Source organism: Magallana gigas, chromosome 10 (assembly GCF_963853765.1).
Source record: "Magallana gigas chromosome 10, xbMagGiga1.1, whole genome shotgun sequence".
NCBI lineage: Eukaryota > Metazoa > Mollusca > Bivalvia > Ostreida > Ostreidae > Magallana > Magallana gigas.
The window spans coordinates 31,037,999-31,182,177 of record NC_088862.1 but is presented as its reverse complement, the minus strand read 5'-3'; the positions used below and the strand labels follow the sequence as shown (position 1 = coordinate 31,182,177).

General features: G+C 32.7%; 5 protein-coding genes and 2 long non-coding RNA genes across 10 annotated transcripts in view; 5 read left to right on the top strand and 2 right to left on the bottom strand.

The window, feature by feature from the left end:
• Positions 1–53,716: 53,716 nt before the first annotated feature.
• On the bottom strand, positions 53,717–81,720 carry LOC136272040 (uncharacterized). Its single transcript, XR_010709920.1, has 2 exons — positions 81,546–81,720; positions 53,717–55,548 (listed from the first exon to the last, which is right to left on the bottom strand). It is a non-coding gene; the product is annotated as an uncharacterized lncRNA (long non-coding RNA).
• Positions 53,717–83,557, bottom strand: LOC105335637 (transmembrane protein 98). 2 transcript variants are annotated; one of them, XM_011439617.4, is made up of 6 exons: positions 83,405–83,557; positions 60,943–61,123; positions 59,432–59,566; positions 57,438–57,647; positions 56,900–57,020; positions 53,717–56,575 (listed from the first exon to the last, which is right to left on the bottom strand). In XM_011439617.4, exons 2-6 carry the CDS (start codon positions 61,077–61,079, stop codon positions 56,453–56,455), a joined length of 726 nt encoding a protein of 241 aa, XP_011437919.2. In that variant the 5' UTR covers positions 61,080–61,123; positions 83,405–83,557; the 3' UTR covers positions 53,717–56,452. The 2 variants fall into 2 exon arrangements, with proteins under 2 accessions (XP_011437919.2, XP_011437920.2); XM_011439618.4 differs by lacking the exon at positions 83,405–83,557 and adding an exon at positions 78,748–79,019.
• Positions 83,558–83,737: 180 nt separating this feature from the next.
• On the top strand, positions 83,738–100,266 carry LOC105335639 (uncharacterized). The gene is made up of 13 exons (XM_066072774.1): positions 83,738–83,947; positions 85,941–86,074; positions 86,904–87,029; positions 87,307–87,502; positions 88,067–88,271; positions 88,753–89,106; positions 89,384–89,466; positions 89,806–89,961; positions 90,922–91,019; positions 95,950–96,131; positions 97,000–97,086; positions 99,541–99,669; positions 100,055–100,266. The coding sequence occupies exons 1-13, from the start codon at positions 83,858–83,860 to the stop codon at positions 100,207–100,209; spliced, it is 1,995 nt and encodes a 664-aa protein (XP_065928846.1). The 5' UTR covers positions 83,738–83,857; the 3' UTR covers positions 100,210–100,266.
• A 3,389-nt stretch (positions 100,267–103,655) lies between these two features.
• On the top strand, positions 103,656–106,298 carry LOC136272090 (uncharacterized). The gene is made up of 3 exons (XR_010709996.1): positions 103,656–103,792; positions 105,852–106,008; positions 106,254–106,298. It is a non-coding gene; the product is annotated as an uncharacterized lncRNA (long non-coding RNA).
• Positions 106,299–106,674: 376 nt separating this feature from the next.
• LOC105335643 (uncharacterized) lies at positions 106,675–121,900 on the top strand. The gene is made up of 7 exons (XM_066073826.1): positions 106,675–106,811; positions 107,978–108,143; positions 108,297–108,346; positions 109,672–109,798; positions 115,455–116,712; positions 119,758–120,630; positions 121,175–121,900. Exons 5-7 carry the CDS (start codon positions 115,959–115,961, stop codon positions 121,576–121,578), a joined length of 2,031 nt encoding a protein of 676 aa, XP_065929898.1. The 5' UTR covers positions 106,675–106,811; positions 107,978–108,143; positions 108,297–108,346; positions 109,672–109,798; positions 115,455–115,958; the 3' UTR covers positions 121,579–121,900.
• A 3,002-nt stretch (positions 121,901–124,902) lies between these two features.
• Positions 124,903–135,451, top strand: LOC105335644 (uncharacterized). 2 transcript variants are annotated; one of them, XM_011439627.4, is made up of 8 exons: positions 124,903–125,056; positions 126,709–126,876; positions 129,246–129,411; positions 129,525–129,736; positions 130,021–130,180; positions 130,451–130,500; positions 131,266–131,692; positions 131,941–135,451. In XM_011439627.4, exons 2-8 carry the CDS (start codon positions 126,736–126,738, stop codon positions 132,987–132,989), a joined length of 2,205 nt encoding a protein of 734 aa, XP_011437929.3. In that variant the 5' UTR covers positions 124,903–125,056; positions 126,709–126,735; the 3' UTR covers positions 132,990–135,451. The 2 variants fall into 2 exon arrangements, with proteins under 2 accessions (XP_011437929.3, XP_065929136.1); XM_066073064.1 differs by lacking the exon at positions 124,903–125,056 and adding an exon at positions 126,493–126,516.
• A 2,590-nt stretch (positions 135,452–138,041) lies between these two features.
• LOC105335645 (tripartite motif-containing protein 2) overlaps positions 138,042–144,179 on the top strand; it is a 6,813-nt gene continuing 675 nt past the window's right edge. The window contains exons 1-3 of one of the 2 annotated variants that reach the window (XM_020070356.3): positions 138,042–138,174; positions 138,651–140,353; positions 143,207–144,179. The exon at positions 143,207–144,179 is cut by the window's right edge and continues 675 nt beyond it. In XM_020070356.3, the coding sequence (XP_019925915.3) occupies positions 139,174–140,353; positions 143,207–143,223 (1,197 nt within the window). In that variant the 5' untranslated portion in view covers positions 138,042–138,174; positions 138,651–139,173 and the 3' untranslated portion in view covers positions 143,224–144,179. Of the gene's footprint in view, positions 138,175–138,650; positions 141,189–143,206 lie in introns of those variants that run through there. The other variant, XM_011439628.4, reaches the window with a different exon arrangement.

The window sequence follows — 144,179 nt, the reverse complement described above, 5'->3', positions numbered from 1 at the left end:
TTCTCAATACCATCTACCTATGTTCCAAGTTTGAAGCCTTAATGTCAAAAGGTATCCAAGTTACCACCCAGACAAAATTTAATTATTTTTTCTTAATTTGACCTTGAGTAAAACAAGGTCAAGGTTAAATATTAATCAATAGTACACCTCAGTGTATTATAATTGTTCTTTGTGTAAAGTTTGAAGTCCTTCTGTCAAAGAATATTTAGGAGGTGAACAATGAAGTTTTTTCTAATTTGACCTTGAAATAATTTTTTAGGTCAAGGTCAAAAATTTTGGTAAGGTTGAACTGGACTAACTACCATCTGTGTATGATACAAATTAAAAGATTGTATGATTAAGGAGTCTTGTGTTATGGTCCGGACTATATTTTTTATAAAATGCTTGACCTTGAAGAATAGGTCAAGGTCAAAAATTCTGATGGCGTGCACTTCTTCTCAATACCATCTACCTACGTTCCAAGTTTGAAGTCTTAATGTCAAAAGGTATCTAAGTTACCACCCAGACAAAATTTAATTATTTTTTCTCAAGTTGACCTTGAGTAAAACAAGGTCAAGGTCAAATATTTATCAATAGTACACCTCAGTGTATTATAATTGTTCTTTGTGTAAAGTTTGAAGTCCTTCTGTCAAAGAATATTTAGGAGGTGAACAATGAAGTTTTTTTCTAATTTGACCTTGAAATAATTTTTTAGGTCAAGGTCAAAAATTTTGGTAAGGTTGAACTGGACTATATACCATCTATGTATGATACAAATTAAAAGATTGTATGATTAAGGAGTCTTGTGTTATGGTCCGGACTATATTTTTTATAAAACGCTTGACCTTGAAGAAGATAATAGGTCAAGGTCAAAAATTTTGATGGCGTGCACTTCTTCTCAATACCATCTACCTATGTTCCAAGTTTGAAGTCTTAATGTCAAAAGGTATCTAAGTTACCACCCAGACAAAACTTAATTATTTTTTCTCAAGTTGACCTTGAGTAAAACAAGGTCAAGGTCAAATATTTATCAATAGTACACGTCAGTGTATTATAATTGTTCTTTGTGTAAAGTTTGAAGTCCTTCTGTCAAAGAATATTTAGGAAGTGAACAATGAAGTTTTTTCTGATTTGACCTTGAAATAAAATTTTAAGGTCAAGGTCAAAATTTTTGGTAAGGTTCAACTGGACAATATACCATCTATCTATGATACAAGTTAAAAGTTTGTATGTTTAAGGAATCTTGTGTTATAGTCCAAACTCTATTTTTTATAAAATGCTTGACCTTGAAAAAGAAAATAGGTCAAGGTCAAACATTTTGGTGGCGTGCACTCCTTCTCAATACCATCTACCTATGTTTTAAGTTTGAAGTCTTAATGTCAAAAGGTATTTAAGTTACGGCTTGGACAAATTTGGATGAAGAAGAATAAGAATAAGAAGAATAAGAAGAAGAAGAAGAAGAAGAAAAAGAAAGTCGACAAAAACAATATGTCTCCCCTTTGAAAGGGGAGACATAAATATCAAAACTGAAGTATTTTTCTATTATAAAATAATAAATCAGGATTTAACACTAAGGCACGTCCGCCTGATTTTGTCTAGTAAACGATAGTCCCGGTCAGGTTAAAATGTCTGTGTACTAGCCCGACTGGTCGTGTGAAAAAAAAGTGTGCACATAAATTTTCTGTAATATTAATGTCAATAGAAGTAAAAGCAATTCTTCCTAACCGGTTTAAATACTACAAACTGTAATTTAAGTACAACCTAAGGACTAACGTAGAGGATGAAGTGCGGGAAATGCTCACTTTTTGCTCTGTAACTTCGCTGGAATTTCCTGGGAACAAAAAGTCCAATTCGCACGGAACATGGAGTTCATAATCAGAACCTGAAGTTCATAATCGTGTAAATTAACCCCAAGGGCAATAAAATGATAATTATTTAATTCTAAAGACGTCTTCACAAACTCAGTTTATGCTTCTTGTGATTAATTAATCTTGTCTGTGTTTTCTTTAGGGGTTATAAATACAGGTGATGCAACCACATGCTGTACAAAACGATAATTATTACTTTAAGGCTAGTATTGATATAACAGTGAATTTGTTGGTAACTTGTAATAAGCTAATAACACTGCCAAATTTATGCAAAAATAATCATAAACCCTTTGATTACAGTTATAATAACTTTTTAAAAACTCTAAATCCTCAACATAATGGTTGGGTTGGACTAATGCCACCAAAATACACTACAAAACAGAGACTGATTTTTTTTGTCATTTTAGTTAACACAATTACAACACATTTGATCTATAAAATGTATGAATACATCAAATAATTTATATTTAATTAACTTGATTTTTTTTAAATTTTTAGAAATTGTTTTAAATTTTAATCATAATGTCTTCTTTCTAATCTAATTTAAATTAATGAAGTTTAAATCTGTGTTTATCATCATAATTGTTATGCCATTATCAAGTAATGAAACTCTCCCTGATTTCTCAAATTTCTCCATGTTTCTCTGTTAAGGAGAAGTAAAGTAGTTTTGCTGGTCCCTGGTCAACCATTGAATACTTGCATCATTATTAGTACAGTTTAAGGGGCTGACAAATACATTTTTTAGGCACTTGCCATCGGGCAAGCAGCTAGGCAAAATTTACTTGCCCTACCTCAATATCTACTAGCCCTACCAAATTCTTTATTGTGATTAAAAATAAACAATAAAAATACTGTATGATGTTTTTGCCCTTTATTTTAAATTTTTCCACTTTTAATAGTCTTTATGAAATATATATGGTGTTGATTTAATATACCTTCCTCTTGGTTTTCTCGAGAATGTGAAAAAATCAACACTTTTCATATTGATAGTTAACCATGTTAACTGGATTTGTTGTAAAGGTAAAAACAAACCTTTTATTAACAGTTTTGGGTGTTTTGTTATTTTCTTTCACCTTAGGTGAATGTCCGAGATAATTGGTGACAAAACACGCGTTCACAACCGTAGTTTCAATAAGGCCACAGAGGTGTTAAAAATAAAGGTGAAATGAATCTTTAGTGAGTTGTTTAATTTAATCTAATTACTAGTTTATCTAATCATTTTAGGCCTGATATTTTAATTTTTAAAAAGATTTAGGCTATGATTACGATTAGCGAGTGATAACAAGCACATATCTATTTTTAGCATCATTTATGGCGGCGTACATGGAAATGGTGAACACACCTCAAAGAAGTTACACATAGAATAAATAGCTCAAATTTACGATTAAAAATTGCCATTTTATAAGTATTTATCTAACAGTTTTTGCAGTTGAAGGCTCTAACAAAGATTAGATTAGTTTTTAACCATTACGATAAACAAACACAAGAACAATACGTAGTAATAAGGAAACAGTAGTGAGAGTTTTATTGAATGATGATGACCCCTACTGCACTTGGAAAAAAAACCCATGTGAAAATCCTATCGTGGTGTATAATTTAAGCAAACTTAGATTGTAAATTTTGTCTAGAAAAAAAGTGCGTATTATATTCGGCAAGATACGGTACTTTCATTTTCAGTACATATGCAAAAGTTTAAAAAGTCACTTGCCCACGGGCAAGTCCCTACCAAATTTTTACTCGCCCGATCAGAAAAATCACTTGCCCCGGGCGTCGGACAATCGGATTTGTCAGCCCCTGAGTTTGAATAAATTAAATCTCAAATAGTGTTTGAATGATTCATTATTGGTACAGATAAACCAATACAATCAAACAGAAAAAGGTATTTAATACTTGACAAATTGAGCATTGTTTATAGAAAACCAACAAAGAGGTATAGCACCTTTTCCCAATATTTCACCTACACTTAAGTTAGACAGAAAGTACCTGTTACTAAAAATAGCTTCAGGTACCTAGCTGTCGCAATATGATTTTCGAAACCTGGATACACTACTGATTTTATAAATATGTCTGTAACAACTGATTTGTCATAAATTCGAGAAACTCTGTGTATAACAGTAGTTGATATTCTGAACCATATAAACATAAAGATAATTTTTAAAAACACAGAAGATTAGATACATGTAACTTAACCTCTCTATTGAGTTTATGTTTATATAAGTGAAAAAAAAATTATTTCTTAGAGGATTCGATCCAGTGACCAAAAAATCAAAAAGACCTCTGCGTTACCACTAGGCCACGCATCTAACATTTCAACAGATACATTTTCAATATTTATGGTTATATACATGATTGTATTGGAAAAGACACTAAATGAAATATTTGTCTTTTAGTAAGAAGACAACGTTTAACCAAAACTAATTCAATGTAAACTTATACTACAATACCTGTAGAACATAATTTTAATCGGATGTCTTTGGTTTAAAGTGGTTTAAATAGTCAAATATCCTTTTTTTTTGTTTATTAACTACTTTCCTATATATATTTAACAAAACCTGAATATTTCATTGGTGTCGTGTAAGATAATTAAAACTCTTAGAGTATGGTGATTGTTTAATTTGCGTTTCTTTGAATATATTTAAACTAAATACTAGACTTTGACCCCTGCATGCAAGGGTTGACATTGCATATATATACGACATTTACAAAAACAATCACATTCTCACCATGATGTCAGACTCGAATTATTGTGCATTATTCAATTTGTCTGCTCATCTGTCAGCAATAATCGATACAACAAAGCCAAAAAATAAACCATTCAATACTATAAAACCTTACATCAAAACAGTTAGATTTATCTCTCAATTGACAATGTCAATTTGACATACTAAATTGTATTGCGCAAGGTCACAATAATAGCATTCATTGATTCATCATTTTTAATCTTTGAAAAAATCATTTTTGGGTCATATAAGGGACTGTCTCAAAAACATCATAATATAAAACAACTCATATGAGATAAATAGAACATCTATTTATTGTGTGATTTGATAATTACTTTCACCAACTCGTTAAAATGAGTATATTCGATCAGCAACCCTCGCAAATATATACACCAATTGTGTGTTTAGGGTAACCCTACCTAGCTAACATACAAAAATGCCCCAATCCTACCATTTTTAAATGTCTCTTTTTATCCGATTGTGAATTTAATAGTATTTCTATTAAAAAAATCTATTTTTAAATATGACACAAACATTCTTAGGATTCATGCAGAAAAAAAAATAGAAAAAACCCTACCTACCTAACTTAATTTTTTCATCAGTGTTACCCTAAACACACAATTCTTTTTTAGCCCTAAAGCAAATATAAAATCACACAATGTTGTATTCTGCAATGTCGCCACCTTCATATCCTGCATAAATCACCAAACAAACCATTTTATTGTTTAAATAATAGATGTAGATTGACTAGATCCTGTATAGCATACAAGCCCTCTTTCTAACAAGATGACTTTATTGACCTAACACATATTGAGCATCCAAGTTCACAACAAGATCCTAAACAATTGTTTAAATATGGGATATAAACCTGGCTACATTAAACTCTGAACACCTTGTGAGACTCATTAATTGTCCAGGGGCCAATCTAAAAAATTTAAAACAATCAGCAATTTGACAAAATACTAGCCTGTAAGTAATCCTGTTTTTTAAACCAAATATTAAAACATTTTAATTTATGTAAATTAAAATGTTGCCTAGCTTTTTTAAGTCAGCTCCCCGATGTGGTCCCACCCTACTCCTCAAGATTTTGATATTGTAAAATCACTTCATTTGAAAATGGGAAACTACACACCTATAAAATAGGTCCAGGGGCATGAATACAAAGTATGTAATGTATTTAGCATGCAAGAATAAACAAAACTAACACCCTAAAATATATCGAACCAAAAAAAAGTAAAAATAAAGATTGCTTTTTAGGGAACCAGTCTTTGATATGCATTTTATAAGATTTTTTAAACCTTAGTCTCTCTCTCTCTCTCTAAAATTCTTTGATGTTTGTTGATAACTGTCAAAATATCACAAAGTTGACAATGAAACAAGACGCCGCGCTCGTCCCGACGGTAGCGCCGTATAACAAATTAAAGAAAAAGAAACAAGAACACACAGAACAATAAATATTTCGGATTCTAACATTTATTTTAATGACCGTTTCAAAATGTGTCAAGACTATAAACGTCGCTGAATCTGCTATTCGCATATAGCCTATATACAGTCTAGACGGACTCCCAAAACGGAGTCAACGGAAGTGAATTTCTGCAAGCATTTTGGACTCCGTTTTGGGAGTCTACACATGCGCACTTGTACAAAAAATGACGATTTTTCGATGAAAACATGGGGTCCACGAGAAATCATCTTGCAAAGTGCTGCATGTGTTGGCAGACTTCTAACATGTTTTAAAAGACCCAGGATATAATTTACTATCGATCGTATTTGCACGATATAGGGGTTTATTTGCACTTAAGAAAGTTATTTATCTCCGAAGTTGGATGTTTGGACGATGCTTAAAAAGTGATATTTTTGTGTTTTTCATGGAATTTTATCGTAACTAAAAGGTAAATTGCATTAAATTGTACTTTCTTCGTATTGTGTTACAATTTAAAGTCACCAAACACACAAATTGATAGGTGCATAAACGAAAAGGGCCCCGACTACTAACAAGAACTGGCTGCTCTAGCGATGATTAAAAACGTCTTATTTGTTTTGAAAAAATAGAATTGGTAGTTTAAAAACCTAGAAAATTAAACAAATTGTCATTCTAGATACAATAACTCTTTAAATTAAACAGGTAATTATCATCAAAACAATTATAATCGCTCGCGGCGTTTCCGATGTTAGTTAACCGTATTAAATGCATAATTATTAAAGATAATTAAGTAATTAAGCCTGAAAATGATGTAAATGAGACTATATTTCAACAAACAATGATAAATAATCATATCCAAGCATTTGATTTATTTCTAAAAAGTTATAGTTATGCGCGATCGAAGATATGGGTGAATTTTTCATTTTAAAAATTAATCTTACGTAATACAAGTAAACAGTTATGAACATTTGACATAAATATGACAAATAAACGTTCAGAAATGTTTTTGAAAGTTTAAAATTAATTTTTGTCATGTTTTTGGCCAATTTTAGAGATTTATTTAGAACGAAGGGGCATAACTCATACGTTGTTTACATTAGAAACGCCATTTTACCGCAATGCATGATGGAGCCAAAGAGTTAACTCCGTTTTGGGAGTCCCGTCTAGACTGATATATGTAGGCTTCTCCTATCGGTATGGCGCGAAAAAAAATTTAAACGAAAGCACATTGTGAATACTTACGATAAGATAGAGAATGTATCCGGCTCCTCTTTATCAAGCTTTCACTGTCAAGTATTATATGGTAATCAGTGTCTTTTACAAGCAAACAGCTTCTTGCAATGTATTGCAAACAATAATACAGATGGATAATATAACTGCGCAGTAACAGCTTCGATATATGGCGTCAGTCCAAATTAGTAAACTGGTTCGCAGTCATTGGTGTTAAGTAAACTGGTTCGCAGTCATTCGTGTCAAGATAACTCGTACAAAGATCACCTCGTATACAGTTAAATTAGTATGTAAATCTATCATCTATATTTGGAAAAAGACATATGTAATAGAACTAACATAGTAATATGTTTTACGGTGTGACCGTTGGGGCGATCACAGAAAAAACTACAACATCTCTCATCATGCCCAACCAGGAAACTTTGGCTTTATACAAAGCTGTTTCAGTTTTTTTAATGTAAATACAATTATGATTTATCATTCCTTTACTATTTGATAATGATCATATTAAATTCAGTAAACAATAAATTGTGTGTCTGTGTTATTTCTCGTTTTATTCCTTGTTGTTATCTGTGTTATACTTTAATTATCCAGCGTCTTTGACCGTGATAATACTACGTATCGATTTAATATGTACTACCGGTATATAACCCATAATACAAATGACGCCAAATTGAGGCGCCGGCGGGGTTTGCCTATTTATATTAAAAGATTTAATCGTGCAATGGCCTAAAATTATATAAATATAAGTAATAAGGAATCATTCTTTGAATATTATGAGGAGATAATTTCGGTCGGGGCGTGATCAAATCTATCATAAAGCCCTTATAATCATTAAATATTTTAAAAATTTACAAAGATCCGACCGAATAATCAAGTTATCGGGCGTCAGTGGTGTAAAATTCACCGTAATTTAAACAAATGATGAAACGTGTACATATTCAATTTACTTAGTCTTTTAAGGAGGCTGGGGGTGACTGCAATTTTAGACAATATTGATCTCCTTAAAAGAAGAGCTCCATATAAAAATAATGGAAAATGATAAAATTTTATATTAAAATATATGAATTTTTTCTTTATCAAAAAGTTGTTAATAGCTTCAGAAATCGCATATAAGATTTTCAAATAAATCTGATGGTTTTATATTACATTATATTTCGACCCCCCCCCCCCCCCCCCGCCTCCTTAAAAGAAAAAAAACTCAGTATCCCTATTGATATCTAAATTCTTTTCCTTTGGTATTTGATCTTGGACCTTGAATTTTAACCTAGAAGCCTGCTAGAACACTGTACTAAGGATCAGATCGATTCGATCATTTAAACAGCAAAAGTGTAAAATTTTCGCCATTTCAGCTTCAATTAACGTTCTTGACTTTTGGAAAAAAAATTTAACTCCCGAGCCATTCACTCAATCAAAACGAAAATTCGTGTAAATGTACCTCGGACCCATATTGCTTATTGTATGCCAAAATTGGAGACAATTAAACAAATTATAACAAATTCCTGAGATCAAACGGAATTATTCCTCCTTTTATCTTAACTCTTTTTGTGCAGGCGATTTCACGGATATATGGCTCGTTCGATTTCTCTCAAATTTTCAGGCATGATGCCTCGCCATCTGAAGTTTATACCACCGTGCCGTGACAGTGTTTAGCTCATCAGAGCTGAAAGATAACCTTTTGTCCTCCTCTCTCTCTTTCTGCCCGTAAAACTTTTAAATTTTTGACTTCATCTCTAGAACCACTAAGACGATTTTAACCAAACTTGGTGGAAAGCATCCTTAGGTACACGGATCTAAGTTTCATAAAATAATGGAATATTCCCATTTTTGATAAGATAAGATGACTCCATATGGAGAAATCACGTACACTTTATTCATGAGCTAAATGCCATGTGACACTGTTCTCATTAATATTCATGTCTTCAAATTGTCTCCCTTAGGAATGAAAATTACATACCTTTTATGTATGAAATTTTAAAACTTTAATTTTTTAGAATGAGAACATGTCTTGGGGCAGTGCATAGATTATCTGTGTATGTTTTTGTCACCACAATCAGTGATTCACGTTGCAAATTCACTTTGAATTCCTCTCTATCAAACCATTATAGATAACGTTAATCTAAAAATAGGACTATACCGGCTAAAATGAGTAAATAAATAAATAAACAGCTAAAAATATCAGCTTCAAACAGAATAGAATTATAACCTGAAAAATCTCATTCAATTTAGAACGAAAATTCTTAAATAGAAATATGCAATATGCCTAATGATTCAATATAAAGCCTAAATGCCTAGTTGCAAGTCCGACAGCGTACTGAGAAAGCCTTGAAAATTGCTTAATTGAAAGTAAAAAGGAACCGACAAGACTTTTAAAATTTGAGTCAAGATTTCTGACACAACTAGTTTGCAATGTAAACTTTGTAAATATATGAGGAACAACTTTACCTATGTATCGCAAGTACATTGTATTTTTAAAATAATTCCAAAATCCCTTCATGACGTCTTTCATCACTAAAACACACTTTATTCCTACAACGCCCCGCTTCGATTTTTCAGATTCAAAAGGAACCGCTCTCTCAATATCTAATGTAAACAAAACAAGCACATTCCGATCCCGGATGTAGTAAATGAGAGAACCAAATGAGGAGAAAATATTTCCGAAATACTTATTAATTAAAATTTGCGATTTTTCTCATTCCTTTCTATATATTCTATTGTACTGAAAATCGCCATTGTGATAACAATATGGCCGCTATGCAAATTAGTGAAATGTACACCATTTCTCCATATGCTCTTACTGATTCAGAATATGTAATTTGTTTTAAAATCGATTAAGACATTCTCGAGAAATTAAGCGTCAAAGTTCTGAAGTTTCCTCCGTTTTTGAAAATACACTTCCGGTCAGAAGTTATCGTCCGTTTACGATTTTGAAAAGTCAATTTTGTCTGCGACGTTTTTAAAAAAGGAGTAAATATATAGGGCTGAAATTTTCAGAAATAATAGATCTACCGTTTTTTTGGTGCAACACACTCAATAGAATGTCCGCCGTCACTTACTCTCGTCACCGGAAGGAAATTTGAAAAATTGAATTTTTCGACTTTATTTTTCAATATTTTTCTTTTAATTTTTAATCCTTATAGTGACCCTCTTACTGATTCAAAATATGTAATATGTTTTAAAATCGATCAAGTCATTCTCGAGAAATTAAGCGTCGGCTGGCCCCTAAAATAAGGGACCTAGAAGGCTCTAAAGTCTTTTACCCATAGCTCTTCACCAAGGGATATTTTGTAATAGATTATAGAAGCAAATATGTTTATCTCACAGTTATGTATTCAAGCAATGTAATGATTTTATGATGTGTTACTTAATTAAGGGTTTTTAGGGGCCAAAAGTCCAAAATTTCGATCACCCATATCTCACAAAGGAAAAATATTTTGTAATGCAGTACATAGGAAAAGTTGTTCAAAATGATGTACTTTACAACATGCAACAGTCAAAATTTCGTTAAACGGCCCCTAAAAGGAGAAAATGGACCGGCCCCTAAAACCTTCTTTCTCATATATCTCCAAAACGGTAACGAATTTCTAAACACTTGTTGAACAAATTTTGTGTAGAATTAAATGACCTTTTATTTGAAATCAAGAAAAAGGGGCTGGCCCCTCAAATTAGGGGACCAAAGGGCTCTAAAATCTTTAATCTGTAGCCCTTTAATGAGAGATATTTTGTGAAATATTATAGAAGCAAATTTGTTTATCTTATAGTTCTGTATTCAAGCAATATAATGATTTAATCATTTGTTACGTAATTAAGGGTTTTTAAGGGCCAAAAGTCAAAAAATTTGATCACCCATATCTCAGAAAGGAAAAATATTTTGTAATGCAGTATAAAAGAAAAGTTGTTCAAAATGATGTTCTCAACAAATTGCAACCGTCAAAATTTCGTTGAACGGCCCCTTAAAGGATATAAGGGACCGGCCCCTAAAACCTTCTTTCTCATATATCTCCAAAACGGTAACGAAATTCTAAACACTTGTTGAACAAAATTTGTGTAGAATTAAATGACCTTTTATTTGAAATCAAGAAAAAGGGGCTGGCCCCTCAAATTAGGGGACCAAAGGGCTCTAAAGTCTTTAATCTGTAGCCCTTTACTGAGATATATTTTGTGATAGATTATAGAAGCAAATGTGTTTATCTTATAGTTCTGTATTCAAGCAATGTAATGATTTTATCATGTGTAACGTAATTAAGGGTTTTTAGGCGCCAAAAGTCCAAAATTTTGATCACCCTTATCTCAGAAAAGAAAAATATTTTGTAATGCAGTATAAAAGAAAAGTTGTTCAAAAATGATGTTCTCAACAAATTGCAACCGTCAAAATTTCGTTGAACGGCCCCTTAAAGGAGATAAGGGACCGGCCCCTAAAACCTTCTTTCTCATCTATCTCCAAAACGGTAACGAATTACTAAACATGTGTTGAACAACATTTGTTTAGAATTTAATGACATTTCATTCCATATCAAGAAAAACGGGCTGGCCCCTAATAAAAGGGGACCAAAGGGCTCTAAAGTCTTTAATCTGTAGCCCTTTACTGAGAAATATTTTGTGAAATATTATAGAAGCAAATGTGTTTATCTTATGGTTATATATTCAAGCAATGTAATGATTTTATCATGTGTTACGTAATTAAGGGTTTTTAGGGGCCAACAATTTTCTAAACACTTGCTGACAAAATGTGTTCAGAATTAAATGTCCTTTCATTTGAATCCAAGAAAAAGGGACTTCCCCCTTAAATTAGGGGATCAAAGAGCTCTAAAATATTTTATCTATAGCCCTATAATGAGAGCCATTTTGTGAAAGGTTATTAAAGCCAGATTAGGTTAAAAAAGCAAGAGAACTTATACAAAAACAATACAATAAAGCATTAGTACTCTACTCCTTTTCCATAACATGTCGAAATTCAAAGTCGATGATGTCATATTTCATTCTAAAAATCGAACGGAAGACCTCCTCGTTGCTCGCAACGAGATCGTATCTAGTTATTATTATTATTCTTTTTCTTTTCTTCTGACTCCTTTTTTGCTTCATAACTCAAAAGGTTTTTAACCGATTTTGATGAAATTTTCAGAGATATTTGCAAGTTGGCGTCCCTCAAAAATGTTAAAGTTTTAAAGAGAAAGTCACCTCCGTTTTGACGTGACGTCATTTTTAAAAATTTTAAAAAGTCATTTTGTCCCGGACTTTTCTCAAAAACGCTTGAAAGAGGCTTGAAATTTTCAATGGTTATGATTTGGTCGATTTACCTCTGTAATAAGGCTCAAAATGAAAATCTGTCCCTTCCGGTCGAAACCGGAAGTGAAACAAATTTTTCGAAAAAATGAATTTTCTGATCGAATAAAAAATGTATATGTGTTTTATAGAGCTTAATAAGCTGAATCTAACACTGAGAAACGTTTTTAAATCGGACGATGCATTACAGAGATATCTGGGTTTAAAAATTGATTTTTCCGGAAATTTTGATTCCACCTCCTTGGTTTAAAAAATAGCGTAATGTTTATAGTTAAGTTAACTCGTACCAAAAATAATTGTTAAGTTGTACTTAAACACATTCGGATTTTTTTGTTAAGTCTTTCTTGAAATCAAATTGGTTTTTGTTAATTCGTACTTAAAATCATTCGGGTTTTGTTAAGTCGTACCAGGAATAATTCGATTTTTTTCATCTTTTTAGTTTAGTTACTCTTGTTATTGGTTCAAGAGCTCTGCTTCTTACAGGAACTTCCAGCTTTACTTCCGACATTAACGGAAGACCCACTCGTTGCTTTGCAACGAGCTTTGCTCTAGTTATTATTATTATTAGGAAGACCCTCTTGTTATTCTTCAGTTTCTTTTTAGGGTCTTCCGTTTTCAACGGAAGACCCTCTTGTTATTCTTCGGTTTCTTTTTATTATTATTAAACTTTTTCTTTTTTTTCTGACTCCTTCTCGGCTTTATAACTCAAAAAGTTTCCAACCGATTTTAATGAAACTTTCAGAGATAATGTGAAACTATTATATCTCATGGATGTCAAAGTTTACTTGACAACGTCACTTCCGTTTTGACGTAACGTAATTTTTAAAACTTTTAAAAAGTCATTTTGTCCGCGGCGTTTCTCAAAAACGTTTTAAGATTGAGGCTTGAAATTTTCAATGGTTATGATTTGGTCGATTTACCTCTGTTATAAGGCTGGAAATGAAAATCTGTCACTTCATGTCGAAACCGGAAGTGAAACAAATTTTTCGAAAAAATGAATTTCTGATCAAATCAAAAATGAATATGTGTTTTGTAGAGCTTATTAAACTTAATCCAACACTGAAAACTTTTAAAAATCGGACGATGCATTACAGAGATATCGGGGTTTAAAAATTGATTTTTCCGGAAATTTTGATTCCGCGTCCTTGGTTTAAAAAATAGCGTAATGTTCAAAGTAAAATTAACTCGTACCAAAATTAATTGTTAAGTCGTACTTGAACACGGAAAGGTTTTTGTTAAGTCGTACCTAAAATCATTCGTATTTTGTTAAGTCGTACCAGGAATGATTCGATTTTTTTTATCTTTTTTTAAATAAAAAATAAAAATAATTGTTAAGTCGTACTTGAACACATTCGGATTTTCTTTGTAAAGTTGTTCTTGAAATCGGAAAGGTTTTTGGTAAGTCGTACTTAAAATCATTCGTATTTTGTTAAGTCGTACCAGGAATAATTCGATTTATATCATCTTTTTATTTTAGTTACTCTTGTTATTGGTTAAAGAGCTCTGCTCTTACAGGAACTTCCAGTTTTACTTCCGACATTAACGGAAGACCCACTCGTTCTTTGCAACGAGCTTTGCTCTAGTTATTATTATTCTTCTTTTTCTTTATTTTTCTGACTTTTTTAAAGCTTAATAACTTAAAAAGTTTCCAACGGATTTAAATGAAACTTTCAGGAAATATGAAGCATTGTCGTTCCTAAAAGACGTTAAATTTTAAACTACAACGTCACATCCGTTTGAACGTTACGTCATTTTTAAAATTAAAAAAAGGTGATTTTGTCCAGGGCATTTTTCAAAAACGCTTGAAGATAGTGACTTGGAATTTTTTGTGTTTAAGCATTGATCAATTTTATTTAGGAATAAGACTGGAATTTAGTTTCCGTCACTTCTGGTCCAAACTGGAAGTGTTTTAAAATTTTCGAATTTTCGAATTTTTCGTTTGAATTTTAAATGTTTATGAGGTTTGTAGAGTTGGTTATGCTTAATACGAATCTGAAATCCGTTTGAAAATCGGACGATGCATTACAGAGATATCGGGGTTTAAAAATTGATTTTTCCGGAAATTTTGTTTCCGCGTCCTTGGTTTCAAAAATAGCGTAATGTTTATAGTTGAATCAACTCGTACCAAACATATTGTTAAGTCGTACTTGAACACATTCGGATTTTCTTTGTAAAGTCGTTCTTGAAATCAAAAAGGTTTTTGTTAAGTCGTACTTAAAATCATTCGGGTTTTGTTAAGTCGTACCAGGAATAATTCGATTTTTTCAATTTTTTATTTGAGTACATTTTGTTATTGGTTTAAGAGCTCTGCTTCTAACAGGAACTTCTAGCTTTACTTTTGACATTAACGGAAGACCCACTCGTTGCTTTGCAACAAGCTTTGCTCTAGTTATTATAATACTTTTTTTTCTGACTTCTTTTCGGCTTCATAACTCAAAAAGTTTTTGACCGATTTTTATGAAACTTTCAGAGATAATGTGAAATTATAATGGCTCAAAGATGTTAAAGTTTCTATAGCAACTTCACTTTCGTTTTTACGTTACGTCATTTTTTAAAATTTCAAAAAGTCATTTTGTCCGCGGCTTTTTTCAAAAACGAATCAAGATAGAAAGTTGAAATTTTTCGAGCTAATATATTGATCGTTTTGCGTCTGTAATAAGGCTAGAAATGAAAATCCGTCACTTCCGGTCGAAACCGGAAGTACATCAAATTTTTCGAAAATTTGAGTTTTTTGATCAAATAAAAAACGTATATGAATTTTGTAGAGCTTATTAAGCTGAATCTAACACTGAAAAACGTTTTTAAATCGGATGATTCATTACAGAGATATTGGGGTTTAAAAATTGATTTTTCCGGAAATTTTGATTCCACGTTACTGGTTTAAAAAATAGCGTAAAGTTAAAAGTTAAATTAACTCGTACCAAAAATAATTGTTTAGTCGTACTTGAACACATTCTTATTTTTTTTGTAAGTCGTTCTCGAAATCGAAAAGGTTTTTGTTAAGTCGTACTTTAAATCATTCGGGTTTTGTTAAGTCGTACCAGGAATAATTCGAGTTTTTTCATCTTTTTATTTAATTTACTCTTGTTATTGGTTTAAGAGCTCTGCTTCTTACAGGAACTTCAAGCTTTGCTTCCTGAACAATTAATAAGTCGATGATGAAACAGTTTTTTAAAACTGTTCTTATTTATTAAGAATAAAAAACTGATTATATTTGTAAAATCTATAATTCAACATTTTTATAACATTTCAATTTAACTTAGACATGTTAATAATAATTTGGTCTTTTCTTAAAGGACAGACCCCTTCGAGCATGGTAAACCATTTACACGAGCTTATCGAGCCTATTCAAGCAAAGAGTATGTAGACCATCTAATTCCAATCGCAAACATGTCAATGTAACTAAATTAATCAACCTAATTTTCTAGAATTGAGGATTTCTTTCGGTTTAGGTTAAAAACTAAGGAATAAAGCTCAAAATAATTTCTTTACATGTTTGAATGTTCATTTTTTTTACAATTTGTTCATCTAGCTCTGAATATCCGATTTTAATCCTGATTTTTGTATATGTCAGACTCTTGTTAAACATCACTGTTCTCAACAACCCCATTCTGTAAATAGAGTACGTTATTACTTGTATATCATTTTATAAAACCAAACAAAGTAAAGCTAAACGACTTGTTTACATGCTGCTTTAATTTGAATAACTACCTAATCTGTCCATCTATTCTTTAAAACAGCCTCTGGAGTGGGAATAAGTTTTTGTTGCATTGCAATTCTACGTTCATTGTGTGTGGGTATTATAGAATGATATCAGTTTAATACATGTGCATGTATCGTTATGCGTAGAAACAAATCTATTTACGTCTGCTAGTTACAGCTGTTATGGTAAGTCGTCTGTTTACATGCAATTTGGGTTGACATGCCATAAGATTACAGCTTTTCCCAGACCAAGCAAAAGACTGGCAAATAACGGCAAACAGAACTATTTATTGATTATACTATCATCAATACTAAGAGAATTCTAGAACCCGACGTGTAAAATACATGGTCACAAATTGGAAAACATGATGGTGTTTGTTATTGAATACTACCCAATTTATTCAATGGTAGAGGAAAAAAAATATTTAAAACAATGTGTGTAAAGGCTGTAGAGATACCGACCGGACAGTTTGGATTAATCAAATGATTTCACCTAAATGAATATCAACTCAAAACATCTTTGTTGATTTTTTAAAGTGATTTTTGCATTTTCTTTATTTGTCAAGTGTACACACCATCATATTTTTTAAATACTAGTTCAATTTTAACTCGAACTCACTCGTTAAGCTATTCTTAACGTGTGTTATTCATCAGTAGGTTATGAAAGAAGACAAATACAGCAGGAACCCACCAACTGCCTAAACACTATCATGGGCAAGTCATTACTCAAACTTTCCCATAACATGTACAGGTGAGTAAATGGTGAGTAAACGATATTTGAACACTGAACAAAATTTGAAGAAAGGTTTGCGAATAATGAGTGAATTTATATGTGTAATACAACATTGCAAAAATATCAAATAATATATAATTATTATATGATATAATCATGTCGTTGTAAAAACTGTAATTTGTTTTCAAATCCTTTTCTTTTTTGTTTGTTAATTCATATAAAAAACAAATGTTGACTATGTTTCTGGGGAACATTAATTATTTTAATTATAACCCCCTTCGGACGAATTTATTGCCTTCTGTTTTGCGTCGGACAACATGTTGTCCCTTGGGGGCTAATATGATCCATGTTGCACTCAACTCTGTCAATATTTGTATATTATTGTATCATATGACATAATTCATTATAATTTAGAACTATTATTACATATTATTGTCAGGAATTGTCATTTCTGTGTCAAAATACTTCAATTTAACAAAAATATTGGTACATGTACATAGGGAAGCTCATTTAGGCAGAGGCTTTGTTAGAAAATTACAGATAAACGGGTATTCAAATATCAACCTGAATTCAAAAATCCATAATTAATTGTCTTTTTTCAGCATTGCACGGCACTGAAAAAATCAACCATCAAATAACGTCATTGGATATGTACCCTGTCATTGAGTTAAAGAAGAATAGCAGCTGGATCAGACTATGCTCTACAAAATTGTAAGCATTCATTCTATGTTAATTTACTACAAAAGATTGTCCTCTAAGTTGTGTATACATGAATTGCAAACACTCAAATCCCTCCAAGTATATCATTCACACTTTGCTAAATCACTCGATATTTGTGAATACCTCAGAATTCGAGCGATGTTTAATTAAAAGTATGAAAGATTTCCAATAATTCTCTTTTAAAACACTCATTGTAGCTGTTCAGATTTCAGTACACTGCTAAAAATGAGATGTCTACGGGGATTTGTATTGCAAAATTCTCCTAAATAACGTTGAAAATTTGTGGCTAGGTATTCCAAATGATTTCCGAATGGAGAAAAAGATGTCAATATTTCCATTTATCGATCTTCGTAAGATATCAATTTTCGTTCTTGTGGGTTTTTTAGTTAAAAAGATAATGTGAGAATTAAAATGTATCTTTCAGTTGACATTTTCTTTTTTTAGGAATGCTTATTATTTATTCAGAGTCGTCCACGTGTGTTGCATAAATATCTTTGGACAAAGTATAGCTTGAACAATTTCTCCACATTATTGTGGAATCGTAAAACTTTGCGGGGTCCATTTTTTTTTATTTTGTTGATTCACTTTTATGTATATATTCATGTTACAATCATTAGTCAATTTCATAAGTTAAAAATCAAAATACAGTAATGATTTCACGGTTTGTGTAATTATATGCACATGAAAGAGATAACACTTTGTACATATATGAAAAAACAACACTACATGTGATATATCACTGCGTTTGGTGATCATCTATCTTCACTAAGTCATCATTGAGCTTTGAATATCGATGTAAATAATCGTTTTATCCCTATTTACCTAATTAAATCAAGATGATATATATATGTATATACTATTTTTGCTCTTGTTTTGTCCGAGTGAACATATTCCTGTACAAGTGTTGTAATAAATATGATATTTAGTGTTTTGTTTTGTTTGTATTTAGTACTGTTTTGTTGAAATCAGCTCTAGTTTCAGACCAATAGCCTTCCATTAAAAGGTCAAGCTTAATAAAAATCAATGTTGAAAGGCAATTTTATAGTTTATAATCAAATCCCGGCAATGTTTTAAGCATGTTAAGTATTGAATCCCTTCTGAGTTCCCAGTGTTGGCCCTCTGGTCATGCTTTTACAATTTAGAATCTTCACTAAGGATCCTTGCATAAAAATCTTACAAACTGTAACATTGTACACTTCTCTAAAAGAAGATTTTAATCATGTTTTCTACGGATATCTATGTTAAACTTTGAACCCCCTCTGGGGCCCTAGTGTTGGCCCTAGGGTCACGGTTTTTACAATTTAGAATGTTCACTTTGTGAGGATCCTTGCATAAAAATATTGTAGTTCTCGAAAAGAGGACTTTTGAGTATGTTTCTTATATATACCTATGTTAAACTTTACCACTTTTTGGTGTCCCAGTATTAGTCTGAGGATCATGATATTAACAATCTATAATTAATATTAGCCAAGGATGTATGCTATTGATGTCTCTAATTGTTGCATTGGAGTAGTTGAGAGGACGATTTTGAAATATCTTCCTCTAGAGGTTAAACTAAAAAAAAAACACCTGGGGCTTCAGTTTTTAGGGTTCACGATTATTACAATTCAGAATTTTCACCACATATACAAGCCTTTGTGTAAATATTGGTATTTCTGGTGTAGCGGTGTACCTTAAAAGAATTTTTTAAAACATTTTTCTTCTGTTTTTCTAAGTTAATCTCTGAACCCTGCCTGGGGCCCAAGTTCTGGTAAGGTTTCACTATTTATACAATTTAGAATATTCAATAAATATGCAAGCTTTTATGAATATATTGTCATTTCTGGTACAGTGTTTCTTGAGAAGTTTTATAAACTGTTTTCCTATGTATTTTTATGTTACACTTTAAACCTCGCCTGGGGTCCGAGTTTTGGCCCAGGATCACGATTTTTACAATTAATAATATTCAATTTATACATCAGCTTTTGTCTTAATATTGATATTTACGGTGCAGTGTTTCTTGAGGAAAAGGTTTTCAAAAACACAAACCTTATACTCATTGTGTTTCCATTATCTCTCTTTTAAAAAGGGTTTGTCGTTTATTTTTACAATTTAGAATCCCCTTTACATAAGGATGCTGTGTATCAAGTTTAATATAAAATTTGGCTCAGTGATTTAGGAGAAGAAGTCAAAAATGTGAAAAGGTTTGCAGACGAACGGACGGACGACAGGCAACAGGTTATAAGAAAAGCTTACTTGAATCTTCGGTTCAGATGAGCTAAAAACCGTTGCATAAAATATAAAGTTTGAATAAAAAACAATGCAAAATTAAATTATAACTTTGCCCCAACGGCAACGTTATAAAACAAGATGCGCAAGGTCATGAGCACTTGAACTCGAATAAGTTTGCAGGGTTACTAATGAGGGAAGGCACAAAGCCGTTGTATTTTTTGGAAACAGTATTTATTTTTTATTTTTTTTAACATCCATTTGTTTTTGCTTTAGAATTATTGACGAATTTGTCATCGACATTGTTTTAAATGCATGTATTCAGATAGATATCCGTATCATTTTTTTAAGGATATTTTTATCTTCTATATATAATAGTGTATTTGCTGTTCAATACATGCAATTGCAATTTTTGATGTTTTCTGAGATGATGTGTATCAAGTTTGATATAAAATTTGGCTCAGTGATTTAGGAGAAGAAGTGAATTTGATTGTCCAATGCACTTCATAAACCGAAAAATGCGATTGTAAATGATTATTTTCTAATTACCTAGTATAAATGAGAACTGCAATATACGTTATCAATTGATCTGCAATATTGCAGAAAATTAGATATATGTTAGGATTTTTTAATTGTTTAAGAATTTGTTACTTATAAATATATAATAAATAGATAATGATCTGTCAAAAGTTTGATTTACATTCGTGGTCAAGAAGAAACTGACAAAAGAACCAGAGAACAAATTAAAAAAAAACACTGTAAAGATATTTATTTTGCCAAGTTAAACCTCAATGAATATCACCCCATATTGTAATACCGAACGTAACTACGCACAACCCATGAAATCCAGGTGTTCAACATAATTAGAAATTACCTAGAGAGGAATTTAGACACGATGAAAATATGAGAGGCTTCACAGATAATTAAATATAAGCGACAAAACCCTTCTCTTAGATGTACAGTAAAAAGGAACCACCCATTGTCACAAAATGCGACAAACACAAATGTAGTACGTGTCCATGTCTAACAAAATCTCGAAAGATCTACATTTCATTTCAAAACCGGAAGCGATGAATTTTCTCTTAAAACCTCAATGCAGTTAAACTCTTATTTCTTAACAAGTTTCGCTGGTTGTGGTTAAACCTACATTGTTAGACAAGAGACACCTTGCGTGACAGATTGACTGAACACCAACAGGAGATCAGGAAAACTAAATACCAATGTACGCCCATCAGTGATTATAAAATACACTGTGCCAGTAAAAATCTTCACTGCAAATGAGGAAAAAGCATTGATGGACCACATTATGTACATGAGAGACATTGGCTACGGGAACAACAAAGTGGGAATCCTTGCACTGGCCAGGATTAATGCAGTCTCTCTTGGAAAAATAATCAAGGGCAAAGATTCCGGGTCCTTATTTAGTTACTGTTGGTGTTTTGGATTTTTGGGCAGATGGCAGGACCTAAATGTTTCGTAACCCCAATCACTTGCGATGAATAGACCAGAGTCAGCATCCATAAAAAAACTTAAACAAGTACTTCAAAGAACTGCACGCCATCCTCACTAAAACACTTTCCATAATAAACCTGAAAATATATACAACATTGACGAGACAGGATTGAGTATACAATATTCTTCTTTGAAAATCATTTGCGACAAAAACACTAAACCACAAGCAGATTCATCCAACAGAACTACATTGCCACCGTCACTGCAGCTGGCAACGCTCTTGGGAATAATTTTCCACCATATTATGTGTTTAAGGGGAAACGTTGATTTGGTAAAAATTGCATCACCAGGAGCGGAGGGGGAGATGTCAGAAACTGGACGCGGATGTTTAGGCGGTTATGTTTAGTCTGCCTAATTGATTTTACAGCGATATAGTAAAAGTCATTTGTCTTTACTTCATAAGACGTTATAATTAACTCTGACGTCACAATCTGCATTCCTTTTGATCTTTTTCATGGATTGTACCGTAACGAAATTACTGAATTTTCTTGAACATTTTAAACGGCTTGATTCCTTAATATAGAAGCTATTGTAAATAATAGTGATACGAAATTCAATGTTATCATTATTGAGTTTCGTATTAAGTAAATAACTATTTATAAAGTAATGTTTTGTAGACTCCCCATGCTACGCGTAAAATAATGAATGGAGATATGTATATGCATGTAAAAAAATAGCTTGGCACAAGTGAGAGATCAATGCAATCTTAGTAAATTTTACGTAAAATTGAGAGAGAAAATAAATATTAATTGAAGTCATGTTGGGGGAAACCTAACAATTGTCCTCATTTTGTGTAAATCGCGCTTAAGGACGTTGTTTACTCAGGGTTGGAATTCTCCGAATCAGATTGTTGTAAAGTTCAATGCCATGAGTAAAATATGTTCTGAACACAAAAAGTATTTATAAAATGAAATATTATTGATATAACATTCGTTATTTTTACTATATATAGAATTAGGCTCAAACAAATTTGGGATTTTAAGTAAAGCAGTGGAAATTCGGACTAAATTTTTCAGATTCTGATTTCCACTATTTGATTTTCATCGAAATGTTTCTGGTAGTACCGTTATATGAAAAGTTAAGATTTTATATGCAAGTAAACATAATTTTGCGTACTTTCTTTTGATTTCATCTCACTTTTTTATCTGGATTAAAATTATTTTTAAATGCGTAAAAACGATAAAAGACAGCGTATCTCAAAATTTTGATCATTGACCTCATATAGATAATATGCCAGCAGAATAAGTTAAATTAACTTAGTTTAATGCTTTAAATGTTTTCGTATTACCATTATTCATTTTTTTTTAAACTGAATAAAAACTGAGTAGGGATTTGAAAACTGATATAGGAAATTAGGACAGTGATGTTCATAGAAATTGTAAATAGATACTTAATGCTTTGTATCTGTTTCGCGTAACTGCCGTTCATAAACTGTCCTTGATTTTTTTTAATTTTAGCAGTTTGTATTATCTTCACAAATATGAAAATATCATTCATAGTGTAAAATTTAAAGAAGATTTTCTTTAATTTTCAAAAAAAAAAAAACATTCAACATGTAAAAGATGGTTTTTCATCATAATCAGTGGACTTTTTTTCTGAATAAACGTATACCTTAAAAGGCAAAAATGTGACTAATTTTGATGCAAAATGTTTTGACAATTTTACAGATAAACAAACTCCACCGATGCGATTTATATAGATCGTTTGCCGTATTAAGATACGCACGTCACGTACTTAAGAAGAACAAATGAGGTCACAAAAGTGCATCAAATAAAGTGTTAGATATCGCTTTTAATTATGTAATAAAAATATAAAGAAACTCACCCAGTTAAAGTATTTGTTTGATAATTCAGACAAAATCGTTTTCTGATATAAGTAAAGCTTCAGACAGCCGTAACAAAGCTGCGGATTGTCCAACAGTCAGGTGTTCCAGAACTACTTGACCAATTGCAAATTCTTCATTAAGCTCAGCAGGTGGTCTTCTGGGCATCCAAAGGTTGTTCTGTATGATGGGCATAATCCCATGTGAACCTCACTTTGACCGTATGGGCAAAAAGGCACAACATCATACAACAAAGACGCCAGATGAACATGCAAAAGAACCCTAGGATTCAAATAATAACTACCATATAGCTGGATTGACTGCTAGCTAGACCATATATGAGGGTCTGGGCACCTGAAAATCCGACATCTGCTTTTAGAAAAACCGGGATATATCAAGTTAACAAAGACATGACTGCAGATTCTGATATTGCACAGTCCTTGGTTTACAACCAGCATTATGATATTTACCCATCTTCAAGCCATCCCCACACCGCCTCTTTAACTGAGCCTCACTGTCTTCATGAAGAAGCAAAAGATTCTAAAAATTCCAACAACTCAACTTGTTTTGCCAGCAGAACAACCATATCAGTTCTGTCAGAGAATGAATGGCCAGAAACAAGTAATGGCGACAGAACTGAAACATTGCAGATGAAGAAAACTGCTGTATGTGTCGTGATAGGAAGCCAAAAGAGCTTCAAAACTTTACAAGTGTTGTTAATGTGAAGTACGGCAAATGTGCTTTCTGTGACCATTGGACCCCAGTACTGTACTTCTGTTCGAGTATTGATGAGGGGAAACATTTTTATAATGTAAGTGTCTCAATTGTGAAATCAAATGAGAAAAATGAATAAAATTCAGTATTATTCGTTTGTAATTTTTTATCATTTAAAAAATCATTATAATAAAAAAAAACCATAAAATCTATTAATTTTAATTCATGTTAAACCAATTTATATTTTCCCAAAACTGTGATGCTTCCAGGCTACCATAGATCAAGCCAATCCAGATACCGCGATTACATAGAAGTACTCTAGCTTAGAGAATGGAAGTTAGTGACATGTGATCATCAACAATTCAGTGACCGATGGCTTGACTCCCTTTCAAAACACTAGCAAATGACGATTGCCGGTAACGGTATTCTAACTATAGTACACTGTTTAAAAATGTATGCATGCAATCTCACGCGTTGACAAGCTAAAGTAAACAATTAAAGAGTTTAATTGGTATTATAAGGCTTTATAGGATAGCTTTAATTCCTAATGTGAATTTACACTAGGTATTATTTAAAGCATTTCTGTTATTGGCATATTCCAAGGCTGTTCTATAAGTGGTTAAAATTTATATCTATAAGTAAATTTTCACGATGGAGTTCAAAAGACTATGGAACTCTACATCCATGATAAACAAACAATTGATTAATGTACCGAAGACAATCGGAAGAATAGACACAGGCTATAAGTATTTGCACAGTGTGACCTGCGTCAATGACGTGGAAATATGGACCAGTGGTGAAGAGAGAAACTGAAGGCTGTACAACATCCAAGATGATCTTGTGAGGTCGATCGAAACAAAGAAAGGGAATATACCACGAGATATAACTGTGGAAAATAGTGGGAATATAGTTTATACCGATGGCGAAAATCAATCTGTATACAGAATAAAAAAAACATTAGTACGCAGACTGAGAAGGTAATCCAGTTGGATACCGCTTAACATATGTTGTACTTCTTCTGGTGGCCTTTGTGTTATTATGCTCAGTGATGACGATGAAGAACAAACAAGAGCTGTGCGTTACTTTGGTTCAATAGAAGTACAGGTTATTCAGGTAGCAAGGGACAGTTTCGAATAAAGTACCCGTCAATATTTTTGTAAAATTGAGAGTTGCTGTACTTGAAGGCTTATGAGTGTTGCTAAAATTCATGAAATGACTTTTAATGATTATCATTAGTTAGAGGGGTGTCTCTTGTTGAAATTGATATGCAATATGTAGGCCCCTTATGTTAGGTACATGAGAATCAGAAGTAAAATGCGAAACCTGCGGCTATGACTGTTGTGCTGACTTTACACAGTGAAATTGCAAGTTACAGACGGGAGGTAAAATAACACAAAAAGTAGGTGGATAGGACATTGTAAACTATACACCGGTAAGTTTCTGACATGTAATAGTGCAACATGCAGGCGGTACGGAAGGTCAACCCTCTGCAGGGAATTAGCTGGGGGAGGTCTAAAAAGATGAAAAATCATGAAAAATTAGCCAAATATGAAAGGGTCAAAATCTCATAAAAACCAGTATGTAGAGAATTTTACAGGTTTTGATAAGTAATTTTCTCCAGAAATTGGTGATTGGCCTTATAAAGAGTGAATTAAAGGTATTTGTGCTGAATGGGAACTGAGGAAATTCTAGTTACAGAGTTCCGAAGACATGCAACCCTTGGCTACAATGAATTGTATGAAAAAAAACTGTCCCCTGCCACCTTCAAGACTACATGGTATTTTCATATTTCTCCTTTAAGTGTAATTTTGAGTGGACTTTGTACCATAAGTAATACATTTTGTGTAAATGGATGATTTTCTTGGCTATTGATGTCATGACATGATTTATTAGTTAAAATGTTCAAGGGGAGTAACTCCCTCTTAAATGTGTAGAATGACCACCACTAGAGTAAATTGGCTTAGAGAGTAGGCATTATCTATCATGATGACAATTAATAGGCTTAAGTTAATTACTGAGATAAGAATAAATATTTTAAAACGGTTTTTATCAATTAAATCATTAAATTTATGAATTTGCAGCCATTTTGCTGTCTGATTTTATGAAATAACATTAATCCACCTGACTTATATCACCAAATTTCTTTAAAACAGCATATATTTATTTCAAATGAACTTTACATGTAGACAAATGCAGTTATCAAAGTATACAATATGTCAAAAAACTGAAGTTTTTGCTCCTTCCTATCAAAAAATGGTATTTTAGATGTATTTACAGAATTGAAAAAGCCACCCCCTCTTTCCAATGGACTTCATTACCATTCATGTAGGATATGTAAATGTACATTTGAGCTTGAAATAACATCTGCTATGATAATTACTCTTGAAATGAACAAAAAACAACATATTTTTACCCTTTTATTGTATATATGCATCAAAAATGTAGAAAAACATGTAAAATTTGAACATTTTTCATGGAATTCTCATCCGTCCCCAGGTACCTGGGTGTGTTTGAATTTCATTTTAATTAAACGCACACATCACACTTGTAGGTCTTACTAATTTAGCAAAGTTAAAAGGAGACTAGAAACCAGAATATATAAGATATCCACTAAATATGATTATAGGCTTAGTTTTTCATGAAAACAAGAAATCACATGTAGGGCGACATGACTTTTTGTGAATAAAAATGCTACAAATCATCCATTTACCAAAAAAGATCAATTTTAAATATCAGTGATGGTTGTTTTCAAATATGTGTAAGAAATGACTCAAGGAAACTGCCACAAGTTTCATAATATTAGGTTAAAGTGTTCAAACTAATGCTTCTTGTGAAAATCAAAAAATAGGGGGAGGGTATACATGTAAAGGAATTTCTAAGTGATGTGATGCTTTTATCATGATAATATCAAGCAGATGTATGTAGTATTGAATAAGGTTTCTTATTTAAGGAGGTTGAACAACAGTTGACCTCTAAATGATTAGGTAAAGATGCTTTATTTATGGAGAGCCCTGTGAATCTGTGTTAAATAGAGGAAAGTGGAAATGGTGGGTTCACTTAAATGGCCATATTTTTCTTAAACCTCAATGGAATTGGCATAATATGGTGTACTTTTTTTCAGAATAGCATAATCTTTTTAATTTTAAGACAAGATGACTTTTCAGAGAATGTTAGTGTATGTTAAAGGTAGCAAGGGACAGTTTCGAATAAAGTACCCGTCAATATTTTTGTAAAATTGAGAGTTGCTGTACTTGAAGGCTTATGAGTGTTGCTAAAATTCATGAAATGACTTTTAATGATTATCATTAGTTAGAGGGGTGTCTCTTGTTGAAATTGATATGCAATATGTAGGCCCCTTATGTTAGGTACATGAGAATCAGAAGTAAAATGCGAAACCTGCGGCTATGACTGTTGTGCTGACTTTACACAGTGAAATTGCAAGTTACAGACGGGTTCAATAAGAAAGGTATTCCTTTTTATTCATCTGGTTATGACATTAAGTACATCGGCAAAAACAGAAATATAGACATATGCGTTGCTGACAATGATGGCCGAGCAGTAGTGGTGGTCAACCAGGCCGGAAATCTCCGGTTTGTCTACACCGGCTACCTTGGCAAAGGGACATTTTATCCAGTCGGGATAGCTACAGATAGCCAATGTCAAATCATGGAAGCAGACTTTGACAACAGTTGTATCCATATCCTAAATAAGGACGGACATTTTCTCCGCTACATTAGCAACTATGATATAAACTGTCCTTGGGTTTTATATGTAAGCACAAAAGATCATCTTTTTGTGGCTGAGTATATGTGAAGAAAATCCAGTATAACATGTAAACTGTGTGTCAACAAACTGAAAATTTGTTTACTACATACACAGGATTGTGCTTCTATGGACTCATTTGATTTTTTTTTTTATTGGCAGGGGGGGGGGGGGGCATTTAAAATGGCTATAGATAATGAAACTATTTTTTTTTAAAATGGTTAATGATGACCAGGAATGAATTGCATTGTTTGTTGGCACTTATACCCATAGGTAAGTGATATCTATGAAATCCAAACCAAAAATTAATAATGATTACCACAAAAAAACCCAAACCAACAACATAATGAAATAGATGAACAATGAAGATTCTACAATACCATTTTTGGGAGTTGATTTTAATCAACACTCCTATGCAGTTACTCTATCAAACCGAAAGTGAAACAGTGTTTAGGCCTCAGCACAAATCATCACCGCTGACAAGACATAGTTCTTGAACATAATAAAAACAAATTCGATGTAATGTATGCTGAAGCATTGTTTTTCAAGAAAACTTATCTATAAACACTTTGAAAATAGTCAGATTTTATATAATACGAACAATTTAGATATTTTTGTAGTCTCATGTGTTCCTACGCCAGAGTTTAATAAAGTTTCATTCATCCAGACGCTCGGCTGTCTCCGTAAATCTCCGACAAGCAGAGAGGCTCTCTTGCTTGTCGGATATTAACGGAGACAGCCGAGCGTCTGGTTGAACGAGACTAGAATTCGATATCAATAGTGCTTGGATCCATACGATTTTTAGAATTGTTTCGATTACGGATACATAGTTTGAAATCTATCTTTAAATATTACACAACTTGATTCATATGGGGTTTCTCGAAATAATTGTCGGAAAAGATTAAAAATTCATAGAATAAAAAAGCGCGTAATTCAAATACAGACTAGAAACTAATTGCCATGCAAGATAAGTTGATTTTAAAATCAATGATAATCGATAAAATCAACTCCCGTCAGTACTTCAGTACTTTGATTAGTGCAATGGCAACGTCCCATTTAAAAAAAAATTTATTGCTAGAATTGATTTACTAAATACTGTAGTTGTAACAATGATGATATTTTGATTATATTATAGCAGGTGTTACTAAAGTGTGTTTTGGTTATATTTGATTATGAATGTATGTCTGACGTGTTACAGTTTTGTTAAGTGTGTTTTTGTTCATTTTGGTCTTTTTTTGTTGATTATGATACAATTGTCATGTTTTGTGTTATCTATTCACTAAATATATGTATAAATTAATCAAAACTCAAGCAATATTAGCAAATATAATTTTACTGCATTGCGTACTGTTTTTAACACATTTATTTATACCTTCTGTAATAAAAACTGGTTTGAAATGCTATTGATGATGTCATGAATTAAACTATACATGAGGATGCAAAAAAATATTTCAAGTGTGAAAACTTTATAGCAGTTTGTTGCTGTGGAATTTGCAAATACCGATCTTGAATTTTATGTGGAGCATGCGGTTTATACACATTTAAACACACAACAAACATAGTTCAATTATTCATTGTCAATGCACAGTAATAAAATTATTCATTGTCAATGCACAGTAATAAAAAGATGACAATTTTTCATTTAGAATAAAGGCGCATACCTTGGTTTTTGTTTTTAGGTAGGCGTTCAAACTTTGTAAAGATTAGGATAAAAGCAATCAAACAAAGTATTGAAGTAATGAAAGCCGGGCTATTTTGGCGGGTCTTTAATTATGCATATTGTGTAGTGAAGACTGAAAATCTCTCTCTCTCTCTCTCTCTCTCTCTCTCAAAATTTTGCAGCAAGCGTTATATATTCAATCCTCATTTCTTCAATGCGCGGCAAAGTAGTTCATGGAAATTCATGCACATTGTATGTGTCCAAAATGCATAGTCTTGTTTTCAAAACACGTTACTAATAGGAAAACTAAAAAAGACAATTCTCTCGAAATTGAAAAAAAAGAAACAAAATGCCAACACTTTTGACAAAACGTGGCTCTCTGTGTAACTATTTGGTATAGCGGTAGCTTTTACTTTGACGATATTTGGTTTTTTGTTTACTTTTGAAGTTCTGCTATTTATAGTAACATTGGCGATTTGCCTGCCTATAGCCAGAACTCTGCTTTCAGCTGAGCCCGGCTAAAAATCACCTTACTTCTCTATATACACCAAACATACCTCACCATGCGGGCTGCATACTCTGATGTAAACGGGGTGTATACTTACTTTTGAAGCAGCGAAAAGGAGGTCGATCGACATTTTTGTCCATTTTTTTTTATTTTGGGACTTGTTCTGGTTTTCTAAAACACCGCAACGCAATTTCGAAGATTAGATCTATTCGGGCAGTTATAACAATGGAGATTTTACTGTTAAAAATTATTTTTATATTCGACTTTACCTTTAAATTCAACATTTGTTTTATCATATTTTTTAAAATTCAATATTGATTAATCGATTTGCTGTAATAAACAACTGCACTTTATGGAATCTGAGTTTGCAAAAACAAAAGCCTAGTCCTCATTATATCCGTCTTGTTTGTATATGTATGTTGATTCATATTTACTGTTGCTATCGTTGAGAATCCTCCAATAAAAACGGAATCCTTCATTACTTGGATTTAATTCTCTGTAATTGTATTCTGTTGTGCCTTCTGACGTTTATTTTTAACATTTAACTTATAGCTTTATACATATATACACTCTTCAGTTGATTTCTTGATCAATTAACGATTTTCTTTTTTGTCTTTTTCCTAACTTGAAGTTCACGCTAATACGTAATATGTATAATGGACTGAATATTGTCACCTTCTTTGTGTTTATGGGCAGATCAAACTCGTTTTTTATGTCTGAGGTCCAAAGAACACTCAGAACTAATATACAAGGCTCAGAAAATACACACAACACTGTGTATATATCTTATAACATTGTAATAAACTGAAGTAAATAACCAGGAAATACACCGAAAAAACAAAACGTTTAATTTTTTCTGGGATTCCGGCCGGTGTAAAGCTTACTGATCCCCGAGAAGATTACCCGAGATGTCATTTTTTAGCCTAGAATAATGACCCTTTTGCATGAATAATAAGCCCTATTTGTATAAAAATGAGTAAAAAACTGACCCTTGTAGAATATTAAAACCTTTATAATACGTTTACGACTTTCAGTATCATTTCTTGTTATATGTAAAATAGCCTATGCAATATTGTCATTTTATTGTATTAAACAAAAAGTAACTTGACATTATAATTCATATTCAAATGACACTTTTAGGGTATCAATCCTCCACTGAAAGATACCTTTTAATTGTTGGGCTTTCTACCTTTGCAAACAAAATGCTATTTTCCTACGTGAAAGAGTCTAAGGCTAGTATTTCTCTATCGCTTTTGTAATACGATTGAATCCAAAAGAAAATGAAACAAAATGCGTGGAACAAACAGTTCTCTTCTCATTTTATGTTTACAACCTTTCCTGGTTCTGCTGTGATGTTCGTTTTCCATTGCCATTTGATGTTTCTTATTTGAACATCAAACATGACAGATTTCTTTCTCTGTCATTAATCACAAGTCCACAAACGTGATCCCTTCATAGTGCCCAACTATAATGTTGTCACTGTCTTTTCACATAAGAAAGTATCTGACGGATTTTCACCACCTTGACAGGAAAATTTGGGGTCAATATTTTCTTTAGCCTCAGAGCGCGTGCATTTTTATTAAAGGTGACATCTTTGTCTTTAACAATCCCCCCCCCCCCCCCAAAGCTCTTTTCAATATGATTGGGGGATCCATTGGTTTCTTTTTCAACATCAACTTCAAAACGCTTGCTTTTTTTTAGGGTCATGTTATTCTCTCTTTTCAGGGTGCTTTGTTGATTGAATGGAGGATCTAATTCCGGTCAGGTATAATTTAAGTCAACTGCCGTTCATACATATTTAAGTCCTTCTCAAGAACCTTTTTAACAAGATAAAGGCCAATCCAGTTCTTTGAAAGTTTCCCTCTTTTTTCTGTTGTCTCTGTAATATTGTTTACTAGTACAAAATCTCACATCTTGATATGTTCTTAACTGCCCCCTCCCCTTTGATGTAATTTTGGCGCATTTGTTCTAAAAGGTATTCTGGTAAACTTTCAAAGAGTTCTGTCTAAGCCAAATCAACTGAAAGACGAGCTTGAATTCCTTAAGGTAAACTAAACAAATATAGGATCTCTATGGAATTGCGATGGTATATGATTTTTATCCAGCAAGTTGTGTTTCCTATCCCCGAGCCTTTGCTTCTTTGAAGCTAATGCGCTAAATCTATGATCATGGATATCATATGACAGCAAAACGTACGCTGCAATCGCATCACTCTTCGTGCCGTAGGAGAAATCATAAACTCAGCGAGATTTGTCGATATTGAAAGTTTTTGACGGACGTCTTTTCCGAATCCCAGACCAGTGCCAAACAAAGTGATTCGGGAAAATTAACAGGCTATATTTGACCTTGACTGGAACTCTTCAATATTAGAGGTTCAAAAATGTGGAAATGAATTGAAAAATAAACAAGTTCATTTTTTGTAGAATTTAAACTTGTTAACGGTGGGAAACTAACATTTTATGTTGATATAGAGTTAAAAGAATGTTACAAGTAAACCGAGGAAAATGGCAGTTTATTTAATTAAGCGTATTCTATCGTAACAACTCGCCGAAGTCGATGTCAAATTTACCCGAACCACTTTGTGTGGCACTGGTCTGAGATACGAAAAAGACGTCCGTCAAAAATGTTCAATCTCGACGAATCTCGCCGAGTTTAAAGGAATAGGTGAAAGTAAAACGCATACAGGATCAAAAATTGAATATTTATTAATATTTAGAGTATATTGAAAATAACAACACAAAAATACACACATAATGTAAATTATTGCTCTGTCTTAAGCAAGATGATACTGGTACCAAATAGTGATATTGAACACAATACTGAATGATATGACTTTCCTTATTTGTTCAATTATTATCTATCAATTTTTTTTCCATTTTTGTAAATAAGTTTAAAATCAATAAGAAGTTTTCATTACATTTATTTTACTTTAAAATACTTTCACTATTTTTTATCAACTTTATTTTTAGTTTTGTTCAACTAAGTACAATATATTTCTCTGTGCAAAGTTTCACAGCGTGACACAGATAAAACGTATGTTTGAGGGCTGCTAGTTCATATTTTTATGCCTCCTGTCAATTTGTTTCTATATATTCAATACTCATCTATTCGCATGTTTTACAAAGGGTTTACATGGCGTAAGCATACTATGCCGAATATAGCCTGGCAACTAATTTTACCAAAAATCTTACAAGTGTCAACAGCGGTTTCCTAACTCTTGCTATCGTTACACCACCCCCCCCCCCATCAGCCGTTATGTATAAGGTGGTTTTTATATTATAATGTAGCTAAATACAATTGTAATTAGGAATTGATATTAATTATCTTTCTAAAAAGCCTCATAATTGGCAGGAATTTTTAAATTAAAGTTTCTAATAAACTTTTGAAGAAATTGATTAAACATTTTAATACGCCTGATGAAGAATGTGCACGAAAAAATATGAATGAAATGTCGTCTGCTAAACAACTTGAGCTCTCTCGGTAAGGTCAATCCTGTCTCTTTTTTTGGAAAGAAACTAAACGTCTGTCGAATATTTGGGATTGTACAGCAAATTTCTGATAAAAGATAAATCAAATCAATTGAGCTATTTGAAAGAGTAAAGTCTTGCTCTGAAATTTTCCGATGTTTATCTTTAGAGGCTAAAAACATTTAAACGTCAAAGCTACTACATGTACATGTATAAGCAATGCAGTCAATATAATAAAACAACAGTGTTGCGTTTTGCATGCAATATGGCTAAAAAGTAGTCAGGAATGTGCAGTATGTACATTGTATCAAACCCTGACTACTATTTAAGTATAGTACGTGCACAATACAACATGGTATAAACAGAAACACGCTACTGACAGGCACGTAGCATCGTTTTTGAAAGTGGGGGGGCCAGACCCATCCAAAAAATCTTGACAAGCAAAAAAAAAAAAACGAAATTTAAAGTTTCCACAAATCTTCAAAATCCTAAACCGTGGGGGGGGGGGGGGGGGGGGGACTAAACTATACTTCCAAAAAATAATAATTCTTCCCTACCAAAATTTTTTCCCCTCCAAATCATGAAATTCCTAATCCGTGGTGGGGGGGGGGGTAGAGGTCACTTCAATTTGACTCCTCATTTCCTTATTTTCATATCAATTTTTTACTTACTTCCAAAATAGTGGGGGGGCCAACTCCATTATAATTCATTTTTTAATATGTAAATTTTAAAAAATTTGTTGCTTTGAGAAAAAGTGGGGGGGGGGGGGGGGGGGCAGGCCCCCCCCTGGCCCCCACCTGATGCTACGTGCCTGACTGAGATAAGAATAGAACTTTCGTTTTTTGTTCAAAAGTTTGGAAGATATCTATTCGGACTAAGAAAAAAGTATAATATGTTCATGATAAATAACTCAAAAATTCATGATAGGTCTTTATGAAAAAGAAAAGGTCATAAATTTGTCACTTAAATGTAATTCGACATGTTTAACTGTTGATGAATTGTAGAATTGTCCACCTGAGTTACATTTTGTTATATTCAGTATTATATTCTCACTATATAACTCTATATAGACGAATAGTTAATAATTGTAATATAAGCTCGTCCGGAAAATATTGACCGGCTAGGAATAATACCCAGAGAATATTCCCTCTATTTCAAGTTATCGCTTTTTAATTTTTGATTCGTAAACGGTGACGTAAATAACACTTCGTGATTCCAAAGCAAGGTGACATCATAATAGGCAATCAGTCAAGGCAAGTAAACAACGGACGCGCAATGCGACGGTTTGCTATCATAAAGGTTATAAGGATCTGCGAATTACTGTAAAGTAAAATCAGGAACAACATCTGTAACCACTTCGCGTCAGGCAATATTTCGTCCCTCGGGGGTTAATATAATCAATGTTACCCTCAACCCCAGTCAATATTTGTAATATATATATATATATATATATATATATATATATATATATATATATATATATATATATATATATATATATATATATATATATATATATATATATATATATATATATATTTGTTTTGAAACTTATACAAATTTCTAGCATATATAGTTTGCCTATATTGAAACTTTAAAATACACTAAAAATCTTCAAATCTTAAAAGAGTTATATTTTGTTTCACTACTAGTGATGACCAAAAATGATAAAAAATAGTGTCAATGAAAAGAGTAAATCTATATATAGGCTCAGAATAAGAAAAAAACCGGTTTTGATCGAATTGGATTGGGTAGGATTTAACTTTTCCGGTAGATTTCAATTTCACACAAATAGAGAAAATCGAGTTGTCCTGGCTTGGACTGAATTTGCAGTTTTACTGTAGTAGCATGAGCTTCCGGTGGGCAGTAGAACGTAACTTGATCACTGTCGCGTGATAATACGCCCGGATAAAAGCCACAGATGTCGGTGACGCCGTTTTTACTGTACGTAACGTTTACGTTGACAAAAGCAAAACCTGCAAAAGTGAAAGGATAAAGATATGTAATTATCTGTCTATACATATAGATAATTATTGATTAAATCGTACTGTACCAAATAGAATATATGTTTTGAAAAATAATTAAATAAAACTTCTCTTATTCTATTCTGATGAATATCATTTGATATTTATTTTTGCTTATGTGCATAAATCAATTTTCTAATAAAAATTATGATTTTTGAGATTTTTTCGTAACAAAATCACATTTTGTTCTATGTGGATCCAAATTTAACAATACTTACCAAATATATCACCAATGTAGATTACTATTTTCCAAATCGTTATTGCCCCGGGCAGTGTTACTTCTAGCCATGGATTTGGTTCCCTACCTGAACTGTATATATTACTTCTATTGCAGGCGGGGATCCCATCAAGAACATTGGAAACGATGTTGCTCGTGAGCGACCAGTATGTGGAACTTGCTACTGCTGATAAGTTTGCGGACACTGTATATGATAATTAAAGATTGTTATATTTTAAAGATAGTTATATTCAGTTTTTTTGTGAAACGTAGTGTAACATGCAGGTAAAATACAGTTTTTGTTGGGGAAAAGGCATAAAATTCCAATTATGTAATTTCTATTTTTATTGGCTAATTTACAAAATATACCCATGTATACAAATTCTAACCGACTTTAAACTGACCTAAAATTGATCAATCTGCATGTCTATATGTAATATCCTACCCCATACATTATTCGTATACATTATTTAGCTATTCAATTAACTTTCATGAAATTAAGTTCAACTAGTTTTATTATTGTATTATTTTTTCGAAGCAGAGGAGATGGAAGTCTGGGTTGATATTAATTGTATTGTCGAATACATCATTTCCAAATCAGGGTATTATTTTTACAATCTGAACATTTGACTTGTTGCTTGCAATGAGATTGTGTCGGGTTTTATACTTACCCTTGCTCTCTCTTGATTCCATGTTATCTTTGCTCTGTGAATGAACACAAATGTTTGATACATATATTCCAACATTACAAACAATGAGAGTATGAATAATACCGACCTACCCTACTGGATTTATATACTCATGAAATACTTATAACAAAGAACAGCAGTAAAACCAATGTGGCTTTCAAGATAGACGCAAGATTTATTGTTAAAAATTGTTATCAAATAAAAGGCATTCTTAAATGTATTAAATAATACTATAATTTTTTTGACAGTTGAATGAAAAATTTAATTTGAAATATAATGAATTTAATCTATCATGTATTTTGCATCCAGAAATCTTTTCTAATAATTGTTAACTGATTAGATTATTACAAGAAACTGCATGTGTAACTACAGTGCATGACCAATTGTTGTTCGTGCTACGTATAAATGTACCATTTCATTACCTCAGTTGTTGTTGATCACTCTTGTTATTATTTCAAATATACTATTTATTCAGTATACTTTATTGATAATAGTTTCTTTAGAAATCGATTAGCGCCGCTTCCCCGATTTTAAAGGATATGTAATATAATATGCAATATGTGCCCTTTATTTTTAATTCCAGTCATTTTTATAGCAAACATGACAAAAATAACATCTGCGTTGTTTATAATTTACGTTTAAAAGTAATCCCCAAAAGAAGAAAAGGAAAGTAAATAATTTGAATATAAAATATCATACTGCAGTTTGGTGCTGCGTTTTTTTCCTCTAAAAAAAGGTATAGGAATTTTAACATAGATTTCATTTTATGTTTGAATTTAATGGAAAAAACAGTTTCGCGACCATTTTACGACATCTAATTTAAATGTTCGTTACAATATAAAACATATAGGAATTATTTTTTACAGGTATATTTTTTTTAAACATAATGAAGATCACATACCAGTTCAAAATATTTGCAGCCATCGGTAGCATTCCTTGGGAGACCTCCATCTTTGTCAACCACGTACCACTCACAACATCCCCTGCACCGTGACAAGTCTGGTCGTATCTTGCAAATTTCGATCCCGACACATCGCTGGTCTCTCTCACATTGAGAGAAACAAATATGCATGACCAAACCAACAGATTCCTTCTCGAATTCCCAGAGAGGCTTTGCTCGATCTTCCTGAAGTGACCCGATAAACTTTTTATTCATGGTGTATGTTGTACATCTAGACTGTTGGTTTCGTGAAAGTTCGAGACAAGCAAGAATACAAGCAATTACTTTCTTGAAGAATTCGAACTGCATGTTGCCGGCCTTGCTGTTTATGGAAGTGTCCTTAAACGAATGTAAGTATGATCATTATCATATATATCACGTGAGAGGAATTGCTTTGTTTAGAATTTTTTATATGATGTATCTGATGTGTGATCAGAATCCCAGTATTAAAAAGAGTGGTCTCAAAGGATATCAATTAAGTTTTCAAATGTATGTCTATTGATTAACTAATTAGTTACACCAACCGGACCTCGTCACTGTATGATCGTACTTCGTGATACGTTTAACAATGAATAAATTATTTCTTTCAAACATAATAAATGCATTATTTCGATATCAAACGTTTTTGTCTAAAATACCCCGTCTATACTACTATACAAAAAAAGACTCGAATTTTTTGCCTTTAATACCGAGAAATCGGAAGAGTACTCTGTTTTGTTTAATGTATTTCAAACATCATTGGTACCTAAAGATTACCAATTTGTTTTTATTTGTTCTCAATCAAGCTTCGCTAATTAATTATCAACGAAAATTCCTTACAAAAATCCGGAAATCATCTGGATTTTTTGGATTTTACAATCTTGCACATGTGCATCACATTCAAGCTAAATTACGGGTGCCTCTTTAGTTTATCTTTCCACAATAGCATATTTGCATTGATAAAGTAAGAAATGATAAAACAACTAGAGCCCAGCTCGTTGCAAGCAACGAGGAGATCTTCCGTTACAGCTTCAAGTCAATCAGTCTTAATAAAACCACCCCCTTCCCCTTACACTTGTCAGGGTCTTACAGATATTGATAGGAGGTTATTTTCACACTACTTTAACTTCTGACTAATTAGGGCTTTAGAAAATTTATTTTCTATGTATTACTGTAACCCCCAGACTGCAGAGTATTTAAGACTTAATTCTCTCGAAAAACCGATAAAGGCATGTCTGTGATAAGTTGGAGATATATTTAAACAAGAAAAGTATTGACTGCTACTTTAAAACACTATTACGCACAGGGAGCTATTCCCTATCAGCAAAATGAAAGCGGGTATGCATGTCTTCATGTGAAGCTTTTAACTCTCATATTACGCACTATCCAAACAATACTAAGATAAGATACTGAAGAACAACTTTTCCAGCGACATCATTATCATAGCATGTATCGTTTTTTAGTTATACAGCAAATACTTTCCGGGCAACTAGATCCCTTATTTAAGGGGCCGGTTCCTTTTTACTGGTCTCAAATGAAAGCCCTTCAATTTATGCACAACTTTTGTTCCCTATGCATTAGGAAAATATTTCAAACTAAAAAGTTACGAAGCATAATCATGAGTAAAAATTTGCATTTTTTAAAACAAAGACTTCAGTTTTATAGTTCAAGTGGTACAATTAAAAAAAACTAAAATACAAAAATCAGAGGACAACATTCAAAGTGTCAATCTTTTAAAAAGATTTCTAACTTTGGATTATTTGCAACGGACCATTTCGGAGCCTTTATCCGGAAACGATTGCCCCTAAAAAAAAATTAAAAAGGGGAATAACTCGAAGCAGTAGGTTACGATTTCTCATTTTTTTTTTTGTGACTTAAAAACTCAATCTAATTTACAATACACCCTTAAAATTTGAATGAAATCGGATGACAACAAAAAAGTTATTAAGGTTAAAAAAAAGTCTAGAAGAAGAATAACAATAATGAAGAATTGCCATCAGAATCAGTATAAGGTCTTCTGTTGAAACGGAAAACCTTAATTATTATTCAATTTTTATTGAAAATTTGCAATATACCGTATTCTGTTCATCAAAGAAAATACGGGAGAAAACTCTCACTCAGTGCATTTATTATGAAAAATCCCGAGAGTTCCGAATGTCAACATGGTGTGTAAATATCGAAGCGTGTAAAAAATCTTGTTGAAAAGTGTTGAATTCTTCATAAATATGAATTAAATGTTTAGATGAAATGTATTTACAGTCTAAAAATGGTTTGTTATGAATGATTTGACAGTGAAATATTTGCTTTATAACATATAGACAGTGATTTTGTAATTTTGATGTCACAATATCGCACAGGAAAATTAGTATACATGTAGTAAGGTTTATCAATGATCTTTATTTAGTATAGTAAGGTTTTTAAAATTATATATGGCAAAGTCATGTTACAGCAATCGACTGATAATATTTTGGGGGAAAATACGATACACTAATAATGTGCAATTTATGCACTCAAACACTGTAATATATTGGTATTTTTGCTCTCGAAGAAATTATTTTTTTCATGCATCAGCTTTTATACATTAGCTTTTGAAGACATTGCTTAAACCGGATCGAGTAAAGATGGCTCTGAATCAAAACGTCGTAAAATTATGTTTCTTTAACTATTATTTATATGGATTTAAGTTAAGTTATTTGAGTTATGACATGACCTCAAATATATGCGTTTGATATTAGAACCAACTTAACTCTCTTGACAAGTTAAAAGGATTTTGAAATGATAAATAAGAAAAAAGAATCATCTGTATTGAATATCTATTAAAAATTGGAGTAAATCGAAAATAACAACATAAACAAACACCCATAGTTAAGTGCATGCTCTTTCTATTGCAAGATGATACCTAGTATCAAAATGATTATATTAAAACACTTGATACATTTGATATGTTTTTACTTTTACTTATTTGTTCAAATCGATTTTGCACTACTGACTCTGAAACGTACCGGAAGAACCATTTTTACTAATTATTTTCGATATTTACTGATATTGTACTGTTATGTCGTACTGATCATTACTGATATTTTACTGTTACTGATAATTGCTTTAAGTTCCGTGTTTAACTGATATTCGCTGACTTTTTTCCGTGCCTTCCGATAATATTGTTATTTACAAGGACTAACTGTTGCAACTGATAATTGCTAATCTTTACTGAAAATATTTTTTTTAAATCAGTGTCTTTTAATTAAGATAAAATTCAGATTTATCGCGATTATTTTTCATGTGTGTATTCGGTTGTTATACGTCCGAGTTCAATTGATATATAGACTTATTTTCATTATTTTATAGCTTTGATGAAACTTTGAACACTGTAAGAAGCACACAAATCACACTTTAGACTTAATATTAGTACGTCTCAGCATATGTATGGACTACCTTATGTAAGAGTCATCAAACGGGGGAACAGAAACCAGACCGCAGAGACTATTATTGAAGATATTTTCAATAACTTCATTTTGTATTTGGAAAAACCTTCTAGATAAACCTCGTTATGATCAAGATACTAAATTTTGTAGTAGTAGAATAGGGAATTATTTTTCTCTTAAAGATATTTCCAAGTTTTAAACAGTTCCGTATTATTCATTCGGACATGAAATTACCGCACGAATTAACAGAATTCTATTTTCAATATTAGGAACTTTAGAAAAGCCCATAATGTAGACTTAAAACGCCATATAGACGTACCGGTAGACATTTCAGATAATTAAAATAATGTGTCTATTTCAGATTTTGGTTTTTTTTTTGGTTACCATGTTATTACAGAATTTTCTACCATGGACCTCTAGTCAAGATTATGAAGACCATTTTCTGAATAGAAAAGCTTCAGAAATGTGTTCTCTATCAGTATGACCCTGAGAACCAACCTGAAGAAGAAGAAGAAGAAGCTAGTCGTAAAAGAGAGGAACAAAAGGCCGGTGATGAGGATTGGCCAGTTCCCGCTCCGTGTAAGTCAATGAGACATAAAAAAGTTCTGGAATAAGTGTTTATTTGTTAATCAAATATTTGGTCTATTGTTTAAAGGGACTTGGACACGATTTGAGATCAAAAATTTCATTTTTATTTTTTATGTATAAAATGGTTTACTGGTATATTTAAAATGATTGACCAAAATATCGAATGCTAAAGTCAAGTTACAAGCGAGATACAGAGGTAAGAATTGGTTGTAATGTAAACAAAGCTCGAGTCTTATAGTTGTTTACAAAATATGTAATGTACGGATTTACCATTTCTTAGACAAAATGACATGTTAAAAATAATTTAAACTAACTCAGTATCTTCGTAAATACTAGTATCAACAAAAGAAAGATACATTTGATTGAAACTTACACCAATGCAGCACTTATGTAAAAATTGACAATATTCGATCTTTGTTTACAAAATAAAGAATTATGAACTCTGTATCTTGCTTATAACTTGATATTTGACTTTAAAATTTTGACATAGCATTAAAAACTTCTATATTTATCAGTATAATCATTGAAAATGGAAAAATAAAATTTGAAAATTTTAAGTCAAATCGTGTCCAAGTCCCTTTGAAATGAAAATTTAATGATGATTTTAGTAATCTGTTAATTAGATTACATATATACAAAAATTGACATATTATGATGACAAAGGTGCTAAGCTAGGATGTGAAAATATTACATTCATTAAAAAATGTGTGGGTTATGCTTTTAATTGGAACTTACTTAAATTAATGATTATAATAGTTTTGACTTATTTACATTGCCTGGTACATTATGAAATAATTGTTTTAATAAGAAGACATATTTTTGGTTTAAATTGAAATACAGAGAATTCTTTTAGATTAATCACCTGCATCAGTTTTGATTGATTTACACGAACTGGTGCATTTTGGAATAATTTTTTTATGCAGAGGTCATATTTTATCTTTACGTGCAAATCACAGAATTCTTTTATTCTAATCCCCTACGCTAGTTATGACTGATTTGCACGGACTGGTACTTTGTGATTTAAATATTTTATATAGAAAAATATATTTTTGGTTTAAATTCTACCTCAGAGAATACTTTCAAAGTATTCTCCTGCCTCAGATTTTTATTGATTTACACGGACTTGCACTTTATGAAATTAATATTTTATACAAAAGATATATTTTTGACTTTCCTGGAAATCACAGATGTCTTTCATTGCAATCCCCTGCGCTAGTTATGACTAATTTTCACGATCTGGTTATTTGTGAAATGAATATTTTATACAGATAAACATAAAATATTGTGATTTTCTTAAAATTCAAAGCATATATATATATATATATATATATATATATATATATATATATATATATATATATATATATATATATATATATATGGGTGTGTGTGTGTGTGTGTGTGTGTGTGTGTGTGTGTGTGTGTGTGTGTGTGTGTGTGTGTGTGTGTGTGTGTGTGTGTGTGTGTGTGTGTGTGTGTGTGTGAAACAAAATTAGATCTTGGTAACCAAATAAACAGAGTAGTAGTTATGCCAAAAATAGACAGTTTACAAAGTAGCAAGACAAAATAGTGCAAAAATGTCTTCGTTCACCTTTGGCAAGAGTTTTGCGTGTTTTATAGCCTAAATTGCGAAAGACGATAATCACGGATATTTTGTTTAACAATCATGGCAATAAATAAGTTGAGATATAACATATTAATTGCTTTTATTGAAAAAAGAAAAAAAAAACACCTTAATTTAGAACGGTATAATTATACAGTGTATGATAAATAACATTACATAAATGATAACAAGCGAAAATTAGACTTCCGTTTAAATATATACTAGTATTATGCAGTATGTGCGCCAAACGATGGACTAAATCAACAAACATGTACCTAATATAGTTGCCCGTTTTCAAGTTTGTTATAGAAAAAATTCATTAATATTCTAGCCTAAGTTTCTAATTTTTGTTCACTTTTGTTGATTTTCTTTATAAATACACTGAAACTCTTGCCATATATTTGTCCTAAAGTCATATATTCGACTTTAAAAGGGCGTGTTCGCGATTTTGGTCAAAATTTATTTTCTGTTTTTGTTATTTGCAATGTTTTAGGAATGCATTTGTAATGATAACCAAAGTTTAAGAGTCGGTTGTAAAGTTATAAGCAAGATACAGTGCCCACAAGTCTTTGTCATGTAAACAAGGCTCGTGCCCTGCTTTTGTTTACATTAGTTCAATAGAGAAAAACAATTGAATCTGTTAAAAGAAAAAGTCAAAAATTTCATCGTTGTCAATTTTCCCTCTTTTCACAGATATGACAAGAAGGAAATCAATTTCGTACGAGAGCTAAAGTGTAAAGTATCAGATATTTTTTTTCATCCGTAGTTCAACAAACATGCCGAACAAATCTGAAACATTATAATGCCTCCTGTCAGCTTGTCGCTATATATTCAATACTCATCTATTTTCGCATAGTATACAAAGGATTTATATAGCGTAAGCATACTATGCCGAAATAGAGCAAGGCAAATGTTTTCAACGAAAATCTTACAAGCGCCGACAGCAGGTTTCGAACTCACGACGCTAAAATCATTACAGTATGAAGCCAAACGCGTAACCGTTACGCTATTTTAGCCGATAATGTAGCTGACGGTATTTATATATATAAAAACGTAGATATATACGACTGACATCAAGAAATTAAAATGATTGATCTTTCCAAAAACACTTCATTATTGACGGTGATTTTAAAGTTAAAGTCTCAAGTAAACTTTTGAACAAATTTATTAAACATTTTTCAAAGAAATTCTACATGAGAATCACAAAACCGCGTTTTGAATGACACTTGATAAAGAATGTACAAGAAAAAAATTTCGTCTGCTAAACATTTCGAGTTTTCTCGGTAAGGTCAAACGTCTCTCATTACTTGAAAAGAACATACACCTTTGTTGACTTTTTATTGTACAACAACTTGCTGATTAAATAAACAATCAAATCATTTGATTTATTTGGAAAAAAAATCCCAAACAAACAAACGCTTGCTTCTCCGGTGATTATTTTTAGAGACTAGTCAACACTCAAACGACGCAGCAATAATGGCAAAGCACGTCAGTATATTCAACAGTCGGCATAATAATAACAATAGTATTGTGCATGTACTATGCCTTAATAGTAGTCAGGGTTTGATACATAGTGCACGAGCCGGAGGCATAGTACATGCACAACACAACACTATTATATAAATATCACCCTTGGCCTTGTATCAGTTTTTAACAGCGACACGATATTGGGGCGTTTCAAAACAGAATTCCTAAAATTATTTTTTAAGAGATTTAATGTAGTTTTACAAAGGGTGCGTGTTAACGAATACTGTAGACTTCTAATTAAACTCGAGGAATAAATATTTGAGTGGAATTGTGGGAAGCACATATCTAGTATTTTAAATTTTCGGACAGATTGAAACTAAAACAGTTCAGAGTTCGCGATTTCATATTCTCGCGAATTGATGAAAAACGGTTGAATCGCGGAATTTACTACATGTAAGTACTAGCGTAAAATAAGTAATATACAGTATCAATAAATTTAGCGGAAAATAACGAAAACAAATACCTTGAATAGTATTAGGGCTTTCATGGAGAGTAGTAATTCATTTTTAAACCTTTCCGTCCTCAATTACGTCATTGGCTGCAGGTTATCATTCACCTGTATATCCCAGTGTAAATCTCATATACAAGATAAGAATAAGCAGGAAGAGAAAATTTCTGATTGTGCCATGTTGAAGGTATGCAACAGTCGTTTTATTTTAATGCAATTTTTAAACTAATGTTGATAGTATAGGTACAATGTAGCAAACATTATTTATAAGGTTTTATTTATGCACATCTTAATTATGTATTTTTTTAATGTATGGCGTTAAATGAGATACATGTGAATTATGAAATGCGCCCGGCCTAACTAGTATTTTAGGCGTTCTATAAATTTCAGTTTAAAAATTTAAAACTTTTAATGTAACATATTCTCAAAATAATTTATTAATACTAAATATTTTCACACAGAGAGGATGGACATGGACAGTGCCCAAGATTTATCACGGTGTCACCTTTGTGAAGAACATGTCCCCACTTACTAATGTGATATTTGTCACTTTGACCTCTGCTTAGTATGTGCTGGAGAACATATCTGAATCAAGAGAACATAAAGTGGTCCCAATTAAACAGCAAAAATGCAACCAAAAAAACTGGTACTACCAAATACCTAGTAAACTCGACAGAACATTGAGAACTTCACTGCGACCAATGTGACATTCCTATTCAGGTTCAATGAGTTTCCTCTGGATATCATAAGCAAAGAAAAAATGACTTTTCTGAAAGTTTTGAAAACAAAAGGAACTTGAAATTATTTTTCTCCCAACATATTAAGAAATTGCGTCTAAAATTCCCGTTCAGAAAGCTGATTTGAAGAAAAACTCTCAACGTTTGACAACAGCTCTTTACAAACATAGAGAAGACTGGCATTAAGAAATAGAAAAGATCAATAGCGAGATGAAATCAGAATATGATAAAATAAATTAAAAACACATGGCTTTTCTAAACAATCAAGAGGATGAAATCATACGAGGCATTTCTGAAATCTCAAAAATTATTAATGATCTCAAAAAATTACTAGACTCCGATGATGTCGAACATTTTTCCATCTACAAATCAAGAAATGCTGAGATTAGAACACTACCTCTTGAAGTAAAAGGTTTTGTTAACACAATTCACGCCAAATGATTTAAACAGAGAGAAACTCTACAGAGAATTCGGCACTCTCTCACCCCATTCTATTGCCATAGTAGAGCCTTTCTAAACCATGCAAACTCCGGATTCCGGTTCATCTTACTCAGAGAATTAATGGCAGTACCCGAAATTGTCTCGGTAATAAACATGGGGTATAAATATCTATACAGTGTGGCATGCTTGAATAATGAGGAAATATGGACCCACGGTGATGACAAGATCATGAGGCTTTACAACTTTAACGGAGAACTAGTGAAGTCAATCCAAACCAAGTCAGGAAACATGCCACAGGACAGTGACAGCAGTGACACAGAGTGGAAATTTGGTTTATAACGACGAATACGGAATAGTTAACATTGTTAAAACACAAAGATTAAAACGCTAATCAAACTGCCTGGTTGGATTACACATTATCATTGTATTTCATGTTTTGGTGACATTCTTATCATCTTGGTCAGTGATGATGATAAACAACCAAAAGTTGCGCGTTACTCTGCATCGGAAGAGAAGCAATTCATACAGTATAATAAAAAAAAGAACCTCTCTATTCATCCGATGAAAATAACATCACGGAGAATCGAAATCTATATATATATATATATATATATATATATATATATATATATATATATATATATATATATATATATATATATATATATATATATATATATATAATCAAAATCCAAAATGAGTGAAAGGCGATATCACCTAGTATAAATGATAAAAAAAGAAAAAGAAAATGAACAGTTCCAAAGTTTCTATTCACTTACTTTGGAACTGTTCATTTTCTTTTTCTTTTTTGATTATATATATATGGCTGACTGTCAAACCCGCGCAGTAGTGGTGGTCGCGCGCACAGGTCGGGAACTCCGGTTTGCATTCAGAAGCCCAAATTCTTCAGTCAAGGATTCCTTTATACCAGTCGGCATAACGAGAGACAGTCATTGTCGAATCCTGATAGCAGACACGAAGAACCACCGTAACTATATCTTAAACCAGGATAGACAGTTCATTCGTAACATTGACAACTGTGATTTACACATCCCATGGGATATTTGTGTTGATTCAACGGATAATCTCTTTGTGGCCGAATACCAAACGGGCAAGTTGAAAAAAGTCAAATATCATTTATATTTTTTTTTCAAATGCAGTTTTGTTTTATATATCAAAGGTATGTTTATCATACATTGAATGAAAAACTTTGCAGATATATCACTTTCTTACATACATGTATGAAGTAAATTTAAACACATTATAAATATATCAAAATATTTGTATTTCTCTCCTGTAGAGATCACGTTTACCATAGTAGTATCATTGGACATGGAATGTTTAATGTGATTTTGATTTCAATCCTGATCACTTATTTAGTAGATAGAGCGAGGTCCTTGACATTTCAATATCTATTGTTTACAGCAGACGGTCATAATCCTGATTGTTTATTAATTGCTGTTTCCTGATTTTTAAAGAATAATATATATTGTTAACACTGTAACAGTTGTTGTTGTTGTTGTTTTTAATTTATATATTCTATATTATATTCATGAAAAATGACAATAATAAACGTCCAACCATCTCAAAAATGCATAAAACGAAATACAAATTCTAAGCACAGCAACACGGACCTCTAAAAAGATAGAGGTAGGATCAGGTGCCTTAGGAGGAGTACATGTAAGCATCCTCTGCTGACTAGTCACACCCGCCGTGTGCTCTTTGTCGTAATCAGAAAAAAAACCGTAGTCAATGAAACAGTCTGTAGACAATTAGGCGATTAATTATGGTCTAACAATTAGTATGAAAAAGTCAGTCAGCATGCGACCCAGTAGAAGATACTAATTTGTAACATTGAAACTATACTAGTATATGTTTATACTATGGAGGGGTTTTCAAATAACGTGCATTTGCCTATTTTTTTTTAAAGTTGGTACCACCTTTATCAATAGTTTTTAAACTTGTGACATTTAAATATTTGATAGATGTACATTAAAAGCGATCCAGAGTATCATAAATATGTCTTTAGAATTTAAGCACTTAACAACAAAGTAATATCAAAGTTTTTTTGCTTCTTTCATGTCCTTAATATATATCTTTGAAACACTCGGTTCATTTTTATAAAAAAAAATTCTCTCCGGCATTCTCCTTCTTAACATTCCTGAACAGTAAAATTCCGCATAATTTTATGAATATTACTTTTCTTTTTTCTTTTTTTTTGGGGGGGGGGGGGGGGGGTTACATTCTATATATTATATATGTATTGCAATTCCTCCTGCGATCCAAGATAATATGTTCGTAGATTGGAGATCACAAAGGATAAGACTAAACAAAGTTCATGAAAAAATTTGTGTCCAGCAGCCAGAACAGAGAAAATAAAAATTAGATAATATTCACATCTGACATGATATATTACGACAATAATTACATAAAGATATTCGATGCTAGACGTGTTAATTGAACTAAGATGAAAACATTCGTGACACCTAACACTCGGTGACCCTGTTGTGCGCAAATGCAAATTACAAACAACCTGGGTACCTTGACCATGGGATGTTAATGGTTGTACCCCCTGAACGCGCACATCTGTATATTATACAATTATAATGCCAACTTGATATACAAAGAAATATAAAACATAGGTAATCACAGACTACAAAGCTCACCGAGACGAGACATCACCCTTATGAGAATTCACCTTTAGGAGACCACCTTTATCATATTAAATGAAAATCATATTTTATGATCTTGGATATTCATGGATTCTGTTTTGACACAATATCGTATATCATCTGTTAAAAAATTGTATGATAATCATATGTTCATATGTTTATCAATACAATACTATAAAATTAAATATTGCATCCTATCATATTTACAACATATATCATATAATACAATAAAATACCATAATAAACAATGATGAGATATGATATTGTGTTATACGTTATTGTATTTGATCACATAATACAATATCATAATATATAAAACAATATAATATTATATTACAATATCATATTACATAATATATCATAACATTGAAACATATGATATTATATTGTATAATATAGTATGATATTTATGATACTGTATCATTTTTGAAACATAACATGATATTGTATTATATGATACAATATAATTTGATACAACATTGTATCATATCAAATGATACAATATTATGTGATAAAGTAAAATATATAATACAATATTATATTATACACATTATATCATATGATACAGTAATATATTTTACAATATCATACCATACAATTTCATGTGATGTGATAATATATCATATTGTTAACGAATATCATATTATACAATATTGTATGATACGATAATATATATTATTACAGTATCCTATTATACAATTTCATGTGATATAATTCTATAATTCAGAAACTAATATCATACTATACAATATTGTATGATACAATATTATAGAATATACAATATTGTATCATAGGATACAATAGTATATTTTGCAATCTCTTATGTAATAGTATTATGTGATAAAATAATCAATTAATAATACAATATAATATTATATAAATAGTGCCTGTTTGGGAGGGTAACAGTTGAAATTGACACCCCGAGAAAACCATTGTCAACCGAAGCGAAGCGGAGGTTGACAATGGTTTTCGAGGGGTGTCAATTTCAACTGTTATCCTCCCTAACAGGCACTATTTATTTTGTTATACTGAATGTCTTTTTTAAAATTTTTAAGAAAATTTTACTGCTTTTATATAGGAATAACGTGAATTCTACAGCGAACCGTACGCGCATAATTTTCGCGCATGTAACATTTTTTAATGTTACCCGTTGCCAAGTGCGTTGCTAACGCTGAGGGTAATAGTAAATATTATTAACTGCGTCTTAACCAATCAGATTTCAGTATTTAACATGAAAGTATAACAATATACAATATTGTATCATATACAATATTTTTCTGGGAAAAAAATGTTACATGCGCGAAAATTATGCGCGGACGGTTCGGTTCACGTTATTCCTATATAAAACCAGTAAAATTGTCATTAGAGGGCACTAGCAATTAAAACCTTAACCTGCTCCAGCATCCGCAACCTATGACTCAGATTCAACATCCATGCCTGTCAGGTGCATCAGTATACATAAGACGCATCTCCATGCAAGTTTGGTGAAGTTAGGACCTGTAATAACTAAGATATATTTTTTAGCATCCTTGATAATGGAGATCAAGCTCTGCATCTGAAGCTTCCCCTGTGATTCATTCATATTACAGTTTAATCAACTATGCAAGTTTGAAAAAGTACTATTATCTATTAAACATGCGACCTGTTTCAAAAAACTTAACCATATCCAGCATCTGAAACATATGGCTCAGACTCAGCATTCAAGCCCGTTAGGTGCATCAGTATCACAAGACGCACCATCCATGGAAGAGTTGTGTAGTTAGGACAGGTAATAACTATACTTAAAGATATAATTTTCAGAGGGCACCTGTTTCAAAAACTTTAACCAGCTGTAAAAACCTTCACCTCCTCCAGCATCCGAAACTTATGGCTCAGATTCAGCATTCAAGCCTGTCTGGTGCATCAGTATCATAAGACGCACCATCCATGGAAGTCTGGTGAAGTTAGAACAAGTAGTAACTAAGATATAATCATCAGAGGGCACCTGCAACAAAAACTTTTACCAGCCCTAAAAACCTTAACCTCCTTCAGCATCTGTAACCTATAGCTCAGATTCAGCATCCAAGCCTGCCTCGTGCATCAGTATCATAAGACGCACCATCAATGCAAGTTTGGTGAAGTACGGACCAGCAGTAACTTAGATATTGCTATCAGAGGGCACCTGCAAAAAAAACTTTAACCTGCCTCAAAAACCTTAACTTCCTCCAGCATCCGAAACCTATAGCTCAGATTCAGCACTCAAGCCTGTCTGGTGCATCAGTATCATAAGACACACCATCCATGCAAGTTTGTTGAAGTACGGACCTGCAGTAACTTAGATATTGCTATCAAAGGGCACCTGCAACAAAAACTTTAACCTGGTCCAACAACCTTAACCTCCTCCAGCATCTGAAATTTAGAACTCAGATTCAGCATCCAAGTCTTTCAAGTCCACAAGTAGGTCCAGATGCATCATCCATGCAAGTTTGGTGAAGATAGGACAAGTAATAGCTTAGATACAGGACCTGCAACAAAAACTTTAACCAGGTCCGGACGCCGACGCCGACGCCGAGGGTATAGCATAAGCTCCCCCTGACTTCGTCTCGGTGAGCTAAAAATGATACATACATACTTTGAATAGTTAAAAAAATTGTTCCCAAAAATGTTTTTATTTACAATAAAATGTATTTTATTGACAATTATTATACTCTGTAATATAGTATTTCGATTATGTTTTAATGTTATCCACATTTATTTATGCCACACTGCATACGATTTGTTTAGTCTCCCTTACGTCGTTCGTCCAAATATAAAACAATTAAGCGTTAATGGAATAAAAGTAAAAGTGGATACACATATTCACATACTGACGTGCTATTTACCTCATTTTTGCAGATTTCAATTTTAGTTTTAAAATGTAAAAATTTGAATTAAAAAAAAATGCTTTTTAAATCAAAATTATTGAAATTATAATTTCATAAACGAGTCCGTTAAAAACTACTATCAATGGTAAAACTCTTCATTTTTATAGATTCTTGTATTTTCAATGAATGGCCAACCTTCAACCTCAAATTAAGTTCAAAGGTGCCTTAAGGATTCCGTTTACTCAAAATGAAAAACAAATCCACTGATGATAATGAAAAACCATCTATTGTGTGTTAAAGATCTTTCATTATTGTGTTATTTTTCACTTTCTAAATATTGGGTCAATGACCTATTTTTTGAGTCAATGGCAACTGAATTTAAAAAAAAAAGAAAAAAGAAATTCCTATAAATTTGACATTACCATTAGTGATAGTGATATTTCTTAATTGTGAAAATGATACAAATTGCTAATATCCTTCAAGAAATAAAATACAGTATGAATGGAAGTGGCACTTAATAGATGTAAAAGGCATTTAGTTTCCATTGACACTTTTTTGCCAGTCCGAATTACCTATATCAGTTTTCAAATCCCTACCCATTTTTGATTCAATTTAACAAAAAATTGAATGATGAAAATGCTTATTTATTTATAGAATCAATCTTATAATATTGACCCTATTCTGCTGGCATAATATTTTTAAGAGATCAATGATCAAAATGTTGAGATATGGTCTCTTTAAGCATTTCTCAATATTTTTGTAGTGTGTACCGTACGTTTATCTAAATGAAAAATTGAGATAAAACCAACAGAAAATGTGCAAAATAATGTTGACTGACGAATAAAATCTGAACTTTTAATATTATAGTAGTGCCAAAAATATATGAGCGAAAAACAAAATACCTGTCGATTTTCCTAATCTGCTAAAAGCCCAAATTTAGTTTGAGCCCAATTCCATTATAAAGTAGTAAGTCGAATGTTATGACATATAATAATATTTGAGTGAAAAACAAACTTTGTCCGGATTGCCTCTCAACACTATCGTCCCAATTTAGTTTAACAATAATATACAGTTTAACAATATTAGTTCGAGAACTCTAACACTGAGTAAACAATGTCCTTAACACGAATTCAGATAAGTTTTTTTTTACTTTATATGTATTAAATGGTTTACTTGTGTATGAGTGACCTAAATTTGAATGCTAGAAGTCAAGTTAAAAGCGAGAGGTAAGAATTCATTGTTAAGTAAGAAAAGTTCGGGCCTTGTTTATAAATCTATAATGATTTTGCCATTAGGATTTGCTACAGGATGCATGCAAATTGCTAACACATCATTAATGGTTTAAGTTTGAAGGTTTCGTGGGGAATGGTATTGTATGAAATTTTTGTGTGAACCTTTCGAGGACCGTTTTGGTCAGTTTTTGGCATAAACAAGTCAGTTCAAGAAATGATACCATTTTTGTATTCATATGTACACGATGGCCAGACATCTTTCTTAAAGGGGCATGGTCTGAATTTCGGTCAAAAATTATTTTTCTGTGTTCAGTGTTTACAATGCTTCGGATAAGCATTTCTAATAGTCAACCAAAATGTGCGAATTAAGTTGTCGAGTTATACAATGTAAGCGAGATCATAGTTCTTTGTTATGTAAACAAAGCTCAGGTCATGTTTATGTTTACATTTTGAATGTTGACAAGAAAATTCCGGGTTTAGCCTTTGAATCAGTGAGACAAACGCAAGGTTTTTAAAACGAATAAGTATATTTTCTTTTTAACTTAAACCAGTATATTGAACCAATGTAAACAAAAACATAGCATGAGCCTTGGTAAAGAATTGTGAGCTCTTGCCTATAACTCTTTGACCGACATTCAAATTTTGACTGACCATTATAAATCTATACTCAAGCATTGTAAACAATAAAAATAGAAGAAAATTTGACCAAAATCGTGACTATGCCCCATTTAATGTGTCAGACGGTTTTATTTATAAATGTATTTTTATGCAAAGGGACAAAACCTGTCATTTTTTATAGTGTCGTATATGCCTTTTAAGGCAAGTGCTAATATTTTATAAAATGTTGCATTGAGAAATGTTGTCTGTTGTATTGGTATGTAACACTTAAATAAACAAGTAATTACTTTTTTCTCTTTATTTGATTATAGAAGTATTTTTAGGGTCATTGTTTAAGCCAAACGTATATATCTTTTATCTTTTATCCATGAAAACATTAAAAATCATCGTGTTAAGTCTTCATACACAAATGATCACCACCAACGTTACCAAAATGCATCACATTTATTGCAAAATATATCTATTTATCACAATGGAATGTTTGCTTTTTAAGCTCATATAAAGCAAAAGTACATATTTAATGCATTCTTAGTAAACACCTGGCAAACGCACAATGTTCATGTATATAAAGATACAATATATGTATATATATTTATACAATATACAAATCAAATACATTACATGGAATCATTAGAGGACAAAAATGAAAAATACTGGTACAAGTTGTATTCAACCATCATATGCATTATGAATGGAGTTTTGTAAAGAAAATGGTGTAATACATGGTTCATCGCTAAGCCATTTACTGTTTATATATGTATCACTGGAGTGCATATATACCTATAACCTTTAAAAAAATGTTTACCCTCAATTAAATTTTAAGAAATATTTGATAATAAAGTACTAAACACTAATGCAAAGCCTATTTACAACCTTACAAAAAGCTATAACAATAACCAGTAATGACTGATACCATCAACAATTTAAAAACAAAAACACAGGGATGATAAATACTAATAGCAGTAAACTGTCAAAAATCAACGGTACTTTCATATTCATTCAATTTGTTGTACAGAAATACTAATAATAATTTGTTCCTTAAACATGTTGAAAAAATGATCTACTTTTGATAAGCTTCAAACAGTATTACATTAATTTTAAAGTAATATTAAATTCAAATAAAATCTGAAAGCTTACATGTAAAAATGTTTTTATTCTAATACTGACAGTCATTTTAATTTTTAAGTATCTTTCAATACAAAGAAAAAGTTAACTAAGATGCTTCCCTGAAATGGCAAACACAAGTTTCTTTATAATCTTATAAATTTTTCTCTTTTGCAAAATTCAAGTGCATCTATGGCATAAGGTTAAAGAGAATGAAACGTAAGTTTATGGGTGGGGTTCACATCCTGTGTGGGTCTAAACTGTACAAAGAAACAAGCCACAACACAAATATATGGAAAACACAACTGGTGAAATATAATCACACACTGGGCACCAAAAAGAATGCAATTTTATGATAAAAATATGAAATGTCAAGGCACTTCATCATGAATTAGAAGAGAAAGATAATCTCATTTATAGCTAAATGTTTTCTTCATAATTGCTGGCAACTGATATCATTTTTGTATTCTAAAAAAATCCTTCATTTATTTGTTCAATGACAATGAAATGATACGAAGTTTAAACATAAAAATCCTTATGTAGATGATCATTTACTTTCGCATTTTTTCTTTATAAAACTTGCAAATTAAAAACCAAATTGCGATGAAATATTTCACTTTCTGTCAATATTGTACAGTTTATTTTTCTGTCCTTCTATTATATTGCATTTGAAATATATATAAAAGCACTGATTATTAACATACACATATATGTATTGGTTATACATGTAATATAAAAAATTTGCAACTTGTGAAATATTACAGTAACAGTATAATCACTGACAGACACAGGTAAACAAAAACCCAACACAACAGATGCTTTTGGTCCATCGTTCAATCTTAAACAAGAAACTATGGCTGAAGGTCAAGATCTAGTAAATGAATGAAATTTGAGATATATTTTTGCAATATGCTTTTTGAAAATAGTTTGTCTTAATAAGGTTTATCAGAGCTTAACTTTAAGATGGAAACATGATGAAAAATAATGTTTTAAGCTGCCATATTTCTGTGAAATATGAAGAGGAAAAGAGCTACAAATCATAGTTTTTTTATTCCATTTATTATGTTTATGAAATGAAAAATATTCAAAATGCCTATTTTTTCTAAAAACTGCAAAAACTTATTCAAAATAATATCAAATTGAGTATAGGTATCTCTATTACTACTTATACGATTTCAACAGGAATGTAAAGAAAATGCATTACATGTATTAGTATATAATTCCTTAAATTCATACAGCATGGGAAAAGATACATCAAATCAATTATGATGTAAAATGGATCTTGCACCAAAATGACACTCTGGAATAATCTACAAGATCTTGACCTTAACTCTTGATTCATGTATTTACTAAACATGACTTTGATACTGACATAATAAGAGTATGAACTTCAACATGAGTTATGCTACCTGTCACTTAGATGTTATTAAACATTGCTCTAAGATACAAGTTGTTACAGACAAACAAAAGACAAAGGGTTCCTAATAGTCACCATGCTTTGCAGATGACACATAATAAATAATATATCTCATTTTTAACAGCAACAAAAAATCAATACTAATGCTCCTACATTTGATGCTGGAAAGTTGCTTGTTACAAATTGCACTTCAATTGGTTCAGCCAATAAGCTAGTTAGACTTGCTGCTGTGAATAAGTTTGCAAGAGTTGTGAGAATTCTTTTTTTGAGTTCTGCGACTTGTTGTGTAGATGAGTTGAGTTAGACCTGCTGCTGTAATCAAGTTGCTGAAGTTGTGAGAATTCTTTTTGAGTTGTTTGGCATGTTGCTGTAGATAAGTAAGACTTAATGCTGTATACAACTTGACTTGTGAGAATTCTTTTCAAGTTGTTTGGCCTGTTGCTGTGGATAAGACAAGTAAGACTTGCTGGTGTAAACAACTTACTAGACTTGTGAGAGTTCTTTCCAAGTTGTTTGACTTATTGCTGTGGATGACTTAAGTTTGTAGACTTGCTGCTTTGGACGAGTTGCTTAATATGTAAGGTTCACTCTGAGTTTTTTTCAACTTATTGCTATGAATGACTTAAGTTGGGGCAAATTGCTAGACTTGCGAGGATTCACTCTGAGTTTGTTGAGCTGTTGCTGTGGATGTTTCATCCTCCTCTGGTAAGCTCTCTGCCATCCATTTAGACATTTCTAGACTTAAACTTGCCTCCCTCAACACCTAGTAAAAGGTGAAATGTATAAAACCATGAGATGTGGTTCTACAAGTGCACTTGTACTACAAGCACAATAAATGTACCCAAGGTAATCAACATTTATTACATTTAAATTTTGTCAGAAACATAACATTATGATACCTGAAATGTTACATCCAAAAAAATATTACTAAATGGTAAAATCAGCCATGTTTTCACACAGTTACGAAGACTTGCAACATACAGTGTGTTATAAGCTTTATAACAGTTGGAATATTACATCCAAAGAAAAATATACATATTCTAAAGGGGTAAAATCTTCTATGCCTTCACACAGTTACATGACTTACTCGTAGATGCTCCTCTACGTCGGCCATTTTCTGGTCGATCCAGTCCATCTCCCCAGACAAGTGACAGGCGTGCTTAGTGACCAGGACCAGATGGTTGACAGACAGAACCAGGGCAGTGCATCTATAATATTTAATACGGCCATTTTATTGTACAGAAACAGACAAGGTTGTCTCAAAAGATTAAGTGTAGAAGGAAGAAATAAAAAAGAAGAAGGGAGATCTGGGGGTCTAGCTTATAGCTAGATTGATTTTGAAATACAATAATAGCCGGGTAATAACATAATTTTAGGTGGGAGAATTCCCGTCCCACGGGTCTTAGAGACAACCCTAAATAGATATATGTGGTAGAATACCAATGAGGATATGAATTATGTAAAATTTGAGAAACAATGATAATTATGCCTGCTGAACCTTCTACAGGTTTCTAAAAGCTAACGCCTTATGAATGGCTCATAAAAAATTCAAACAAGAAAGATACTCATAAAAATGTTTCAAAAGTGGGAAAGAGAGCTAGAAATCTTTAAGTTAATGAACAAACCTGGCTTCTAGCAGACGTGGGTCTAGTGGAGGGTACATGGCCACAACGACCTCATCCACACGGGGACTGATTCTCTTAGCGACTGTCACTACCTCTGTCAACAGTTCCTGGGTCTGAATGGTCTGGGAATTCCCCATCGTCATGCCGACTAGCTGCTCTGTTAGGTACTTGCAGGTCTTTAATACAGACAGACAGTGGGGCACCAATCCTCTGTAAAAGGGAAAGTGGAAGTGAGACTGTGATTAGTCACCCTATCATATTCTGAATTAGTAGGATATTCAACATCATCCACGTAGTTATACTTCAATTTATTACTGTGGTTTCATTAATATTCAAGGGTATCAATTTTTGTGGATGAATTGAAAATCACAGTTTCAAGGATAGGTAAATTCGTGGCCAATGGCCCTATCGATACAAAATGTTAATAGAAATTGCACTTCGATTAACATTTAATTTCATGGATCAACTAAACAACGAAATCGACGAAAATTGGTATTCAACGAATATTGATAAATCCACCGTGTAACAACATCTACTTCGTTAACTCCAAACCTCTGTAAAAAGATTGACATAAGTCTGTTAAAAAGTGGCATGTTGTTATACCAGGTAGTTTCATTGATTTTACTAAAACTTCTACTAAATCACACACACTGCTCAAATATCAAGTTAACATTACTTCTGAATCAGTTATACTTAGGTATGAAATCAAAAAGCCACAAAAACCCTGAACGGCTTGATCTGATATTTGGTTAATAATTCTTTTTTGACAAATGAACTACAGTACCAGTTTAAAAAGAAGCACCTGTACTATAATCACTGACCAAGTCTGGTCCATGTATCTATAGTTACTTGTTTGTTTGTTTGTTTAAATGATATAGCATTATCCACATAGTTGTCAAAATCATCATTAGCCATATCTTTGATCTAGATAATTATTACTTATACTAATTCGTCAAATCAGTAAAATGTATCTATTATTAATATATTTACCTTATATCATAAAAAAATTTATTGCATATTTTAAATACTTAACAAAATATCATCATCCACAATATCCTTCATCTATTATACACTTATGTAACATTTCCTACCTAATTAGGCACTTAAATATTAATGTATTAATTCTCAGGCCAAAAATTTCAAAATATAATGAAGCAGGCAGGAAGGAAATATTTTGGTTTTTTTTTTTTGCAAGATTTGCAAAGGGAAATAACTTAATTTTCATATCTCAACTGAAAATTGAGTTATTCCACTTTCCGATATTACAATAAAATTATATAGTGGGGCATGTGGCAGTGTCTCGGAACCAATTCTTTAATTTCTTTTTGCCTGATATGAATTTATTAAATACTTTCATAACATCATCCACCTACATGTACAGTATTGATCAGACCCAACCTAACAACAGAGTTAACTCTAACTAAACCCAGGGTTTACTTGGGGTTCACTCTGGGTCTGCTTTTTGAAAATTTGCAATCACTTGTCGAGTTTATTTGGGGGTTATTGTGAGTTTATTCAAGATTTACTTTTTGAGGTGAACTGTACGCAGTGAAGTGTGAAGCAGACCCTTCTTTTATCTTTCCATCTTACTGCCTGTAATTCCTGCCCATAGTATATTCCAAATACATGTACATATGTAGCGTCTGCTTTCAGGGGTAAACTTCTAATCAGGGTTTACTCTCTGTGTCCACTCTGGGTTTACTCCAGGTTTACTAGTCTAAGAGTGGACTCAGAGTAAACCCTGAAAGAAAACCCAAAATGTTCCAAGTGTAAGTTGGGGTTTACTTTCTGTTTGGTTAGATCTGATCGGTCCTGTAGTTATATATATAAATCTGTCATACACTTAGGTAACATTATCCACCTACATATCATTATATAAATCTGTCATACACTTAGGTAACATTATCCACCAACATGTAGTTAAATAAATCTGTTATACACTTATGTGACATCATCCACCTATATGTCGTTATATAAATCTGTAATACACTTACGTAACATCATCCACCCAGTTCTCGTCCTTCAGGATCTGATCCAGTTTTGGATCACTGATCTGGACATCTTCAAGCTCCACACCAGCAGATCCGGGTCGCTGTGAGTCTTCCTCAATCAGCTGGACATCTGGTCGGCTGCAAAAAATTAAGTAAAGAGTGAGTGAAAATTTCAAGACTTCTATCTGCAGTGATTTTTCTACATGCATGCAGAGAAATTCAGGTCAAAAATTTGGCCTTTTTTCCTTGCAATTTTTTAAGAGTTTTTCCCAAATCAAGTCTGCACTTTAATTGCCTCTCTAATCTGTATTGCCCCAAAAAGTACATGTTCTGTTGCAACTGTATCAATTGTGGTTGCAACAATGCTTTTTTTTATTTTAAAAGTAAGAAAGTAAAACAAATAGCACTTAATAACTAATGATAATACAATGTACAACATGTTTTGAAAAATCAGTATGATTTACTTTACTTTGCGATCTTCCCTTCACCGATACATACAGTCTATAAGCTTTGCGATCTTCCCTTCACAGATACAAACAGTCTAAAAGCTTTGCGATCTTTCCTTCACAGATATATACAGTCTATAAGCTTTGCGATCTTCCCTTCGCAGATGTATGACACACTAACAAACAAACACACCAACATACATACAGTCTATAAGCTTTGCGATCTTCCTTTCACAGAAACAGTCTATAAGCTTTGCGATCTTCCCTTCACAGATACATACAGTCTATAAGCTTTGCGATCTTCCCTTCACACATACATACAGTCTATACGGTTTGCGATCTTCTCTTCACACATACATAGTCTATAAGCTTTGCGATCTTCCCTTCACACATACATACAGTCTATAAGCTTTGCGATCTTCCCTTCACACATACATACAGTCTATAAGCTTTGCGATCTTCCCTTCACACATACATACAGTCTATAAGCTTTGCGATCTTCCCTTCACAGATACATACAGTCTATAAGCTTTGCGATCTTCCCTTCACACGTACATACAGTCTATTAGCTTTGCGATCTTCCCTTCACACATACATACAGTCTATTAGCTTTGCGATCTTCCCTTCACAGATACATACAGTCTATAAGCTTTGCGATCTTCCTTTCACACATACATACAGTCTATAAGCTTTGCGATCTTCCCTTCACACATACATACAGTCTATAAGGTTTGCGATCTTCCCTTCACACATACATACAGTCTATAAGCTTTGCGATCTTCCCTTCACAGATACATACAGTCTATAAGCTTTGCGATCTTCCCTTCACACATACATACAGTCTAATAGGTTTGCGATCTTCTCTTCACACGTACATACAGTCTATTAGCTTTGCGATCTTCCCTTCACACATACATACAGTCTATAAGCTTTGCAATCTTCCCTTCACAGATGGATGACACACTAACAAACAAACACACCCTCATACATACAGTCTATAAGCTTTGTGATCTTCCCTTCACACATACATACAGTCTATAAGCTTTGCGATCTTCCCTTCACAGATACCTCGTTTCGCTATGTTGTTGTGAGATCAAATCCGTCTCCTTCCTGCACTTCTGTCGACAAACAAATACAAGCGCGACCACAGATCCTACAAAAATGGTGGACAGTATTCCTATTGCTATGGCAACCACAAGTTCCATGGCTATGGGCTCTCCGACAGACTCATGACGTCACATCTTTAGACCTGTAGGGAATTAAATCTTAAAACTCTACATGCTTTATATTTTTTTTTACAAGAAATACATAAAGAGGAAAATATATGTTTCTCTTCTGACTTTACTCGATATTCTCTTGATTTTTAACCCTTTCCAACTCTATCCCCAACATGGTACATGTATATATACTGTAGAAGCACACATTTTCCTTGGGTCAAAATTTCTTTGTTTTTTAAGAAATACAATTTCGTTGAAAACAGTATCGCCCCGTCTTAAATTCGCCCAGACACTAATGTGTTTCAAGAGAAATAATATGAGACATGGGAATTCGCCCAGTCTTAAATTTGCCCGCTGACAACGACAATGAAAAGGGCGAAAATAAAAAGGAGCGAATATTTCCCTCTATACAGTAATACAATTTGGTAACTGACACTTCACTTTTCACTATAAAGCCAATTGCTATAAGGAACAAAAACCAATTAACATTAAAACTGTAATTAAGCTACATGTCATAATATAATCATTGAACATCTGTAAAACAACAAAAACTATAGAGATAATTTTGCATAAAAATTTCCAAAGAGAAGAAACTGTGACTTCGACATTTCCAAATCCATTTTTCAGGCACCTGTTTTTTAATTTACATGGGCAAAATACCTGTATTTATACATGTGCAATACCTGCCTCAAAATAATTGATTTATCCTCCATTTGACCACAGTAGCATCGACTTTAACAGCCGTGGCCCTAATTTAACCACCGCAATGTCTTTGTACCGGTATAGTACAGTGCACAAAAAGCCAGGGATAGGAACCAATCTAAACAATGTCCAACAGTAAAAAAAAAACAGCTTCACAAAACACTTGCATCAACTCCAGACCAAAAACTAAATGGCTGCTAAAAATCCCTCCCTGATTACAAAACGTGAATATTAAATTGTTTTCTGAATATCCTTGCCAAGGAGCCTCGCTTATAATTGTCAAAATAACGAAAGGACATAAATATGCATCAAAAGTTTAGAACAAAAAAAAAAGGTAATGTTAAATTGAAGTGACAACAGCTGATTTATTCCGGTAAGCTGTGAATGCATCATGTTGACAGGTAACACAAGAAGGTGAGGGATTCGACACATTTTCCTTAGGTTAATTTGAATAAATTTGCATGTCATACATGTCCAAGACTAATGTATTTAACACTGTCTGGATACCAACGAAACGTGTAAATGGTATTCACCTCATTAAAATAGCTTTACATATGAATATAAATTGCTTCCCTTCCAAGAATCATTAAAAATTCTGGAAATGGTTTTTCTTTTTTCTTTTTTTGCTCTTTTATTTTTTAGCTTCATTGCAATAATTCTAATTATTTCCTAGCCAGGACAACTTCTTTAGCTAGTAACCATTTTCTGTTCATAATTACTTTTTAATTAAGAGATGATTATCATTCATCTGATATGTAAGCCCTCTTATAACAGTGAAGAAATATGTCATGATCAATACAAATTAAATACGATTCAATATAATCGTTACTTTGAATGCCAAATGTCAAAACTACAGCAATTAACATTTGATTCAGTATACTGATTTTAGCTCAAAATAATCGAATAATAAAATTAACTAGAGCAAAGCTCGTTGCAAAGCAACGAGTGGGTTTTCCGCTAATGTCGAAAGCAACGTTAGAAGTACGTCTAAGAAGCAGAGTTCTTAATCTAGTAACAAAGAAACTTAAGTACAAAAAGATAAAAAAAAATCGAATGATTCTTGGTACAACTTAACATGATCCGAATGTTTTTAAGTACGACTTAAACAAAAACCCTAAACCATTTCAAGAACGACTTAACAAAAAAACCAATGTGTTTAAGTACGACTTAACAAATTTGACTTCATTTTAGGTACAAGTTTACTTTACCTTGAACTAACATCTTTTTTCTTAACCCAGAATGCAAAATTAAAATTTATGTAAAAAATCAATTTTGTTAAAAACATAATTCTGAGCAACTTTTCCTCTTCACTGCTTTTCAAAAGGTTGACCTTTCGTACTGTGTGCTCGTTGCGTCATTAATTGTCAGAAACTTATCGATGTTACTAAAGTTTACTTTACTGTACTTCTGTGAATATTTTCTATGTAAAATTACTATGAACCAGACAACATTGAAATGGTGAACATTTCAAAGGGCCCCGCTTATGTTATTTTAGAGAATTCTGCTTTGACCTTGACCTATAACTTGAAATTTTTCCAGCTGGCATAGAACTTTTAATTCAATTTCATTCCCCCTAACATACATGCATTTTTGTTCAATCTGACCAAGATTAAGCATAATTGGAAAATAATCTACTATTTAAAACTAATTTTAAAAAGATCTGCTATGACCTTCACATTGACAGACTTGGTTCAAGGTCACTGCACGCCATTAACCAATAAACTCTGTAAAGGTAAAATATTAGCCAAATAGGGGCTAAAAGGAGAGTATATCTATGCTCTTAAAATATGGATTTTTGTGTGATCTGATATGACCTTGACAATATCATTCGAGGTCATTGCATATATTTTGAACAAAGGCATCATGTGGGTAAAGTATGAGGCTGAATGGAGCAAAGGGAGAGAAGATATACTCCGGACAAGGATTTTTAAAAATATAATTCTGATATGACCTTCACAGTTTCTTTTCACTGAAAATAGGTTCAAGGTCACTACACACCCTTTCACCCTTTACTCAAAAGCTCTGCTTATGTGAAGTCTGAGCCAAATAGGGGTTAGTAGAAATTATATATGCTCTCAAAAAAGGATTTTTGCATGATCCAATATGATCTTCACCCGTTACCTAGAAATTTCATGCAAGGTCACTGCACATCGTTTAACCATAGAGACACTCTGTGAGTATTAGCCAGATTGGACCAAAGGGAAAAAAGATATGCCCCAGACAAGGATTTTATATATATAATTCTGCTATGACCTTAACCTTATACCTAAAAACATGGTTCAAGGTCACTGCACATCCTTCAACCAAAGGAACCCTGTGGATGAGGTATGAGCCAGATTGGGCCAAGGGGAGAGAAGCTATGCTCCTGTCAAGCCATCTCGGATGGACAGACCGACAAATTGATCACTAGAAGGCGCCCGCATAAACATGCCTTTTTATCTAAAATAGTATCCATGCTATCTGCCCATGGTGAATAGTCATCAAAACCATTCATTAGCAGAATTTGATTTCCCTCCTTTTTAAGGTGGTATGGGACATATGTCGATATTAATGTGGATTAAAGTACTATATAATTGAAAACTTTTCACCGGTTTAGAATTTTCAAATTTTACAATATTTAACCAAAAAATAGCTTTTAAAAATATTTGAAAAGGTAAAAATTGTAAAAACCCCAGCGGGATTCGAACTCATGACTTACAGGTTCCTAGTAAACCCTCTAACCCACTGTGCTAAGGAGTTAGGTGACCATTTTTGAGAAGAAACTACATGTACTTATATAATTACACTTTATTTTATTGTTTATTTCGATAAACAATACGTCACAACATGGAAGTGTCCCATATCACCTTAAACTCGGAACACCTCTGACCTAATAAGATCGCCGCATTAAATACAAAGTTTGATTTAACTCTAATTTGTTTATCATCAAGAAATTCTGCATCGCTGACAAATAAAGTTTTCTTCTGTATAATGAAATACCAATTAACTGACTATTCGGACAATAGCAAGTTTATTGTCCCATTCCACAGCTACTATTTCCCTTGGCTTTGCCTCATTAAATATTTGCTGTCTTGGGGGACAATAAACTTGCTATTGTCCTCATACCCAGTAAATACTAAATAGGCATATAATATCCCATCCACCTACATTTCATGTTATATAACCTCCCGTTTGTAACCTTCAATTTCACTGTAAAGTCAACATATCTGTCATAGCCGCAAGTTTCACAATTTATTTCTGCTTCTCATGTACTTAAAATTAGGGGCCTTAATATTGCTTACCAATTCCAACAAGAGACATCCCTCTAACTATTGGTAATCATTAAAATTCATTTCATGAATCTACGCAACAATGATAAACCTTCAAGTACAGTCACTCTCAATTTTACAAAAATATTGACGGTACTTTATCAGAGACTGTTCCTTGTATCTTTAACTTAGTACACTAACATTTTTATGAAAAGACGGTTTGTCTTAGAATAAGAAAGCTAATGCAATTCTGAGAAAAAAAATACCACATATTGCCAATTCCATTGAGGTTTAATAAAAATATGGCCATTTAAGTGAACCCACCATTTCCAATTTCCTTTAGTAAACACAGATTTACAGGGTTCTCCATAGTAAAACATCTTTATCTGACCTTTTAGAGGTCAACTTTTGTTCAACCACCTTTAAAAAGAAACCTTATTCAATACAACATATGCTTACATGATATAATCATGATAAAAGCTTCATATCACTTAGAAATACCCTTACATGTATACCCCCCACCCCGCAATCTTTTGATTTTCATAAAAAGTCATGGTTTGAAATGTTTTACCTAATTTTATGAAACATGTGGCAATTTCCTTGAGTCATTTCTCACACATATTTGAAAACAATCATCAATGATTCTAAAATGTGATCTTTATTTGTTTATTGTATGATTTGTACCATTTTAATTAACAAATAGACAGCTGTCCTGCTTGTGATTTCTTGTTTTCATGAAAAAAGTAAGCTAACAATCATATTTAGTGAATATCTAATCTATTCTGATTTCTAGTCTTCTTCTAACCATGCTAAAACAGTAAGTTACAACCTACAAGTTAGACATCTGCCTTAAATTAGAATTAAATTCAAACACACCCAGGTAGCTGGAGACAGAGTTGATTTCAATGAAAAATGTTCAAATTTGACATGTTTTTCTACTTTTTTATGCATATATACCTTAGAAAGGTAGAAATAGGTTGTTTCTTGTTCATTTCAAAAGTAATTATCATAGCAGATGTTATTTCAAAGTCAAATGTACATTTACATATCCTACATGTAATCTTAATGCAGACAATTAAATAGAGGGGGGGGGGGGTTTCAATTATGTAAACACATCTAAATATCTTTATGAAATAAAAAATAAAGGAAACATAATTGTATACTTTTATTGAAAAACAAATTTTCACAGCAATTATGAATTTCTTTAAACAGCCTTAATTTTGTTTTCATAATTTCTTATCAAACACAAACCACAACATGGCATGATGCTTTCTTCAAGTTCCATTATTGTTCATACATTATCGGATTTAATTTGAATTACCGGTAAATAGTCTGTAGAACACAAGGAATATGCATGTGGATAGACGTGACAGGTTAATCTCAGGAGCTGACCCACAAGAATCAACAGGTATCGGTAAAAGCCATGTGGTAACAAGAGTCTGTTTTGAGCTGAAATAAATAAAAAAAATAATTAGCTGTGTTTACATACATGTACTAGTAATAGCTGTGTTTACATTAACATATGCATAGTATTTCTGTAAAAAATACACTGACCATGCAGTGTAATAAGTATGACATATCCCAATACATGACATAACATTTAGGCAGTACAAGATCAAAAATTTGCATATCAAGTCATAATATAATATTAAAAAATTTTCATAGGTATAAACACTTATCAAATTGAGAAAGAGAGAGAGTTTGAGAGAGAGAGAGTTTATTACCATACTTGTAGTGCAACAGTCAATATTTCAATTCGTAAATTACAAACGAATATTACCCACCGAACAGCGTCAAAGTACATGTACTGGTATTAGCTTCTGGTATACCATTTTTTATCAATTCTACTGTGTATTTTTTGTTTGCAAATAAATTTAGCGAGGGTTTTTGTTTATTTTCTTATAAATTACATGTTTTAAAAACAATACTACGTGTAATAAGCATAAAACATGTATGAGTAAACTTGATGAAGAATTTTTAATAGATTATTTTTCAAAGAATGTGGTACATTACATGTATGTCAATCTTTATAAAACTAGCGTATATTTCGTGCGCCATAAATTGCAAGTTTTTTGTAAATATCATTTACTTGCATGATAGGTATATATGGTCTAACCAAAATTTTCTTCATAAAGCTACAGCTGTATGTACCACATATATGTTTTGTCACAAGTATACATTTTAAAAAAAAATACCCAAATTCCAACAGTTTAAATAAACTCAACTCATTCTCTCATAAGTTCATTGTGTTTTGTGCGTGCATATCTTATTTGTCTGCTGCAACAGCAGCCAATCAGCGGTAAGCTGAATCCACAAAAAGAAAGTTTGTGTTTTAGGAGCGGGTAAATTGTTTATGCGACACTGTCAAGAAAACCACACCAAATAATAACAAGAAACATAAATATTCACTTAAATGTATTCTGTTGTAAAGTAAAGGTTTTTAACACTTATTGCATCTTGCAAAACATGTGATAACCTTAATCATCTGTCATATATCTGATATACATGTATATGTAAAAGATGGGAGAAATAACGACGGAACAAAGTGGGATTCGAACCTGGCCCTCTGAATCTCTAGTCAAGTGCTCTACCAACTGAGCTACATGTATCTGGCACCGGTATTCAAACCAGTCTGACCGTCACATTCCTCCCCCTTAAATGATCTTCACCCTCGAAGATCATCCCTGGCAGGATCGAGTTAACCTGTTAGTTCCAGGGGTTGGTCACAACACCAATATTGTAACAGGATGGGAGAAATAATGAAGGGATTTGAACCTGGGCCCCCTGAATCTCTAGTCAGGTGCTCTACCAACTGAGCTATCTGGCACTGGTATTCAAACCGGTCTGATCGTCACATATATAAAGAATTATTTTAAACAATGTTGTTCAATTAAAAATAACACTCGCAACCTTCAGTTTTTTTCTGTAATTAATCAATATTGGCGTGCCATCAGTTCTCGCCGAGTACCATTTCTCACCAGTGCATTGTTACGTCATTTTATCAACATATAAAATTATATACGAAAATATGATGTAACAGTGCACCAGCGAGAAATGGTCCTCGGCGAGAACTGCTCGCACGCCAGTACTGCCAGTAGTCAGATTAAAAAAAGAGAATAAAAAATAACATTTAAAACATTAACAAGGACAATTTAAGTACACATCATAACTGCTAAACAAGAAAAATTATGTGAACTGGTAGAATGGTAGGCATAGTTCTAACTTGTAACCTACATGTACAAGTACATGTACCGGGTACCCGTTGGTCTGCTATACCTCTTTATTAATGATACAATGATCGGCATCATAAAGATATTAAAGTCATGTTTTAACTCTGAAGTCTGAAGTATACAATTTTATTTACTTGAAGTTATGTCTACAGGGTATTCATGACTACATTTGGAGTCCTCTGCACAAGAATATATGATATGTTTCTAATTAGACCCTGCTTTGAATTTTTAGTTTAAAATTCACAATCTGTTATTTTTTTCAATAGATAAATTCAGTTACCCTTTCCAGTCCCCCATGAACCTCGAGCGAGTCTAAACACCCATGAAACATGTAAAAATTACACGTTAGTAAACAAACACCCACACCATAACAAAAACATCTAACAGTGTGCACGTACTTACATGTACTGTGATGTACATCTATACTATATACTAAATTTTAACCAGTTAACAAGAAACTTTAAAAGGAGTAAAAGCCTCACCTTCTTCAGTAACATCCACATAAATCACACACTTTAATGTCCATCTTTTCTCCTTTATTACTCGTAGCTTATCAACGGCTGATCGTCGACAGAAGTGTGGCTGTCAGAATTTCCTCGTAAACGATTCACACGAGAAAAATATCCTCCTTAAACAAATATGTAGTATTGTTCCCTGTGCATGTTCATATGTTTCACAGCAAATTGAAAATGCATGTGTACACCGAAAGAATACACAACTTATCTTCTGCATTACGGCTCTCTCTTTTCTACAATGCCGTTCGTTACTGTTTACATTCGGCGCGCGCGCGCGGGGGTCACAAACAGGGGCGCCCCGACAAATAGTTGCACATAGAACGTTTAAATAATGTGTGTTCATTGAATTCATAAATGATATAGATGAAAAAAATGAAATTGAATCACAACAATTTATCTAAGACGCAACACAACGTAATGCAGTAAATGCCTGGGCCTTAATGTGGCATTTGTTCGCTTGTGTGTCTATGTAGACATATTAACTCGTTCATGTACGATTCTCACATATTTGTTTTATGAAATTTAAAAAAAAATATAGGACAGAACTTGTTTAATTTGATACCAAATGACATTATTTAATATATTAACAATAACTAAATTAATTTTTTTTCATAAAATGATAACGATTTTTGCTATCAGAAAAATACGTGTATGAGCTGCTGACCCCTAATTATAGGGGCCAGCCCTTTTTTCTTAATTTTAAATGAAAGCTCTCGTTATTCTAAACAACTTTTGTTCTATATGTATTAACAAAATATTTTTAGTTTAAAGGTTATAATACAAAAAGCAACAAAATTTCAGCCCCGAAAAAATCTTAAACTTTGGCGACAAATAGCTCAAAAACTAACACAGAAATTACCAAAATTTTCATGCCAGCAAAATAATAAAATGTTACCGACAATTTCGCCAAATTTCATGCATCTATCATCTGTAGTTCCCGAGATCAACTCTGGACAAAAGACCCCCCAATTTTCAATTAAAGGGCAATAACTCATAACCGGAAGTAAATTTTAAAAATTTGAAAAAAACGTCTAGAGATATTAATATCATCTACATACCCTGAAAGTTTCATAGCAATCAGACAAAAAATGTTCGAGAAATCTCGTGCACAAAATTTGCGGGAAAAAAAAAAAAATAATAATAAGAAACAGTAGAATAACAGAAGGGTTTTCCGTTGAAAAACGGAAAACCCTAAATACATTGATCATGTTGATAGGGATACCGGTAAATTAATTACGACATGCATATATATTGTTGAAGAATAATATAACAACACTAGAACATAAAAACATGTACAATATCAACAATACCCATTTGGAGATCAATACAAATATATGTATCAAGGTCAATTTAAATCATTTTATATGATTTGAGGGGTTTTAACATGTTTTATTAATAAGGTGGTACGGAACATCTTTCAATATTAATGTGGATTAAAATACATTATAGTTGAAATACTTTCATCAGCTTAGAGTTTTCAAATTTCATAATAATTAACCAAAAAATATGTTTTAAAAATTTTTGGAAAGGTAAAAATTTTAAAAACCCCTGCAGGATACCAACTCAAGACTTACAGATATGTAGTAAACCCTCTTACCCACTGCGCTTTGCTGTTAGATGACAATTTTGGGAAAGAAAATGTAAATAAAACTAGAGCAAAGCTCGTTGCAAAGCAACGAGTGGGTTTTCCGCTAATGTCGAAAGTAATGCTAAAAGTACCTCTAAGAAGCAGTGTTCTTAATCTAATGACAAAAGTAACTTAAGTACAAAAAAGATTTTAAAAATCGAATGATTCTTGGTATGACTTAACAAAATCCGAATGGTTTTAAGTACAAATTAACAAAAAAACATAATCATTTCAAGACCAGTTAACAAAAAAATCCGAATGTGTTTAAGTACGACTTAACAAATTTGACTTCATTTTAGGTAAAAGTTAACTTTACCTGGAACTAACATCTAATTTCTTAACCCAGAATGCAAAATTAAAATTTCCGTAAAAAATCAATTTTGTTTAAAACATAATTCTGAGCAACATTTCCTCTACACTGCTTTTCAAAGGGTTGACCTTTCGTACTATGTGCTTGTTGCATCATCAATTGTCAGAAACTTATCGATGTATAGTTTACTTAATTTTATTATTCCTCTGTGAATATTTTTATTTAAAATTACTATGAACCAGACAACATTGAAATGGTGAACATTTCAAAGGGCCCCGCTGATGTTATTTTAGAGAATTTTGCTTTGACCTTGACCTATAACTTGAAATTTTTCCAGCTGGCATAGAACTTCTAATTCAATTTCATTGCCCCTAACATATAGGCATTTTTGTTCAATCTGACCAAGATTAAGCATATCCGGGAAATAATCTACTGTCTAAAACTAATTTTATTAAGATCTGCTATGACCTTCACATTGACATGGTTCAAGGTCACTGCACGCCATTAACCAATAAGCTCTGTTTAGGCAAAATATTAGCCAATTAGGGGCTAAAAGGAGAGTATATATATGCTCTTAAAATATGGATTTTTGTGTGATCTGATATGACCTTGACACTTGATCTACAAATATCATTAGAGGTCATTGCATATCCTTTGATCATAGGCATCATGTGGGTGAAGTATGAGCCTGATTGGAGCAAAGGGAGAGAAGATGTACTCCAGACAAGGATTTTTTAAATATAATTCTGCTATGACCTTCACAGTTTACCTTGAAAATAGGTTCAAGGTCACTACACACCCTTTACTCAAAAGCTCTGCTTATGTGAAGTCTGAGCCCTATAGGGGTTAGTAGAAAGTATATATGCTCTGAAAAAAGGATTTTTGCATGATCCGATATGATATTTCACCCTTTACCTAGAAATTTCATGCAAGGTCACTGCACATCGATTAATGATAGAGACAGTCTGTGAGTATTAGCCAGATTGGACCAAAGGGAGAGAAGATATGCCTCAGACAAGGATTTTATATATGTAATTCTACTATGACCTTAACCTTATACCTAACAACATGGTTCAAGGTCACTGCACATCCTTAACCCAAAGGAACCCTGTGGATGAGGTATGAGCCAGATTGAGCCAAGGGGAGAGAAGCTATGCTCCGGTCAAGCGATCTCGGATGGACAGACGGACAAACTGATCACTAGAAGGCGCCCACACAAACTTGCTTTCTATCTAATTTGAAATAGTATCCATGCTATCTGCCCATGGTGAATAGTCATCAATACCATTCATCAGCAGAATTTGATTTCCCTCCTTTTTAAACTCGGAACACCTCTGACCTAATCAGATCACCGCATTAAATACAAAGTTTGATAACTCTAATTTGTTTATCATCAAGAAATTCTGCATCGCTGACAAATAAAGTTTTCTTCATTACAATAATATACCAATTAACTGACTATCTGGACAATAGCAAGTTTATTGTCCCACCTCACAGCAACTATTTCCCTTGGCTTTGCCTCATGAAATAGTTGCTGTCTTGGGGGACAATAAACTTGCTATTGTCCTCATACCCAGTAGATACTAAATAGGCATATAATATCCCATCCACCTCCATTTCATGTTATATAACCTCCAGTTTGTAACCTTCAATTTCACTGTGTAAAGGCAACACAACAGTCAAAGCCGCAAGTTTCACAATTTATTACTGCTTCTCATGTACTTAAAATTAGGGGCCTTAATATTGCTTAGGCCTAAAAAAAAAAGTTGTGTGTTTCGGGTAACCCGACCTAACCTACAAAAATGGCCCGATCCTACCATTTTTAGATGCCTGAATTTATCCGACTGTGAATTTCATCTTATTTCCAATAAAAAATACGTTTTTAAATATGAAACAAACAAACATTCTTAGGATTCAGGCCAAAAAAATAGATAAAATAAAAAAAATCCCCACCTACCTAACCTAATTTTTTCATCAGTGTTACCCTAAACACACTATTTTTTTTTTTAGGCCTTACCAATTCCAACAAGAGACATCCCATTAACTATTGATAAACATTAAAATTCATTTCATGAATCTACGCAACACTGGTAAATCTTCAAGTACAGTCACTATCAATTTTACAAAAATATTGACGGTTCTTTATCCGAAACTATTCCTTGTACATGTACCTTTAACTGCAATTAGTACACTAACATTTTATGAAAAGACGGTTTGTCTTAGAATAAGAAAGCTAATGCAATTCTGAGAAAAAGAATACCACATATTGCAAATTCCATTGAGGTTTAATAAAAATATGGCCATTTAAGTGAACCCCCCATTTCCAATTTCCATTAGTAAACATAGATTTACAGGGTTCTCCATAGTAAAACATCTTTACCTGACCTTTTAGAGGTCAATTGTTGTTCAACCACCTTTGAAAAGAAACCTTATTCAATACAACATGCATCTACATTATTTAATCATGATAAAAGCTTCACATCACTTAGAAATATCCTTACATGTATACCCCCCCCCCCCCCCCCATCTTTTGATTTTCATAAAAAGTCAAGGTTAAAAATGTTTTACCTAATTTTATGAAACTTATGGCAATTTCCTTGAGTCATTTCTCACACGTATTTGAAAACAATCATCAATGATTCTAAAATTTAATCCTAATTATTTGTTTATTTTATGATTTACAGCATTTTAATTAACAAATAGACAGCTGTCCTGCTTGTGATTTCTTGTTTTTATGAAAAAAAGTAAGCTAACAATCATATTTAGTGAATATCTAATCTATTTTGATTTCTAGTCTCCTTCTAACCATGCTAAAACAGTAAGATACAACCTACAAGTTAGACATCTGCCTTAAATTAAAATAAAATTCAAACACCGGCCAGGTAGCTGGAGACATGAAAAATGTTCAAAATTTGACATGTTTTTCTCCTTTTTTTATGCATATATACCTTAGAAAGGTAGAAATAGGTTGTTTCATGTTCATTTCAAAAGTAATTATCACAGCAGATGTTATTTCAAAGTCAAATGTACATTTACATATCCTACATGTAATCTTAATGCAGACAATTGGATGGGGTGGGGGGGGGGGGGGGGGGGTGGGGTTCAATTATGTAAACACATCTAAATACCTTTATAAAATAAAAAATAAAGGAAACATAATTGCATACTTTTATTGAAACACAAATTTTCGCAACAATTATGAATTTCTTTAAATAGCCTTAATTTTGTTTTTCATAATTTCTTATCAAACACAAACCACAACATGGGATGATGCTTTCATAAAGTTCCATTATTGTTCATGCATTATCGGATTTAATTTGAATTACCGGTAAAAAGTCTGTAGAACACAAGGAATATGCATGTGGATAGAGGTGACAGGTTAATCTCAAGAGCTGACCCACAAGAATCAACAGGTAAAAGCAATGTGGTGCCATGTCGGAACAAGAGTCCGTTTTGAGCTGAAATAAAAAAAAAATAATTAGCTGTGTTTACATACATGTTCTAGTAATAGCTGTGTTTACATTAACATATGCATATTATTTCTGGAAAAAATACACTGACCATGCAGTGTAATAAGTATTACATATCCCAATACATGACATAACATTTAGGCAGTACAAGATCAAAAATTTGCATATCAAGTCATAATATAATATTAAAAAAAATTCTTAGGTATAGACACTTATTAGATTGAGAGAGAGTTTGAGAGAGAGAGAGAGAGCTAGAGTTTATTTCTTGTAGTGCAACAGTCAAACATTTCAATTCGAAAATTACAAAGGAATATTACCCATCTGAACAGCGTCAAAGTACATGTATTTCCTTCTGGTATACCATGTTTTATCAATTCTACCGGGTTTTTATTTTGCAAATAAATTTGGCGAGGGTTTTGGCTTCTTTTCTTTTAAATTACATTTTTTAAAAACAATACTATGTGTAATAAGCATAAAACATGTATGAGTAAACTTAATGAAGAATTTTTAATAGATTATTTTTCACAGAATGTGTTACATTACATGTATGTCAATCTTTATAAAAGTAGCGTATATTTCGTGCGTCATAAATTGGAAGTTTTAGTAAATATCATTTACTTGCATGGTAGATATATATGTCTAACCCAAATTTTCTTCATAAAGCTACAGCTGTATGTACCACATAATCATGTTTTGTCACAAGTATACATTTTTAAAAAATACCCAAATTCCAACAGTTGAAAGTAACTCAAATTTTTCATTCTCTGATAAGTTCATTGTGTTTTGTGCGTGCATATATTATAAGTCTACTGCAACAGCAGCCAATCAGCGGTAAGCTGAATCCACTAATAAGAAAGTTTGTGGTTTAGGAGCGGGTAAAATTGTTTATGCATAATGTAGCTGACACTGACTTGAATAGATCTGGTATATATGTACAAGATGGGAGAAATAATGACAGAACAGACTGGGATTCGAACCTTGCCCTCTGAATCTCCAGTCAAGTGCTCTACCAACTGAGCTACATGTATCTGGCACCGGTATTCAAACCAGTCTGACCGTCACATCCCCCCCCCCCCTTAAATGATCTTCACCCTCAAAGATCACCCCTGGCTCTTCCCCTGGCAGGAGTTAACCTGTCAGTTCCAGGGGTTGGTTACAACACCAATATTGTATAGGGATGGAACGATCCACCGATGCACCGGTGCATCACGGTATTTATTTTGACGATATTTGGATTGTTACATTTACCATTAATACATTACGATACCTATGCAGTCTTTTTTTTATTTTCCAAAAATATCTGAGCTTCATATATCGGCTATTTTTAGTCTGCGCGCCTAACATGAAAGTACAAAGATGGCGGAAAACCTCGTAAAGTTGTCAAACCTGTTAGGAAGCTAAATCTGGAGTGTGGACAACTTTTGGATTACTTGTTAATGAAAAAGTAGTGTATATGAGACTTAAGTAATTTGTAAATTGTGCAACGCTCATTTTAAATATATCAAAATAACTTTGGACATGCGGTAATACATTGACAGATTGAATAAATTTTTAACCCTTATTCATGTTTTCATTTAGTTGCAATGTATCGTGATATGTATCGTATCGCATCTCATGTATAGTGATATGTACCGAATCGGCTAAGTACAGAAACGTCCAAGCCTTAATATTGTAACAGGATGGGAGAAATGATGAAGGACCAAACCAGGAATTAAACCTGGGCCCCCTGAATCTCTAGTCAGGTGCTTTACCAACTGAACACTGGTATTTAAACCGGTCTGACCGTCACATATATAAAAAGTTATTTTAAACAATGGTGTTCAATAAAAAAATAACACTTGCAACCTTCAGTTTTTGTCTGTAATTAATCAATATTGGCGTGCGATCAGTTATCGTTGAGTACCATTTTTCATCAGTGCATTGTTACGTCATTTTATCAACACATAAAATTATATACGAAAATATGATGTAATATTGCACCAGCGAGAAATGGTCCTTGACAAGAACTGCTGGCATGCCAGTACTGCCAGTAGTCAGATTAAAAAAAGAGAATATAAATGAAAAATTACATTTTAAACATTAACAAGGACAATTCAAGTACATATCAAAACTGCTAAACAAGATAAATTATGTGAACTGGTAGAGTGGTACGCATAGTTCTAACTTGTAAACTACATGTACAAGTACATGTACCGGGTACCCGTTGGTCTGCTAAACCTCTCTATAAATGATACATTGATCGGCATCATAAAAATATTAAAGACTTTTTAGTCATGTTTTAACTCTGAAGTCTGAAGTATACAATTTTATTTACTTGATGTTACATGTATGTCTACAGGGTATTTATGTCTACATTTGGAGTCTTCCACACAAGAATATTATCATATGTTTCTAATTAGACCCTGCTTTGAATTTTGAGTTGAAAATTCACAATCTGATTTTTTTTTAAATAGATAAATTCGGTCATCCTTTCCAGTCACCAATGAACCTCGAGCAAGTCTAAACATCCAGTAAACAATGTAAAAATTACACGTTAGTAAACATTAAACACCCACACCATAACAAAACATCTAACTCTGTAATTCTTATAAAATTCTTAACCCAGCAGATGTTAAATCATCAAGATATATTTGTAAATTCATACACGATGGACATATCATAAGAAAATCTATGTACAGCACCAACTACATGTATATTTGTATACTGTATGTATGACTTTCGCCACATGTGGATTTTGTCAATAAATTGAATCTTAATTTACACAAAATTCTGGTAAAAAGGAGAAAAAAACAAGTGAAAGGTACAACATTTGGGATTCAATTCTGTTAAAAGGATTTATATTGTCTGGACTAGAAAAATAACATACATCAGTGACAGTGTGCACGTACTTACATGTACATCTATAGACTAAATGTTAACCAGTTAACATGCTGACATTTTAACCACTATAGACAAGAAACTTTAAAAGGAATAAAAAGCCTCACCTTTTTCAGTAACATCCACATAGATCACACACTTTAATGTCCATCTTTTCCCCTTTATTACTCGTAGCTTATCAACGGCTGATCAATGGAAACATAAACATCCGTCGACATGGTCGACAGAAGTGTGGCTGTCAGAATTTCCTCGTAAACGATTCACACGAGAATATATCCCTCATTATACAAATATGTAGTATTGTTCCCTGTGCATGTTCATATGTTTCACAGTAACTTGAAAATGCATGTGTACACCGAAAAATGCACAACTTATCTTCTGCATTACGCTCTCTCTTTTCTACAATGCCGTTCGTTACTGTTTACATTCGCGGGTCCGCGACAAACATTGCAAACATTTGTTCTGCGTGGCCGATTAGAACGTGTTAAATAAGTAGTTGAATTCAAAAATGATATAGCCTAGATAAAAAAAAAATGAAATTGAATCACAACAATTTATCTAAGACGCAACACAATGTAATGCAGTAAATGCCTGGGCCTTAAAACGGCATTTGTTCGCTTGTGTGTCTATGTAGACAAATTAACTCGTTCACGTACGATTCACACATATTTGTTTTATGAAATTTGAAAAAAATAGGGCACAGAACTTTTTAAATTTGACACCAAATGACATTATTTAATATATTAACAATAACTGAATTAATTTTTTTTCATAAAATGATAACGATTTTTGCTATCAGAAAAATACGTGTATGAGCTGCTGACCCCTAATTATAGGGGCCAGCCCTTTTTTCTTAATTTTAAATGAAAGCTCTCGTTATTCTTAACAACTTTTGTTCTATATGTATTAACAAATTATTTTTAGTTTAAAGGTTATTATACAAAAAGCAACAAAATTTCAGACCCCCCAAAACCTTAAACTTTACCGGCAAATAGCTTAAAAACTAAAAACCATTTTGCCAAAATTTTCATGCCAGCAAAACTATAAAATGTTACCAACGATTCTGCTAAATTTCATGCATCTATCTTTTGTAGTTCCCAAGATCAACTCTGGACAAAAGACCCCCCAATTTTCAATTAAAGGGCAATAACTCATAACCGGAAGTGAATTTTAAAAATTTGAAAAAAACGTCCCTAGATATTAACATTGTCTACATACCCCGAAAGTTTCATAACAATCAGACAACAAATGTACGAGAAATGGCCTACACAAAATTTGCGGATAAAAAAAAAAAATAATAATAAGAAACAGTAGAATAACAGAAGGGTTTTCCGTTGAAAAACGGAAAACCCTAATTATACTTGATTTTATTGTTTACTTTAATAAATAGTACCTCACAACATGGGGATATCCGGGCCACACCACCTTAGGCCACAGTACTTTTAGGTGTTTTCAAAACAAATCCTATTAATATGGTTTTCATGTGCACCACATTCAGAAATAATATTCAAACTCAATGCTCTGTGCAATAAAATTGCTTGTAAAAAACATTTTGAATTGAATAATTTAAAGTGAAAACTTGGCATGTTAATAACCGCTAAAAAAACTGGAATGATCAACAGTGTTGTATTGTCTTATAAAGGACATGATGAATTCAAAACAAGGAAAATAACTCACAACAGGTTATCCAAATTGTGGAACACTTCTGTCACAAATAGACCCTTTGTTTCGTTAAATGAGAGAGATTAATTCTCAGTATGATAAACTGCACTTAATTTTAATGTTCACTATGCAGAATTCCTCCTTTTTCTGGTACACAAAGGTCAAGAATTCACATTTTTTTTACTTGTAGCATCACATTTTGTAGAACTTAACATATCCACAAATTTTACCACGTTAAAATAAATTTCTAAATGAGAACTCCGTTTCCTCTGCCACTTGAATATACAGGTTGATGTACAGGTTTGCCTCTTAGACTAGAATTACTGAATAAGGCCGTCAAATTTGAAATGCTTCTAAGAAGATTTTTTGTAAAAGATTTACCCTGATGAATGTTCACAAATCACACAAAAACTCATGCAGCAGTCGTAATGCCATACACATGATTTAATGGAGCTAATTGAGCGAACAGTAAAGGGTGTCAGAGTCGATATGAAAAAAACTCCTACCCATTGCCGATGTGTCAACAAAGTGCATTTAAATTAGCTTATCTGGGCTACGTCAAGCGAAAAAAAACAAAGGCACTGCCAATATCGCACACCCATATTGACAGGCATCATTATGATTAGCAGAACAAGATCTGATTTTCAGATGGAAAGCTCCGGAGACACCAAGATTGGGGTCAAATGGTATGAATAGAGGCAACTCTGGCCAAGAACTGAAGGACCATTGATTTTTCTAATTTTTGTTTTATCGGGGTAAATTTCATCTGCAGACATATCAATGAAATGACTTTTTTTTTCAATGCTCCATGCAGACATGTAAAAAAATGTTTTGTGATCTTGGCGTATGTTACGTAATTTTTGTAAAACTTCAAACTGATTGCTTGAGTCAACAGATTTGTATGCCATATTTTAAATTTGATACAGGTCCACAGTTTTAATGTAAACTGTTCATGGTTTTAATGTTGTGGTGAATTTCTCAATCCACAGTTTGTCAGCTGCATTAAAATACCTTTCTACCTTTACGCTTAAAGTATTCACTGATTCAAAGTAAACTAAAATTTCATTTATATGCCAATTGAAAAATTTGGTATTTCTACACTAGAACATCCATCTACAACATTTGAGATATCTAGCTACAAATTTTGTTGGATAAAATACATAGAATCTTGTTGCTGTTAAATCTTAACCTTAATAAACATGATAGCTTAAATGCAATGAAAATCTTTAAAAAAAAAAAAACCGCTATCTTGTTGTTAATTTGTTCTATATTTTACAGAAATGTTTGACAGAACCAAAATCTGAGAATGATATAAATTATATTTCAATTTTTTTTTATACAACACACATAATCAATCTTATTTAATAATCATCACATTTAGATCTATGATGCAGGAACATGTTTGGCAAGTTATCATATATATATAGAAATGGGTCATTTCTATTTTGGGAAAACAGGAATTAAGATTTGGGGAAAATTAACAAAGTTGTAAAAAAGGTACCTCTTTTTTTTTTAATTGAGGATTTGGGTTTTCAACCATTCTGTATATTCAAAACCCCATATAAACTTTAGGTTGAATAAATTTCTAGTAGTTATATAACTTCATTAATAAAATTGGGTTCAAAAAACTTAATTTTACAACTGGAAATAACTAAAGGTTAACTTAACTGAATTTCATTAAAAAACAAAAATAATTACCTGTTTAAAAAAAATAGAAATTGCTTAAGAATTCCTTGGTCTCAAATTTAATTTCGATACTAAATAAAATTCAACATCTGATTTACTAAAAAAATATATATCTTAATTGAAAAGGGGAATTCTAGTTACCATAAGCTTAAATTAATTGATCCATCTTATAAGCAACATTTATGCAATATACCATATTATCTGCCATTTTGTTTATCAAAATAAGCTTCTTAAATAATAGATTGTCTTTGGTTAGATCTATGTAATTTGCTTGGCAGCTCAAATGACTGACATTCATTATATATGTCACTCAGAGTGTATTTTATGTGAATTTTAATTCAACGTTTAATTAAATACAAAATTAACTGTCAAGTTAGATTTGTTGCTGAAAATCTTAAAACGTGTGCTCTGTAGTGAGGAGATGTCACAGAAGCTGAATCTCTAATAAACTGGGAATCAGTAAATATATTGACAAAACCAGCAAGAGGATACATGTATTAAGCAGCTATCCCAAGATAATCAATATTTTCTGGTATGGCACCTGATTTTTCCATTAAAATTTCATATCAAATGAAAATTTTTTTTGTAAATCTTCAAATATATTGAAAGAAAGCTTTTTAAAATACCAACATATTTTATTGAAGATTGAATCAAATGTTTTCATTTGCACTTAATTTTCATATCACTAATCTGAAAATAATAATAGAGTTTCTAAAACTCATGAGCCCCTAATTTGCCTTAATTTAGGAATTTTATCTATCAAATCTAAATATAATGAACGTCATAATGTATGAATCAAAATTTGATACAAGAAATAATCAATTTGGCAAATTAACTATAGGGAGAAAATAAACTCCAAATTATCGAAAAACATTAGTTTGTACCCGAGATCAAATAAGTTTGAAAACCTTCTTAAGGTTTTTGTGATATCAATTTTGAAGATGTTGTTTATTCTATTTTGTACAAAAAACAGGGATGTCTCTAGATCAGAAATCATACATCTGTATTGTATATCAATTGACCTTCAGCGTTTTGACAAGACAAATGCGCTGCTAGAATTCAACATGTTTGAACTAAAAACTGCGCTCTGAATCTGCACTCTGCTCAACTGTGTTTACAGTACATACAGTGCTGCTATCGTGAAAGTTGACAAAACTATCCTATCCTATCCTATATCCTGTATCCTGCATCCTATCCTGCAAATAAGCTCTATCCTATCCTATCCTATCCCATACCTTCAAAATATAGGAATGCAAGTTAAATGAAACGAAATTTAAGAATTAAATGATTTTATCAATTAATGTAGTACTACAAATGAATAATAAAATCTTAAAACCGAATATTCTTCGAGCGGGATAACTTTCTTACCTGTGCTACAGTATAACTAAATCGTACGCAGGATGGACACAATAACGTAAACAAACAGGTAAGCGATTCGATTTTTGATTTTATTATATTTATGCATAAAAAACAGATAGATAACTTCGATGTACTTATTGAGGAACTGTTTAGTCATATATTTTTATCAAATTATTTTGTTATCACATATAACTGAGCGTAATTATCATTATTCGAGCGATTCGTTCGGCGATAAATGTAAACACGGTCTGGAAATAAATAATTCCTTTAGGAAGTTTATATCGTTTATAGTTAAACCACTCGGAGTTATTTTTAAGGTATAAATTCTTAAGCATTTATAGCTAGCTAACATTTATTAATTCGATATGTTCAGGTTAATATCGGACAGAAATATGTGTCCCTGTTATTGGGCATCGAAGACATTTTATGAAACGTGAAGCAATATCTTGTTTATCTTTTAAAATGCCGAATTGGTCGTTTATAAATTCAAGCTTTTATTACTTTGCTGACTTTAAATGAAGTAAATACAGAAATCTATTTCTGACTTTGTCAAATGTTGCATCGAATTCTCACAGTAACTCCTTACTTGCGTACGAGTTGACAAAGATCTAGCGCCGACATTTTAGCGCGCATCAATGTTATGCACGGCGATCTTGATATAATAATTATTCTTAAATGGTTTAACATGTAAAAAGTATTAAATTGACATTAAAAATACATTGTTGAGCCAATATTCGTTTTGCAAAATTACTCTGAAATTTATACTCGAATCTGATTGGCTACAGGATGCAGGATAGGATAGGATAGGATAGGATAGAACTTAACTTTTATATTTCTATCCTGTATCGTGCATCCTGCATCCTATCCTATCCTATCCTTGTCAACTTTCAGGATAGCAGCACTGTATACATGCAGAGATCTAGATGGCTAAAGAGAAGTTGGGGGGGGGGGTGTATTTTTAGCCGTGTATTTTTTTTTGAAAAATCTATCAATATGGAACTATTTCCAGGAACTTAATTAAATGTTATTGTGAGTTTCCTCTATTATGTACCTCAGTGATGTTCAGCGTGCCTCTGTTTACTATGTCTAAAAATATCACGACGTCAAATGTCAATTTCAGCGCGTGCTACTAAGCGTTAACAGAAATACAGCGATACTATAGAACCTTCGATATGATAGGCAACAAGTATACTTTTGTATATCATCAAAAAAGTTATCCAATATCATTCAGCTGGTTTTCTTTTCATGAAAAGTAGTTTGATCTATCTTAGTAATATCTATAAAAAAAAATTAATGATAAAACCATTGACTACAAATCTTCTAGGATAAAAAAAATTGGGGTTTTCTGCAGTCAGAGACATTATTGTCTCCGCTGCAGTGTCCTCTATTTAAATTCAGTAAAGTGTGCATGCCACTTCATTAAGAAGAATACACATTGAAAATCAAACGAATGGATGAAATTTCTTTGGATAAAAACTACGATATGATTAAGTTTTACAAAGATTCCGTTTGACAACAGCCTCAGATGGACTGTGCATTAAAGATGTACACGCTTTTTCTCTCACTTGGCATTTTTAACAGTTCTTACTCACTTCCTGTATTTAAGAAACAATGTATTTGTACTTACAGGTGAGTGACACACATTTTACCGACACAGGTAAGACACCGTCAACCAAATAAAAACAACCACCTGCTAAAAACACGAAAAATGGCGATTGTTTGCTTAATCATCTAGGCGCTTAAAACTATCACTTTTCACCGCCTCCTCTCAAGCGCACAAATAACCACAGAGTGTGAATGAAGAAAATCTCAAAAACAAATTGCTTGCATTTGATTTTATTTTTCATACCTGATTTTTTCTCAAAAATGATAATTTGTAATTCACATTTAATTATCATTTTGCGACTTGATCTGTATTTTTAGTAAATTGTTGTTTTATTGCGCTTGATCGAAATTTAGAGGCTATACAAAGTGAAAGGGCGTCTGCTATGACTTTTCCTTTCGTTTGGTAATTCAAGCAACAACTCTGTTATTTTCGTTTAATTATGCTCTAAATATACTTATTTCTCAGTTCTTGAGGATGAATAGCCAGGATTCTCTGTTCAGCTCGTCTTCTTCTGTGAAAACGGAAGCATTTTCAAGTCCATCTCTGACGGAACAAAAACAACAGGTTTCTCTCTTTTATACAGTAGTTTTATCATAAGGGCTTGTGAAGAGAAAAAATACATCGTTAAAAAAGTGGATACTTCCGAAATTTTTCCTCTGAGGTACCCACATTTTCAACGATGATATTTTTTTTGCACAAGCCCCGATAGTTATGGTTTTATGTTGGAAAGTAAGAGTGATCAATATGAAAAAAGGTTATGAAGCAAAAAAGAATTTCGAAGCAATTGTGACAGCCTTACAAATCACTTTAATTTACAATTTGATAATTTACAAACTTGTGACAAATTTTCAATAAATATTTTTGTAAAGCAATATCAAATTTCAAAAGGGTGCTTTATATTTTAACATGGCATATATAAATGTTTGTTCTTTTTTAATACAGTACAAAAGATGGAATAGGTTATTTTATATTATTACGATGAAAATATATCTGGATCGATCAAGAATTGAAACTGACGGGTCACCTTGATAAGAATCTATAGGCTGTCCCAAGATATTTTTGCAGCATATTTTCTTAAATTATTCCATATATATAAACACCTCTTGATTCAGACGATGCTCATGCATTCAATAGTATGAAAAAATCCCAAGATCTCCCTTTTGAAACGCCCCCTCTTGCTTGTCAGGTTTCAATACACGGCTAAAAATAGAAAATCTATTGCATTGCATTAGCCATAATTAATTAGCTTAGATGATAATGTTGAAGAATTGTGCAAGGTATTCTGAGTGACTTATTTGAATGGAAAAAAGATGTCAACATTTCCCGTATTAAATCTCCGTAAGAGATCTGTTTTCGTTCCTTAGAATTTTTACCGGGAAAAAATGATACTCTGGGAATGAAGTTAACTCATATTATAATCTTGGAAAATTTCCCTTTCATTAATTTCAATTGCACGTCTTTCACAGGTATGTGTATTTTTATTAAATATCATCCAAATGTGCAACATAAATATCTTGAGATATTATTAACTTATAGCTCTTTACGGAGCTCTTAGAACTTGGCTGCACATAGCCCATATACATGTACTTTTATCTAACTTTAATTTGCGTGAAAATTTTTTTTTTTGCGAGATTTGCAAGAGCCTCATTGTCACTAATACTTCGCGCCACGTTGTATTAAATTGCGATGGTCAGACCGGTTTGAATATCTGGGGCCAGATAGCTCAGTTGGTAGAGCACCTGACTAGAGATGCAAGGGGCGTGAGTTCGAATCCGGTCTGATCCGTCTTTAATTCTTGCATCCCGGCCATTACAGTGGTCACCTGTGACCAACCTCTGAAACTGACAGGTTATTATTACTCCTGTAAGAGAAAAAGCCTATAGGGGTGATTTTTGAGGGCGAACATCATTTAAGGGGGAGGAATGTGACAGTCAGGCCGCCCAGGTTTGAATCCCGGTCTGTTCCATCATTATTTTTCCCATCCTGTTTCAAAATAAATTAAACAGATGTGGATATAAGGCTTGGTCAGGAAAATAAGTTGCCGCAAACCTGTTGATCTCAATTATATTGCCGAATAAAGCCATTGCAAATAATAGTTAGTTTACAGTTATTTTGCATACAGCCTTGACTATCACTAACTCCTAATTGACCCATTTTATATATACAGATATAACATTATAGTGACAGGAATGGACTCTAACATGTAATGTAATTTAACACTAAAGCAATATTTTTCTAACATGCAGCCCATGTGTCCAGTATATATTTTTGGACCTCCAAAAAAAAGTAAAAACCTTTGAATTATCATAATGTACCTTCCATAAGAATAAATCACAGTGACTATATAAGAAAACTTTCAAAACTTACTGACCATTTAAAATCTTCATTGATAATTTTCAAGGAAACGTCATGCTGAAAATTATATACTGTCTTTGGTCTTCAAAGCACAACATTTTTATAAGGAGTAAATTTATATCTATCGATCATTTTTATTGAGTCAGACAACAAACCAAAACTTATATACATGTACCCTTAATCTCAATTACATCTGTTGCAGGTTGAGAATTTCACATGGATACAGTGTGACAATGTCAACTGTCAGAAATGGAGGAAGATCCCAGCCAATGAGGGGGACCACTATGATGACGTTGATTGGTTCTGTTACATGAACTCTGACCCTGAATACAACAGGTAACCACTGCATGTCTCAATATATTTAACAGTATGGTAAACGATATATACTTGTCTAAGACTAACTCTGGCCATGTACCATTTCTCGCTAGTGTATTTTCACACTGCTAATATATTAACAACAAATAAGATTGCCGGTAATATATATATAATGATGTACATGCCCCTTTTGGGACTGGGGATCCCGGGGGACACCCGTGCCCCCAAGAATCCGGTGTCACCTGGGTGTCTGTACGTCACAGTGCACTGGTGAAAAAAGGTACGTAGTCAGAATTGATCTAAGGCCAGGTTAGTAATTGAGGTTGATAGGTGACGTGTCAATAGTCAATGTGGTTAGAGACGTACTAACATTGTACCTCATTGGCCCTGTATTCTAATCCTAACAGAGACTTGACTTTTTTTCACTTCATGTTAAGGATCCACAACACCCAATAATTTCTACTTTTTATGACAATATGTCACAATTAACATGGCGATTTGAACATATTGTGAAACAGTTTATATTGCCAAAATTTTTTGTCCTATCTCTGTGGCGCAATGGGTGTATCTTCAATCTACCGATCTGCAGGTCCCAAGTTCGAATGCTGCATGCAGGGACATTTAGTTTCATGAATAGTGTTAAAATTAAAAAAATTGTTTTTCCCCAAAAATTGAATTTTTTCCTGTCGTTTTCAAGTCAAACACATGCTAGAAATCCATAATATCTTTAAGTAATTTAGAAGTTAATGGGGTTTGTATGCAGAACTTTTCCCAGGTGTTTGGAGCTAGGAACCTTAAACTTAGAAGTTGTCAATACTTTCGGTACTTTGATTACTGATTTTTTTTGTAGCTGTGATGCCGTGGAGGAGGACTACACAGCCTATGACCGTCTAGCCAGGAAGCTGGGATTCAAGTACGTCATGTCCTGCCTTCCTGTTGGATCCCTGGTATGGGCCCAGTCAACAGGATATTGCAGGTACATATTTGGTCAATATTTAACCAGTCTGTAAGAATTAATTGTTTCACCTTGAATAAAGGAGGTTATATAGGTGTGATATAGAGAAGGATTCCAAGTGTCATTTTATGTCTTTACATGCATAGTGATGTAGGTGTTCCAGGTGTTATCTTATCAAATATACCATATAACATATACTAGGTTAAATTCCTGGATGTGTATGTATACAGTATACATGTATGACATAGGTCATTCTTTTGAATTAATAAACATATAACAAACCTGTTTGACCTCCTAGATGGCCTGCCTTGGTGACAGTTGACCCTCAGTACCATTACCACTACGAGGTGGACAGAGATGGTGACCCATACAGGTACCATGTGGAATATCTGGGGAAGAATCATTGTCACGCCTGGATCCCCGCCATGAGGGTCACTCTGTATGGACACAGAGAGGACACATGTCAGGATGAACAGAAGAACAAGCCAGTCAAGGTCAGAGAGAGAGATAAAGGGAGAGAGGGGGGCTATTGAGTCAGAGAGAGTTGCCAGTGAGAGAGAGAAAAGGGGGAGCTAATGAGAGAAAGAGAGAGAGACACTAGTGAGACAGAGAGAGAGATAGAGGGGGCTAGTGAGAGATAGATAGAGAAGGGGGTTTAAGTGTGTGGATACAGAGAGAGTGAGAGAGGGGGGGGGGGGGGGGGCTAGTGAGTCAAAGAGAGAAAGAGAGAGGGTTATAAGTGAGTAAAGGCTATCTTAGAGAGAGAAAAGACGGAAATTAGGAAAGAGGGAGGGAGAGAAAATCAGGATGTAAAATCTTAAGAACCTCTTAGATAACAAGTTGGCAACTGTGAGGGAACAGAAACAAAAATTAATCAAGTTTATAGTTCAAAGGTGAATGTCATAACTGTAACATATTTTTCAAATCCAGTTTGGGATCATGATTTTTCTCCCCTCTTGTCATAATTTTGCACAGCGAGTAGGTAAGGAGACTGCAATCTTTTTCAGATTTTTTTTATCTCCCCCTTGAAAACAGATTCAATATATTTTTTAATGCAGAGTACATCCAGGAAGTGGAAGAAGAAAAAGAAACTTTCACTGCAGACAAAATCCCAGAGACTGGAGGTGTACAAGAGATACACTGTGACCGAGGCCATCAGAGAGGCAGACCTTCTGATTCCTCTGACTGTAGAGGAGAGACTTGAAGCGGCATGTCAGTTCAGGGAAAGCAACTTTAGGCAGCTCAGGGACCTAGAGACCAAAGGTAAAATATCAAAGCCCCTTCTGTCGTCAGGTCATTACCTATGTAATAGAATAGGAGAAATAGTAGGAATGAGCACAAGTAAGTCAGAACTTGAGACCTTTTAGTTCAAAAAACCACTGCTCTACCGACTGACCAACCAAACTTAAGGGTTAACTTGCTAGGTAGTGCTAGCTAGTAGAACATGAATGTATACTGTGCCTATCACAACCTTTTACACTCACAATCAAACCTAATAAGTCTATTAAAATTAATTTTCTGGATAGTGAATTGAGTAAATACATGTATTACCTTATATGCTTGTCATTATACTAAGTTCTTGACTCTTCGGGATATTGTTGATTTCACATCTGTCTTTAAAGCTAATGACTGTAATAATTTCTTACATGTATAAATGGAAGAAAGAAATTGTCCATCTGTTTATGTTAATTACTATGTTTGACAGTGTATTAAGTCCATAAGAAGAGAATTTTTAATTCTACAGAAGAGAATGGAAGATCAAGCAACATGACCAGAGAGAGCGAGTGTAAGTGTAAGAAGACTCAAGGTGCCAAGAGGGGCCGTAAAAGAAGCAGCCAGTCCACAGCTGATAGAAAAAATGATAGGGGAATGAAGAACTCCATAGAGAGAACTGTAAAATGTAAAACAACCTCCTTTATAAAAAGAGAGGGTAAGAGGAGATCAGAGGAAAACCATGAAAGTAGAACAAAGTATTCAACAAAGAGAAGCAACTTGTCTGTGGAGGAAAGAGTACCAAACTCAAGTTCTGCAAATCAGTCCATGTATGAGGATACTGCATTGACCATGACTTGCAGTGATACTGATGAGAAGAATATAGGTAAGCGTTGGCTTGATGATCCGTAACAAGTATTCATATTTAATTTTTAAAGTGTACAATTTTTCAGAAATTTTATTTATTTTGGTTATTCCTGAATTTCGATTTTTATATTTATATATGCTTCAGTCCAATTTTTGACATACCAGATTTTGCTAAAGAAGTCAAACATCATATGTTTATAAGCAATATAATGCATTTATTAAGTCATTAAAGCATGAGCAAATTGTTGTACCTGTTGAGCAATAAGATGCAACAAGAGATGATGTCTTTGATTTAGACATGTTTAGATTTGAGGACCTAGAAATGAATAATTCCCTACTGAATAGAAGTCAAGAGGAAAGATTTGCCATCAATGTACAGGTATGTTGGAAAAAGATATAGATTTGTCATGGTATATGCTTGTATAATTATACACAACACTTGCTTTCTGGTCAGAATTATTGTATAATTAATGAATTTATGTTCTTTGAAAATAATGCCTGTTCATTGGGTGTTTAAATTTGAGTTTAGTTACTTTTCATTTTTATATCGTCTCTATTTTTTCTTTGCATGCACGCAGATGATTGTTGTTGCATACATTGAAAGTTTATCGGACAAGCATGCATTTTATGAAACATGCTTCTATTGGGTCAGAATAATGTGTTTCAATTGCATAAAACATTTATTATTATGAACCATGCAGCTTTACTGAAATTACAGCAATACAAAAGGAATGAGCAAGCATTTGACCATGACCTCCATAGGTTTATGTTAAGGAATGGCCTCCGAGTTCAGACAAAGACGACCTGGCACCACACCAAGGTCGGACTATTCCAGCTGTTCATGGCTGTGTTTGAGAGAGGGGGCTATCAGAAGGTAAGCTCTAATAAATATATATTAAAGGGGCATGGTCACGATTTTGGTCAAATTTTATTTTTCTGTTTTTATTATTTACAATGCTTTAGGAATGCATTTCTAATGATCAAATGAAATTTGGGTGCCAGTCGATGAGTTTTAAGCAAGATACAGGGCTCAAAATTCTTCGTCATGTAAACAAGGCTCATGCCCTGTTTTTTGTTTACATAGGTTCAATATACAAGTAAAAAATCTTTTTCAAGCTAATTTGTTTATCTTTTATCCATTTTAAGAATAAATAAACAGTTCCTAACGATTAACATATTTATTTGAGGTCTAAAACTGGAATTTTCACTTCAACATTCAAAATGTAAACAAAAGCTTTGTTTACATAGTGAAGAATTGTAAGCTCTGTAACTCGCTTATAACTCAACAAATGACAATCAAATTTTGGTTGCTTATTAAAAATGCCTTACTGAAGCATTGTAAACATTAAAATCGAAAAAATAATTTTTGACCAAAATTGTGACCATGCCCCTTTAAACATTTAACCCACACTTGATAAAATTGCAAATTTTGGAAAATTTGTACAAACATTACCAGAAGGGTGGTTAAGGTTTCATGACTTCTTGCAATTTTAAGTTTTTTAAGTAAAAAGCTTAAACAAACATTTAACCTTTATTAAGTATTTACATCAGATTATGAAATTGATTTATATTGGGGCATTTGTTGACTTTCATAAATCTATGTCTTTTATGTTCTTACTTGACTGATATCCACTTGTTGTTTTTTTTAATTTACATAAATGTTTGTTATAATTGTTCTTTTTATGTGTACTGTATAAATGCATGCAAGATGGTAAGACTCAAAATAAAATCATAAAAAATGCATAAAAATTGACTAATTTACTTTCATGGCCAAGGTAGCAAAATGCTGTATTAAAATAGTAGTTAATGACTGAGTGTATTTTGTCTTTGAAAGGTTTGTGAAACCATGCAATGGTCGTCAGTATACAGAGAAATTACAGACAGTGCAGCTCAGGGGCAATGTGGACATAGGGCCAAAGTGTTTTATCATAAGTAAGTCGAAGGGCAAAAGTGTATAATCATAAGTGTAATCAACAATAAGTTAATCTCAGGGACAACTTGTTTCACAATTATTAAGTTACAGAGCCAAAGTGCAAGTCATTTTATTTTTATGTTGCAGATCCAAAGTGTCCTATCATAATTGAATAAAAAGGCAATAATATCTTATCATTTTTAAGTAACAGAGCCAAAATGTCCTTTCAAAAGTAAGTCACAGGGCCAAAGTGCCCTGTAATCATTTATGATAAAGTGACAGGGCCAAAATGATCTATAAATCATGGGTAATAATGTTCAATCATGAGTATATCACAGAGGCATTAAGTGTTCTTTCATGAGTAAGTTACTAAGCAAAGTATCCTATCATTATTAAGGTGCAGGGCCATTTTATTCTGTCATATAAAAGTAAGTAGGTCACAGAGCTATGTACAATATTCTTTCATAACTCATAAGTAAGTTGCAGGGTCAAAGTATCTTATTATAAAGAGGTCACAGATCTAAGCTTTTTTTTTTTATCAAAAGTAAGTCATGGGGTCAAAATGTCCTATCATTAGTAATTCACAAGGCCAAATTATCCTATCATAAGTAAGTTACAGGGCCAAATTATCCTATCATAAGTAAGTTACAGGGCCAAATTATCCTATCATAAGTAAGTTACAGGGCCAAAGTATCCTTTCTTAAGTAAGTTACAGGGCCATATAGTGTTTTGTTACAAGTAAGTCACTGGGTCAATTTTTTGTTGTTTTTTTAGCTCACCTGAGCTGAAAGCTCAAGTGAGCTATTCTGATCACATTTTGTCTGTCGTCCGTCTGTCTGTCTGTCCGTCTGTCCGTAAACTTTTCACATTTTCAACATCTTCTCAAGAACTACTAGGCCAATTTCAACCAAACTTGGCACAAATCATCCTTAGGCAAGGGGGATTCAAAGTTGTGAAAATTAAGGTACACACTCGTTTTCAAGGGGAAATAATTAGAAATTAATGAAAAATTTTGAGAAATTTTCAAAAATCTTCTTCTCAAGAACCAGAAAGCCAGGAAAGTTGAAACTTGTGTGGAAGCATCCTCAGGTAGGGTAGATTCAAAGTTGTGAAAATCATGACCCCCCGGGGTAGGGTGGGGCCACAATGGGGTGGTCAAAGTTTTACATAGGAATATATAGAGTAAATCTTTAAAAATCTTCTTCTCAGAAACTAATCAGCCAGGAAAGCTGAAACTTGTGTGGAAGCATCCTCAGGTAGGGTAGATTCAAAGTTGTGAAAATCATGATCCCCGGGGGTAGGGTGGGGCCACAATGGGGTGGTCGAAGTTTTACATAGGAATATATAGAGTAAAACTTTAAAAAACTTCACAGAAACTAATCAGCGAGGAAAGCTGAAACTTGTGTGGAAGCATCCTCAGGTAGTGTAGATTCAAAATTGTGAAATTCATGATCCCAGGGGGTAGGGTGGGGCCACAATGGGGGGGGGGGGTCAAAGTATTATATAGGAATATATAGAGTAAATCTTTTAAAATCTTCTTCTCAGAAACTAATCAGCCAGGAAAGCTGAAACTTGTGTGGAAGCATCCTCAGGTAGGGTAGATTCAAAGTTGTGAAAATCATGACCCCCGGGGGTAGGGTGGGGCCACAATGGGGTGGTCGAAGTTTTACATAGGAATATATAGAGTAAATCTTTAAAAAAACTTCACAGAAACTAATCAGCGAGGAAAACTGAAACTTGTGTGGAAGCATCCTCAGGTAGTGTAGATTCAAAATTGTGAAATTCATGATCCCAGGGGGTAGGGTGGGGCCACAATGGGGGGGGGGGGGTCAAAGTTTTATATAGGAATATATAGAGTAAATCTTTTAAAATCTTCTTCTCAGAAACTAATCAGCCAGGAAAGCTGAAACTTGTGTGGCAGCATCCTTAGGTAGGGTAGATTCAAAGTTGTGAAAATCATGACCCCCAGGGGTAGGGTGGGGCCACAATGGGGGTCGAAGTTTTACATAGGAATATATAGAGTAAATCTTTAAAAATCTTCTTCTCAGAAACTAATCAGCTAGGAAAGCTGAAACTAGTGTGGAAGCATCCTCAGGTAGGGTAGATTCAAAGTTGTGAAAATCATGACCCCCAGGGGTAGGGTGGGGCCACAATGGGGTGGTCAAAGTTTTACATAGGAATATATAGAGTAAATCTTTAAAAATCTTCTTCTCAGAAACTAATCAGCCAGGAAAGCTGAAACTTGTGTGGAAGCATCCTCAGGTAGGGTAGATTCAAAGTTGTGAAAATCATGACCCCCGGGGGTAGGGTGGGGCCACAATGGGGTGGTCGAAGTTTTACATAGGAATATATAGAGTAAATCTTTAAAAAACTTCACAGAAACTAATCAGCGAGGAAAGCTGAAACTTGTGTGGAAGCATCCTCAGGTAGTGTAGATTCAAAATTGTGAAATTCATGATCCCAGGGGGTAGGGTGGGGCCACAATGGGGGGGGGGGGGGTCAAAGTATTATATAGGAATATATAGAGTAAATCTTTAAAAATCTTCTTCTCAGAAACTTATCAGCTAGGAAAGCTGAAACTAGTGTGGAAGCATCCTCAGGTAGGGTAGATTCAAAGATTGAAAATCATGACCCCCGGGGGTAGGGTGGGGCCACAATGGGGTGGTCGAAGTTTTACATAGGAATATATAGAGTAAATCTTTAAAAATCTTCTTCTCAGAAACTAATCAGGGAGGAAAGCTGAAACTTGTGTGGAAGCATCCTCAGGTAGTTTAGATTCAAAGTTGTGAAAATCATGACCCCCAGGGGTAGGGTGGGGCCACAATGGGGGGTCGTAAGTTTTACAAAGGAAATTATATACATAGAGTAAATCTTTAAAATCTTCTTCTCAGAAACTAATCAGCCAGGAAAGCTGAAACTTGTGTGGAAGCATCCTCAGGTAGGGTAGATTCAAAGTTGTGAAAATCATGACCCCCGGGGGTAGGGTGGGGCCACAATGGGGGTCGAAGTTTTACATAGGAATATATAGAGTAAATCTTTAAAAATCTTCTTCTCAGAAACTTATCAGCTAGGAAAGCTGAAACTAGTGTGGAAGCATCCTCAGGTAGGGTAGATTCAAAGATTGAAAATCATGACCCCCGGGGGTAGGGTGGGGCCACAATGGGGTGGTCGAAGTTTTACATAGGAATATATAGAGTAAATCTTTAAAAATCTTCTTCTCAGAAACTAATCAGGGAGGAAAGCTGAAACTTGTGTGGAAGCATCCTCAGGTAGTTTAGATTCAAAGTTGTGAAAATCATGACCCCCAGGGGTAGGGTGGGGCCACAATGGGGGGTCGTAAGTTTTACAAAGGAAATTATATACATAGAGTAAATCTTTAAAATCTTCTTCTCAGAAACTAATGAGACAGGAAAGCTGAAACTTATTTGGAAGCATCCTCAGGTAATGCAGATTCAAAGTTGTGAAAATCATGATCCCTGGGGGTAGGGTGGGGCACAATGGGGGGGTCGAAGTTTTACATTGCAATATATAGCGTAAATATTTAAAACCTTCTTTTCAGAAACTAATCAGCCAGGAAAGCTGAAACTTGTGTGAAAGTATCCTCAGGTAGTGTAGATTCAAAGTTGTGAAAACATGATCCCTGGGGGTATGATGAGCCCACATTGGGGGTGGGGGGGGGGTGTTAAAGTTTTACATAGGGATATATAGAGTAAATCTTTTAAAATCTTCTTCTCAGAAACTAATCAGCCAGATGATTCTTTATAATTGTTAAGACTTTGGCTCCAGGACAATTCTTTGGCCTCACAAGAAGGTTCAGAGTTTGATGTAGCTTAATATCCCATATATAAGCAATTGTAAGGGATCTTTTTGAGGACTGCAATACTCAACATGTGATATGACTATAAAATCATCCTGTTAGAAAAGGGACTAATGAATGTAAGCATAAGAATATCCAGGGGGGAAAATGGATTTTATTTATACAGGATCTACATGTATTATTGTACATTGTCCAGATTGTTTGTATTATGACTCCATTAAGCTGATTTTATCATACCTATTGTTCCTCAGGTGAGCGATGTGGCCCATGGGCCTCTTGTTATTAGTAAGTCAAAGGGCCTTAGTGTTTTATCATAAGTAAGTCACAGGGCCAACTTGTTTAACTATAAATAGGTTTTAAGACAACAGTGTGCTATCATAAGTAAGTCACAGGGCCATAGTGTTCTATTGTAATAAGTTACAGGACCAAAGTGTCCTATCAAAAGTGAGTCATAGGGCGAAAGTGTTTAATCTTGAGTAAGTTTTACAGAGCCAAAGTGTCCCATCAGAAGTAAGTCATAGGGCTAAAGTGTTTAATCGTGAGTAAGTTTTAACATGGAAATGTCCTATCATAAGTTAGGAAAACAGTCACGTTACCATTAAAAATTACAGTGTCATTTTGTTTATCCAAAGTAATTCCAAGGCTCAGAAGTTATGGAATATATACTTAATTCTTCAATTCTGCAGCTTAATGTATCAAATTGTTAGACTATATAATCAAGGATACTATTATTTTTTATTGCTAAGAAAAATAAAACTGACATTAAAAATCACCAAAGGGTCCTTATCACACTTGTACATTGATATAATTCCTGGCATTGAAATGCTCATTTAAGCTTAAGTGTTTTATGTTATTGAATAAATGGCTGCATAAAAGTGTTTTATAACAAAAACCACATGGCCAAGGGTTTAAGCATAAAAAAAGTCCCAGGGCAAGTTTTTTGCTATCATAAGTAACTTTCAGAACCTAAGTGTTATTCGTTATATCATTTTCTTTAGTTAGAGAAATGTTTTTGGTATGAAAATAAGCTTAATACATCTAAACTCCAAGGGTTTTTTTTTTCAACCATTAATTTATATTATTGTCTTGATTGTAAAAAATGTTTACCCTTTTGAGCTGTAAAAATATTGCAGGAATGTTTATCCTTACGAGCTGTATATCCAAGGAAAGAACTACCAGGAGATCATCAAATGCCTGAAAGTAAGAGGAAAGAAAAGTGGAAGTCCTGTTAAAGCAGACCCTGACCTCTCCAGTAAAAAGATCAAAACTGACAGGGTATCAGAAGAACACAATTCTAGAGACTGCCTTCATACAAGTAAGCTTATCATACATACAGTGTTCATGTATTGATAGTATCATGGTTGCATTGTATATTCAGAACGCTCTCTAATACAACTGGAAACTCTTGTGTTTACAGTGTAATTAGAGTTTATTGTAGAATGCACTATGTAGTTATTTCTAAAACTAAAATGACTTAGACATTTTTCAATTACTGTTACAAAGTGTAAGCGCAGTTGCATCGATCATGCAATTATAGTTCCAAGGTAATTGATGAACTTAGTTCAAAAACATAAAAAAGAACAAAATTAATGTAAGGATTTTTTCTGCCAGAATCTAGCTGAAGACCTTTACCTCCATCAATAAATCTATGTACAGTGCATGTACCAATGTGCTTGGTTTAAACATATCTTATTGCAGAAACATATATACAAATGGTTCGAACACAAGTTCTAACAACTAACTAGGTTCTTACCAAGTATAACAGTGTAGTAGTTTAGAGTGGAAAGTACATAAAAATGGATATTACTAAAGTGGTGAAATTATTAAACAAACGTACATGTATTTATAAACAGTTCTGTTTGAATTTGGTCAAGGCAGTAAGTCTAAAATTACGAGAATCGACCACAATCTCTGATAAATCAGCTAAAAAAATACGTTGGTTTAAATTGACAGTCAGAGATTCATAACCAATGTGCTTGACATGCCTTTATAAACAGAAAAAGTAACTGAATGTTTTTACCAGTGGTAAATTTATTTTGAAATATTTGTAAATTAGTTAAGTATTGTTTGCTTGATCTTTAGAATTATAATGACATAAATTTTGATAAGAATACATATTTAAGTATTTTGTATTTTTTAATATGTTGCATCAAAAATGTTCTTAATTTTGTTTCTTGTTTCAGTGTTGCCTGAAGAAAAATATGTGGATTTGGATCATATGCTCCAAGAACTTCACCAGAATTCTGACAAAATTTTCCAACTTCAGGATGGTGAGCATAAGGAATTTTATTGAAGGCAAATAAACTATTTATTTTTGTTTTTATTTAAAAACAATAAAATGCTTTCTTTGGTGATTCATTTGGGGTATGAAGGTAGCGACATTGCAGAAAAAATTTAACCCGCGTTATAATTAGCGGGTTTATATATATACAGTCGCGTGCAATTAATGAGTCCGCAAAATAGCTGCCGTAACAAAGTTTTTTTTCTGTAAGGTAGATTTTAAAAAGAAAATGAAGCCTATTTTCTACGATAACCAGAATTTGAAAATCATCCCATGATTCTCCGACTTTTTCTGCCTTCGCCGATGTTAATTTTTGATTATTACCCTTTGATAAACAAATATCGTCTGCACATAAAAATATGGGGAGGCAGAAACAAGTTGTCATACAGATGTCAGATGTTGCGTTTTAAATGTCTAAAACTGGAAAGATGATCGGAATATACAGCAAAAATTGTGAGGTAAAGTTTGAAGATACTAAAGACCGGAGTAACTATAAAATCGTAATTCGAAATGAAGTTGTTGAAACAGGCCACCTCTAGATGACTGAATACCGTTTTTAGAGTCCATCCGGGCATAGAAATAACAGAAAACATGCTTTAAGAATCGAAAAGCTTGTTTTACTGCTAGATTAGAGTCTATTGTGTTGAATAAAACCACAATTAGACTGCTCTGTAACAGTCATTGTTCGTCACTTTACAAATCGCCGATGGTTTGTGAAAAAAATATAACACGAATTCGACGTCCAATTAGACGGTAAAGGGACACAGTATCAGCACTCTTTTGGGCAAGCATAAAATTCAGGCATTAATATAATTAAACCATAGAGAAAGTATTGATTACACAAGGACAAAGGTCAAAAATGAAACCCGAATTTTTCGTGACCTAGGAAGAGTTGTTTACATTTCGAGTAGTCTCCCTTTTTATTCAATACAAAGCCTGTACATCGCTAAACCTAGAAAATTCTATGATTATTTTACTCCCATGGATATAATGCAAAGTATCATAGGTGTCTTTCAAGTCATTTTTACTTTGCTGTTACATGAAGAAACACTTGATCCAAAAAAATTCAGGTGATGACGAGACCTAAGTAAACGTCGGCCATTTTTCGAACTCATTTATGGCCAACTACTGTACATATGTGAATTTTTGCTGCAATGATCGCTACCTTTATAACCCGCATGAATCACCAAAGAAAGTATTTGATTGTTTATATGAATATCTTTCTTTCAACTAATTAATAAATTGATTGCGAAAAGTAAGTAAAATTCGCTTATATACTGTTAATCTACATAAGTACATGTACATTAGCTAAAAGAAGCAGCCAAATCGTCTCCTGTGAGACGTAGGATCTGACATCATCGTGATTATTTCGTGCAGTCATGTGATATTTCTTAGGTCGCGGTAGGTTTTTACCAGTCGATAAGCAGGGCGTGTCAATTCCAGTCATTTCAATTTCTCGTTAGTTTCAGCCGCTGTAAATTTCGACCAATTAATAAACGGGGCGTGTAGATATCAGTCTGGATGTTTCTATAGAGCTATGAATTAACTATTAGTTTCCCTAAGAAACAGAGGGAATAATACTTGGTAGATGTACAGTAAATATACTCAGTGGATCTTTCTTGTCAAATAAATAACAATCAAAGTCTATGCTTTAACATACAATTGTATCAGAGCTACCATTGTGCTTATAATTAGGTTAAAAAATGTTACTTATGGGTTTCATGCGTTGTATTGAAGCATAAACAAAAATCAAAGTACCGAAGTACTGACGGGAGTTGATTTTATCGATTGTTATCCATTTAAATATCAATTATATGTTATTTTGCACGCCAAGTAGTATTTAATCTGTGTTTTGAATTACGCACATATTTATTATATGAAATCTCGGATTTTTTCCGACCAGAATTTCGAGAAAACCTTATATGAGTCATATGTTGTGTATTATTTAAAGATAGAATTTATTCCATCAAAACTATGTGTCTATTATTAAAATATTTCTAAAAATAGTAAAAATCCAAGCAATATTGAGCTCTAGGCTCGTTCAACCAGACGCTCAGCTCCGACAAGCAAGAGAGAGTTTGTCGAAGATTTACGGAGACAGCGGAGCATCTAATTGAACAAGACTACACTGAACTCTGGCGTAGGAATACATACGATTACAAAATAATAAATTGTTCGTACTTTTGAACACCTGACTGTTTTTAGGGTATTTATAACTAAGTGTCCTTGAAAAAACAATGCTTAGCATACATTATATCGAATTCATCGGTTATTTTTATGAACTAAGTCTTGTCAGCGATGATGATTTGTGCATAGGTCCAAACACTGTTTCACTTTCGGTTTGCCTGAGTAACTGCATAGGAGAGTTGGTTAAAATCAACTCCCAAAAATGAATGCTTTTATTTGATAAGATTTTATTAAACAATGTTTTATATTTTTCTAGAAATAGAAGGAGAGCAGAAACGACTTGGAATCACTATCAAATTTCACGAGGATTCTACCCCGCGCGTTCTCTCGGATGGAATTGTGGAAGCCAACACCCCCTCAGAATTCATGCAGGCTAGCTTACCTGGTAAGCTTTCTCTTAGGGTGGTGTTGATTTTTTCTGTATAGTCATAGACTGCTTTACGGTGGATTTGAGTCAATCTATATTTATGATTGTTATTTACAACAATTAATTTACTGTAAGTTAAACTATAAAGGTATGTAAATATATAAAGGTTCTTTAAAAAGTACCTTTAAATTATCTTCAGTCTCACTAATTATTTAATAAATCGTTATGTGAAGCTTAAAAGATAATTTATATTTAAAACGACTTCATTCTAGTTAAACAATGATTTGCTTTAGTTAGTTAGTTGTGGCCATACTGCAAGTTATGAAAGAAAAAATATTTTAAACTTTTTGAACATGATTTTTGCATTTTCCTTATTTGTACATTCACTGGAATGTTATTGTAGATAAGGGCTGTCAATTTGTGCCCAGTGTCCACTTTACATCCAGCGAGAGCAGCCAGAGTTGTGGGTTCCTGCATGAGTTACGGGCCCTGGAAAACGAGTTTGAAGACCTTGACGAGGAAATCAACATGCTAATAGAAGAAAACAATTGCCTATGATAATATAAATCAATTATGTAAAAATACAGTATATGTCAATAAAGCAAATGCTAGTGGTTCATTTTCTCATATCCTACACTTACTGCAAAGTTTGTTTAGGTTTAAGGAGGTTGGCTCCTGAAATAATAGTAATGTCAATAATCCAAAAACCACTTAGATTTAAAGATGGGGACCTAAAATGTTCATTTATTTTATTTCTGACCAATGTCACATGCCATGTTTTGAAAATATAAGGCCTCATACAGAAATGATAATTTTCCTGAAATTTTTGATAAAATTTTACATAGAAATTGATAATTTGAAGAAATTGATAATTTGAAGAAATCAAACAAATATTTATGGTTTGAACAATTATTCAGTTATGATTTTAATACAGTATGAAGTTGAACATATGTTGTGACTATAAAAGTAAAATTTAAATTTAAGTCAAAGTTAAATTCTTGCTTTACTGGTGTGTTCAAGGCCAGTACACAGTTACAAAATTTTGGAGTAATCAAATTATAACGCAAATTAAAAAAGATTATTGTATTGTCTTCTTACCAAAACTTTGCATTCAAATAGACATATATTTAATGTCTCATTTAAAAGTAAAACAAGAAGGGGTCACATCTCAAAAATTTGAGATATAGCATGAAATAAGCAAATTTTAGGAAAAAATTGGAGTTATTTTTTTTTCTTAACTTCTATGAAATATAAGCTAAATATGCCACAATATATCGATAGAATTATCAAAATATTGTTTAAATGTGTTTTTCAGAATATCATTAATAGATCGTAATACACAAACTATCTAGAAGTTTGTCCTGCGCCGAAAATTAGGAAGCGAAAGTAACAGTACTCTATAGCTAGTGAGTTATGAAAATTGTTTATTTCCTTCTTGAAAACATTCCACCACAAAATATAGTCCCTTACTAAACTCTGTAAAAATGAAATATTTTAAAAACAATTTATTCTATATTGTTTATTTGACATTGTAAAATATAAATATACTACTAGAATTAATATGTGATGCAGAATTTTCAGACTAAAAAAGAAGTAGTTTATTATTGTGTCAAATAAAAACATAAATGTTATAATTCACTGTTCTTCTCAGGGAATGGCACCCTTTATTTAAAACCAGTTATAGTTAGAATTAAAATTACACGGCAAACAATCTTAGTAGTGATTTTAGATATCGCGTGGCAAAACTGCTAGTATGTTGTAATAGTAGTGAACCTATTCTTTCGCAACATTGTAATCGTTTGATATTGATTTCTCTATTGACAACACTGTGCTATAATGTAATGGTTTCCCCAACTGTGTCTCATTTTAACTTTCGGTTTAGCAGCTTCGGGTAAAATGGCGGTAAGTCGAGAATAACAATTAAGGACACAAAGTAATTGACCATGCCCTATGTGTACCTCTATACTTTCACCGTTAAATAAAATTTCATTAATTCATGAATACCTTGTTCAACTGTTCGTTAACATGGTTGAAAACAACATTCAGATTTTTGTGATCAGTTCAAAAATGACGTCAGTCGTCCTATATATATGTTTCGAAATCCTTATTGATACTGCTAAATAAGTTATTTTACTCAGAATGATTATCAAAGTTTCAGTCAAATTTATAATCACTCTTACTGTTACAGTTACCAATACAGTCCTATGAGCTTGGGGATTGGTTTTATGAGCAAATCCACTATATCTTTTGCCGAGATGTGGATCCACTACAACTTACAGAGTACCTAGTGAAACAAAATTGTCTCACTGTAACTGATTTGGTAGGAAGTACAAACAATAAAACGATACGATATGAAATTTTTATAGTGGATTTTTGGGTTTTCTTTTCCATTTTGATGTATTTTTACACGAATATGACAAATTTGATATCAAGAATTATACTACAAATATATTCTATGACTGATTAGAAAAGACCAGTTTGAAAAAAGAAGAGAAGATTAGAAAGTTGTTAGATAAATCCCATTCAAATACAGCGATCATTGTATTCAAGAATGATTAATTTAATGAATAAATGTATAGATTTAACTTTATATAGCTATTTTTTAAATACACAAGAATTAATGTCAATATGAAAGAGGAGAAAGATGGAGTGATTGGCAGTGATTCGGGGAAAATGACTGTTCAAGTGTTTGCAGTCACAGTGTTTATCGTTACTTTGAATTATACATTCAATATGCCCAAAAACTAGATCGAGAAGCTATTCTCGAAGTGTTTGTTAAAATCCTTTTTAAAAATCGTCTAAAAGCTTAGCGGGATAATTGTCGCATATGGATCAAGACACAGTAATTTTTTTAACAAAGTAAAAAGCTTGAATCTGTAACAAATGTATAAGTTTAAATTAGATTGATGATTAAAATGTCAATTGCAAAGACACTTTATTAAGTAACCCACATATAAGAAATGAACCTTTCATCATTTACAAATATCATTTTTAGAAAAACTATTTTCCTATCCCGAAGTTACATTTAGAGTTTAATTTTAGCATGAGATCAGAAAAATGTTTAGACTGGAAGAGAGATTTTTTTCTGCTACTGAATTGTTGATCAGACTACGAAGGCGACCTTATTGGGTACGAAATCTACTAAAGGCTTGTAGTCAACCAGAGCTAGGGCTAGACGACCTGAGAATGTACTTGAATTTTTTAGAATGTAAGTGAAAACTGTTGAAATTTTTCTTATCATACGGCAAATGAATTGCCCCGCATAGAGGAACTGATTACTTAAAACGTAAAAACAATTATTATCATTTCCTTAAACACCTTTGCATTTGCACAATCAATGTACATGTATTAATGGATGGTATAAATTATTTAAATTAGATGCATATGCGATACAGACTAAAAAAAAAACCGGTTCATGCCAAGAAGCATCATAGACCTATCTTGTAATTTATTCTTTATTTAATTCAAAGATATGCATCTTGTTGAACGGAAACAGGTCTTTAAAGAGGAAAAACCTCAGGTAAGGAATTGAGAGAGAGAGAGAGAGAGAGAGAAGGATTGGTTACGTAAGATAGATAAGACGAAAGGCAGGCATTAATGAAGACACACTTACATAAATTTATAAAGACAAGATAGAGAAAAGAAAGAAGAAACAATAGAAAGGACAAGAGAAAGAAAGCATGTAAAATTAAACTGAAACAAAATGATATATGAGGTATTTCCAACTTTGTCTCATTTTGATTTAGCGACACGCCTAAGATATGAGATTCCTTAAATTCATTAAAACCTTGTTCAACTGTTCTTTAAATTCGTTGAAAATGGTATAAAGATTTTTGTGATATATATATACAATAAATGTTTTTAGTGGTCATATATATATATATATATATATATATATATATATATATATATATATATATATACTTATGCTGCTAGAAAAGTTTTTTTTAACTCAAAATATTTATCAGAGTTTCAGTGAAATCTATAATGATTCTTACAGTTACTGTTACTGTCCCATGAGTTTGAGGGCAAAGAGGACTGGTTTTATGACAGAATCCGCCCTATTTTTGGCAGTACTGTGGATCCACTACAACTTTCAGAGTACCTATTGGAACAAAACTGTCTCACTGACACTGATTTGGTACGCAATTTTAACAAAAAATCGGCACGATATGCAATTCTTTTAATAGTGTTTTTAGGGGGTGAGGGGGTATTTTGATGCAGTTTTCACACCCATATTCCACCCATAATATCGATAATAGTTGTCAAAGAGTTTTCCTTCAGCTATTCCACGACCGTTGAATTAAAAAAGACTTCTTTTAAAAGACGAAAATACTAGAAAAATGTTTAATTCAAATCGCAATCAAATGTTGCGTTTATGTTACTGAACGAGGATTACTTTAATAAATAGAGTGAAAGTTTGTTGTTGGCACTGATCCACTGAAAATAACCCTTCAAATATTTGAAGTTGTCTTATTGTTAATTTTGATTATACATTTGACATGCCCAAAGCTAGATCTAAAAACTGTTCTAGAAGTATATTTATTGATATCTCCGTTCTAAAAAACATGCAAAAGCTTTTCGGGATAATTGTATCTTTCATATACCGGACATATGGATCTAGATAAAGTTAAAAGCTCTGAATTTGTAACAAAGGTCTGCTTTGTATTTTGTTTGATTTTTTAAAAGTTGATTTCACTGACATTTATGTATCCAACATATCAAATTATGAATCCAAAATTATTATAACTATCCTTTTAAGAATTTCTTATTTCTCAACCTGAAGTTATATTAAGATGTTTAATTTCAGTATGATATCCGAGATGTATTTAAATTGTGTAAAAAAAATTTGCTTTGCTTTATTACACGTATGTTCATTCTAGTACATATGTGTAAAAATTCGTCATTACATAAACTGATGACGTAATGCACATATTTTCCTTTCTACACGTACACGTACGCGTACATGTTGGTTTGCTTAATCTCTCTACTGTCGATCTACATCAGTACGTTAGCTAAAAGAACAGCCAAATCTTCTCCTATGGGAAATTTGAGTCTGACACCATCATGATTATTTTGTGCACTCCGTGATTTTTCTAAGGTCGCATTAGGTTATGACCAATCGATAAGCGGGGCATGAAGTTTTCATGTACATTTCAGTCCTGTCAGCTTCTATAGAGTAATGAATTAACTATAAGTTCCGTAAGAAACAACGGGAATCATACTCGGTAGATGTAAATATATTACACGAATCTGACCACTAATATCACATGACGATCATTCCTTTAAAGGGAATACTTGTTTAGACTATTTGTATTGTTTGCAATGCTTAAGTAAGGCATTTCTAATGATCAATCAAAATTTGAGAGCCATTCAAGGAGTATCAAGCAAGGTACAGAGCTTATAATTATTTGTTGTGTAAACAAGGTTTGTGCCCTGCTTATTCGTTTTGAACATAAATAAACAGTTCCTAGCTTTTGGTACATTCGTTTTAGGTGGAATGTTCTTAACATTCAAAATGTAAACAAAAACAAAGAATTGTGAGCTCTGTACGTATCTCTGACCACTGATACTCAAATTTCGATTGACTATTAGAAATGCCTCACTGAAGCATTGTAAAAATTAAAAACAGAAAAATAATTTTTTTTACAAAAATCGTGACCATGCCCCTTTAAACTTACATAACCAATATGATATGTACCAATGGAAAATAATCGTTAAATCATATATATTCGTCAATGAAAAAGAATTTTTTTTAGCAAAATTGCTATATTTAAAGTCGCGGTAGCGATCTATTGATCTGACTAAGAACGTATAAAATGGCTTTCTAGCTACGATGAACATTATTTCATACAAATAGACATTAAATCACACTTAAATACTGCGATTCGTTTATCAATGAACGATGATTAATTTATTTTAAAAAAAACTTGAAATCCATATATTCACAAGAATTTATGTCAATATCAAAAGGGGAGACAGTAAATAATTGGCATTGACTCAGGAAAAATGACCATTCAAATTTTTTAACAAAGAAAAAGCTCTGAATCTTTAAGAAATGTATAAGTTAAATTTTGCTTGATGTTTAAAATGTCAATTTCAGTAACCACCAATTCAAATAGTGAATCTTACATTATAACACATATCATTTTATTAAGCAAAACTGTTTTCTTATCTAATCATTTAGAGCTTAATTTCAGGATGATATCCGAGAAATTTTTCGATTGAAAGGAAAATTGTTAGCTGCTGCTGAATTGTTGCACAGACTACGAAGACAGCCGAATTGGATACATTATCTTTTAAAGGCTTGTAATCATCCAGAGCTAGGGCTATTTGACCTGAAACTACACATAATTGGTGAGTAAAAGTATAAGATACTCGTCTTATCATATTGCGAATGAATTCTTTTGTTAAGAGGAATTGATAACGTAGAATGTAAAAACAATCATTAAAATTTCATAAAACACTTCAAAATTTGCACAATCAATGCATTATTGGAAAGTAAAAAGCATATAAATGAGATACATAAGATAAAGCTAAAAGGTTCATGCCAGGAACCATCATATTCCTTATTTGTAATTTATTTTTTATTTCATTCAAAGACTTTGATTCTGCTGAACGGGAGTGGCTCTTTACAAACGAAATACAGGTGAGGAATTGAGAGAGAGAGAGAGAGAGAGAGAGAGAGAGAGAGAGAGAGAGAGAGAGAGAGAGATTGGTAAGGTGAGATAGATAAGACAAAAGCGATCATAAATGAAGACCCACTTTGTATTATTTTAACTTTTGATTTATATAGATTCATATACCAATATATTTTTACCGTTTTGTTTAGTGGGTTTTTTTAATTTATGAATACTCTGTTCAACGATCTATAACATCATTGAAAACAACATTTAGATTTTTGTGATCAGTAGAAGAATGTTATCAGTGATCCTAAAACTGTTTCTAAATTCTTATTGATACTGCTATCACTCAAAACAATTATCAAAGTTACAGTGAAATTTTTAATAATCTTACCTTTACAGTATCCGTTCCATTGGTTTGAAGGCAGAGAGGACTGGTTTAATGCGAGAATCCGTCGTACTTTTTGCAGTACTGTGAATCCACTACAACTTTCAAAGTACCTTTTTGAACAAAACTGTTTCACTATTACTGATTTGGTACGTAATATCAACAATTAAAATGCACGATATGTAATGTGTTTAATATTGCTTTTTTTCTTATGGGGGTTATTTAGATGCATTTTTCAAACCAATATTTAACCAAAAATAGAGAAAATTCTTGTTAAAAAAAATTTGCTACACAGCTATTCTATGACTGTTTAATTAGAGAAGACTTTAAAAAATACTAGAAAGTTTTTTTTTAATCAAAATGTAATCAAATATTGCGTTTTTTTTCCATTAGCGAAAATCAATTTTATTGGATTGTTAATTTGGACTATACATTTGACATGCCCAAACACTATCTTTAGAAACATTTCTAGAAGTATTAATTCACTCCTTTCTGATAAACGTGCAAAAGCTTTGCAGAATAATTATACCTTTTATTTACCGGACATACGGATCTAGACAAAGTAAAGAGCTCTGAATTTGTAACAAATATATGCGTTGAAAGGACTATGTGCGGTATGGTCAAATATCTGCCCCCAATTTTAACCAATTTTTAAATAGTGTCCAATAAAAATCAAATCTTCATAAATCATTGTACAGTGGATGCCTTTAATTAAAATCATGATTTAAGTCATCATTGCTCATTCGTTATTTATCTATGAAGTCAACTAAATGACCTAATTCCCGCAAACTTGTAAACAATTGAACATATTTTCAATTTTGCTTTATATTTTGCCTTCGGAAGTATAGAGCGCAGGTCTGCTCAATTAAGATTTTAACATACATTTTTCTTCTGGTAAATATGCACATTATACTAAAAATGGGACTTGAGCAAGTCTGCGCTCGATGTTTCCCAGTCAAAAAACCATCGGAAAACATCCATATTTTGCGACAAAACATCAATTTATCAAATTTAGGCAATCTTCATGACGTCATATCTACATTATGACGTCACAGTGGTAATAATCATTTGCATCCTTATTTTGAATATGATTCTATCTATCTTCCACCTTATTTTTTAAGCTTTTTATAAAACTTTAATGTTGGGGGCAAAAAATGCATATAACCGCACATAGTCTTTTGCTTGAGTTTTGAAAAATATTAACTTCATAGACAAGTAGCCAAAATATCAAATTGTGAATTTTACACTTTTACAAATATCATTTTAAGCAAAACTTTTCTTTTATCCTAAAATTATATTTAGAGTTTATTTTCAGCAAAAGATCCAAGAAATCTTTAAATTAAAAGGAAGATTGTTTGCTGCTACTGAATTGTTGAGCAGACTACAAAGACGACCTTATTGGATACATTATATAAAAGAGGCTTGTAGTCGTCCAGAGCTAGGGTTGAACGAACTGAAAATTCTCATCGAGGTTAAAATGAGTGAGTAAAATGTCTTAGAATTTGACATATATTTATATTCATATTCATATTGTAAATGTATTGTCTCGCATAGAGGAATTGATAACATGTAGTAAAAACAATTACTAAAATTTATTAACCTAAACTATAATTCATTCTTTTTTTCATTTAAAGTAAGAGATACTGCTGAGCGGAAAGTGCTCTTTAAGGGGGAAAAAACTGAGGTGAGGAATTGAGAGAGAGAGAGAGAGAGAGAGAGAGAGAGAGAGAGAGAGAGAGAGAGAGAGAGAGAGAGAGAGAGAGAGAGAGAGCGGTTGTTAGATAAGATGTTATTATGTTAAGGGGAAGGTATAAGCGAAGACCCACATAAATATATTGAGAAAAGACAGAAAAGAAAGAGGAAAAAACCAGAAAGGACGGGAAGAAAAGAACAAGTGATACTTTAGGTGAAACGAGATTTCGTTTGTCAAAGAAGAGAAAGAGTAATGGAGAAACTATAAACAGGAGGAAAAGAAAAATAATAGACAGAAAATATACTTAAAATATTACTTATTAGGTTTGTTACTGACTGTTTACAGAAATTTGTGGGGCCGGTAAAGTCCATAGAAGGCAAGGCGGAGCCGAGCCTTCTATGGACTTTACCAATCCCACAATTGTTTGTAAACAGTCGGTAACAAACGTAATAAGTGTTTTGTTTTGTCGAGGACCTTAAGTTGGATATGTTAACAAACAAAAGGTAATATATAACAATTAAACTCATAGCTTAATTCTCTAATTTTTAACCTTACTCGTCAGTCGTCTGTGCAAACATTGATGCCATTGTAGGATCGTTTTATAGACCCCTTCACGATAACTGCGGCACGGCTCTCTTGCAGGGCAAAATGATTTACTTTGCCGAAATTTCAGTATTTAAATAATTAAACGACGTAAATGAAACAATTGACGTTACGTCATATTTCACCAAACCACGTCATTTGTAATTACGTCACTGTCAAAGGGGGATCACTCCAAATATTTTGAGGCTTAAAAGTTAAAGGTATGGTCGAACGTTTGTGTAAAAAATCAGCTCAAATTACGTTACGTCCGCCATTTTGTCGTATAAATTTTGACGCTCGCGGTGTTAAGAAACTTATAAGGCAATCACGTGACGCGATTCATCCAATGACGTCGAGACATTCTATTCCGAGGCAAAACCAAAAGAGCAGCATTGGAATTATGTGAAGACTGGTAACTTACTGAAGCAAATTGTTGTTAAGAATATTTGTTGCAAGTATGATTACAACGTTAATGTCAGGGTAAATAATTACAAGGGTTTCAATTTTTAAATATATCAACTTACAAATGTACGAATTTATGTTGCCATCCTATGTTTGAACTTAATAATATCCGGTAGTTGAGAAGAAGAATTATGGAGAAAAGTTATGATCATTAAGTATTTAGAATTCGACGTTTAATGTTATATAAAACATAAGTTTTCTTATTAATGTAAATTACTTTCATGCATTTCAACTTATTGTCGGTCCTTTAACAGGCACTCTCATATCTTCAGGTATCCGATTACGTCGAGAGAGGCATAAAAGAAGAGGTTAGGGGCAGTTATGATGAAATATCCACTGAAATTTCAGATAAACTTGAACAGACTGATGAAGAAATTGCCTTGAATTGGGAACAGCTTGGTGAGATCATTATTTTATCTACAGACAAAGATAACAAAGAACTGGTTTGTGTTTCTTGCTTCAAAAATTTATGCAATCATACACCTTGAAGATGTTTTGAAAAATAGTTATAAAATTTGAAAATTTAATCTATTCAATTATTTTATTAAATGATGTATATAAAACTAATATTATATGATTTTGTAATAAAAAGATACATATATAATTGCATGCGGCCAAAAAGTGAGAGAGGACTGAGTTAATCAAATTACTCAACGTACAGATACCCGCTGTATTTGTACTCCATCTTGATCATGGGGTCTGACCTAATCAGTATTAGTGTAAGCAATGTACCACGCCGCTCAACAAATTTACATTGCAAAATCAAAGTATTTGCAATGTTTCCAAGACCATGTGATATTTAAAGCTGACCTGAATTCATAAGTACGCATTATTTGCCTTTTATCCCCGACTGCCGAGGCAAAGCAGACTGAAATCCAAGTAAATATATTTCAAAAATCCGATAATTGTAGACCGTTTTCCTGTATATGTTATAACATCGCACATGCGCAAACCACACTCTGTGGCAGATCTTGCAATGTCAGCAATCGCATGGATTTTAGAAACAGGGCCTTTTTAGAGAAACCAATTAAAATGATGTTATGTTGGATGTAGTGCCGCCGGGGTTTTCATAAAGATGCAGACGTTATGCACCCTGTGTGAACGACACACGTATTCGATGTGCATGCAAAGTAAGACAGCACTATTTGTACCAAATAATGCGCATACCTTTGAAATCCTTTCAAAGAATAAGTATATTTTGTGTTTTATATTGCTTGAAGTCTCCTTTAATCTTTATTACTTTTTATTACAATATGTTGTTCTTGCATTTAGAAGTCCGTGCAACCTGAATGCCTAGAATCGGAAATTGAAGCATCCGACCGTAACTTTTTCAACCGGTATATATACCAGAGGGGCGATCGAAATTAATATGGCGACCAAATGCTTTTATGAATTAATGTCAGCTTTTAACATATCAGATACAAACTTACACTGACAGACTTAATTGTTATACATTCTACACACCTTTTTAAAATCTCGTGCGATGAACCATTTCAATTATTGTTCAGTCAACATTCGATAAACCGTGAACTGTTGCTATAGCATGGCCAATGATTATGCAATGAGTCCGGCTGAAAACGAAGAGATAAGAATATTAAGGCATTGAAGAAAAAATAAGTCGTGAATGTGGTTGGCTAATTCTGAGATGCAATATTAGAATAAACAGAATTTCAATTCGAACGTTAAGTATAAGATGTCAAATAGTTGATTTAAATATCGCCATAAATGTTTACATGTAAATGTATTTTTTTCTTCAATGTCGCCACCTCCATATCCTGCATGAATAATCAAAGAAACCATTTTATTGTTTGCATTTACTTTTAACAAAATAATAGCGAGCACAGCTCTCCGACGGGGAGCGCCGGCGCGAACCGAGCTCTACCGACAAGGCGTGTGTGGAAAAAAAATCGGACTAGTTGCACATTCATTCAACGGATTTTTTTGTCGTCAGTAAATCGGACCTGATTGTTTTAATCGCCCTAGTAGTTCCCTGTAATCATGGAAATTTTCATCACTTCACACTCTCACGAGAATCAGCAAGACAATATAAAAACAATAACGATCTATACGACATACAGTTAATGTTACCTCTAAAGTTCACCTCAGTACACTCTTAATCAAAAGTAATCGAGTGACGTCACAAAGGTTTACACATTCAACCGATAGATTTTTTCGGTGTCAGTAAATTTTGACCCACAATTCAATGGTTTCCAACCTCACGTTCTCGCGAGAACCAAAGAAAAACTTTTGAGAAGCATATAAGATGTGTAACTTGAAGAACATCATGCTTTTTAAAATTAATAAAACAGTATACTTCGCGTACTGTTATTTCTCATGGGAGTTTCAAAGTGTCAGTCGACATTTAATTAACGTGAACTTTGACGTCACAATAAGGGGAAATTACTCTAACTGAAGTTATTGTAAATCTGCTTAAATTACAAAAATCCTCTCAAAATCTTGCAAAGCTAAAGAATGAGGACATTTCTTCAGATATACGAAACAGTTGTAACTTGCACTCATTTTGATGACTACTCACATTTATTATATTCACTATAATTACGGTGATTTCCAGCAACATAAGCATCGGTTTTTTTTAAAGGGGGGTGGTTGCAGCCTCATCCAAAAAATCTTTAGAAGCAAAAATAAAAAAAGGATAATCCTCAAAATTATGAAAATTCTAATCCTTCAGCTCTTTAGCAGTTCAATGGTTTCTTTATTTTCACTTCCATTTATTACATGCTTCCAATCCCAAGTGGAGGGGGGGGGGGCAACTCCGTGTTCCCTAAAAATGATAAGCAAATATTTTTTAGCGTAAATTGATATAAAAAATTAAAAAAAAATAAATAAGAAAAAATGTCTTCTGCAAAAAAGGGGATGAACTGACGTTACAATCGGTTTAAAAGAGGAAAATCAGTGCAATGAAATTTAAAATTAAAATCTTTATTATTCAACAACATTGTATCTGAGATAAAACTATTGTTCTACTTATAAATAAATAAATTATAAAATATTTTATAAACTATGAAAAATGAAAATTTACTGAAAAATAGGTGTGAACAGTCCTGTACCACAAAATATCGAGGCAAGATAATACTTGTAAAATGATGTAGACTGAAGAAAAACATTGATGATAGTTTTGTTTATATCGTCACCATTTTTGGCATTGCGAATACTTTTGAAACGAGACTGTAGGAACAAAAGTACGAAAAAGACCCATGCGACGTGCAGTACCGTTTATAATTGTATACGCTGAAGCTTATTTTGTTAAGGGTTCATTTCTACATTCATAATTCTTAAATTAAATTCATTTATGTAGAGAGAAGGAATAAGTACTACCCAAATTAAGTAAAAAGTAGCACAGTGGCAGAACAATTTTTTGGTACAATTTTCTGCCGCCAGTTTATGTGTGTTAGAAACTCATTGAAATTTCCTCTGGTGTTTTTTTTTCAGAACAAAATTAGATACATTGTACCTTATTCTCTACACATAAGGCACGACGTTCCTATTTCTAAGAAATTAATTTCGACACGATGCGTATCATTTTCTGAATTGTGGTTTTTTTTATAATTCAAACCTTTCAAATCATTGATAATTTTACCCGTTTCACGAAATTTACGCATTTGTATATGTCAGAAATCTACCGGACAACCATTTCTATCCACCAACTTTAAGTTTAATTTAACTACAGTATAGCGTGCAATTCAAATGTTTTAAACCATTCCAAAAGACATTATTTGTTATTTGAATCTTTTAATTTCACAAATCTAGGCAACAAACAGATACATGTATAGCATCAACACAACCAAAATCAAATTGTACTTTGATGCAACTTAATTGAATGTCTAAAAGGATAATGATATGGAGAATATTGTTTCTAACTGCGCTCGTATATAATTTTTTGAATTATCTAAAAATAAAGTTTGTCTCTCTCATTTTAAAATGATCGTGTTTACCTGATGTAAACTCCCACAATCTTTTATCATGTTAGTCTTTTAAACCACACGTGTCACCTAAAACATTTTGATAAGCGTGTTCGAAATAATAACTATATATATACGCATAAAACCTCCATTTATGAGAATTTGTTTTTGATAAATTGTATTCAAAGCAGTATGTTTTCGATCGCTAAATAATATCTCTACTGGTAAGATCTAGTCGATAAATAATATCACGTGATATGTAAATGAGTATGTCCGATATGCTTTATTTTTTCGTATACATATCCTCTACCTGATCTATTTGAAAGAACAGAGCCAATAACGTGAACAATATTCACTGTTATTAGATGTTGACTTCAATAATGTCTTAATCATTACAGTATAAAACGATTTAAGCTGATAACAAAATTAGGATGTGTCATTTTTTAACTATCATTTGAAAATAAAATTATGGTAGATTTTTTGTTTTTCACCGTATAAAAAGTGGCCACTGACATAATTATGTTAAAGGACATCATACTTTTGGTAAAGCCTGTTATCTGTAACGAAGTTTAGGGTTTTTTTTTTTAAATTGTTGGTTTAATCCATTCCGTATTTAGATTCCTTTTTTACATTCAAAATTAAGTCATTATTTCTATCTTTTATATTGGTTTCGTGTATTTAATATTTGCCCGATTGATAGAATTATTGTTGTTTTTTAAATTTTTGTTGAATTTTAAACAAACAATTCTACTTAACTGACTCAACTTTTCAAAGCCTAACAAAAGTAATAAAACATCAATATTTTCTGTTAAACAGATGCAAATGCAATGATATCATAGTTAGTATTTGTCAAACTACATGTAGTTAGTCTATGGGTTTTTAAGCTATCTTTATAACCTTCTTTGTGAATAAGCGTATCACAGAAAGTCGCTTTAAAAAGAAAAACACACTGAGTGCGGTTACAATATAGTAGAAAAAGGGAACAATATAGTCCTCAACAACCTGATTTAATTAATTTGAGAGACCATCAAACACCTCTTGATAACAATTAAGCATGTTTTGTTAGCTCGTACAAAACAGATAAGCTAAAACGAAAAAAGTTACACATTTTTAAATGATAGAAGGCTAAATTGCACAGAAATCAAATGAACACCTTTAAATGAAAGTTTCGAAATTGTCAATACACGTTATGTTTTTTAAGTTATTGATAGTAAAATTGAAATTCATTTCTAAATAATAATGCACAGATTAGAATTAGGTTTTACTAAGCCATTATTTTGTGTATTTTAGAAAATATTTCAAATAATTAATTTCAAAAATGTTTCATTCTAGGTGAAATTGCATTTGATTTTTATGTCTTTTTTTTAACCTCTCTCTTTATATTTTTTAGTCAATCGTGATTGTGGTTATTTTGAAAAAATCGAAACACTTGTTTGCTTTAAACTGTTGAATTTATTCCAAGCTGATGACTTATAAAGAATAATGTGCCTTAAAGACGACAAACCCAGATCGCTTTGAGCAGATATATCGGGCACATAAAAGGAGTGATTGTTACAAACATTGAATTCTCAATATTATGTCACAATCACTAAAAATTAATGAAAAATCCTATATATCCTATAATATATCCTGACGCAATATTTACATTCGCTGTTCAACGTCATCAATACACACTTTATATAGCGAAAAGTGACTGACCTTGCTCTATAACATGCACAATTATTTTAAGGGGATGTCACAGTTCTGTAGTGAGTTTTATACTTAGCTCAAGTTATTTTTTATTTCTAACTATCTACATAGATTAGTTAATAGAGTTTTATACATTGAACAAAAATCATTTACATTCCGATCCACTTCAATACAATACCAGTTTTTAAAGTTTTGAATTATTTCTTTCTTTAAAAAAAGTATAACACTCTCTGAAAGTTGTTTTGTTTCATAAATCAATATCGAAATAATGTACACAACCTTTTTCTTAAAGTTTGCACTGTACTTATAAAAATCTTTTTTGTCTCCTTTTAAGAATAGTATAAATTTTTATACGTTTATTGTATTTATCATCGTATAATTTTATATTTTTAATGGCCTGATTGTATTTTTACTTTTAATAGTATCACAATGTTATAAAATTTCAGAATTAGGAAGGCTGAGACCGCCAGTAAGCTTCACTCACAAAATGATTTCACCTCATCTCAAAGACCTGTTTCAATCAGTAGAATCAGCTTTTTGTGTGCCAGAAAATACGGAACAATTGTCGTTTGCAGCAAATTTGCTGAAAGCTGTGCATTCGGATAAAATTGCGTCTGAAATAAAACTGCTATCAGATAGACTGGAGTTCCTTGATTGCTCTAAGGTTTTTGGAAATGAAGATCCCGGAACTGTTTGTGCACTTAACGTTGACATTGTCTTTAACAAGGATCACCTTGGAGTAGTGAAAATGGTATGTATACAAATCTAGTTTTTTTTTTAAATTTGAATTTGATTGATATTTAAACATATATTTACGTTATATTTAGGACCCTATCCAATGGAACAATACAGCTCTCTTTAAAAGCGAAAGAATCCTGAAAGTGATATTAGTACACAGCAGATCCCTGCGAGTTGTTGAAACAAAACTACGAGTTTACAAGGAATATGAAATGCTGTTTCGCTCAAAAACAATACACTTACAGCACAAACATGAGGATTTTGATGAAATCGCAAAAAAGAGTGCAAATGCAAAAGTATCCCTATTTCAAAGAACCATACTTTATTTAGTGGAGAGCATTCCTTCTGAAAATCTTACCGTAATTGTTTCCAAAGCTGCAAATGATTCTTTGATACAATCTAAAGTCAGAAAAATTTGTGACAATGAATTTGTCACAGACAGAGGAGAAACAGTTGGAGCAGTTAACAGTAACAGCTACACATGTCGATTATTTTCAACTGTTAGACGTATAAAACGGACGTTAGTGGAAAATACATTGCGTACAATTTGTAAATCGTTGGGACTTGAAATATCCAAAGAAATTATGGGTCATATTGAATATAAAATGAATCCAATGTACTCTTTCGTTTATGAAGACCAAAAACGAGGAATTCTCGATACACTTATTGAAACAATCGCTGTTCAAACGAAGCCTTTCCTCGACAAAATTTGTAATCCAATCTTTTTGGCCACTGGTTCATTTATTGGGACATTTGTCTTCTCCGTTGACGTTAACTCATTAAATTGGAGACGAAAAGTAGCAGATGCAATTTATCTAATGATTTCTGAACACCGAAAAGATATCGTTGAAATAGCAACGCTCTTGGTGGAATATATGTGCACAAAAACAGCTGAAGACCTCAAAAATTTAAACAAAAGACTCGAAAAATGGAAAAAAAAAACTGAATGTATGGATATAATTGAACGTAAGTATGTTGACAAGGTGAGGTGGTGTAGTTTGGACTAAAATTTAGACGACGAAGGATTATCGAATCTGAACATATCTCGGAGATACCACTTGTAAATATTATGAGAATTAGTGAAAGTTTCATTAGATCTTATTTCAAATTAAAACACAGAAGAATAGCTGCATTTTAAGTTACAATACATAACGTGAGGACACAGGAGTATTTTGCTCACAAGACAATTTATCTTAACATCAAATTTACTTGCCTTCTTTTAGCATTACAAGAAATGTTACGGGAAGGTTCCAATTCAGATTAAACGGAATTGAAAAGCTGTAGAGATAAATTTAAAGAATTAAGAATTAAATTTAAATTTGAAATAAATTATTGAATATATAATTAGATATATAGTTATATCAATCTCTTCAAAAGATATTTCGGCACGACATTTTAAACGACAAAAACAATGGCCGTCATCTTCAATAACAAAGTAAAATAGGAATAAGTTGCTTTATTTGAAACATTAATTAGTCGCACATGTACTGTACATGTTATTTATAAATTGGTTTGTTCTCGCGGAACCCAAAAAGGGCTCTTAAGAGAATAACCTTCGAAAAATAAACCCACTGTCAAGGATAGACAAAACCCCTAAAATAAACAATTTTTTTTTGAAGCCCAATAAAGTACTAAAAAGGACATTGTATATGACTATTAAATGATTTTTTTTTATTATTTGCTAAGTTAAGATACGCACGTGACGCGATTACAAAGTACATATGACGAAACAAAATGCACTAAACGTACTGTTATACATTGCTTATACTATAAAGATTTAAGTGAAGATCTTTTTTTTTTCGTTGATTAGAAAACTAACTTTTCCCGGTAGTGAGCTTTGAAACACTTACAGATAGCTGCACAAGTCTTTACGCCCATTAAGGTTAATTTAAAAGCGAGGTATACGTTAATAAAAGGCAATATAAACAAAGGATATTTATTTATTCAACGCTTTGGTAATGATTCAGGTAGTTCAGAATATTTATAACGCAGCACTGTTAAAGGGGTATGGTCACGATCTTGGTCAGATTTTATTTTCCTGTTTTTATTATTTACAATGCATTATGAATGCAATTTGTAATAATCAAGTGAAATTTGGGTGGCCGTCGATGAGTTTTAAGCGAGATACAGGGCTCACAATTATTCGTCATGTAAACAAAGCTCGTGCCCTGTTTTTGTTTACATATGTTCAATATACCAGTAAAATATCCTTTTCAATATTCTTTTTCATTTTAAGAATAAACGATTAACACATTCATTTTAGGTTTAAAACTGGAATTTTCACTTCAACATTCAAAATGTAAACAAAAGCTTTGCTTACATAGCGAGGAATTGTAGGCTCTGTAACTTGCTTATACCTCAACAAATGTCACTCAAATTGTGATTGCTTATTAAAGATGCCTTACTGAAGCATTATAAACATTAAATCGAAAAAATAATTTTTGACCAAAATCGTGACAATACCCCATTTAGGCTAACAATGAAAATATCAGCGAATTTAAATGTTCATAAAACGATGCATCTGTTATTACAAAATATTTATGTAAAGTTGTTTTCTCATGATAGAAATGTGATATCAAATGAAACAGTACCGTAAATGCTACTTTGAATGACACTTAGTGTGGTCCCCCAAATTGATACAGGTATGTGTTGATAATTCTCCCGAATGGAGGGCATAAACAAATTTCAATATTACAAGGACATATCCTTGTTTAAAATTTTAAATGATAATGAAATTCTACTTTTCTGAAAAAATCTTAAAAGTGCTGCTGCTTTCTATAGAGTTAATCTTTTATTAGAATAAATATCAAAGAAATGAGCTCCGGTTGGAATTTATATGACCTTCGCTTAATATTTTACGTATTTATTAATTCATTCTGTAGATTTCATTAAAGCAGCAGCACTTTTTAATAAATTTCTCATGCCCTTAATTTATATCAAAAAGATTGAAATGATTTGTTAAGTGTATGCCCTTGTAAAACGCAAATTTAGATACGCTTCCAGATGTGAAACACATCAAACTTGTACATTAAACACCCTAGAAAATTAAAGATATAATACACTCTCTAAAAAATAATTACATGCCGAATCAAAACAAGCATGGTATATAGAATTTAATAGTATAATAATTGTTTTATGATTATGCTCTATTCATTTATAAAATGCATTTTTTTATGTAAAAAAAAATGATTGGTCCGCCTCTCTTTACACATAATATGCGTCAAACTTTACAGTATGAAGTCCCATCGACAAGTGCACCGCGATCAGTCTGTTGTTTATATTTATCGTTGTTGGACTTATTTGACTACAAAGTTGCACACATCGGTAATTCTTAATGTAGTTTAATGTATTTTTTTGTATGATGATATTTCCCGTACTTTATGGTCGGCGCGACCACAAAGTAAACAATTACAGTGCTGCGAAAATATTTAAGTTTTACATAAAAGATATGACTATGAATTATAACCCGAAAATTGAAAACTACAAATGAAACTCGCCGACTCGACAAAATCTTTAAAATTACTGTTTGTCGAGTGATAATTTATAAAAACAAATTAGCATTTGATTGAATAGACGTCCTTGCACAGAGAATAAAATAAATGTGAAAGCTTTTATTAACTCTCTCTCTCTCTCTCTCTCTCTCTCTCTCACACACACACACACACACAAATGACCTCCTTGCGCTTATAGCTAACCGGAAGTTCAAATTCAAACGGTCAGAGTAGAAATAAAACATTTAATTACAAAAACAAAATAACAATAAAGGAAATTATAATCTCATATTCATGTCGTTTAAAAATATGGTTTAGGGTCTAACATTGTATAATTTATGCATAGTTTCTTAGTGAAATAAATTGAATAAGCATAAGTAAAGTTGCACTAACTGTGCATATATTGAATAATATTTCCTTAGTTATACGAGGACTGTTAAGGGCAAAACGGTATTTCGAAAAGAAGTATAATTTTTTTTTCAAAGTGTAATATTCTGTAATTGCTATCTTTTTGGCATAGTGGTGTCCATATGGGAGAAACGGGAAGCTATGAAAAACATTAGTGGACTTGGCAGCCACAGATCAATTTTGAATCTTATTGCTGGCATAAAGAATGACAAACCGACATTAAAGGTTTTTCTAAATATTGACGACCAACACGCTATAAGTATCATCAAGGATCATCCAGATATTCCTAAAGGAACATATTTTGAATTCGTTGTTGTCAAATCAAACAAAGAACAGAAGGATCCTGCGAAAATGAAGAACTACAGTTCGTATCCCATTGAGAAGAACGTGCAGGAAATGTTGAGTAAAACAATAAAAACCCAAGGAGAAAGAATATATGCAAATCATTCAAGCGTTGTTGGACTTGGAATAGGAAACAGGGACTGTAATGGTCAGATAACGCCCTGCATTATCATTTACTGCCTCGACAAAGATTTGGTACCGTTTGGAGAAGAACCGCTTCCAAAAACCTTAGAAGGTTTTTATTGCGATATTCGAGAAGATTTCATAATGTTCGGAGCTTGCTTTGACTGCCACGAAATTGCTCATCCGAATCCTGGTTGTTGCATTGGGTTACCTTCTAATGGTATTGGTTCCGCTGGGTTTTTAGCAAAGACGAACGAATCGGGTTTGGAAACCTCGGGATTTCTAACAGCAGCTCATGTAGCTGCAGAAAATTGGACTGATTTATACTACAACAAAGTCTTTTTATCAGAGTTGGAGATTGATCAGTATAATTATGAAATTGTTCATTGTCCGCTATTACCAAATGATAACAGTGGGCAGATTATCGGAAAAGTCAGAGAATCTTATTGTGGAAATTGGGGACCAGAAGACATCGGGATTGACGCGGCCTTTGTCCAAAACTATAAGCAAGATAAAGCAGGTATTGTGTATATTGTGAGGCTATTACGTTGACAAATTTTATTTTAGTAATGTCCATTTAAATATATAGAATAATTTTAGGTTATTAAAAGTCAACTCCATTGATGTTCAATGTTGTTTAGAATGTGACATTTCACAATAAGTTCCTCTCGAACAATATTACTTTAAACGTCCGTTTATAATTACTACTTAAACCACGTTTAGATTTAGATTAGACTTTTATATAAAAAAAAGGCTTTTAAAGTTTGTTTAAACATACAATATTGATTGAAAAAGTATACAGCTTGCACAATCTGATACCGTAGGGCGGGATTTCAGGGTTATTTCAAGGTCTACATCAAATAACCATCTGCTTAAAATGAAATTATTTGAACTTAAGAAGATCATACTTAAATCAGTTTCATATTTTTTAATCAGTTTATATTACTTTTTACAATTTAAAAAGATTTCAGTAGATTTTTTTAATTTGTTTTCATTTATCATATTTGTTGCTCTGATTTTAATTTTTCATCGTTAAAACTATATGCATATATACTATTTTTCAGCATGTAGGGAGCTTCAACCTGCAGATGAAAGTGAATTAGATTATGGCGACCAACTGATAGTCTTAAAAAGAGGCGGAACAACTGGAAAAACATTTGGTCGTTTACTCGATGGTTCCCATTCTCCTTGCGTAAATCCACGCTTGGACGATGTTGCATGGAAATTGGGTGGCTTTTATTTTTTTGATAGATGCTTTGCAGTTGAGGATATCAATGGACCATTTTTCAATCTTGGGGATTCTGGCTCCGGAGTATTCCTTACAGAAAATGAAAATCCAACCAAACCGTTAGGAATAGCATTTGCCAAACTTGATTACGAGCCGATAACTTTTGTCTGTAGAATTGACCAAGTTGCGAAGGCCTTTAAATTACGTTTATATGAAATTGTCGAGACCATGGACATTTAATTACAAATTAAGAAATGGATTTCCAGTACATTTTTGCTGTTTCAATGGTTAATTTATTGTTTATATGAATTCAAAAGTCATCTGCATTGTTCTGTATTCTTACATGTATCTATTCATACTTGCGGATATTAAATCATTACTACTACTCCTTCAAAAAACGTTATAATAAGAATTGTACGTGAAAATAAAAAAAAATATTCGCTGTAGCCTTTCACTCAACATTCAGAAATTTCGACGACGTATTATCAATTAACAACCATTACTTCCATTCCTACTTCGACCCGATTTATCCCAGTCAACTTGAAATAAAAAATACAACAGAGTCTGCGTTATGTTTTTTTTTATATTTAGGTATTTTACTGGAAAGGGACATTGATAGTAACCTCATAACAAAACTTTATGATACCGTAATGATCATTTCTGTTGTCAACTTTGCTTACTTATGTAGCAATATGCCTTTATCACCTGCATATAGAGTTCTTGTCCCTCAGTTAAATCGATACGCAAGAGAAGGCTAGGCAAGCTACTGACGAACAAGTTGATAAAACAGGACTATCAACAGTCTAGATTGAAGTCGACTTTTCATAAGTTCTATGCTCAATACATCGACCTTTTGAACAAACACAATTTTCCACTAGGTCGCATGCTGACTGACGTTTTTGATACTTAATGTTTGACTATAATTAATCAACTAATTGCCTAATGGATTTTTCCGTTTCCCCGATTACGACAAAGAGCACACGGCGGGTGTGACCAGTCAGCAGATATTGCTCACTCCTCCTGCTTGTTATCACCACATTTCATTTTTAAAATACCAATAATGTGATGCTTTCATTTTATTTCATAAAAATAAAAAGTTTATATATGATATCAATTTAGATAAATATTATGAAAATCATAAGATAATAGAATTATAAAACAAGTTATATGAACTTTATTGCATGAAATGCGTCTGTGTTGTCTATAAATTCAAAACAACTAATTATTATTTGGTTCATGATTTTTAGTGTTGTATGATTTCACTACTGGCAAACCAATGAAATTTCTAATATGAAAAGATAAATGATTTATTATATTTTTTTTCCAAATTTGATATTTATTGATATATTATGGTGTTTTATGCATTTAGTAACTTTTAAAATTCAATTCATAACCATTATTAGCGTACAGGGCATTTTTTAAATTTTAAAAATGCAATCTGTTCGCCTCTAAAATAAGCCAACTTAAAATCAATACAAAATTTAAGACATCAAAGATTTATTCATAGTTGTTAACTTTTTAGATGTAAATGATTAGCAATCGTTGATACCATTACGTATGCTAATTGTAATAAAGTGACTCTTTATATTTATTTCTAATACAAATGCATTTGCAAAAAATGTGAGCTATACTAGTATATTTTTTCATAATACCTCAAACACAATGATTTATAATTTCTTTCCTCTCTGTATGTAGTTATATTTCTTTTATTTTGAAAATTTACTTAAACTATATAAAAAAAAATTATTCATATCCATTGTCCATTTCGTATTGAAATATACAAGTAATTCTTATGCATATTACTTATTACTCAACTCTTTAAACCCTCAAGATTAATTCCAAGTCTGTGGTTTTATTCATTGCATACAATGCTCATCGCTGCTGCTACAAAGAAGGGGACGGATTGGGTTGCAATAGTTAGTTTGTCATATTGTCTGTCACTAGACAAGGGGTTGTCATATCTTAAAGGGACTTGGACACGATTTGAGATCAACAATTTTATTTTTATTTTTTATGTATAAAATGGTTTACTGGTGCATTTTAAATGATTGACCAAAATATTGAATGTTAAAGTCCAGTTACAAGCGAGATACAGATGTAAAAATTGATTGTTATGTAAACAAAGCTCGAGTCTTATAGTTGTTTACAAAAATGTAATGTAGAGAATTACCATGTATTGGACAACATGACATGTAAAAAACAATTTAAACTAATTCAATATCTTCATAAATACTATTATCAACAAAAGAAAGATACATTTGATTGAAACTTACACCAATACAACACATTTGTAAAAAATGACAATATTCGAACTTTGTTTACGAAACAAAGAATTATGAACTCTGTATCTTGCCAATAACTTGCTATTTGACTTTCAAATTTTGACATAGCATTATAAACTTCTATAATAATCAGACTAAACATTGAAAATGGAAAAATGAAATTCTAAAATTTTAAGTCAAATCGTGTCCAAGTCCCTTTAAGAACCTTTTGATTCACTACAGATTGGAATACCAATTTTTTTTTATCTGGATATAGTGTGTCCAGTTCATGTATTGCTAGTGTGTATAAAATATCTTAGCATTATACTTACTTTGATTATTTCAAGTACTAGATGATTTTCATTTCAAATTTAGAAAAAAATTATAAAGTCTTTAATAATAACTTTACTAATTGCAATTCTAAAATATAATTTTCGAACCGTTATAACAGTATACACTAAAATTTCGAATTTTCAGGTATTGATCTCCAAGCTTTAGTCTTGATGTACAACCTTCGGAAAGAAATTTGATAAATCAATAGTTTTACACTAAACTAATCATCAGGAACCAACTTATCATGTCAATCCTTTCACTTTACTGACACACTGTACGACTGATGGTTAATTTTAAACAATGTCTGTAGCTGTTTTGTTCAACTGTTTCGTTACTACATGTGGTACAACCCTTGGCTTACACTAATAAGAGACAGTAAGTCAACATAGATAATTATAAAAACTTTAATTACAATGGTTTTGTTTATTTAACTTGTCGTTGCGTAGTTTACGACGATGTTCAGATTCTGAGTTCGGGTAAAGCAGATTTTTTCTTAATATACCATGAATTGTAATTTTACTTTAAAAATATTTTTTTAAAAATTCATATTAAGTGTCTTTACTAGCACACAATCAAGAACATAAACATTTCAAAATAAAGTTTATGTCAATTTGAGATACTTTCCCTAAAACAAATGTCAGTCAACTACATGTACTTATAATTACCAATGATAATAAATTATAATAATTATAGATAATTTGTTGTGCTTTTAAGTGGTATTTATGTACATAGTTGTTAAGGGATACGCTCTAATTGATGAGTACTAAAATTTTCATTTCTTATTACAATGATTGACCATTTCTTTCCTCTCTGTATTAAGTAATCTTTCTTTTATTTCTTGAACTAATGTAAAAAGCGGCTTCATTGTACATGAGAACCACAGGTTACGGGCCCTGAAGAAGAATTTAAAGTCATTAGTCAAGAAATTACCTTGCCAAACACGACGCACATTATTGTTTAAATATAGCGCGATAAAACTACTAGTACGCTTCATCGCTATCATAATTGATAGGGGGTTAACCGATCGACTACATATCATGCTATAATGTGGTTAAATTTAGAATGGAGATTCCCAACTTTTTCTGCGTTTCAACTTTCGTTTTAGCTTTATGGAGAAAATTGAGGTAAGTCTCAAAAAAGATGAACCACGAAAAAGTTGATTTATCCACTTTTTCATGTTCCGTGTAAGACGATTTCTAACACAAATACAGTGTGCATTTTAAGGTCACCTAAGTCACTAAGGTGACCACACCTGAGTCACTCAGTTGACCTATTCCAAATGATTTTCGTCCGTCGTCGTGCTTTGCTTTAAAATACATGGCCACTTTTTTCCAATGTAGTACAATGTATATGGGGTATAAAAGGTAAAATTTATGATCTTTGTTAATCAGTCGCCCTATAGGCAAAATTAAAAAAAATCATATAGTGACAATGTATATAAAGTTTGTTTTTTTTTCTTCTATGCTGAAGAGAAACTGACACTATATTTAGAGAGATAACAATGTTGTCTTTTTATATGCAAGTTTTATAACACCTAAGACAGTGGGTCTTGCTACAGTTTAGGCGAATGATGTGATCTTGGAATGTATTACGATTTTAAAGTCGTTTGTAATGCTGTTAAATTTGAATGGAAGACGAATACACATTTAGGAAAATAATAAAACTATCAAAGGTATTAATTATGATAGACCTTGCTCTTTGATAGTTTGGTCTCTGGAGGGGGTAAGGTACTTAATTATGAATATGAACCATGAAAATATGCTAAATAAGCTATTTATTTTAGATATGCTGACATAAAAATGAATGTAAATTGAGAGGATATAAGGCAGACCATTTTTATACGACATGAATTATTTTGATTTTCTTATATTTACATTTCCCAGTTTCTTGGCCTGTGATAAAACTATGTATCGATTTTGTACTATAAAACCCATAACTTCAAATTACGGATAATTTGGGCGCCAGCGGGGCACGTACAATGGCTTAAAATTATATAAATATAAGTAATAAGGAATCATTCTTTGAATATTATGAGGTGATAATTGGTGCGTGATCAAATCTGTCATAAATCCCTTCGGGTTTTATTGGATTTGATCACGCCCCGACCGAAATTATCACCTCATAATACTCAAAAAATGTTTCCTTATTCCTTTATTATCTCTCTAAAAATACACTTAAACTTGATGTACCAAAATAACTCTGACGGGGATTGATTTTTTAAAGAGGGCTATATAACATATAAAAGTTTCCAAAGTTTGTGATTGTCACCAGAGGGTGGGGGAGCTATAGGTCGGATACGGAAAAGTAATTAATTTAAGTAATCTATTTCGTTCATCTTCATATATACAAAGAACATTTTGAGAAATTGCACAATGTTCCTTTCAAAATATTTAATTAATTTATGCATTTTTCAAAACATATAAAATCAGTTTTCACAGTAAACAGATCATTGTAAAATAAGGTTTATCATTAGAGTCAAACTTTTTCCAATATTCGGTCATATACTTTTATTTCTTTAAAGCTTTTTGCTATTTATAGTTTTATAATCCTTGTTGAAAGATATATACCAGGAATGGGAGAGGAGGTTCGTTGCCTTATTTTAATCAAGAATAAAGCTAAGATAAAAGCATAAATGACATTCCCCGAAATGTCGGAGTACATGTGTGTATATTGTATTGAGGTGACCATTAAAGCTTAAAGGTTTCTTGCTCAATTAGATAAATAAAAATCACAGATCGGTGAATGATGATTATGTGTTAATCTGCTACCATTACAGATCGCTGAACGGTGACTTTGTAGCAAAATGGCTGATCAACAGAATCGAAAGCTACAGGAACGAGAGTATCGGTTTTATAAAGAAATCCAGGTGAAATTCCGTGAGGTTGTGGATCCACTTACACTCTCGGACTACCTGGTAGCAAGCTGTCTCACTGAAGATGACGTGGTACGTAAAACTAGCAACTAAGATGTATTCTGTGGGATTTTTCCCTGTCTTGTGTGGTTGTTTTTATGTTGCATTTCCAATTACATTATAACTTCAATATGTTACGAAAACGAATGAGAAAATACTTCTTCCAGTTGTTTTAAGTGTTCAAGTAGCGTAGTGGACAATGCACTCACTTTTCACAGCTGCGACCCGAGTTCGATCCCCGTGATCAACAGCGGTTGTATGTAATAGGGTATGGCGGTCGCTCGCTTGGACACGTGAGTTCTCTCCGGGTACTCCGGCTTCTTCCCGCACCAATGACCCACGCGCTAACATCCGTGCCAACGAGAGATATTAATATAAGTTGAAGAACTTGCTTATCCATCGTTGTAAAATAAATAAAGTTCAGTTCAGTTGTTTTCCCTGAATTTCTTTATCCTTTTGTTTAATGTATGACTTTCTTAAATTTCAGATAGGGTGTAACGTTGTGATTCATTTACATATGTTTTGAAAGGTTGATTATACGGCACAATCATATGTAACTGATGTGATTACTAAATAATACTCCATGAAAATAACTCAACAATGAGAACTGCGATAAAAAGGAGATCATCGTATATGAACATAAAAAAAACTTATGAATAAAGATTATAATGTAAAAGAAACTATTTGAAGTATTTAAAAAATACGAAAATTTAATAGTTCAACATTTTATCAATAAATGAATATCCTTTGTAATTTTTTATTTAATCAAAAGAAATCGTTTGTAAAATATATAAGCGCCTTCCTTGCATTGTATGCTGAATCTGATAAAACATGAAGGGTATCAAATGAAATGATACGTGAGTTACTTTATCCCAACAAAGCTAGCAGAGCAATTGCAATGCACTTTACATGGTTAAACGTTTCAGTGGATTTTAATTTTTTTCACCGGAACTTTCATTAAATTAGCCATCAAATTAAGCGATGTTGTTAAAGGACGGAAAAGCATGTAAAACACGTAGTTACTTATTTTAGAATTTAAAATAAATCAAATATAACAATTACAAAAAACTAATTAAAAAAACTTAACTTGTCAAACTCTATAATCCGGTTACCAACGTTTAACCATGATGATATTACCTCATAAAAATAGTTAGAAAGTGTATGAACGAAATCAGCATAAATCCTCTTATTTTTATAAAAAAGTATTTATTTTGTTTAACATGTATACATGTGTATATTTACCATTATGTATTTAAGTATTGAAAACACACCAATCTTTTCTTTGAGTGGTAAATATATATGGAATTATCTTCTTTTGGGAAATTCTTTTATTAATGATACTTTTTTAACTTCAGACGAGTGTGTGAAAGATTTAGATTCAAAATGTCTTTTTTATTGTAGTACACTACTCGTTTTTGTTTCAATCCAAAGTAATTGGGAAAATGCTTTAGAGGAAACTTATTTCATTTCAAGTAAATAGGGCCAAATCTACACTTTAACTATTTCGGGCAGGCTTCTAAGTTTATGTGAATTACCATGCTTATAACAAAATTCGCTCATCAGTTGCAAGGAAGCAATGGTTTGCATCCAAAAATGGTCTGAAATGTTTAATTTGGAAATTGCAACTTTTGATTAGAAACAAATATTTAAATTATCTTTTCTGTATTACGTACGAACTAATAAGCAATCTCTTCAGTTAAAACACTACAAGTCTTTTTTATAAATATGAAGGTGTTATCAAACCCTAATTGTAATACAATGTATTTGTAATGAAATTGACACAATTCCATTATATTTTTTCTGTGTAAAAGCATTCAAGTATTTTGGAAAGATTTCATATATTGGTGAATATACCGGTAATTGGTAATACACTGTATATCGAAAATAACAACCACTTGACCATGGCGGATGTTATCTTGGGTTGATATGATCTTAACAATACCCAACTATATTGTTGTATTTTTCTTGAAAAATATTTAATGAATTAAACTTAAACAAAATCATCTGGCAGACAAGTTTAGTTTACTGCTTTTTAAAATTATATGAAAACCAGGTTCTAGCGAAATTAAAGTTTCGTGTACTTTTGTATAACAATAATAAACATGGGGAATTTTTCTTATCTGGCAGTCAATACTAGCCAGAGTGTAAAATTCATAAAAATACGTACATGTAAAATATAGTTTGTGAACGTAACAAATAATAGTAGTTAACATTCTAAGGTTTAAAAGGTAAGACTAATTTCTGTGCTGTTGATCAGTCTATCTAGCCGTCTCTTGATTTATTGTTTCTCATTATTTTATATTAAGTAGCAATAGTCTTTTCCTGTGTTTTAATACTAACGAAATATTAATTTTCAATAATTTTTATTATATATTTCATGTTTGATATCATACTACTTTTAGGACAGAATCAAAGCAAAGTATCAAAACGATGGAAGGTCAAAAGCCGCTGGTGAATTGTTAGACAGACTACGAAGGCGACCAAATTGGGTGTATAACTTATTGTTGGCTTGTAATCACCCAGAGTTAGGCTTAGACCATCTATGTAATTACATCAAGGATAAAATGAGTGAGTTTAAGTAAATCAGAGTTTGTAAGACAAAATGACAATTTGTCAACGAAACAAGTATTGGTTAAAGTCGCCAATATACATTGTGAAAAATTATTACTTTACTGTTATAGCTCAACTAGAGATACGAATTACGATCCGGTGCAATGATGGACACAATTGTGCAGGGATTTCAGACTCTATAAATGATGCATCTGAAGAGGTTTTGACTCAACAAGGAGGGGGTACACGATCAGACATAGAGAAGATTCTTGCTGATTTCAAATCTAGAGTTGATCCCGAGGATTTTGTTCAATATCTCACAAGACTGAAAGAGGAAGATGAGGTGAACATGTTATACTCGTCAAACACTATTTTATTTAATCAAAAATATTATATACACTATCTCACTAACCACAGTATAAAAAGCTATATCGCTAGGCTAGGGTTGTGTGTATCTTATACACACTATTTGACAAGAAAGTTTATGCTCTATAAGACTTAAAAGAGGCAGATGAGGTACATGTTTATCTATGAGGAATATATATGGATGTGGTTAAGTTTGCGGCTGAAATATATTAAACTGCAAGTGGGTCATTTTAGTAATTCTGAAAGTTTATCCTTTAACAGGAGGCCGTTAAATGTAAACAACAACAGAGTGGCCGACTCGCCGCTGCAGAAGAACTAGTGTTTCTTCTTCGAAAAAATTACACACATTGGAAGCATGACCTACAGGAAGCTTTAAAATGCGAAGGAAGTGGTCTACAAGACCTTGGAGAAAAACTTTCTAGTAAGTGCAAATAGCTGGCAGTTAGTACATAAGGCACACTTTAAAAATAGGCACAGTGAATGTATATAAGTTCTTAGTGCAAAGTTAACGTATGGTTTTCATAGAGAAGTGATATAAAGGACCTTTATATGAAAATATTCATTAGTATTTAACTGTCACAAAAATACTTAATAATTGGAGAAATTCAGGAAAAGTGAATCTATAGGTAATGTGATATAAGTGATATACAGAGGAACTGTGCTTTATTAATTTGTTTTGTTCAATTAACAGAAATAGAATTTAATGAGTGGGATTTACAAACAAGCATACCAAGCATGGCGGTAAGTGAGAGAGAAAGGTATTTCAAAGTCAAAAGAAAAAGATCACAGAAAATGCCCAAAAAGTGATATTAAAATAATATCAAATTGCATTAATAGATCTTTTAATGGATAGATAGATAGATAGATAGATAGATAGATAGATAGATAGATAGATAGATAGATAGATAGATAGATAGATAGATATACTCTGTCCCAAGATATCCTGGATTCACATTTGGCTTAATTGCTTGATATTTTTAGAGACTTCGGGGTTTAAACGATGTTCATTCAAAAGTATGAAAGATTTCTCAGTCGAAAAGCCCATGTTAGCTTATCAGGTTTCAATACAATTCTCTAACAAAATGTGATGTCTACGGGTATTTTGTATTGAAGCAAGCCCTGATGATACGTAGATAAATTGAGCGATGTATTCCGAATGGAGAAAAGATGTAAACATTCCCCATTATAAGTCTCCATAGGAATCTGTTTTTGTTCCTGTGAATTTTTCCGAGTGAAAGATGATAATGTGTCAATGAAATTATCTTGTAAATTATCCTTTTCAACTTTTTCAACTGCACTTCTTTCACAGGTATGTGTATTATTTATTAAAAATCGTCCAAATGTGCTGCATAAATATCTTGGGACAGACTATAGATGATGTTTGCTAAAAATGATCAACTTACTCAAAATCATCGCTAAGATTCTTTTGATTGTGCATATGTTTTAAGATGTCAACTTGATCGTTAGAGTATTATGCATTTACACTTTTTGTTTCTCATCTTATAGTCAAACTCGGACATTTCTACAGAAGACTTTACCAAAAAGCGAAAAGAACGCGTGTTAGAATTAGTACGCAAACAGGTTTTACATGCAAAGTCTTTAGATGAAATTCGAAAGGTGCTACAATTGGCTGAAGATATCAATGCTTCTTTTGAAAAGCTTGAAAAAGGCTCCTTGATTCTCATATTATCTGTGAATTCTATTGATACACTGGAAGCTATACAGCGGCTCTACCTTGGAGGGGTTTTGATAGAAGCCATTAGAAAAGACCTGTTGTCTGAAAAGCGCAGGCATCACATTTTGCAAGTTGCTCAAAAGAATGGAGCAAAGGATGGAGACATTGATGATAGCTTCTTTGACAGTCTGGACTTTGATGTAGAAATCTGTCCAGCTGATTTCCAATTCTGTTATCTCAATCTCAAAGCTATCAGAGGTATAAATGCAATCACTTTTATTTTAACAATTGCTATGCTTTTATTGTTTAAAACAAACCTTCAAGGTATATATTTCATAGCATTGATTAGATTAAAAAAAACCACGTTCACTGTTTTTAATAAATCTAAGCATTTTATTATTTAATTTTTAATTGTATAATAATATTTTAAGAGTAAGATGAACAAATAATGACGTTTGCAACATTTTGTAAAGACGTACTGTAGTTTTGGAATACCATTTTTTCAGATTTATCAATTCCTGCATCACCTTTCGAGAGTATTACTGCTTTTGAGTCTAGATTGAGAGGACGGGGAATACAGAGATCATACGACAAAAGCATATCGGACGACGAGACAATCTACGACAAGATCGACTTCCCTCTACCAGCAATCATCAGTAGGCTACTAGAAGATCCCTTTTTGCAGAGTCGTTATCTGAAAATTGCGGCTATGTTTATTGGTCCATTAGATAAATGTTGCCATTTGTTTGTGGACTGGTTATTTGAGGAAATTAAAAAATTTGAAAAAAATTACAAATATGGAAAGGAGCTATGGACTATAGGTTCATGGCTAGGATCTACATTTCAGTTTTCTTCTGTTGAAATACAAGACAGAATTCTGTTTGAAACTAAGGCTTTGAATGGGAAAATTCAATTTCATATTGCCTCTGCAAATACTGGTGGTTCTCCTGAGTTGAATGTTGAGGCTTGGGAAGAAATTGTCAGAGATGGAATCATTGAATTTTCTGAAACACATCAAAAGTACAGGTTTCAAAGCCCAGCGCTGGAGCAGTATTTCATATTTAAGAGCAATGACTCTTCAGCTATCAACATTTTTGGGTTTCTTCCTGTGTTTCAGTTGGCAAAGAATCCACATGGTCTTACCAAACCTCTTACTGAATTTGATGGCGATTCAAAAGTAAAGATGGAATACCTTTATTTGCACTATCTTGTGATGAAACATAAAGATTCAAATAATCGCTTAGCTGCCTTAAAAAGCCTTATCCCAGCAGAGAGAATATACGTGGTAGACCTACAAGAAGAACCTATCGAACCCCAAATTGATGTTTTGAGGGTTCTTATTGAGGAACAAATGATTGATGCTTTTGTAATTGTTAAAGGTCCTGACGACAAAGAACGTTGGGATCTTTCATCTCAAGCAATCAAAAAATCATTGCTTGTTCAGGACATAAGAAGCCTAATTAGTCTGGCCAGAGTTCTATCTTGGATCGGGCGGTGCAGATTGATGTTGATGCAAAACCGGATCGGTTGGCAAATATTTGTGTTACGATACTAAGAAAAAGTTCGTTCACTTATCCAGGGCATTTATGCCTCAAATTTTCTGGAGCTAGTTTGAAGCCCTCAAGGGATGTTGAAGTTTTATGTACCGGGCTCCAACTGATTCCAAACGTTTGTCAGCTTGATTTGTCTGGGACATCCGATATTGAACCTGAGGCTTATCGACAAGTTATTAAAGCCTGCAGGTTTAGCAAACTTTCTTCTCTAGTGCTGAACAATACCATCTTGATGAACAAAGAAGATCCTCAGCCTATCGGTTTGCAATATTTGCCTCATTTGAAGCACTTAGAAATTGAAGGGTGCAACCTCGGAGATGCAGGTATTCATGCAATGTCTCTTGATTTCAAAGAAGCTGGCCAACTTACAGAGTTAAGTGTTGCACGCAATAAGATAACTAGTTCTGGAATCTTGGAACTGTCAGGTCTTTTGATGGAAAAACAAAATCTTCGCATAATAAGAGTTCATGAAAATGATGTAGGTTATGAAGGGGCTGTCTCGTTAGCGATTCTCTTTAGAAATCTTCCATTCCTAGAGGTTGTCAATTTATGCGATTGTAAAAGAATAACAGACAAAGGGTTTGAGTTGATCATTGAATCGCTGAAAGGCAAAAATTTAAAGAAAATGAATGTCAGGAATTGTGGGTTCTCCCAAAGGATTTCAGAAAAATACTTCAAACTCTTGAAGAACATGCGCCATTTCCAACACCTTGATTACGGGTGCAATACTATCGGTTCATCAAGAGTTGGACCAGGACCGAGCATAAATATATCTGAAGTCTTTCTTGAAATGATGAGTTGCAATAAGTACTCGTGGAATCTTTTGAATTTATGGAAGTGTAACATTGGCTTTACGACTGTATTTGAATCTGCCCACCAACTAGGACATTTGTCAACCTTGACAGATCTTTGCCTGCAAGAAAATCAACTTAATGACAGGGATGGAGTTTGCATTGGCGAGTACATGGTGACGTCATGGCATAGCCTTCGCAGTCTAAACCTTCGTCAGAACAATATCGGAGATACTGGAGCGGCTAAAATTTTTGAAGGCATACGTGAAAACCTAAAACTGAAAACAGTTTTCTTGGACAGGAACCAGATAGAAGATGGTGATCTGATACAAAAAATGGTGGAGTACTTTGTTGATCAGGGAAATATGGAGGAGATGGACGTATCATACAACGAGGTCCCTGAATATTTAAACACAGAAACCGAAACTAGAAAGTTTTTGAGAGGCAGGGCTGCAAACATACAACCATGTAATGGTTATACAGAGATATCCATTAATAACCGATTCATGAGACTGTAAACAGTTATAAAGAGAGGTTTACATCCATTATGCATAACTGAAGAGACTTGAAATCCCGTTGCCGGAATTGTTACAACTCAATCTAATGTGAAAACTTAACACATGCTTTATGTACACTTCATTCTTATTTAAAGCTGCTTGGTCCGATTTTATATCAAATTTCATGCATGCTTTTAAACGATGGCTATGCTTAGTATATGAATTATAATAGACATTGCAGTAGTTTTATCCATTAATTATGCCAAATTTCAATGAAGAAAAATACGTACAAAATTTGCTAACGAAACAAACAACATTAAAGGTACCGCGTTATTTCGCCTCATGTTAAATTGCACCCCCTGACGACGAGACGGGTATGGTTGTATTACGACTTTGACATCGCTTTAAATAAAGGTCGAAATGATCAGACAAATTACAAATAAACATGTGTACGTTTTTTTCGCTATAATATTTCCAAAGTCTGCTTTCTTTACAATCGATGCATAGCATGCAGGTTGAATAACCACAATCATTCGGGGAACGAAACCAAGCGGTTTCCTTTTCTAAACATTCCCGTGATGCAATTTGTTTTGTTTTTTGTTTGCCCAAAGAGAAATTATTTTTATTTACTTTGAATATTTCTAACTTTGAAAGGAGACTGATTCTGCTGGTGTAAATAGGAGAAAGTCCATAACTTTCTAAGATAAATGATTTGTATGGAAAAAGTGTTGATACTGTAATTACAAAAAAATCGGACCAAGCATCTTTAATGCGTATTCGTTATATTCTTAACCCCATAGATTTTTTATATGATGTGTAATGTATACTACTTGTTCTGACGTTTAAATCTTATTTGATATTGCATCGTTTATAGAATACTGGTTCTCTGTACAATCTGTATATCATTAATTCGTTAGTATTTTGATTAAATAATTTCAAAGTATAGATCAATGCATGTATCAACTGATTAATCTGACATTGATGTATAGATGTTAAATGTACGTCTTGAAGCTTATTTTCCTAGCTACTACAACAATTTTAAAAACCGACACTATGTTATGTTTTCTATACAATGTACTCTAAAAAAAATTCATGATTCATGATTTGGTTGTGTTGATTGAGCACTCTCCTTTTCCATAAACAATAAATATTTTACATTCCATTTATACAAATTTCTATTCTTGTTATTTTCTCCACTCTAATCATTTGTTACAACAGAAGATGTAAAAAAAAGTGAACTGCTTTAAACAAAGCAAACATTTTTAAACATATATATCTGAATTATAATATTCATGGGAACCTGATGTTGAAAGTTGATGCTAATATAGATAAAATGAACATGTATCATCTTTATGATATAATATTGTCGGTTTTAAACTTGTGAATAGTGTTTACAGTCCTATACAATCAATTTACAAAAATTCTATATATACATCATTTTTGTTGCTTAATATAATGGTCAAGAATTGTAGCAAATTCGATGTCATAAAGTTTATTTTCGAGGTGTCATTAAAACATTAAGATTATTATTGAATTGAGTTTTGATCTTTGGGCTCTATTGCCTGCATGGGTATCCAGCCCTCGGCCGCCGGGGAGTGGGCGTTGGCGGGAAGTAACACCAGAAACATGTTATGTTAGTTGGAGCTTTCAGCACAAGAACCCCTTTACAAGCAATCTAACTTGAAAATGTTGCAATACCAAAAATGTGGGGAAACTCCTAACTGTAAATTTTCTAATGTTGTCTACAGAATTGATTGCATCCTTTTAAACTTACCTATGTTGATGAACCACAAGGTTCACTTAACAAACAAAAACCAGTTCATAGATTTCAAATCAATAACGGCGGTCAGCAGCTTTCATAAAAACACTTTAATTTCCCTGATCATTCAGTTTTGTCTGTGAAAGTTAGAATTCTAGAAAAAAAAATTACCATCATACCAATAGCCAATCGCTGAGTATGCCATTCTGTAGGCAACGAGAACTATGGATAAGAACACTAGGTACGGCTTTTCATGTCCATGACTACGCCTAGGTCTCTATGGATTGTTAAAAAGTCCTATGACACTTACATTGTTACATTGTGGACTTGAAAGATTCCCCAGACGTTCAACATTATCGTTGCAACCATTAGGAAAAGCCGTACCTAGTGTTATACCTAAACCAATTATGTACACCATGTTTCCTTTGATTCATTAAACCTACATGTGGTTATCCTACTTACACTAATAGCAGCCTTTCCAAACATGAAATGCCTCAAAATCATAAATCGGTTTTGGACATTTTTAATATCTCCAATAAACAAATTAAATTTGATTTAGCATATTTAAAATGGATTATATAGCTTCACAAAGATCCTGCAAGAAAAGAATAAAACACTTGTTGTGGACTTCTAGACTACTCTATATTTAGATATGTTGATGGTGTTTTATCCGTCAACAGTCATTTTTAATCTTATGTTAACTCAATATATCCCTTATAACTCAACGAATGACATTCAAATTGTAGTTGCAGGTTAAACATGCCTTACAGAAGCATTGTTAACATTAAAATCGGAAAAATAATTTTTGACCAAATTTGTGACCATGTTATTTAAGCAGATCGGTCAAGACTCGTTTACATATCACGTGACTTTGTTTCTTGCCAAAACCAATTAAGGAAAACTCCAGAAATCACAAATAACGTCCATTGGAAATACAAATTACAAATAATGAATTAATTGCATAGTGTGGAATCATCATTGTTCTTAGAGAGTCAATGTTCGTGAGTTTCGTGGGTTACCCTTGCCCACGAATTAACATACCACGAACGTTATACAAACATTTGTTAACTATTATATATTAACGAAACAGAACTTGCTACCAACGAAATTACGTCTCCACATCCAGGAAAATTTGGGCTACCCCCGAACATTAACCACCATGAATAAAAAAGATTCCACCGTAGATGAAAATTATTATCATAGAAATCACATCGAACACGCTTGCCGATATTAAAGTCGCATGACACATGGAGTACAGTCATGGGCGGTTAATCGAGTTCACATGGTAAACAACTTTAGTTTATAATGGGGAAGGCTAACTGGACTTTTTCATTTTTTCTAAAAGTATATATGATTGTAATTAGTACATATGATTGTAATTAGGTTCATTTTTCTCTTTTCACAGAGAGAGAGAGAGAGAGAGTTTTCAACAAAAACAACATTCATTGACCAGCTGAAGGAGAAAAATGTACCCAATGTTTCAAAAGTTGATTGGGTATTGGTGGCAAACAATGTACGCTTACCATAAACAATGATGCATATCTCAGATAAAAATAGATTATATAAGAATACATATAGATACAAACATTTAGTACATACATTTAAAAAAAAATTCCGAAATTCAATTTTTGTCAGTTTACTAGGGGTTGTCTTTCACATTAACCCTTCCCCCATTCTGCAACCTTTTTTTGTCTTCCTTAACTTGTTCCTTCTAAAGAGTTGCCAATTCGTAACGTATACATATGGCAGCTCTTTTCTATCCCCAATCCACTTACTATCTGCGTTATCATATCTTCCGTCCGTGTGTAACTTGCAATTTTACTGTGTAAAGTCAACCAAATAGTCATAGCTGCAAGTTTTCTATTTTATTTATGATTTTCATTGTACTTAACTTTAATAGGTATTTAAAGTCATTTCATGAAAATTGGGAACACGCACACATCTTCAAACATTTCAATTCTGAGTTTTACAAAAATACTTTATCCGAAACTATCCCTGGGTACATTTATCTGCTTCACGCCAAGAAAAAAGTAATACGCAATACTTACTTGACAACTAAGCGAAAACACGCATTTTGTCACGGACAACAATGGGCCAGGAAGTATACTTATTCTTCCTGGACTCGACATGTTGGATTAAGGTTTGTTGTTATTGATTTTAATAATAATTTCTTTACAAGATGCCAGTAAAAATGAATTTAAATGATAACAAGGAACAACAATTTATCACCTCTTTTTCAAATAGACGTTAAAACATTATAATTAAGATTGAACGAAAGATCACTAATATAAGACAGATCAAGAATCAGCGATTTTATCAATACAATTAATGTTTTAAAAGATGTGAAACAGCTATAAACTCTCCTAAAGCCAATATATAACTAAATTTTATAATGAAGATTTATTGTTAACATATAACCATTATCAAAATAATTTAGCAGACTTATGTAAACACCTTTGTACGTCACAAACGTTGCCTTTATGTTATAAAAAGTGAAGTAAAAATCACAATTTTAAAAGTGTTATGCTATACTTATCTTAGAATAAGTCACCAAGCTAACTTATTCTGGAAAACGTATACATACTAATCCGAGAAATACTATTCTTGCAATTTCAGGATTTCTATAGCTGTGTAAAAACTGTCTTATAATGGACCCTGAGTCCAGCCTCCAAGATGTGATACGGTGCCATCTCTGCGAGATATCGGTTCCTCTTTTGCACTGTGTCATTTGTAACATACATATGTGTAAAGCCTGTGAGAGTCATCATCTATCTGATAAAACCAAAGAACACATAGTGGTGCCATTCAAGTACCAGAGGAATATTCCTAAATGTCAAAACCATTCATCAAACTTTTGTGAAAGTTACTGTGAATATTGCTACTTTCCCATCTGTACACTCTGTGTTTCCTCTAAAGGACATCAACATCATAATGTAGTGGAGATTTCGGAAAGTATAGAAAGCAAAAAACATGTATTGCAGAAAGATTTACAAGATTTGGAAAAATCTATTTTGCCGAAATATTATGAGATTGTCTCAAAATAAAAGCTCAAAAAGCTTATCTGAATGAAAACTCCCAAAAATTAAGAACAACAATCAATGAATATGGAGAAGAGTTGCACATAGACAAAGACATTGTTATGAAATGCCTAAAATCTAACCCAAGCGAAATAGGCTCCAAACACCTGGCTGTCCTAAATAAACAAAAAAATGAAATAGTACGCATCATTTCTGAAATCACGGAGAGCATTGCCAACCTGAAAAAATTATTGTACTCTAATGATATCAGTCTTGTCTCTGGCTACGAATCCAGGAATACTGAATTTAGAAGATTGCCGCCTAAACTCACGGTTTTCTTTCCAAGTTTTACCCCTCTTATACTGAGCACAGATCTGGACCAGTTTTTTAAACCTTTCGATTCTCTGTCAGCGTCATCTATCAAAACAGAAGAACATGGTTACACAATTGATGCCGCATGCGCCAAGTTGTCTCTACAACAAAAGACGTTCACTAACGGACCGAGGGTGTTGACAGATATAAACACTGTATATGGACGTTCTAAGAGAATTGGCAGCGTGCACTGTCAGAGCAATGACGTAATATGGACATGTGGTGCAAATAATATGATTAGACTCTTCAATCTTCAAAGAGAACAAGTAAAGTCAATCAGTGTTATGTATGGTAACTGTCAAGAGGACATAGCAGTGACGATGAGTGGGGATTTAGCCTATGCTGATTTTCATGATAGATCTGTGAGCATCGTGAAAGATACACAGATACAAACAGTAATCAGAATACAGGAATGGAAACCTCGAAATTTCTGTTGTACTGCCTCTGATTACTTCCTGGTTGTCATGGACAATTATGATGAGAAACAAACAAAAGTAGTGCGTTACTATGGCTCCACAGAGGTACAAACTATTCAGCACAATGAAAAAGGACAGCCTCTTTATTCATTTGCTGAATTTACTAATATGTATAGCATATTTGTTAAGACTAAATATATTTGTGAGAACACGAACTTAGATATATGTGTGTCAGACATAGGAGCCCGAGCAGTAGTGGTGGTTAATCAGGCTGGAAAACTCCGATTTACCTACACGATTCCTCTCTCTTTAACCAAACCAGCTTTCGAACCAGCCGGAATCACTACAGACAGCCAGAGTAGGATCCTGATTGCAGACTGCTTCAACAACTGTATCCACATCCTGGACCAGGACGGACAGTTCCTTCGATACATTGACAACTGTGATTTACAGTGGCCATTAAGTTTGTGTGTGGACACCAAAGACAACCTCTTTGTGGCTGAGTTCAATACAGGTATAATAAAGAAAATTCAATATTATGAGTAAATAAAATATGCCTGTTTATATACACAGGATTATACATAACCTTTATATCATTACCAAAATGAGATCATGAAACTTATCCTTAACACGATTCGTGACATGTAAACAAGTAAACAAACTGTCTTAACACGTGATTTGGTTTACCTAAGAATATAAATTGGTTTAATTAAAAAACATTATTCTTTGTACCATATATATTCCATCATGTTGTGGACGTGTGTCTCAATGGAACTAGTAACACTGAACTTAATAAAACTACTACACAGTAAATTATTTATCTTAAGTAGTTCTTTTCTTATTAATCATTCCTGTTTTGGTAGTTGAATGAAAGTTTTTTTATCAGTATGTATAGTTAAAATGAATGAATGTGACAATATGAAAAGACAGGAAGTTAAACAACACATTGATCCTTGGATTCGTGAAAAAAAATCTAACCTAATAATTCCTGGATCCTCCACTAAAAAAGGAAAAAAGATCAGTGATCAAAGAACGGTTGATTATTACCTGATATTTATTACCTGCAATTTTGTAGGTCAATATTGCTTATGACCGAAAACGAGTATACACTGTGCGTAAATTATAATAGCTTATCAACATAAAGCTTTATGGATTAAACTATGCAGACCTCAAGTTGTATGATTTTTCTTCTTAAACCCTTGATTCTTTGTAAACTGTGATTTTGTAATTCTTTTTCAAACTTATTTTTAGTCAAATCCATTGCGTTGGTGTAAAAACATAAACACTCTAATTCATTTAATTCAAGCATTTACTGCCAACTTTATTCTCGTAAATATCTTAGCAAAAGTAGACTAGAAAATCAGACCTGATACAACGTGTCAGTCAGTATAAAAATATCATTATAGTGCTTTTTGTTTAATTTATGTACTATAATGTATGTACAATTAAGCTCTCTAACTTGTTATACCAACTGATTTGACTTAAAGAAGATTTTGCATTATACATTGTTTCACTTTGTTGCTTTTCAATATCATGACTCTGTACTCAATTTACAGCAAAGCTTTCCCCTTTTTCCGTTCATTAACGTTTTCACCAGTTTGCTGATAATATGTTTGGTAAAAAAAAGAAGAGTATGAGCGACCTTTTTGTAATCAATTTGATTGATTAAAAAGTAATTTAACTGCTTTCAAAGAGACTAATCTTCGCATGGAGGTTCTTAAACACAATATTCATGAAATACTATTCAAACTGTTTAATTCTTACTACGTTTTTATGATTAAGTTCCGATCCGCTGTCACCAACTCTCCTTAATGCTGGCATGAATTCATAAAAATATCTGGTCGCTATATAAGTTTCGATCTTTCCTCAGTTTCCACTGGGGTATATAAATGTATACCGGTCGAGAAGGTTGCAGTCGGTTGCTTTCAGATTGAGGCATTCAGGTGACACGGACTTCTAGCTGGCACGGACTTCTAAACTGCTAAATGCATGATTTGAACATAGCAATTAAAAACTTGCTTGTAAGAAGAAATATCATTAAAGGTAATTACAAATAAAAGAAAATGAATTAGAGTACATTCTATAAAATCATTTTCAAGGTATCCGTATTGTATGTATAAAAATGTATGGCTGCCTTATTTCATGTGCACATCGAACACGTATATTATCATTCATATAGAGTGCATAAAAGAGTGCATAACACTTGTTGACATTCTGTCGTACTACATTCAAAAGTGATAATAAAATTCAAGAATTCTTCAATACTATTAGAAGTTAAAAGTGAATGATTATCAGACCTCCAAAGTAAACCAATTCTAGAAAGAAGCTTTCAAAACACACAGGAATACAAAATGACATATTTTTCAAGAATAGCACATAACATGACGGATTCAAATTTTTAGTTTAATTTACTCTTTTAAACGAATCCCTGGACTTATCTGCAATTAGGAGAACAGGTAAAGAACGCCGAGATCCTTCTTTCCATTTGAAGCGGTGTTTATGAAGTATTTTCGTACATACTTAGGTGTCCGAATTTGCTCTTCGCCTCTTGTATCTCATGTCCTAAGCTACGATTTTTTCATCTGATGTCTTCATGAAGATTAAACCAAAACATCATTTGAACATTCGGTTTAGAATAGCCAATCATCACGCTTAATGAAGGCAAAACTAAACGAGAATGAAACTTAACATTTGTGTACACTGCGTCCAATTTGTGCTCGTCGCATTAAACTACTGTCCTTTCTGATATATTTGATTTGATAAAATGAAATATATCAGAAAGGACACTACCAAGCAGTTCATTGGAATGCAATATCAAATAACATACTGTTAAATCATTTGTCAGGAATAAATGTATCCTTGAAACGGCATGTCATTTTCACTAGTCCATGGAACGTGATGTCCAAGAATATCGATGAAACTGTGTTTTACTAAATAAAAAACAAAATCACTGTAATCTGGAGATGAATGTTACTATCTTCAAATGGTTAGTATACTGTAAATTCCTAATTAAACGCGAGGAATTAATATCCGCGTAAAATCGCGAGAAGTCCGTCTCGCAAATTTTAAAATCTCGCTTTTAATTTTGGGAAACAGGTAAACAACATGAAAGTAAGATAAAATTTCGGCATTCGCGATTTTATGTTCTCGCGATTTGATGGTAAATCGTTGAATCGCGGAATTAAGTACTCGCGTAAAATAAGGAATCTACAGTATTCCATCCTCACAAGCTTGGACAGCAGGATATGTGTTCAACCTCTTCGCAGTATTCGAATGGACCTTAATAAATAGTGGGTTGTTGTCAAGACTTGATCTTAAACATAGCTTAAAAGGATTTCTAATTCGTTTTCGCTTTCACTCTGAACAGATTGGGATTATTGCTGACAAATTGAAGATGTTTCCCTCACTTGCAGTCAGGAAAGACCATATCAGAACCTCCTCAGAATGCAATGTTATAGAGGCATTAACTTTGAAAAAGATATGACATGTGCATTAGTGAATATCGAGAAAGAGTGCATATAATTATTTAATAGCATACCATAACCTGCCAGGCAAGCGTCACTAGTTACGCTTTTATTATTATAGAAGACATCTTAGATCCCTTTTATGTTGCGGACGCCATTGTCTCAGTTTTACTGAAGAGTGGACCATTGACCTTTTTCAAAACGACGAATTGTGTTATCAAGGTCTGGGATAAATTCACCTTGCTAAGAGTGTTTTCATGACTAACTTAGCTTTCGAAGAATTGATACAGAAATTGGAGAATAGTCGTCAGAACAAAGTCGGCGTAGTCTTGGATTGAACTGGGATCTTGAAATCTACTTGTACATTTCAACTTTCTCTCACGTTGCATTCATTCTCATTTCAGAAACACTGGACTGTCATAAACACCTTTCAGAATATTGTCAAGTCCAGCTGTAGCAGTGGAGAAATTCTTTGAAAGTGTGTCAACATTTGACTATGTTTCAGTAGTGTATGTCAATATAAAAAGTATGATGTTCCAGTTTCGACCTTTTTTGAGTTTTAGGCGAGGATGTAGAGTGCGACGGTACGACGATGCGTGAAGATGCAAGGGCGAAAGTGCAAAGTTGTGATACTGTTATCGCTTCTTCGCCTTCGAACTCTTACTGTTGCACCTTCGCTCTTTGTTTTCGCCTTCAAATGTGTATAGAGCTCTTTATCGTCATTTTTTAAGAATTTAAAGACTTTGCCCTATAATAAAATTCTTCTTTCTTTTATTGTTTAAACCATAGCATTGAACCATTTGGGCAGATTCACACTGGACAGTGACAGAAGTCTGGAAAGACACACGCCCATTAGAGCGGGCATTACATTTTATA

Bases quoted from the DNA above. Each gene is read 5' to 3' on its own strand.
- LOC105335639 (XM_066072774.1), top strand. From the start codon at position 83,858: ATGAATAGCCAGGATTCTCTGTTCAGCTCGTCTTCTTCTGTGAAAACG. The intron at 89,107-89,383 runs GTAAGCGTTGGC...TCTTTGATTTAG, and splicing joins TACTGATGAGAAGAATATAG to ACATGTTTAGATTTGAGGAC. The intron at 89,467-89,805 runs GTATGTTGGAAA...CTGAAATTACAG, and splicing joins GATTTGCCATCAATGTACAG to CAATACAAAAGGAATGAGCA.
- LOC105335644 (XM_011439627.4), top strand. From the start codon at position 126,736: ATGGCTGATCAACAGAATCGAAAGCTACAGGAACGAGAGTATCGGTTT. The intron at 130,181-130,450 runs GTAAGTGCAAAT...TTCAATTAACAG, and splicing joins CCTTGGAGAAAAACTTTCTA to AAATAGAATTTAATGAGTGG. The intron at 131,693-131,940 runs GTATAAATGCAA...CCATTTTTTCAG, and splicing joins CAATCTCAAAGCTATCAGAG to ATTTATCAATTCCTGCATCA.
- LOC105335643 (XM_066073826.1), top strand. From the start codon at position 115,959: ATGCTGTTTCGCTCAAAAACAATACACTTACAGCACAAACATGAGGAT. The intron at 116,713-119,757 runs GTAAGTATGTTG...TTTTTGGCATAG, and splicing joins ATGTATGGATATAATTGAAC to TGGTGTCCATATGGGAGAAA. The intron at 120,631-121,174 runs GTATTGTGTATA...ACTATTTTTCAG, and splicing joins CTATAAGCAAGATAAAGCAG to CATGTAGGGAGCTTCAACCT.
- LOC105335637 (XM_011439617.4), bottom strand. From the start codon at position 61,079: ATGGAACTTGTGGTTGCCATAGCAATAGGAATACTGTCCACCATTTTT. The intron at 57,021-57,437 runs GTTTGTTCATTA...TAAATATTATAG, and splicing joins CCACGTCTGCTAGAAGCCAG to ATGCACTGCCCTGGTTCTGT. The intron at 56,576-56,899 runs GTAAGTCATGTA...ACCTTTTACTAG, and splicing joins ACGTAGAGGAGCATCTACGA to GTGTTGAGGGAGGCAAGTTT.